Source organism: Dama dama, chromosome 25, assembly GCF_033118175.1.
Source record: "Dama dama isolate Ldn47 chromosome 25, ASM3311817v1, whole genome shotgun sequence".
NCBI classification, from domain to species: Eukaryota; Metazoa; Chordata; class Mammalia; order Artiodactyla; family Cervidae; genus Dama; species Dama dama.
In genome coordinates this window covers 31,358,801-31,502,979 of record NC_083705.1, presented here as the reverse complement: position 1 = coordinate 31,502,979, position 144,179 = coordinate 31,358,801, and the positions used below count along the sequence as shown (strand labels likewise).

At 37.7% G+C, this 144,179-nt stretch overlaps 1 protein-coding gene across 6 annotated transcripts; it reads right to left on the bottom strand.

The window, feature by feature from the left end:
• Positions 1–61,961: 61,961 nt before the first annotated feature.
• Positions 61,962–141,266, bottom strand: SLC38A9 (solute carrier family 38 member 9). 6 transcript variants are annotated; one of them, XM_061129781.1, is made up of 16 exons: positions 141,125–141,216; positions 134,833–134,934; positions 128,525–128,671; positions 105,911–106,043; positions 102,611–102,732; positions 102,413–102,476; positions 102,092–102,185; positions 100,122–100,292; positions 95,102–95,161; positions 92,000–92,194; positions 89,866–89,973; positions 77,656–77,762; positions 69,989–70,102; positions 68,254–68,402; positions 63,950–64,039; positions 61,962–62,757 (listed from the first exon to the last, which is right to left on the bottom strand). In XM_061129781.1, exons 3-16 carry the CDS (start codon positions 128,635–128,637, stop codon positions 62,592–62,594), a joined length of 1,686 nt encoding a protein of 561 aa, XP_060985764.1. In that variant the 5' UTR covers positions 128,638–128,671; positions 134,833–134,934; positions 141,125–141,216; the 3' UTR covers positions 61,962–62,591. The 6 variants fall into 6 exon arrangements, 5 of the variants coding, with proteins under 5 accessions (XP_060985764.1, XP_060985761.1, XP_060985762.1 ...); XM_061129778.1 differs by lacking the exon at positions 134,833–134,934 and having other exon boundaries at positions 141,125–141,264; XM_061129779.1 differs by lacking the exon at positions 134,833–134,934 and having other exon boundaries at positions 140,967–141,209.
• Between the last annotated feature and the right edge of the window lie 2,913 nt (positions 141,267–144,179).

Sequence of the window (144,179 nt, the reverse complement as noted above, 5' to 3'; positions counted from 1 at the left end):
TACATTAACAACTATCAGAAAGAGAAAATAAGAAAAACAGTCCCATTTACAACTGCATCAAAAAGAATAAAATACGTAGGACTAAATCTAACTAAGGAGGTAAAAGACATGTACTCAGAAAACTATAAGACATTTATGAAGAAATTGAAGATGATACAAGCAAATGGAAAGATACATTGTGCTCGTAGATTGGAAAAATTAATATTGTTGAAATGACCATGCTACCCAAGGCAATCTACAGATTCAATGCAATTCCTATCAAAATCCCTACCAGATTTTTTTTTTTTTTTTTAGTTTTTATGACTTTTATTACATCCTTATGAAACAGAATACAAAATTCTGGCAATGACAGTTGGTGTAAAGGAAAATTTCTGTGCTGTATCAGCTCACTTGGTACAGTGGAGTTAAAGTGCTTGGGTGTTTTTTCCCACACTTTGAAACAGTTAGAGCTCATTTTTTTTCTTCTTCTTCTTTACACATCTTTACATTGAAGCATTCCAGTGCCCTCTTCTCCCCGTGTCCCAGTCACAGTAATAGTTCTGACCAGTCCTCCAGCCCTCACTGTTGATGTGATGTGGGAAGGAAGTGGTTGTCCCACCTTTGGAGTGAAAAAAAAAAAAAAAAAAAAAAACAACACTGCTCATAGCTCAGCTTTCCCAAATAAAATGGTCAGGTGCCTGAAGCCATGGTATGTTTCTCTCCACCAGAAGTTCTGTCCTCCTGCCCAGCAGAAACACAGCCTGCACAGGAGATAAGAAGGATGCATTCACAGGCGGGGCTCAGGCTTAGCCAGATCCAAAGCTACAAGGAAGTGAGGTGCAGGCCACAGAGGTCAGCAGATGGGAGACTGCAGAATGTTACATGTTATTTTCCTTCTCATGAAGCAGCACCATCTTCCCAGCAGGGGTTTCCCAGCCCAAGGGCCACATTCACAGAAAAAGAACAGATTATTACAGAATTAATATGGAAATACAAAAGACTTCAAATGGCAAGATAATCTTGAGAAAGAAGAAGAAAGCTGGAGATATGACACTGGCACAAAAAAACAGACATATGGGTCAATGGAACAGAATAGAGAGCCTAGAAATAAATCCACGTTTATATGGTCAATTAATCTACAACAAAGGAAGTAAGACTATACAATGGGAAAAAGACAGCCTCTTCAGCAAGTGGTGTCGGAAAAACGGGACCACTACATGCAAAAGACTCAAACTGGACTTTTTCACATTGAGTACATTGAGTACAAAAATAAGTTCAAATGAATTAAAGACTTAAATGTAAAACCTGAAGCCATAAAACTTCTAGAAGAAAACCAGACACCAGGCTTAGAACATTTTTTGGATTTGTCTCTCTAGGCAAGGGAAACAAAAACAAAAATAAGTAAATGGCATAACATCAAACTAAAAAGCTTTTGGCACAGCAAAGGAAAACTATCAACAAAACAAAAAAAAGCAGCCTGCTGAGTGGGAAAAGACACTTGCAAAGGACAAATCTGATAACAAATCTATACAAAAAACCAGTAAAACTCAACATCAAAAAAGCAAACAGTCCAATGAAAAAATGGGCAGAGGGCCTGAATAGACATTTTTTCAAAGACATGCAGAGGGCCAGCAGACATGTGAAAAGATGCTCAACATCTCTAATCATTACAGGACTGCGGATCAAAACCACAATGAGATACTGCTTCACATCTGTTATCAAAAAGAAAGCAAAGAAGTGTTGATAGGATGTAGAGAAAAGAGAACCCTCACACCCTGTTGGTAGGATTGTAAGTTGGTATAGCTACTAAGGTATGAAAGTTCCTCAAAAAATTAAAAGTAGAACTATCACATGATTCAGCAATCTCACTTCTGGGTATTTACCCAAAGGAAAAAAGACACTAATTCTAAAAGATATATGCACCAATGTTCATTGCAGCATTATTAAAAACAGCCAAGATAGAGAAACAACCTGAATGTCCACTAATAGATGAATGATAAAGAAAATGTGGTGTATATATATATATGTATATACACAATTTTTTTTGTAGAGTTCCAGAGAATACCAAAGAGGGATAAGAAAGTCTTCTTAGTGAATTCTGCATAGATATAGAGGAAAACAATAGAACAGAATAGACTAGAGATGTCTTCAAGAAAATTGGAGATACCAAGGGAGCATTTCATGCAAGGATGGGCACTATAAAGACAGAAATGGTAAGGACCAAACAGAAACAGAAGAGATTAAGAAGAGGTGGCAAGAATACACTATACAAAAAGTTCTTAATGACTCCTATAACCATGATGGTGTGGTCATTTACCTAGAGCCAGACATTCTGGAGTGTGAAGTCAAGTGGGCCTTAAGAAGCATTACTATGAACAAAGTTAGGTGAGGTGATGGAATTCCAGCTGAGCTATTTCAAATTCTAAAAGATGATGCTGTGAAAGTGCTGCACTCAATATGCCAACAAATTTGGAAAACTCAGCAATGGCCACAGGACTGGAAAAGGTCAGTTTTCATTCCAATCCCAAAGAATGTTCACACCACCGTACAATTGTGCTTATTTCACATGCTAGCAAGGTAATGCTTAAAATCCTTCAAGCTAGGACTCAGCAGGATGTGAACCAAGAAATTCCAGATGTTCAAACTGGATTTAGAAAAGGCAGAGGAACCAAAGATCAAATTGCCAACATTCGTTGAATCATAGAGAAAAGCAAGGGAATTCCAGAAAAACACCTACGTCTGCTTCATTAACTATGATACAGCCTTTGAATGTGTGGATCACAACAAAATGTAAAATTCTTAAAGAAATGGGAATGCTAGACCACCTTACCTGCCTCCTGAGAAATCTGTATGCTGGTCAAGAAGCAACAGTTAGAATGGGACAGGAAACAACAGACTGGCTCCAAATTGGGAAAGGAGTGCATCAAGGCTGTATATTGTCACCCTGTTTGTTTAACTTATATGCAGAGTACATCATGCAAAATGCTGGGCTGGATGAAGCACAAGCTGAGAGAAATATCAACAGCCTCAGATAGGCAGATGATACCACTCTAATGCCAGAAAGCAAAGAGGAATTAAAGAACCTCTTGATGAGGGTGAAATAGAAGATAGAAAAAAACTGGCTTAAAGCTTAACATTCATTTGTGCATATTTCTATTTTTGTGCCAGTACCATACTGTCTTGATGACTGTAGCTTTGTAATATAATCTCAAGTAGGAAGGTTTATTCCTTCAGCTCCATTCCTCTTTCTCAAGACTGCTTTGGCTATTTGGGGTCTTCTGTATTTCCATATGAATTGTGAAATTTTTTGTTCTAGTTCTGTGAAAAACGCCATTGGTAATTTAATAGGGATCACAATGAATCTGTAGATTGCATTTGGTAGTATAATCATTTTCACAATATCTTCCTACCCAGGAACATGGAATATCTCTCCATCTGTTTATGTCATCTTTGATTGCTTTCATTGGTGTCTTATAATTTTCTGTATATAGTTCTTTTGTCTCTGAGGGTAGGTTTATTCCTAGATATTTTATTCTTTTTGTTGTAATGGTGAATGGGATTGATTCCTTAATTTCTCTTTCTGATTTTCCACTGTTAGTATATAGGAATGCAAATTATTTCTGTGTATTGATTTTGTATCCTGCGACTTTGCTAAATTCACTGATTAGCACTAGAAATTCTGATAGTATCTTTAGGGTTTTCTATGTATAGTATCAAGTCATCTGCAAACAGTGAGAGCTTTACTTCTCTTCTGATCTGGATTCCTTTTATTTCTTTTTCTTCTCTGATTGCTGTAGCTAGGACTTCAAAAACTATGTTACATAATTGTGGTGAGAGTGGACACCCTTGTCTTGTTCCTGATCTTAGGGGAAATGCCTTCAGTTGTTCATCATTGAGAATAATGTTTGCTGTGGGCTTATCATATATGGCCTTTACTATGTTGAGGTAGGTTCCTTCTATGCCTGTTTTTTGAAGTTTTAATCATAAATGGGTGCTGAATTTTATCAAAGGCTTTTCCTGCATCTATTATCATATGGTTTTTATCTTTCAATTTGTTAATATGGTGTATCACATTGATTGATTTGTGTATATTAAAGAATCCTTGCATCAACTTGATCATGGTGTATGAGCTTTTTAATGTCTTATTGAATTCTGTTTGTTAGAATTCTGTTGAGGATTTTTGCATCTATGTTCATCAGTGATATTGGTCTGTAGTTTTATTTTTGTTGTTCTTTTTGTTGTCTTTTTCTGATTTTGGTATCAGGGTGATGGTGGCCTTGTAGAATGGAATAAGAGAAAAAGCCCAGAAGTAAACCCACACACCTATGGGTACTTTATTTTTGACAAAGGAGGCAAGAATATACAATGGGGCAAAGATAGCCTCTTCAGTAAGTGGTGCTGGGAAAACTGGACAGCTACATGTAAAAGAATGAAATTGGAACACTTCCTAATACCATACACAAAGATAAACTCAAAATGGATTAAAGACCTAAATGTAATTACCAGAAACTATAAAAGTCTTAGAGGAAAACATAGGCAGAACACTCGATGACATAAGTCAAAACAAGATCTTCTATGACCCACCTTCTAGAGTAATGGAAATAGAAACAAAAGTAAACAAGTGGGACCTAATTAAACAAAAAAACTTTTGCACAGCAAAGGAAACTGTAAGCAAGGTGAAAAGACAATCCTCAGAATGGGAGAGTATAATAGCCAATGAAACAACTGACACAAGATTAATTTCCAAAATATACAAGCAGCTCATACAACTCAATACCAGAAAAACAAACAACCGAATCAAAAAGTGGGAAAATGACCAAAACAGACAATTCTCCAAAGAAGACATACAGATGGCTAACAAACACATGAAAGGCTACTCAACATCATTCATTATTCAGTTCAGTTCTGTTGCTCAGTTGTGTCCGACTCTTTGCAACCCCGTGAACTGCAGCATGCCAGGCCTCCCTCTCCATCACCAACTCCTGGAGTCTACCTAAACCCATGTCCAGTGAGTCAGTGATGCCATCCAACCATCTCATCCACTGTCATCCCCCTTTCCTCCTGCTCCCAATCTTTCCCAGCATCAGGGGCTTTTCCAATGAGTCAGCTCTTTGCATCAGGTGTCCAAAGTATTAGGGTTTCAGCTTCAACATCAGTCCTTCCAATGAACACCCAGGACTGATTTCCTTTAGGATGGACTGGTTGGATCTCCTTGCAGTCCAAGGGACTCTCAAGAGTCTTCTCCAACACCACAGTTCAAAAGCATCAATTCTTCGGCACTCAACTTTACAGTCTAACTCTCACATCCATACATGACCACTGGAAAAACCATAGCTTTGACTAGATGGACCTTTGTTGGCAAAGTAATATCTCTGGTTTTTAATATGCTGTCTAGGTTGGTCATAACTTTCCTTCCAAGGAGTAAGTGTCTTTTAATTTCATGACTGCAGTCACCATCTGCAGTGATTTTGGAGCCCCCCAAAAACAAAGTCAGCCACTGTTTCCACTGTTTCCCCATCTATTTACCATGAAGTGATGGGACCGGATGCCATGATTTTAGTTTTCTGAATGTTGAGCTTTAAGCCAACTTTTTCACTCTCCTCTTTCACTTTCATCAAGAAGCCTTTTAGTTCTTCTTCACTTTCTGCCATAAGGGTGGTGTAATCTGCATTTCTGAGGTTATTGATATTTCTCCCAGCAATCTTGATTCCAGCTTGTGCTTTGTCCAGCCCAGCATTTCTCATGATGTACTCTGCATATAAGTTAAATAAGCAGAGTGACAATATACAGCCTTGATGTAATCCTTTTCCTATTTGGAACCAGTCTGTTGTTCCATGTCCAGTTCTAACTGTTGCTTCCTGACCTGCATACAGGTTTCTCAAGAGGCAGGTCAGGTGGTCTGGTATTCCCACCTCTTAGAGCCATGCAAATCAAAATTACAATGAGATATCATGTCACACCAGTCAGAATATCTATCATTAAAAAGTCTACAAACAATAAATGCTGGAGAGGGTGTGAAAGAAGGGAACCCTCTTGCCTTGTTGATAGGAATGTAAACTGATACAGCCACTATGGAAGATGGTATGGAGATTCCTTAAAAAGCTAGGAATAAAACCACCATATGACCCAGAAATCCCACTCCTAGGCATATACCCCTAGGCAACCAAAACTGAAAAAGACACATGCACCCCAATGTTCATTGCATCACTATTTACAATAGCTAGAACATGGAAACAACCTGGATGTCATCAACAGATGAATGGATAAAGAAGTTGTAGTGCATATACACAATGGAATATTACTCAGCCTTAAAAAGAAACACGTTTGAGTCAGTTATAATGAGATGGATGAACCTAGAGCCTATTATACAGAGTGAAGTAAATCATAAAGAGAAAGATAGATATTATATACTAATGCATATATATATGGAATCTAGAAAGATGGTACCAATGAATTTATTTGCAAGACAGCAATGGAGAAACAGACATAGAGAACAGATGTATGGACATGGGGAGAGGGGAGGAGAGGGTGAGATATATGGAGAGAGTAACATGGAAACTTACATTACCATATGTAAAATGGATAGCCAATAGGAATTTGCTATATGTCTCAGGGAACTCAAACAGGGCCTCTGTATCAACCTAGAAGGGTGGGATGGGGAGGGAGATGGGAGGGAGTTTCAAGAGGCAGGGAACATTTGTACACCTATGGCTGATTCATGTTGATGTTTAACAGAAAACAACAAAATTCTGTAAAGCAATCATCCTTCAATTAAAAAGTAAATAAATTTAAAAAACCTCAGCATTCAAAAAACTAAGATCACAGCATCTGGTCACATCACTTCATGGCAAACAGAAGGGGGAAAACTGGAAACTGTGACAGATTTTATTTTCTTGGGCTCCAAAGTCACTGTAGATGGTGATGGCAGCCATAAAATTAAAAGACACTTGCTCCTTGGAAGAAAAACTATGACAAACCTAGACAGCATATTAAAAAGCAGAGATATCACTTTGCTGACAAATGTCCATATAGTCAAAGCTATTTTTTTCCAGTAGTCATGTATAGATGTGAGAGTTGGACCATAAAGAAGGCTGAGCCCCAAAGAACTGCTGCTTTAGAATTATGGTGCTGTAGAAGACTCTTGAGAATTCCTTAAATTGCAAGGAGATCAAACCAGTCAATCTTAAAGGAAATCAATCCTGAATATTCTCTAGAAGGACTGATGATAAAGCTGAATCTCCAATACTTTGACCACCTGATGTGAAGAGCTGACTCTTTTGAAAAGATCCCTATGCTGGGAAAGATTGAGGGCAGAAGGATTAGGGAGCGACAGAAGATGAGTTGGTTGGATAGCATCACTGACTCAACAGACATGAGTTTGAGCAAGCTCGGAGATAGTGAAGGACAGGGAAGCCTGGTGTGCTGCAGTCCACGGGGTCACAAAAAGTTGGATGTGACTTAGAGACGAAACAACAACAAATACATACAATGGAACATTACTCAGCCATTACAAAATGAAAACTTTCCATTTGCCACAACATGGATGGATATAGTGTTGTTATGGTAAGTGAAATAAGTCAGATAAAGACAAATACCATATGATCTCTCTTATATGTGGAATCTAAATAACATAACAAGCAAAACAATGAAAAGACTCAAAGAGAACTGGTGGTTGCCAGAGGGGAGGAGTGTGTTTGAAGGAGATTAAGGGATAAAAATCTCCAGTTATAAAATATATAAACCACAGGGATGTAGTACACAACATAAGCAGTATGACTGATAATATTGTAATAACTTTGCATGAGGAAAGATGGTTACTAGACTTATTGTGGTGATCTTTTCATAACGTATGCAAATATCAAATCCCTATGTAGCACACCTGAAACTAACATAATATATAGTACACCAACAGTTTAAAAAAATGAGAAATGAGATCCCAAAAGATAGGGTAGGGAATGGTTTAGGGGGTCTAACATTAGTTAAATTCCAGTTGTTAGATAATAAATGACCTCTGATTATACTTGAACTCAAGATTTGGGTTTTAAAAAAATGTATCTATCTATATGTTTTTGTATAAGAAGAACTTTTAGTACAGTAAGAATGAAAAATTATGTAAGATTATTCTAAACCTTAATTAATAACCCAAGAAAGCCTAAGTGAAGGGAGTATTAAAATTGTACTGGATTGAGTTCATTTCAAATTTGTTAGAAACTTAAAATATAAGTACAAGCTGCTTATTTGAGATGGTGATATGATTGGCAGTGCTAGAAAATTCAGTTAAAATTAGCCTAATAAAGAAAATAGAACATTTGCTGAAAACCACACAGGAAATGGTGTACTCTGATTGAAGCTTGTCAGTTTATGAGAAAACGGTTGGACTTTCTAAGAAAAAGGTTGGACCCCTTCTTGATTATATTCAAGTTAAGGAGCAAACCAGACTATCCCTTCCACAAAGAGTTCACAGATGTTCTGTTAGATTCTAAAATGTTCTATTAGATTCTGCTAATATCTATTGGCCAGAAATGGGTCGTATTGCCACCTTAGCTGCAAAGAGTCTAGGAAAGCAGTATTATTAATTAAAAGTACTACTTCTCTGAAGGGTGGTGGTGAAATGGAGCTCTATTTTTAAGAAAGAAGGAGAGAAACTATCTGGTAACTGTACTACTGTTTTTAACAATGTTACAAAATGTTTACCGTATGTTAAGAGTATCTATCAGAATATGTCTGTAGTGTTAATCCAGCTGTTTGAGTGAGCCTAATATGTGCATTCACCGACTCGATGGGCATGAGTTTGAGTGAACTCCGGGAGTTGGGGATGGACAGGGAGGCCTGGTGTGCTGTGATTCATGTGGTCGCAAAGAGTCGGACACGACTGAGCGACTGAACTGAACTGAATATGTGCATTAAAGTCAATAAAATTAGTTATAAATTCCCTTAATAAATATTGTTTCTTGGGAAAAAAGAGAATTCTTTTTTTTTTTTGCAGATTTGGCCCTTCCCCTTATCAATATCTCATCTATTACTCTGTTCCATTTCTTGCTTACTTCAGACCCAACTGTTGTCTAAGACTACCTCGAGGACCATAGTACTGGGGAAAAGAGAGGGCTGAAGAAGTAGAACTCTGAGCCTGGATCTAGCTTGGGCCTAAGCAGATTTTTTCTTTAATGTTTTACATATTGGGTTTCTGTACAAACTTTTATTTGAAAAAAGTGTTCCATTTACTCATTTTTAAAAATCCTGGATTATGGACAGTGCTTTACAAAGAGCAGATTAATAAAAGTTTCCAGAATTGCATGGTCTAATACATTTGATGTTTCTGGGAATCAGGCTCTTGAAAGAGGTGTGTTTAAGGCAACTTGGACACATAGGTTTGAACAGGCTCATTAGTCTTTTCACTGTTGTGTTCATTAATGACCATGGTAGGAAACTATCTGATACCTGTTAGCCAGAGACACTGCATGTACAAGCCAGGGGATGAGGAACCAGGGCAGCAAAGATTACGATCAGGAAACACCGTGGTTTCCTAGGTTAACTACTAAAGAACTGTTTTAGTTAGAATCTTCTTCTGGCTCTGACATGATTATTTTAAAGATTATTTTATTGAAGTATTAGTACATGCAGACTAGTATATATAGTATATATATTATGACTATATTTTAAAGAGACTTTTGCTAAGATCTTAGGTGGCTTAGATTTTCTGTCAATAAATATTTTTTCATCTTTGAAATATTGGCTATTCCCTTAGTAAAATTATGGAATGTGACTTTTTATATCTTTTTTCCTATCTTTACAGGTATAGAGAAGTTTTTAAAGTTGCTCATGTATTTTTTGGCCTCAAATAAAGTATGTTTTATAACCATATTGAGTCTCACACAGGATGTGGTTAAAGTCAGTCACTAGAATTAGAAGTTAAAAACAGTGAGGGGTAAGTGTCCCATGTATACAGTATTCATATGGTTAGAAGTAAGAATTCACTTGGTAAGAGATTTTGCAGCCATTGAAATGATATTTACAAAGTTAATGTGGGATCATGAAATGATATACAATCTTTAATGGAAGTGAAGGACGTAATTATATATGATGTAATTATTATTTTACTTTAAAATATATGTTCAATGTCCCTTGATCCAACAATTCTATTTCCTAAATAGATGTGCAAAGATAAATAGACAAGGATGTTTATTCTATTTTTTACAATATCAAAAAATTGGAAACAAATCTTTATCAGTAGAGATTACATAAAAAATACCATGGTACATCCATTCAATGGGATACTATATAGTCATTTTTTAAATGGAGTAGATACATATATCTGGACTTTGATATTGTTGTCTGGATAGTGTTTGTGAAAAAAAGCAAATTATAGAACAGAATACATAGTATAAGTCATTTGTTAAAAATTGTCATTATATATAATAAATGACATGTAGTAGATATGTATTAGACACTGTATGTCAATATATTGTATATATCAATTTATGAATTATAGGTCTACATAATGTATATATAATCTTGATATATACTAGATATTAAAAACTATTGTGGATTGGGATTTTAGGAAATGCTAGTTTCTCCTTTATTTCTTATTTCAATTAATTAATTAATCAGTTTGCCTGTGCTGGGTCTTCGTTGCTGCATGGGCTTTTTTTCCAGTTGCAGCAAGTGGAGGCTACTCTCTAGTTGCTGTGTGCGGGCTTCTCATTGCGGTGGCTTCTCTTGTTGTGGAGTGTTGGTCACTAAGTTGCTTGAGCTTTAGTAACTGCAGCACATAACCTCAGTGGTTGCGACTCCCCGGCTCCAGAGCACAGGCTCAGTAGTTGAGGGGCACAGGCTTGGTTGCTCCATGGCACGTGTGATCTTCCCAGACCGGAGACTGAACCCACACCTCCTGCATTGACAGGTGGATTCCTTACCAGTGAACCATCAGGGAAGCCCTCTCCCTTACTTTTTATGTTAATTGTTTATAGAAAGTATGATGATTGATAATACAATGTAATGCTATACATATGATTTATAATATAAAATACATATAATTTCTGCATAGAAAAAGATGTTACAATAATTGTTTCTAGTTTGGGAGCCATGAAAAGTTTTTTAAATTGTTTTGTGCTTAGGCTTGGTGCACTGGGAAGACCCAGAGGGATGGGATGGGCAGGGAGGTGGGAGAGGGGTTCAGGATGGGGAACACATGTAAAGCCATGGCTGATTCATGTCAGTGTATGGCAAAAACCACTACAGTATTGTAAAGCAATTAGCCTCCAACTAATATAAACAAATGAAAAAAAATTGTTTTGTGCTCTAATAAATTCTGTTCCATGTGTATATGTGTACTTTTTCTTCCTTTTTGTTTTTTGGCCATGCTGGGCAGATTGTGGGATCTTAGTTCCCGGACTAGGGATCAAACTTGTGCCCCCTGCAGTGGAAGTGTGGAGTCTTACCCACTGGACTGCCAGGGAATCCCCTGACCTTTTAATTTTTTAAAAAGGAAGAAAGTAGGGAGGCAGGGAAGGAGTTGTTAGGGATTAGATTAGGTCATTTAAACACCTAAACATCTTCTATCTTCAATTTATTCTCTTTCATCACTGACAATGTTGTGTTTTCAGAATGCAAATGCAAAATGTGCAGTTAGATGGATTAAGCTATTTAAGAAGGCCAAAGTGGCAGGGTTGCGGGGGGCAGGGCGGGGGTGGTGGTGGTGGTGTGTAGTGGACAGCATCAGGGATAGATACACTGATTGCTTTCGCTGGAGGCTTTCCACCACATGTGTTCTTACCACTGTATTAATCATACAAGCTGCTGACAGTGGAGTTCCTCATAGCAGAGGACACTGCTCCAGGGGCACAAATTCTCCATTTGCTGGTAAGGAAGCATCAATGCATCTGACTCCAAGCTAGAGTCAATTTTAAACAAATAGTGGCTTTAAGTTTTCTAGAGCATTAGAGTCTTGAGACAATAAGTTCTTCAACCATATGACATCAGCTTATTTCTCAGAAGAACTCCCAGCTGAGTTTTTCTCAGAAATGTTGACCATCTGAGGCAAAGATGAAGACACCAGTTCCTCCCCTCAGAAATTCCTTTTCTGGTAAACTCTCTTGTGGGCAGATTTTAATATGCCAAGGGTATGGAGCAGACTTCAGATGTCCCAGAATGTGAATTCCATAGGTCATGGTTCATAAATGGACTATGGAACCACTCACAGGAAACTGCAACCAGGATCTCTATTTTTCCAGTACCTGCAGCTCTGCTGACTTCCCCCCTTTCTAAGAAACGAAGGATGGGGGCCAGGGATCAATAAATAGCAGCCAGATCAAAATTCCGAGTCACCAACCAAAACCACAGCAGGTGGGGTTTGCCTCAAAACCAGAAGCACAACCAGATTTATGGCATGGGAGTCACCAAACAGCAGTATTGTTTTGCAAGGAGCTGGCTGATGGAAATAATTTCATCGATGGAAAATCATCACACTGCTTCACTTCTTTGCAGTTGTGTTTTTAATTGACGTGCCCTAAGGCTTTGTGGCAGGACTTGCAGAATGCACAAATAAGGTCATTTCATGACATAAAACCTTTTCAAACGCCAAAAGTCGGAAAGAAAAGAAGAGTTGATTCAAATGTCACAGAGACAAAAAATGTGTTTTTCTGGGACAAAGGAAAATGAATGATTTAAGTTTGTGGCAAATTTTAGTCTCCTTCCTGCACACACACAGACAATCTTTTTAAAAAATTCTATTCAGCTTGGGTACAAGCACAGGGTGTACCCGGGAAGTTCAAATGTTGATGATCGTTATTAATACCCTTGTTTTCCTCACTTGCTCATTGCCAAGTAAAACAAGGAATTAAGCACAAGCTGCAGCAGCAAGCCGACCCCGAGTATCCTAGATAGGAAAGGCCCCATCAGCTTTTCCGTTTCCTATAGGGCAGGGTTCCTGCTCTTGTAAGGATGGCGCCTTGGAGAAGATTACCAAGTGCGTCGTACTGGCTACTGTCTCATTTCTCCGGGTAAAAGGGTTTCCTACACTTCCCTGGATATGATGGAAACAGAAACAAGTGCTCCCCAGAAGATGGTTCCTTGCTCAGCAGTCAGAATAAAAAGAGATCCTGAAGGATGCTCTTATCTCAGTGGCTGTGTTTTCTCTCTGGAAATGCAACCGCCATCTGGGCCAGGTGTGGTTTTGTGTTGTTTTCTCTGGTAGGAAGGGGGTTGGGGGAGTTACAGACTTCTCCTGTCTCTGTAGACAGTTCACAGTCAGTTTTGAGACTGGAGGCTAAAGCAGAGATGCTGTTCTCCCAGAGGCACGCAGTTTTCAGTTAAAGTGGCCAAAGGAATGTCCCAGCCAGGCGTTTCTACCAACGAGGCAAGCTAAGGGATTCTTTCTACTTTTTGGAACTTCACTGAACTGTGGAAGGAAGAAATGAGTATGGTTTCATTTTTTCCCTCCTTCTTTTTTTAAAAGCTGAAACAGGAGCAGAATTGTAGCTGTCACAGGCTGACTAAGTTGTTTTTTTTTTTTTTTTTTTTTAACAGTACCAAAGTCTTTAAAATCCTTGGAACATTGGTGAGAACTAATGTTTATGTTGGGACCTTTACATTTGTGTGCAAGTTACATGTGCACACAGCCAGCCGCTGCCAGGGGCTCCACATCTGAGGAGAGTGGGGAGAGCGAACCATTCTAGCCATGGTCTGGAATAACTTAAAACTGCAGTGAAAAAGTCTTCAGCTCAACAGTCTGAAAGTGGATGAATCAGAATGAGGTTTGCAGCAAGCCCAAGAATGCCCTTGACATTCAAACCATGCACTCTAGCCTCCCTGACTGCGACATGTAATTCTACTCTTTCTACCCCCGCTGTGGACCGTCTATGCAATGTCAGAATTCAGCTCGTAGGCCTCAAAACCCTGTGAGGATTCTATTTCTTGGAGATAAGCCTAAGACCCAGTTGCAGAGGATAGATTTCCACCCTCTCCCTAACAGAAGCCACCAAATTTTAAAATACATAGAAAAAAGGAGACCATGTGACTTGAAACGTTTACTTTAATCAGATTAATGCCAGGATGACTTAGCATTTATCCAGTAATTGTTTCCCAAACTGAAGCTTTTTTTTTTTTTTTTTTTTTAATGAATCTATGGATCAGTTTACTGGAATGTTCACCAGGTGCTCTTTTGCATTTGTAAAATATTAACTTTTCATAGAGCAGTTGAGCAAATTTACATAAGAGGTGACTCTTGGGAAAGTCAATTGGAGTGTGACTGTAAAGGTCATTACCTGACTTAGAAAAATAGCAAAAGGTGAATCAGCAAGGTCATCTTTCATGTGGGAAATATGGTTGGCTGTCATTGTCAAACTGTAATATTTAGAAAGTGAAAAACATGGCCCTCAATACAAATATTTAAGTGAGCATGTGCCAAATGTTTATTTACCTTATTGGTTGGGGAGCCATCAAGATGGTAAAACTACTTCATAAGAGAATTCAAGAAGCTAAGTATATGTAGTTTAGGAAAGAAAGAATCTAGGAATAAGATTGCTAGACTTTTTTTTTTAAATGGGGATGTAAAATGATGCAACCACTTTGGAAGACAGTTTAGCAGTTTCTCATAAAGCTAAATATACCCTCACCATATGTCGACTGAAAAAAAATGCACAACCTAAAAGCTGAGAGTTATGTTTTATTTGGCGAACATACTGAAAACCTAAAACTTAGGAAACAGCCTCTCAGAGAGCTCTGGAGGACTGTTTCAAAGGAAGGAACCAGAATATAGGTATCTTTGAAAAAACAAACACAGGTAGTCTAACATCAAAAGTTTACTGATAAAGAAAAAACAGACATCTCAAGATAATGAATTTAGTTCTTTTCTGTGTATGGGAAGAATGCGAGAGTCTAGGCTTAATGAAAGTATTCCTTTGATATGTGCCTCAACAAGATAGTTATCAGGGCAAGTATCTTGTTTTTCTCTTTCCTGAATCCCCTCAGGGTGCGCTGTCAAGAGCAGCTACAGTGGCGGATAGCTTGATGAGTGCAACATCATTTGTTTAATGTTATGGCAGGTACCATTCTTTGTCCACATACATGATTCAGCAGTCGCAGATGAGTTGAGAACTTACGTCCACATAAAAATCTTCATGCAAATATTTATAGAAACTTTATTCATAAATGCTAAAAGCAGGAAGCAACCAAGATATCCCCCAATAGGTAAATGGACAAACGAACTGTGATATATCCATGCAATAGGTATTATTTGGCAATAAAAAAAATGACCTCAAATGACATGGAAGAACCTTGAGATCATAGCACTAAGTGAAATAAGCCAGGCTGAAAATACTACACAGTGTATGATTCCAGCTACATGACATTCTGGAAAAGGTAAAACTGGAGAGACAGTAAATAGATCAGTGGTCGCCAGGGGTTTGGTGGGGGGTTGGTGGTGGTGGTCAGGGTTGAATAGGTAAAGCAGGGGAGATTTTTAGAGAAGCAAAACTTTTCTTTATGAAACTGTAATGGTGGGTATATAACATCATGCATTTGTTAAATCTCATAGAACTGTACAACACAAAGAGTAATACTGTAAACTATAGACTTTAGTTAATAATATATCAATATTGGTTCATCAGTTATAACAAATATTCCACACTAATGCAAAATGTTATGAATAGGAAAAACAATGGAGGTGAGGTGAAGAGGGAAGGACAGTATGTTGAACTGTCTGTATTATCTGTTTAATTTATCCGTGAACCTGAAATTTCTAAGAAAAAACATCTATTTTTTCTTTAAAATTTTTCTAATGCCCTTAAGGTAATAAAACCATAACTTATGAGATTCCTTTTTCTATCCAACAGAAATTATTTATGATTCTACTCTAGAAAAATCATTTGACACAATCTTCTACAGGTTATGTCTAATTTCACAGAGTGAAGGCCCTTAGCAATAATAAATAAGTTCAACAAAAGTGCATTTCTCTGGAGAATTATGTAGTATGTGGGTAGGCCTGTTAGACAATGCCAGTGTGACTCTTAAGGGACAGACATACAGTCATCATTTTGCCTTATTTTTAAAGTTTTGAACATTCTTTCTTAACATTATAACATGTCCTATTTGTTAGAGGAAAAATTTTGTACATTTTTGGTCAATCTTGCAAATAAATTTCCAAATTATGAGTTAGTTAGTAGTCAGGGTCCAGTCAAGAATCAGAACAATTATTTTAACAGAGAGAATTTAATCTAAAGATTAAATTTTTTTTTATTTGTTTTATCAAGTGCTGAACAAAAAGAGAGCATTAAGATATTACAGAAGTAAGTAACTTCAGGACATGATTATCATGTCTAGGACTGGAGGGACAAAGTGTAGAGGCTGGACTATTAAAAGGTGACACCGCGGAGGTGGCACCTGAAGATCGAAAATGTCTTCAGAACTCAGAGGAGGGATCCAGAGGAGTCAGGAGCCAGATTTCCGGGAGGGGATGTGGATGGACCATATGGCATCCCTGAGTGGGTGCAATGTCTCTGGTGCTAGGAATGCAAACAACTTGTAAACCAGAATCCACCAGAAGGAACTGCCACTGCCAAGATGAAAAGCTGTTTCCAGGGTGATGCTGATAGGAAGAGGAAACAATAAGGAGCCAGTAACTTGTCCCCTTAGAGCTTCCATTGGCAGAACCAATCAGGGAGCCCACTGGCAAGGGAGAATTGTGGTTTGTGTCAGAAAGCAGTGAACAAAAGGGTGAGTTTGAGGCTGAGACAATAGTTTAACAAGCAACACACTGCTCTAACTGTGCTCAGTTGTATCTGACTCTTTACAACTCCGTGGACTATAGACGGACAGGCTCCTCAGTCCATGGGATTTTCCAGGCAAGAATACTGGAGTGGGTTGCCATGCCCTCCTGCAGGAGATCTTCCTGACCCAGGGATCAAACTTGTGTCTCCTGTCTCTGCTGCATTGCAGGAGGATTCTTTACTGCTTGAGCCATAGGGGAAGTCCTACTCTGGGACACTTATAATCAATATGATTGTTGTGAAAAAGCTTGAGTTTTGAGGTCAGATGGACTTGACTTTGAATCTTGCTAAAAATGTCTACTAGTGTGTTAGTTTGGGCAAATTCTGTACTATATTTAATGTCTCTAAGACTTCATTTCCTCATATAAAAGTAGGGACATGAAAACTTATCTCAAGGGGCTTTTGTGAGCATGAAATAAGATCATGTATATAAATTACCTAGTGTAGGGGCAGAATCAGGATTCAGCCCCAGGCAATGGGGATTTCTGAGCCATTCTTAAACTATGTATATATATAGGCTTTCCAAAACTAAATGATAAATAAAAAAATAATAGTTTGGGGGATAGGAGGGAAGCCTGTGTGATTATGAAAAGGCAGCATAAGGAATTCTTGTGTGATGCAACTGTGTGTGTATGGTGATGCAATTGTGTGTATTTTGACTGTGTGGTGGATACACAAAACTACATAGATGTAACCTTAAACACACACACACATGCTGGAGTCCAAGTAGAACTGGATTGTATCAATATCAGTATCCAGGTTGTTGTATTATAGTTTTAGAAAATGTTACCATTTGGGGAAACTGGGCAAAGTGTACACAAGATCTCACTGTATTATTTCTTACAATTTCACATGGACCTACAATTACTTCAATTAAAATTTTAATAAATAATAATAACACAGATTGTCACTGATGCTGAGACCACATTCTATGATGCCCTTATATTAACTGCAAAAGGAGGACAATATCTCCTGGGGGTATATTCATGTTGTACTCAACATTTTAAATGATGTTTCTAGGGACATGAGAATGAATAATTTGAGGTTTTGACCCCAATGGATTTAACTTTATTATCATAGGTAAAAGCTACAAAAGGAGATCAAAGTGGAGTTGGTATTGTCAAGAGAATGCTCTTAAATGGAGCTCTTAAGAAAATGTGACTTGGGCAACATCTCAGCTTGGTTGGATTCTGAAGTTTTGACATGAAGTTATCAAAAATACAGGTCAGAAGCTCAGGATACTTATCAGACCTTCATCCTAAAATGCCTTGGCCACCTGATGGAAAGAACTGCTTCGTTGGAAAAGACCCTGATGCTGGGAAAGATTAAGGTGGGAGGAGAAGGAGATGACAGAGGATAAGATGGTTGGATGGCATCACCGACTCAATGGACATGAGTTTGAGCAAGCTCCAGGAGTTGGTGATGGATAGGGAAGCCTGGCGTGCTGCAGTCCATGGGGTCACAAAGAGTTGGATACAACTGAGTGACTGAACTGAAGTGACCCTAAAATACCTCTTGACGTAAATAACTTATCAGACCCCTACTTTAAATTACCTAGCAATTCCCTAAAGGCAAATATTTTCTTGTCAAAGTTGATTGTAATTCTCTCCAGGCAACTTTTAGCAACCTCGTGACTTTTTGTCTTTGTAAGTTCTGATTCTTTCTCTTCCTTGGAACATTCCTTCAGTGTTACCCAAATCTGTGTCTCCCAAGCTGCAATTCCTAAGATCCCAAACAAACTCTTTTCTTATTTGCAGCCTCCTGCATCATCATCATTATCATTACTTGGTTGGCAAATCTATATTACCTTCAAATGATATCTGGGCTCTACACAACTTAGTAAATTGGATACTTTGTAAGATTTGGTACAATATCCCAAAACTTAAACGCAAAACTTGGAGCAACACAAATTGTTTAGTCTCTGTCAAACAATTACTGAAAGTGAAACAACTGAAATGTGTTCCAAATTGCCAAAAAAATGTTCTTTCTGGTCCAAATCATCCAGAAACTTTACTTAAATTCTCTTCTGTGTTTGGACACAGCCAGTAAACTAAGCTTAGTCATCATTTTGAATGTCAAGATGAAGTGACATTTCAAAGAACTCAACTGGTCCCACAGATAAGAAAGTTTTAAAAAGTATATGTCGAAAAGATCTTGCCAAACAGCTGAAGTAATAAATGAAATCCAGCTGGTTTCCTGCAGAGCTTTATCGTCTCTTTCTGTGGATTCGTTCTTATGCAAGTTGTGGGGAATTTATTTGGTTTGGGCTATTTTCCTGCTGTGTGCTTGTGGTTGAAATAATAAGTTGTTCTGAATCAGTTGCCACTTCTCTAAGGCTCTCCTGTGATTAAAGACATATCTGAATGGATTTCTTTGCTTATGTCAGGCTTACTGACCCAAGAAGTGACTGAGAAAAGTGATAAATACACAGGGCAGGTTTTAATGGCCAGACAAATACAGAATTATTCTGAGAACTCATTACTTATCTCTACTGTGACAGATGCTGATGTTGTATCTGTCTTTTCTTCAGACTTGGAGCATCTCTCCCAAAACTATAAGTGTCAGAAGTCAAGAAGAGAGAAAAAAATAAAGATAAACCCCTTTCTTTTTGGCTTCATATCATAGTCCCATTCCATCCTGTGTATGTGTGTATGTGTGTATGTGTGCTCAGTCATGTCTGACTTTATGCCATCCCATGGACTGTAGCCCGTCAGGCTTCTCTGTCCATGAAATTCTCCAGGCAAGAATACTGGAGGGGGTTGCCATTCCCTTCTCCAGGGAATCTTCCCTGGCTCTGGGATTGAACCTGCATCTCCTGCATTGGCAGGTGGATTCTTTACTGCTGAGCTACCAGGGAAGCTGATCTCACTTCACAGTCAACTGCGAATTTATGACGAATCATGCTCCAGGATACCATATAATACTACCACTGAAATATAGTTAATTGCTCAGATTAAAATGGCTTTTCTAAAAAGGGGGGAAAAAAACCCCACCAAACTCTTTCATTGGATTTATCAAATTAGCAACTTGTTTTGAACTCTAAACAATGGCATACTATTATTGTACTCTGAACAGAGTGGGTATTCCACAAATCCTTGTTAACTATCAGAGATAAGAAGTAAGAAGAAAGAAATCTGCACATGAGACTATTCCAGTTGGAATTTGGTGAAGACTTGTGGCTTAAACAGAATCCAACCCTCTTCTTTGAAAATATGTTTCTATTATTGCTATCATTTTAATTAAGCATATTCTCTCTGTACAGCAAGAGCTATAAATTATATCTCAGATTTTCCCAAGATATCTTACAATTGTGACATGAGGTCAAAACCACTGAAAAAGACAATGGAGTGAATTGATGAACAGAGGAGGAAATTGCATGCGTGTCTGGGCTTCTTCCTCTCAGGCTCCCACAAGCTCTACTGAGAAGAGGCTGCCAATGGTGCACAAAGGTTTGCCCTTTTGCTGCAAATAACTGTGCTATTCTGAGGGCATCAAGGACTCACAAGGCAATGAAGCAGTGTTTCTGTGAGCTGAATTCAGTCATAAACAATTTAAGATTCCAGCAAGGAAGTTTCTAGTGGATCCTGCAAATCAGGATGAAATCAGTACTAGGTGAATGCTTTTATAGAATGATATGTGCTGAGAGTGGACAGAGAGCAGGAATTCACGATGGCATTTCTGGGTCTGAATCCCACAGAGACAAGCTAGTTTGGCCCAGAGACAAGCTAGTTTGGCCCTGATACAAGCATGCAGATTTCTATTTCTAGTCAACTGTGTCACCAAGGGCAGTTGTTAGGAAAGGGAGAAAGGAGGAAGAAATCCACACACAGCCACCACCCCTGGAAAATCGTGTATAAGCCGAGCAGGTGTTTTTATAGTCAAAAGACAGAATGTTAATTAATAATCAGAAAGTTAATGCAAAATTATCTCAATTATCTTTTTTCTGCTATTGGGATCATGGCATTCTAGGCCATGCCAGGATATGAAGTTGGTGGGGACGATTGTTGTTACGGTTGTTTTTCTAGTTAGCTCATTTCCTGATGCTCCTATTTTTGCTAATGGTACCATCACCAACTCAATGGACATGAGTTTGAGTAAACTCCAGGAGTTGGTGATGGACAGGGAAGCCTGGTGTGCTGCAGTCCATGGGGTCGCTAAGAGTTGGACATGATTGAGTGACTGAGCAACTGAACTGAACCTGTCATCCTGCCTAAAACCTCAAAGACTCAGCTTAAACTCCTCCAATAATCACCACATGTGTGTGTGTGTGTGTGTGTGTGTGTGTGTGTGTGTGTATGCTCAGTCATGTCTGAGTCTTTGTGATCCCATGGATTGTAGCCTGCCAGGCTCCTCTCTCCATGAAATTTTCCAGGCAAGAATATTGGAGTGGGTTCCATTTCCTACTCCAGGGGATCTTCTTGACCCAGGGATTGAACCTATGTCTCTTGTGTCTCCTGCATTGGCAGGTGGATTCTTTACCACTGTGCCACCTAGGAAGCTCCCAGGTGCCACATGTAGTTAACCAATGCAGTCAGTCTATGATTTTTTGCTTCTTGTGTGGATTGCTCTGACCTCTCCAGCCAAATGTTATACTCAGTACTGGGTTGCTCTGGATTTTGAAGAACCTTTTTTTTTTTTATCACACTTACATTCTGTTTAAAGCTTCATTGTTTGACACTGTGGCAGAAGATTATGGAATTCAGGCTGTGGTCAGTTATTGATCATCATCCACTGATCTATACATTTTAGAACCTGTTGGGTTCTATATAGTAAACAGCTTCAGTACATGATGGATGCGATTTGACTTTTAGGTGAAAAGTACTGAAATATTGAATATTTTGCAGAGAGGAGTTTAACAGACTGATTTGTACTTTGCTATTCAAAGTGCAGTCCACAGTCTAGCGTTGTTTCATCCAGAGCTTGTCAGGAATGTACACTCTTGGGTACTCCCCTGGCCTTCTTATTAGAATTGGCAAGATAACAAGGTTCCCCTCAGAATATGTGTACAGTAAAGGCTGGGAAGCTCTAGGACAATCCCTATCTTGAGATGCAGAATGACTGTACAACAAAATGAAAAGAAAGAGGCAGGGTGCGATAGTAGAAATCATGTTGAAACAGAAACCAGAAGTTGTGTGTTCCATGTCTGTCTACCAGTTGGGATCCTGGAAAAAAAAATCACTTAACCATCCTGGGCCTCACTTTCTGATCTTTCAAATGGTAATGATATCTCCCTGCTATTTCATGGTGGTTGGGAGGTTTGGGGGAAAATATCAAAGTGGTTTAAAAATCATGTAAGTTTTAAAAAATTTATGTATTTTAAAATCACTTTTCTTGGAATCGCACAGCTGATTTTAGCTCTCCTGAATTCTAGTCCAGTTACTACAGAATCTAGAAGGCCCTTGGCACTGCAAGAAGCAGTGCTGGAATAATCTTTTAAGAAAAGAATTTGATAATTCATCTCAAGAGTGTTTAAATGTGTTAAAACCCCCACAACCCTGTTGTTTCTCTACTGGGAAACTAGCTTATGGAAATAATTGAAAACAGATGAAGAATTTTAAGTAATTATGTTCACTACAAATTTACTTATTATAGAAAAAACCCCTGCAAATCTAAATGTCCAACCATAGGGAATGGTCAAATACACTGTAAGATATCACAGGACAGTATGTCATGAAGCTATTAAAATTTTTGTCTAAAAGAGTTTTCAAGAATGTGAAAAATGTTTGATATAATATTGAAACAAAAAGGAGGTAGATCATAAAGTTTATAAGTATGATCTCAACTATGTTAAAAAAACATGTGTGTAGGGAAAAGGCTACAAGGAAACAGGAAAATATTAATTGTACTTTTTTCTGACCTGGAGCATGTTTTGTTCTGCCCTTCATTTTGAGGGACTTCCCTAGTGGCTCAGATAGTAAAGAATACACCTGCAATTGTGGGAGACCTGGGTTCGACCCCTGAGTTGAGAAGATCTCCTGGAGAAGGGAAAGGCTACCCACTCCAGTGCTCTGGTCTGGAGAATTCTATGGACAGAGAAGCCTGGCAGGCTACAGCCCGTGTGTCGGAAAGAGTTGGACATGACTGAGTGACTTTCATACTTTCATTTTTTAAGAATGATATTGAGTGATTTTGATCACTGTACATGGACATGCCTAAAATGGATTAGGAAAAGTAATAGTTTCTCTAATGATTTTGCAATGGAAGTGAAGTTTTTTTTTTGTTGGTTAGTAACTGTGGCTACCTTTAAAACAACTTTTTCTGTCTTTGTCTCCGTCTCGCTCTCTCTTCCTTTCTCTTTGAATAGAGCATGTGTGCACAAGTTTAAAAAATTTGAGGTGGTTCCAGCAGTACAATTAGAGAAACTATATAGCAAATCTCTCTCCTATGCCATCCTTCAAGCCAATTCTCCTCCCCAGATACAACCACTAGTATCAGCTGCTTCTGTTTCCTTCCAGAGCTCATGTACACATTTTTCCCCAAAGTAGTAAACTATAGCTTGCTCTGCACCTCTTCTTTTGAAACTTTTTCCTTTTAAAAAATTTGAACCTTCAGAAAAGTTACAAGACTAGTAAGATGAACTCTTGTATGCCTTCCACCTAGACTCATCAATTAACATTTTGCCACAATTGTATTCTCTTTATATATATGTATATATAATTTTGATTATTTGTTACTATTATTATTGCTGAACCATTTCAGAGTGAATGACAGACATCTTCATCTCTAAATACATATTTGTGTATCTCCTAAGAAGCAGACCACCTGACCTGCCTCTTGAGAAACCTGTATGCAGGTCAGGAAGCAACAGTTAGAACTGGACATGGAACAACAGACTTGTTCCAAACAGGGAAAGGAGTACGTCAAGGCTGTATATTGTCACCCTGCTTATTTAACTTATATGCAGAGTACATCATGAGAAACGCTGGGCTGGAGGAAGCACAAGCTGGAATCAAGATTGCTGGGAGAAATATCAATAACCTCAGATATGCAGATGACACCACCCTTATGGTAGAAAGTGAAGAACTAAAGAGCCTCTTGATGAAAGTGAAAGAGGAGAGTGAAAACATTGGCTTAAAGCTTAACATTCAGAAAACTAAGATAATGGCATCCGGTCCTGTCACTTCATGGCAGATAGATGGGGAAACAGTGAAAACAGTGTCAGACTTTATTTTTTTGGGCTCCAAAATCACTGCAGATGGTGATTGTAGCCATGAAATCAAAAGACACTTACTCCTTGGAAGGAAAGTTATGACCAACCTAGATAGTATATTAAAAAGCAGAGACATTACTTTGCCAACAAAGGTCCATCTAGTCAAGGCTATGGTTTTTCCAGTGGTCATGTATGGATGTGGGAGTTGGACTGTGAAGAAAGCTGAGCGCTGAAGAATTGATGCTTTTGAACTGTGGTGTTGGAGAAGACTCTTGAGAGTCCCTTGGACTGCAAGGAGATCCAACCAGTCCATCCTAAAGGAGATCAGTCCTGGGTGTTCATTGGAAGGACTGATGTTGAAGCAGAAACTCCAATACTTTGGCCACCTCATGTGAAGTGGCCACACTTCAAAAGTGAAAGGCCACTTTTCCTCATTGGAAAAGACCCTAATGCTGGGAAAGATTGAGGGCAGGAGGAGAAGGGGTGACAGAGGATGAGATGGTTAGATGGCATCATCGACTCGATGGACATGGGTTTGGGTGAACTCCAGGAGTTGGTGATGGACAGGGAGGCCTGGAGTGCTGCAGTTCACGGGGTTGCAGAGTCGGACACAACTGAGTGACTGAACTGAACTGAACTAAGAATAAGGACAATTGAATTGTCCTTTATTATTAGTTTTGACTCTGCCTCCAAACTCATGCATAACCCCAAGTTGGGATTCCCAGGAAGCAGTACTTTTCTAGAAAGCTGTATGGGAAGTCAGTTTTGTTTTCTTTCTTCCCTCCAAATAAGTCTCAGTTATCTCCACAGCTTGTAGCCCAAATGCTTGGGGATCTTATTGTCCACTCTTAGCAAATACTTCGCCTATCAATTGTTCTTTAATAAGTATTGCTTCCTCTGATGGACTGGGTATATACTAGTCCTTTCATCATTGGTTCTCTGCTTTACTTATTCACTAGAGTCTAGATGGTACCAGTGGATGTATTGGGAAGCCATGGATGTCATCCAAGACAGATCTATATCTATGTTGTCCATGAGGCTAGAGAGCACCATCTATTCTCTTCTGAAGACCCACTCATATGATATGGGACTCCTCAGATGACAAACTGGTCTACTTTTCTGCCTCCAGACCCATCCTGACATTTGTGGAATCCAGGGCAAGAATACAAATGTAGGCCTATATACAATGTTTTCTAAATATTGAAAATTAGAAATCAAGGCAACATACTATACAAAGCATATTTTATCCTCCTTCTTTTATAACCATACCTTTGTATTGACCGGGAAGGCTGGCTTCAAGTTTGGCATTATCAGAGTTCTTAGAGTTCCACACCAAAAAAACATGGAAAACCACCCTCTGATCTGCTTACTATTCTTTGCACCTGTTTCCCAACTCAGGACCCATTCTTGGGATTCTTGCACAAACATGTGCAGACAACCCAGTCTCCCATCCCTTCCTAGATAAATATCACTTGGCTGTAGATAGTATTTATCTAATTCATAGACAAATACTGCTTGGACTCAGGAAGTGTACACCACTAGCTCAGTGATCTCTGGAGGTCATAGTTAGGGAAGAGGTCTGTGTAGGAAGCAAGTACAAGGGCCTATTCCAGTTCCCAGATGCTTAGCGCATGGTCTAGAAGTGGGTGAGCTTGGCTCTTTGGATTTCTGGCCCTGCGTGGAGGACGGTGGCCAGAGGAGGACCACAGCTCAGCCCCTAGATCTTGTGGGCCAGGAAATGCCCCTTGACCGGACCTAAGGCAGTGCCATCTGGATCCTTGCCTATTTAGTACCTCATCATGCATTGTGTTGCTGAAGAACTCCCTGAGACTTGACTTTGTGTATATTCTTTGAAAAAATTTTGACAATTTGTTGAGTTTTCTTGGTGACAAGCTTCTACAAGGACTTTGCATCTTCAGCCTTTTCCAGCAAGATATGTAAAACTATGAAATACTTTATGCTTACTTTCATGTCTATGTGTTTCAGTAACACATGGATTCATAGATGTTTGTTGTTGTTCTAAATAAATATATTTATTTCCTTTTTCTTATATAAAAGTAACATATGCTTACAGTTAAAAAAAATCCAGACATTTCTTAAAGGTAGAAAGAAGAATGCAAAAAAACAGTTATAATCTTACCATTTAGGAAGAACCACAACTTATATTTTGGTAGATAGCCTTCTAAAATTTTTTCTGTGTATACACACATATGCTTTTTCATACAAAGATGAGATTATTCTATTCATGCAGTTCAGTGATGGGCTTTTCCTTTTCCACTTCAATAAATATAAATTTGCTTCATCATTTGTAATGACTATAGAACATCTACTATATCTGTTTATTCAATAAATATTCATATATATATATATCTGTCATTGAGCTAGAATCTTCAAATGCAGTCCTAGGTAAGTAGGTCTTTAAAAACACAAACTTACCATAATTAATTAAATTAACCTCCTATAGATGAACAGTAAAGTTCTTCTTTTGCCATTATAAAAAGAGCTATGATAAATATCCTGTACATACATTTTTGTGCCCTTGCCTGAATAGATCCTTAGAATAAATTCCTAAAAGTATTAATTGCTTAATCAAAAATAAATAATATTTTAAATATTGATACAAATGCAGATTGACTTTCTTTCAGAGAAGTTGTTACAGTCAACATCTCATCCACAGAACATACTGCTCCACAATCTTGCCAACACCAGGTATGAGTAATTTAAAAAATTTTTGCCAATCTAGTAGGCAAAAATTAAAATGAGTGTTATTTCCTTCTCTTTTGTAAACTAAAATTTCATATCCTTAACCTTGAGATGTTCATCTTTTTCTTAGTGATTTGTAAAAGCAACTATGTACATTCAGGGAATTGGCATGTATTTTACAAATAGGTCTCAATTATTTTTTGTCTGTCTTTGAACACTGTTGTGGTATTTTAGCCATATTGAAGTTATTTTTTTTCCCAAACAGAACTAGCCATAACTTTTAATAGTCATTTTTAATAGTTTTAAGACTTTTAATAGTTTATGGAGTGAGAAGAGTTTGAAGTGATTAGGTTCCAGGACTTTGGGTGCAGAAACACCAATATAAGCATGCAGATCTCCTGTTGAATTTTTGGCAGAGTGAAGTGAAGCCCTCAGGAACACATGAAAGGAACAGTTGAATGACCTGAAATCTTCTTCTTTTGCATGGGGCAGCTGTAGTGTCTGTTGGGTGGGAAATGCAAGCTAAGTGGTTTAAAGAAAAGGTGTGGGAAAAGAGGTAACAGCCAATTTGTCTATAAGAAGCCTGAGGAGGAAGATGGGGTGAGAGAGAGAAAGATGTGGTGGCTGTGGTGAGAAGTGGAAATTTGGGGAAAGAGAAAGAGGTTTACAGACAATTTTTAGCAAGTTTGTTGGTATGATAGCCAGTTCTCACAAAACCTGTAGAATACAAACCACATTACTCATCCTACTTTGAAGTTGCACTTGGACACATTTTTGGATACAAAAGTGGAAGATGGACCCCAAGGCAGCTGTTGGTGAGCACAGTGCCAGCCCAAGGCACCCAATTATGTTTAGGGTCCCTGGTGTGGTCATACTGAGGTTGACTCCCCAACCCTCAGCCCATTGCTACATAATTAATTCAAGTTGCTCATGGTAACTGCTCCCTCACCCGGACTCTGTTAAGGAATTTGTGCCAATGAGATACCAGGGAAGGCTTGCTGGGGCTTTCAGAAAAGAGAAAAAAAGTGTTTCTCTTCTTAAAAAGGAACAGGAAAACATGTTGTCCCAGGTTGTGTAGCCTCAGGGGGAATTTGCCTTAGAGAGAAGCTGAACAGGTAATTAGCAGAGAGACAGGGAGAATCTGGGGCCTAAAGACATTGTCAAGCCACTGAACCCATCAACCCTGAAGTCTGCCCACCCTGTCACATGAGGTAATAAATAATCTTCAAACCTATGGGAGTCAATCTCTGTTACTTGCAGCTGAAAACATTTTAACTGACATACAGAGTAAAGTGTGAACAAGCTAGAGCCCTGGCAAACTGCTGAATTCCTGAACAGATTACTAGTCTGGACTCAGAACAGACCAGATGTTTAGATTGGACCTGAACTATTTAGCTCCCAGAACTTGCTGTGTTCTCTTTCCATCTCAGGGTCCTTGCATATGCCCCTTCCTCTTTCTCCTCACTCTGCTTTTTGCGTCCCTGACTTGGGCTCAACTGCAGGCCTCTAGTAGGGAGCAAGGGCTCAGAAAGATTTCCCTGGCCTGTCACATTTGAGTGGTAGTTCCTTCCCTTTACTCCCACGGAGCCGTGTGCTGTATTGAATTGCCTGAATCTCCCAGTGAAGGCAGGGATATATCTGTGTTGGTCACAGATTGGATGAAACTTGAAAACAGTACATTAAGCAGAAGAAGGCATGAAAGACCACATGTTGTATGATTTTATTTTCTTTATTTATAAGAAACGTCCAGAACAAGCAAATCCATAAAGGCAGAAAGTAGATTTGCTGTTGTCAGGGGCTGAAGGGAAGGGAAATGGGGAGTGACTCCTGTTTGATATGAGGTTTCTTTTTGGGGTGATAAGAAAGTTCTGGAATTAGATAGTGGTTATGGTGGCAGATATCTGTGAATATACTAAAAACCACTGAATTGTATGCTTTAAAGAGGTGGGAGGGGGGAATTCCCTGGCAGTCCAGTGGTTAGGACTCCTTGATTTCACTGCAGGGGGTGTGAGTTTGATGTCTGGTTGGGCAACTAAGATCCTGCAGGGCTAAAATAAAGGGCAGGGGGAGGAGGTTATGCTATGTGAATTGTATCTCAGTTAAAAAAAAGAAAGCATCTCCCCACTATTTTCCTGTTTTAGATGATGAAAGCAGCTAAAAGAAGATGAAAAATATATACTCATTTGTTTAGGGAAATACTTAGAACTTTACAATAAAAAATGTCATCCTAATTGTAGTATGCCAGTACTTCATTCCTTTGTGTGTCTGAATAATATTCCATTGCATGCATATATCACATTTTATTTATCCATTCATCAGTTGATGGATAGTTGTGTTTCCACTTGGGGGCTATGCTGAATAATGCTGCTATGAACATTAGTATACACATTGTTTTGTGAACATATGTTTTCAATTCTCATAGGTACACACCTAGAAGTGGAATTGTTGGGTCATATGGTAACTCTCTGTTCAGCTTCTTTGAGGAACTGCCAGGCTGATTTCCAAAGAGGCTGCATTGTTTTCCATTCCCACCAGCAATGTGTGAGGGTTCCTATTGCTCCATATCCTAGTAAAGATCCATCTGAGTAAATTTCGTTTAGGCAAACAGAATGCTGACCTGAAGAAATAGGAATGATACACTTCATACTCACGTAGCTAAAGTGCATGAGTCAAATAATCAGTAATGACCCCGCCAATCTGCCTTTTAACATCCAAGAGTTCATGAAGAAAAGGCAAAAGAAAGGCAAATGACTAACTTGGGAATGAATGATTGATGTTATCTGTTAATTTTTTTTTAAAAAAGCATACTAGCTAAACAGCCTGCAGTAAACTTGAAAGTTATCCAGCAATGGCCTTGGCTTAAGCCTAAGCCATCCCCAGCTGGGGTTCAGATGTGTCTGGGCCTGTTTGGTGAACTGAGCTGCCAGAAACTGATTTTTAAGAGGAAGGATAAACTTGGGAGAGAGAACTAATTTAAGGGGAGAGAGACTTACACAGGAAAGCTTGCTAAGCTTTTGTTGGGAGGCACAGTTCCAAAAACATAGGACTCCCCAAACCCTGGTCTTGCTTCCGTGTATCCAGGACTGAGTCCCAGAAGAAAAAGGCCTGTATGTAAAATCTGAAAGCTTTATTTCCATGGTTTGACTGTTTGTGTCCTCTTAAAATTCATATGGAAATCCTAACTCCACCATGTGATGGTACTAGGAGGTGGGGATTTGAGGAGGTGATTAGATCATGAGGTTGGAGCCCATTAGGTCATGAATGGGCTTAGTGCTCTTATAAAAGACACCTCACAGAGTTCCCTAGCCACCTGTGTCATGTGAGGACACAGCAAGAAGTCAGAAGTCTGTAGTGCTAAAGAGGGCCCTCCCCAGAACCCAACCAGGATGGCACTCTGATCTTGGACTTAAAGCCTCCAGAATTGTGACAAATTTTTGTTGTTTATAAGCCACCTTCCCAGGTGGCACTAGTAGTAAAGAACCCCCTTGCCAAAGCTAGAGATGTTAAGAGATGTGGATTTGATCCCTGGGTTGGGAAGATCCCCTGGAGAAGGACACGGCAACCTACTCCAGTAGTCTTGCCTGGAGAATCCCATGGACAGAGGAGCCTGGTGGGCTATGGTCCATAGGATGGCAAAAAGTTGGACACCACTGAAGCGACTTAGCACACGTTAGCCATCTAGTCTGTGGTATTTCTGTTACAGCAACCTGAGTGGACTAAGATAATTATTCTCACCAAAAACTTTAAGACCCTGGATGAAAGGTGGTACTGCCTTAGTATTTCATTCATATAGATATATTACATAAAAGGGAGAGGACCTTCTCCCATTTTGTCCCCAAACTTCATGACATCCTGGTGGGGACTAGAGGTGAGGCTAGGAACAGGAGACATATGGATCATCACTATTTGTATTTTCAGAGTACACAGCAATCTGAGCAGTGTGGCCTAGGGAAATACAGTCTAACCGCTATTGAAAAAAAAAAACAGGAAAAATAAGTGGGTAACAGAGGAATGAGCCAAATTTGAAATGAATGGCTAAAAACACATTGTTCTTTTGGGATGACTGGTAATCTTGTAAAATAATAATTTTTCCACCCCAAGAGTCTTTGCTATTGTGATAGCTGATGTAATAAAGCTGTTTAGTGGCCTTTCCCACCATAGGTTGCTGTGTTGTTCTCACATTTGGGAAATTTCCATTGCTTCAGAGTCAAACTTTCCCACAGTTTTCTATCTGTTGACGTCTGAGGTTATAGATGAAAATGTAACTAGCGGTCAATGGCAGGAAAAGTAAGTGGCTGATAGAGTGTGTAATAATAAAAAAATGAAGCAAGTTCAATTTGATCCAAGATGTTGAGTTAACACAAAGCCAGTGCAATAGAACCGGCGAGAGTAGCCACACCCTGGGTTTTCCCATCTCATGAGGGAGGTAAGCGAAACATGTGTTAATGCTGCCTTCTTGACATCCAGGGAATGAGACCTTGTGATCACACCTGTATGTTTCTAGGAGGATGATATACATTAAATTCAGGCCAGTGCTCTGTTTTGAAGATATCATGCATTATCATCATACTCATTTTCCATCAAAGGACACTTTCCAACTTTTAAGAAAGAGATATTGGGTTGGCCAACAATTTGGTCGAATTTTTCCATAAGATGTTATGGAAAAGTCCGAATGAACTTTTTGGCCACTGTACAACTCTCACTCCATAAAGTTCTTGAACAAGTTTGGGGGAGGAGTGGGGAGGTGTTGTTGGAGTAATACCTAATGAGTCATGATCAGAGAACCTGCATATTCTCTCTGTGTGCATGGGTCGGGGGTAACAGAGCCCAAGCACCCCTGGGGTTGACTGGGGAGGGGCCATATAGGTCCACAGTCCCCACAAAAAATCAGACAGGCTGAGTTCTGATCTCTTTTAGGTATTGGTTCTTGTCTAAGATGTATATTTGAACGTAGGGAGTTGCTACCAAAGAAAGGGAAAAGAGAGGGTGTGAGAGAGAGAGAGTGAGATTGAAAGAAGCCCCTTGCGCAAATGTTATAGTTTCTCAGGAGGGGCCTTCTCCTGGTTGAATCCTGGATGTTAATCACAGTCACAGCAAACTCGGTTGCTGTTTTCCTTACTCACACCGGGAATTCATCTGCTCCTGGCTCCCAGCACAGTCTTGGCAATACTCGTCATGGCTGCTTTGTTTCTGAGCTGCTTGGTGGAAACTGGGCAGAGCCCTTGGCTGGAGCCGTCACATCAACCCCTGGCTGACCTTCCAAGCTGCACATCTCCACGGGAAGGGGGAGAAGGCTCGGGAGCCCCAGAGAGGAGAGGGCTGCCTGGCTGGTCCCGTCCAGAACTGCGGAAGCTCTGCTCAGGACAGCGGAGTTTGCCAGAGTCAAGAAAGAGACACCGGCAGTTCCTCTAGGGGTCAGAAAACTTATGGAAATGCCAAAAGATGACAAATCCAGAGGGCTTGGAAATTTGGTCACTTTTGCACTCAGCTCCCTGACCTTTGGAAATGACGTATCGCAGTATTGAGTCCAAAACCAGCTTTGATTGATTTTTGTGTTCATCTCTGCACTCAGGCATTTAAAGACACTGTAGAGAGGTCTCCTAATGTTTTCCACACATCATAATGGCATAAAACCAGGAGAGGAATAGTGACAGCCAGAAAGAATTACAAATAGGAATAGAAGACAAAAAAAAAGTGTGTGTGTGTGTGTCTAAGGGTGGGGGGACTTACAGAGACATCTGTGGGCTTAATCAGTAACTTAACCTGACAATGCGAAACTTAACCAGTTAAGAGCAAACACAACCAGTTAGGCCCCTGCCTCTTAAGGAGCCCTTACCCCTTCCTTGGGCTTTTGGGTTCTTGAGCTAGCAACGGGCAGACATGGCAGTTCCTGCTGGCTTGAATCCTCTCTGGCCTCTGGAACAACGGCCAAGCACTTGATCATTCAGCATTCCCCCGTCCTGAGCTTCCAAAGGCTACACGTGGCATTATTGGGAGCTCTTTGTTATTAGTGGGCCTGGAATTTGCCTGCTGCATCCACATCTGGCCCCCAGATGGTAGGATTGACCCAGGTGTGCACTAAGCTGTAGGTTCCCTGTGATTATGGTCAGTCTGCCTGCCTAATCTTTTGCCTGGTCTCTGATTTTTTTAAAATTTGTTTTTTAATTTTTGCATTTAAAAAATTATTTTTAATTGAAGAATAATTACCATATTGTGTTGGTTTCTGTCATGCATCAACATGGATCAGTCATAGGTATCATACATCTGTCCCCTCCCTCTTGAGCCTCCTCAGCTTTTTCACTGGGACAAGATCTTGGTTCAGAGCGAGCTTGGCTGCCATGCCTGCCCTGGCTCCTGCCTGTCTGCTCATGCCATCTTCTCTCCCTGCCTCTCCTCAACCCTACAAAAAAGTTGAGGCAACACTACAATGAATAGTTATGTATCTTTCATTTAGATTTACTGTTAGTACTTTGCCACACTTCTTTCTTCATCTTCCCATACACACAGACACACACAATTGTCTTTCTCTTTTGGCAGCACACCAATGGCTTGTGGTATCTTAGTTCCCCAACATCGGATGGAACCCACGTCCCCTGTAGTGGAAGTTCGGAATCTTAACTACTGGACCACCAAGGAAGTCCCACATAATTATCTTGATAATATCTTTTATGGCTATATATTTTTTTCAGTTCAAGATGCAATTAAGGATCACACATTGCATTTAGCTATCATATTTCTTTAATTTTCTTTAGTCTAGAACAACCCTCTCGTTTGTAAAATCTTTCTTTAAAAAAAGGGTTTTTTTTTTAGTATAGTTGATTTACGATGTTGTGTCAGTTTCAGGTGTGCAGCGAAATGAATCATTTACATATAAACATATATCTACTCTTTTTAAGATTCTTTTCCCATATAAGTCAGTACAGCGTGTTGAGAAGAGTTCCCTGTACTATACAGCAAGTTCTTCTTATTTATTTTTTACCTAATAGGGTGTCTTGACTTTGATATTTTTGAAGAGTTCAGGACAATTGTTTTGTTGAATGTCCATAGTCTGGATGGCTGAGTATCTCTTCCTGGTTAGATTTAGTGGGGCCACAAGGTCTTTTTTCCATCCTCTGCATTGCTGCACACGCAGCATTTTTGGCAGTAATACCCTCTAGGTCTGACTGCCTCTTAGGCGTAGGCTGTGCCCACTACATCACTACACAGAAACCACCTCCCCACCATCCCCACCAGAGATGTTGCAGCGAGAATGGCTGAGGAGCTAGTGTGCAGGGCAGACCTGGGCTCCCAAGGGCCTGGCAAGGTTGCTGCCCCCTGATACCACTCTGACTACTCAGCCCAGTTGGATCGGTTCTAAAGGGAAGCAGCTTGAATCTTCTTTGGCTCCCACTTTCATTTGTCACAGATGAGTTATCGGATATGCTGGGCTCTTACAACTCTGTCATAGCCCAGTGGTACTCAGGCTGAGGAAACAAACGGGGCTGAGATCCCACAGAGGCAACATTTTAGAGGTCCCACAGGTCCAAAGGCTCTGGATCTAAACTTTGATATGTGGACAAAACTTCTGTACCCAAGTGGAAACTCCAGGCTGCTGTGATCAGCTTCAGAGACAAGAAGAACCAGGAGAAGTTGGGACCAGACGTCTGGCTGAGTTCAGGGATTTGGTAGGCTTCCCTTGTAGCTCAGTCAGTAAAGAATCTGCCTGCAGTGCAGGAGACCCGGGTTCGATCCCTGGGTTGGGAAGATCCCCTGGAGAAGGAAATGGCAACCCACTCCAGTATCCTTGCCTGGAAAATCTCATGGACAGAGGAGACTGGTGGGCTGCAGTCCATGGGGTCGCAAAGAGTCGGGCACGACTGAGCGATTAACTTAACATAATAATAATGTTCTGCCATTAGCAAGGAAACCAAGTTCCTCCTTGGAAAGGAAGCAGGGGTACGTAAGTTCAACAAGTCAAAGCCAAAACCCAAACCCCGAGCTCACATGGATTGGAGGAGACCTGGAACTAGGGGTTTCTCCAAGGCAGGTAACCTTTCCTATTATCCTATGCATCCCATGACTGAGCAACATGCTTGAAGGATGGGAGACACCCAACCCTTGCTATTGAATGAATGGATGAATAACTAAATTTAGATGTAATTTCCAAAGAAGCAAAGTCAAGTTTAGTATCCAAGAGTTCAATTTAATTGGGAGGATTTACAGAGGAATTAAAAAGCCTCTTGATGAAAGTGAAAGAGGAGAGTGAAAAAATTGGCTTAAAGCTCAACATTCAGAAAACTAAGATCATGGCATCTGGTCCCATCACTTCATGGGAAATAGATGGGGAAACAGTGTAAACAGTGTCAGACTTTATTTTTCTGGGCTCCAAAATAACTGCAGATGCTGATTGCAGCCATGAAATTAAAAGACACTTACTCCTTGGAAGGCAAGTTATGACCAACCTAGACAGCATATTGAAAAGCAGAGACATTACTTTGTCAAGAAAGGTCCATCTAGTCAAAACTATGGTTTTTCCAGTGGTCATGTATGGATGTGGGAGTTGGACTGTGAAGAAAGCTGAGCACTGAAGAATTGATGCTTTTGAACTGTGGTGTTGGAGAAGACTCTTGCGAGTCCCTTGGACTGCAAGGAGATCCAACCAGTCCATCCTAAAGGAGATCAGTCCTGGGTGTTCATTGGAGGGGCTGATGCTGAGGCTGAAACTCCAATACTTTGGCCACCTCATGCGAAGAGTTGACTCATTGGAAAAGACCCTGATGCTGGGAGGGATTGGGGTTCAGGAAGAGAAGGGGACAACAGAGGATGAGATGGCTGGATGGCATCACTGACTTGATGGACATGTGTTTGAGTAAACTCCAGGAGTTAGTGATGGACAGGGAGGCCTGGTGTGCTGCGATTCATGGGGTCGTGAAGAGTCGGACACGACTGAGCGACTGAACTGAACTGAAGAGTCGGTATCTGAGGGTATAGACGGGGAGGGATGGCAGAACATGGAATTTTGAGAGACATACATTGAGGGTAACTGAGTTGGAAAATGGAGTTGAGCCACAGTAAGTTGTTGAAATGTGTTATAATTCACCCTCGATTCACCTAACTCCAGATTTTTCTTTTATGATGAGCTCATCGGTGTCCTGGTTTTGTTCAGCTACTGTGTAGCCAGAAACGTGCCTATCCCATCAGGCACATGATCTGCCTCTGGAAGCTGGGAAGTGGGGCCACAAAGATGATTTTTTTCCCCTTCCCTGCCCTGTTACACGTGGCAGAAACAGAAGGCGAGATGTGGACACACTCATACAATATCCAGGCTTTTCAAACAATATAAAGTGGCATGCAAGCTCACTCTCTAATATCATAAAACTGGGAGGGAAGCCCAGAAGTGGGAACAGAGAAATTCCATGGAAAGAAAGCTCAGGAAGCTCTTAATAAAATATAGCTTAAACATAAAAATTTGGCACTTTATTAAAAAAGGAAAATAGTGAGGGGTCGGTGACTGAGCCATGGACTGCGTTCAGCATCTGGAGAGCTGGAAGCTTCCAACGAGACCTGCTAGACTGATACAGGGGCTCTGGAAGATCCTTTAATGGATGTAAGTGCTATGTAGGGGAAAAAAAAGACTTGTCAGGTGATTCAGAAGAAAAGTATTTTTAAGTTGAGAAGAGTGCAATTGTATTACCATCACCACATTTAGAGATGAATAAAAAAGGCACAGAGAAAGGAAGTGGGCTGTTACTGGGCCTCCCATAACTACAGTTCAGCTCAACTTCCTTATATAGGTTTCTTTTTTGCACACATGCTCCTAGTTTAGGTTTCTAAAATCCATGGTTTTTATTTATAGGTTAAGCACACCCCAATTTTTCTAAATACTGAAGACGATGCTGGCCAGACCTTAATTTGGGTTATCACCATGCCTAGTGTCCCCTCCCTCCTGCTTTCCTGTCTGAGTCCCTTGAGGAACCTAGGTGGCCTCTTCGTTTTCTAAACTTTTGCAACTTTCTTATCCCCTTCTATCCTTTCTTTCTTCTCTCCTTCCTTCTTTCTATCTTTTTTTTTTGTTTTGTTTTCTTTTTTGCCAACGTGTCAGTACAGCTGAGCCCTCCTGATCCCTGCTGGCTGCACAGACCCAGCTCCGGCTCCGTCCTTTTACTGGGGAACTGATGTCAGCCAGGTTGGATTACAGCCCGGCAGCCGTTCTGCTGCTAATGAACTGGCATGGAGAACAAAACACTGCAACTCTCCTGGAACAGTTTTGTCATCTATAGTTGGAGCACAGAAAACCTCGGGGTTTGGAAAAGAACAAATGTCACTGGAGTTTGCTTATTTGCCTTTGGGATGTCAAGACCCCCAGTTCACCACACCCTGAAAGTTTATCTGATTACAGAACTCCTGTAAATAACAAAAGGTTAAAGGAAAACCCCACCCTAGTAGCATTTCCCTACTCATTTCCCACCCTGCAGGCCTGGCTGGCAGGCTTGGGTCAGGAAAATTTTTATATTTGTAGTCCTGTGAATAAGGGGACCAGACTTGGCCACGTCAAAAGGGCTGAGCGAATCTTGGAAAGCTGGGATTGAAAGAATGCTTCAGGAGCATTAAGGCCAACAGTTTCCTCTGGGTATGAGAAACTGAAGCCAGAGAGGTTGCTGGATGTTGAGGGTTGAATTGTGTCTCCTCAAAGTTCATGTATTGAAGTCCTAACACCCAGGATCTCAGAAAGTGACCTTATTTGCAGATAAAATCTTTACAGACATACAAGTTAAAGTGAGGCAATTGGGGTACGTATAATCCAATATGAATGGTGTCCTTATAAGGAGGAGAAGTCTGATGTACACAGGGAGAACTCTTTGTGAACATGAAGTCTGCAAGCCAAGGAGAGGGGCAGGGAACAGATCCTCATCTCACAGCTTTCAGAAGGCAACAGCCTTGCCAACACTTTGATTTTTGGATTTCTAGCCTCCAGAACTGTGAGACAAAAACTTTTTGTTCTTTAAGCTCAGTTCATACTCCTCTTTTAGAGCAGCCCTAGCAAATTATTGTATCTGAAATGTCAGTTCGAGAATAGCCACACAGGTTTGGTGTTCTAACTCCCTTGTCTAAGGATTTTTTCATCATATTGCCACCTGGATTGGATACATACTCTCAAAGGACTACATCAGAGAAAACAAGAGTAGTTTTCAAGAGGGACAGTTTGTCTAAGAATTTGAGGAGCAGTGTCTCTGATTATCCATGCTAGAATCTAGCTGGCAAATCCCTGCTAGAATCTTTATATGTAAATGTGTAAATCATAGGTCACGGTGAAACAATATTTATTTATTCAACCAAAGTGACAATAAGAGGTTTTTAAGGCCTTTCCATTGGTGCTGGTGGTAAAGAACCTGCCTGCCAATGCAGGAGATGTAAGAGACTCAGGTTCGACCCCTGCGTCAGAAAGATCCCCTGGAGAAGGACACAGCAACCTACTCCGGTATTCTTGCCCAGAGAATCCCATGGACAGAAGAGCCTGGCAGCATACGGTCCATGGGATCACAGAGAGTCGGACACGACTGAATTGACTAAGCACACATGCACACACAGCAAATACAGATCATTTAGAAGGCAAATGAATTCATGATTTGTTATCAAAAGTAGCTCAGCAGTCCAAGAAAACTTTGTGCTCTTAACAGAGGGAAAGTGAACCAAAATCCAGTCCTGCGCTGGCCCACTCTCAATAACAAAATTTATTTACCTATTTAAATTTAATCCAACCCCAGGCTGCAATGTACAAAATTATTTTCTCAGGGCTCCCTTTCCACAAAGCGTCCACAATTTTCTGTGTCTATTTTAGTTTATCACTAATTTTTCTGTTCCATTTAGAAAACCAGCTCTAAGACAAAGTCACTCTTTCCCTTTAAGAAAATGTATTTCCATCTCTCATACCTTCTCTTGTTGAAAACACACATCCTACTTACCTTGCATACTGACATGTTTCCTTTATTGTTTCTAGTAGCTTTAATCACATATTACAACTTTAACCATTAAAAACTCTCTAGTGAAAACCAACAAGCAGCAAGTAACTGTGAACTGTTTGTCATACCAACATTTCCTGGTTGGCAAAATAACCTCTAGAAACTTACATTGTCTGGTAGCAGAGTTTCTTTTCTCAATGTGATGCCAGACACATGTCTAATAAACCCCAAACATATTTAGTTTTCCTCTTGTAAGAACACAAAAGTAGACCTGTTTAGCAATTAGTGTTCCATATTCTACCTTTTTTGAAATCCTGGCTATCCCATGATTCTCTTCATTTAATTTAATTTTAGCAAAACTCTAAACTTTCAAGTTACCTGAAATCTGGAGAAACTATTTTAGATAGACATATCTAAAACATAATTACTTCTAAAGAAGTCACCTGAAAACTCTTATCTCATTTACCTTTATTTTATCATATGGAAATAACATACCAAGTTATCATACCAGCGGCAATGGCTGATGCCTTGATGACTGAAACAACCCTTATTTGCTGATATGGCAAGTGACATTCTTTGTCCACAATGAAAAGATTGTCACTGTTCTTAGGTTTTGTCTTTTTAATTTAAAAAATTGTTTAAAAAATAAATAAATAAAATAAAATGTTTAAATGCTCATGCTTTTATAAAATAGGATTGATAGAAGATACTATGTTTTAAATAATATGCTCATTTGCCAGAATTAAAAGCTGCCAATCATTTGCTAGTGTCTCTCTTTTACTGGGCAGGGGGTGAGGGGAGAGTGTCATGAAATCCTAAATTCTGGGAGCCACTGATCACAAGCCCACAAGGGTTCTCTTTCCCTCTGCTAAGAGGACAGTTTTCTTGGACTGCTGAACTACTTTTGATAACAAATTGTGAATTCATTTGCCTTCTGAATGATCTGTATTTGCTGTGTGTGCATGCGTGCTAAGTCAGTTCAGTTGTGTCCAACTCTCTGTGATCCCATGGACCGTATACTGCCAGGCTCTTCTGTCGATGGGATTCTCTGGGCAAGAATACCGGAGTGGGTTGCTTTGCCCTTCTCCAGGGGATCTTTCTGACCCAGGGATCGAACCTGAGTCTCACATCTCCTACATTGGCAGGCAGGTTCTTTACCACTAGCACCAATGGAAAGGCCTTAAAAACCTTTTATTGTCACTTTAGTTGAATAAATAAATACTGTTTCACAGTGACGTGTGATCCTGTTTAACCAGGTATTTTAAAACCTTTTGATATCTTTGACAAACTTCCTCTAGTAAAATTCTAAATAAAGTTCTTTTGACCTCCAGCTAACTTTGGGATAGTCCAAAGGGCTCCTGAAACATCTCAAGAGACATATTAAATTAACTAGGATTATTTTTGTTAAATTACATGAAAACATTGTCAAATAAGTTGTGATAAAAAAAACTCTTAGGTTAGATGTCTTTAATATATTACAAAATTTAGAAGGCATTCCTAAAAGTCTGATATGTCCTGGTATAATGTTATCAGGCATAGTTCTACTTATTACCTTAAAATGTTGTGCATCAAAGAAATATCCAAATTCCTTGTCAATTGCGTTGTAATCAAATCTTTAATCATGCAACTTTAAGTCTTGTTGTTTATAATCATTGTTTTACTCTGATGCTTTCATAAAATGGAGATCTTCAAGAAGATTCATAAAAAGGACTTTTTGACAATTATGTTTCTGATAACTTTTTAGATCATACCACTAAACTGAGTAAGAAATTACAAAACTCTAATGGTGGGACTTCTCTGGTGGTCCAGTGGCTAAGACACTGAGCTCTCTATGCTGGGGGCCTGGATTTAATCCCTTGTCAGGGAACTAGACTCCCCATGCTGCAACTAAAAGATCCTGCATGCTGCAGCTAAGACCTGATGAAGCCAAATAATAAAATAAATAAATATTTTTTAAAAAACTCTAATGGAAAATCTGATGACTTCATCCAGATCAATAGGAACTAATTACTTAGGACTGAATGAACTGATAAATATGGTTTGTAATTTTATGACTTTTTTTCTGAAATATACTGACTTTTAATTTTTGTTTCCTAGAAAACCTTTCCTCTTACATGAATTATGACCAACAAAAAATTGATGAAGTATACCTTTATAAAAAAGATGATTTATCTTTTTATCTCTACCTGATCATTCCAGAACTTGTCTTCTCCAGCTGCCTGCCCTGTGGACTTAATGGCTAATTGTGACCAGGTTATAACTCATTATACTAATCATTGTTTTAATGTGCTCTTTCTTGTTGTTTTCAAACTATTTATGTCATGTGCCTCTTTCTGCTGCTCTATGACTTTAGTAATGTTGCTAGCTGTATTACTTATATCCTGTTTTATAAGATTGTTGCCTCCTGCATTATACAATGTGTAATCAGGTCTCCAATAAAATTAATGATGTCTCAAGACAGTTGATCATATATATAACTCTGCATAGAATAATTGTCATAGTGCAAGTCTAGGTATAAGAGGAAGCAACAAGGGGAAATATTTCTTGGATTATACTAAACTAGTAAGATCCAGAGAATTTTAGGTTGTTAGCACAGAGTGACCCATCAACAGAATTTTCATCTTGTCTAGGAAAAAGACTTCCTAGTGCTGTGGGACAAAATTGCTCATGAAATGCCTCCGCAATGTTGTTTGATTTATGACCCAGATGAGGCCTTGTTGTTTGGTTTATGACCAAGGTGAGGCCCTGAGAACAAAGAGTATTGCCTTATCAACAATAGGATGTTGCAACTATTATGTCATCAGCCACTGCCGCTGCACCCGGCAGTGTACCCTGAAGGGAGTCAGGATGGAGAAAAGCAAGATACTGGCCCTAGGTAGAGAAGATCAAAGGAATATCATAGGAGTAATTTCACTAAGCCCAGACTCTTACATCTTCTCATACATGCTAAGTCCATCAGTCTTGTCAAGACTCTTTGGGAACCCATGGACAGTAGCCCACCAGGCTCCCCTGTTCATGGAATTTTCCAGGCAAGAATACTGGAGTGGGTTGCCATTTTCTACTTTATCTTCTCATACATAGTAAATCACTAACTTCGTTAACTTGAGTTGTCTGTTTTAAATTAACAGTAATCGTTTGCTGTTTGGCTACCTGTTTTGTGTTTGTTTTGCCAAAGCTCCCGTGCACTGACTCCCCCCTCACTCGTCAGCACAGTCCCTCAGAACTATCTGAGGCTTACGTCCTCAGTCAGCCTGCCCAATAAAACATAATTCTCAGCTTATAGGTTGTGCTTTTTTTTCAGTCAACACCATCAAACTACATTGGATAATCCTGAAGTGAAATACTTTTTGAAACAAGGTTATATTTACCATTTCTTCAAGTGGAAAAATCACAACATAATATTTTATTTATCACTGCTGCCTCTGGTACAGTTCTGGCACTTGAGCCAACCTGTCTGCCGCCCCAGGCTCTTTTAGCAAAGCCCAGAACCCCATGACTTCAGCTAGATGATGTCAGATATGACAGGGATTTCGTGACCTGGGATTCACCTCTTCCCTTTATAGCTCCCTTGTCTCTACAAAAACAGAAGAATCTTTGCATCTTTTTAGCGAATGAAGAATTAAAATTCATTATTGCTAATAGGAAGCTCCTTAAAATGCTTTGTTTGCTAGTATCAGTTCTCAAAAAGATATGTCCTCCCCCACTATGAAAGTGATGTCTTAGTTTGAGTTCTTCCAGAAGCAAATTCTGAGTCACGGATTGGCGTGCAAGAAGGTTTCTGGAAGGTGATCCTGGTTGGGGAAGGGGGATGTAAGACAGTTAGTAAGGGGATCTTGGTAGAGGAAGGGAGATGTGAAACAGAGGAGCAGTTCATAGGGAGGAAGCCTTAACAAGTCCTCTGCCACTGGGCAGCCGGGAAGCTCTTGAAAACTGCAGAGTGCCCCTTGGAGTGTTGTAGCACAATTCCCACCTGTCACTTGGTAAGTGCTGCTTCTGAGGGCATAAATCGCCCAGCACTTGTCACTTGCCCCATGCCCAAGCCACGTGAGTCTGCAGCCAGAGCAAAATCTTTAGGAAGAGTCACAGAAGTCGCCTGCTTTAAATAGAGCAGAGAATGTGGGTGGGAGACCAAAAGCATCTGCTGTCTGCACTTATGTAACCTCTGAACTCTTGATATGAAATCATATCATGGACCCTGCCCTTTGACAGAGAAAGCAAGAAGAACTATGACTCATCTTAGCTGTAAAAGGAAAAAGGAAGGGCCTTCTTCCCCAAAGAGCCACATCCTAATTTCCCATGGGTGGCCAGACCACCTTAGATAACTCTTGTCTCAAATCTGTGGGCAAGACCACTGATGCACATCATGATGATAAAATGCATATATCCAAGACACAAATCTTCCACTAATACCATGGGACTTTTACTAACAATGACCTAGACCAGAGACGGCAAACTGATTACACCTGTGTGTCAACCCTGATCCATTATTGGGGGCTACCCAGAGAACTGTGTTGCCAAGAACTCTGAAAGGGTTCATCACTCAATCATTTCTGACTCTTGGAGACCCCGTGCACTGTAGCCCACCAGGCTCCTCTGTCCATGGAATTCTCCAGGCAAAAATACTGCAGGTATCCAGGCAAAAATACTGGACGTGGGTTTGCCACGTCCTTCTCCAGGGGATCTTCCCTACTTAGGGATCGAAGCCGACTCTCCTGCATTGCAGGCAGATTCTTTACTGTCTGAGCCACCTGGGAAGTCCAGAGAATTCTGAAGCATGGAGAGAAAAAGTGGCTTGATCATGGATTAGGACAGCTGGATACCAATATATAAGGGTGCAAAAAAAAAAAAATTACTGAAAAGCTTCAAAATTCCACATATAATGAGGCAGAGAAAGTTGTATTTTGCAGATCTTTTCAGGAACATTATATATGTACATATGCTACTGGAAGGAATATTTTCATAAGATCCTTGGAGGTTGTGTGTGGGTGAGACACACAATGAAACCCTCAGGAGGCAGTGTGCTCTAGTTAAATCATGAGTAGGAATCGGGTGGGTGGAGACAGTCTACTTTTGTGGGGTTTTTTTTGGCTGCTTTGTGTCTTAGTGGCAGCACGTGGGCTCCTCTCTAGTTGTGGTGCCTGGGCTTAATTGGTCCACAGCATGTGGAATATTAGTTCCCCCACCAGGGATCGAACCCATATCTCCTGCGTTGGAAGATGAATCCTTAACTGCTTGACCACCAGGGAAGTTCCAAGTATAGATTTTATTGTTGACATGGTAGGCAAAATTACATTTAAAAGTCTTTTAAAATGTCCTAAAATCACTAGTATCTGGGCCCTCAAAAGCTTAAAGACTGTACAGCTAAGCCCCCAAATGCATATATGATACAACTGTTCTACTGTAATACAGGATCTCTAACTAGCCTTCCAAGGTGTCCACAGGGGTCAGGTCTGGTAAGCTGAAGGCTTTTATTTTGCTGAGTGATTGTATAACCTGGTGGCTGCCCTCAGCTGCTTTTCTTACACTTCCCACACCTAGTGCTCTGTTCTTCCTCTCATTTTCAATATTCACAAAGTGAATAAGTTAGGTCCCCATCTCACATAGTACAGAAAATTACATTTCAGATAGATTAATGAGCTACATGAAACTGACCACAATTATTTTAAAAACTTAAATGGGGCAGGGGAGGGGCGTGTTTACCTGGTGGTCCAGTGATTACCATTTGGTATTTTCACTGCCATGGCCCGGGTTAAATCTTTGGTCAGGGAACTGAGATTCTTCAAGCCATGTGGCATGACCACAATAAGAAAAAAAAAAAAAAAACTTAAATTAAAAGTTTGAAAATATCCAGTGTTGGCAAAGATGTGCTGTCATGGGTACAATTTCCTAAGAGGACTATTTCTATGAAAATTTTTACTTAATTTCTGGTTATCTATTCTGAAAAAATACTAAGTAAATACTAAGATACCTATATAAAGTTATTCTTTGCAGTATTGTTTATAATAGTGAAAAAAAAAAAAAACTGGAAATAACCAAGATAGTTCTCAAAGAAATATGGCTAAATAAAGATGCTTCCTTATAGGATGTTACACAACTTTTAAAAAAATGAGGTAAATGTATACACATTGAGAGGGAAATAGTTCTAAGACACATCAAAACTTGCCTGAATTTAATGTCTTTGTGTGTAAGATGGGGAACTTGGACTAAAAAAATCTCTTAGATTCCTTTGTTCTATAAAAGGGAAGTACATCATATCACTCAAGAATTTTGTGCTCCCCAAAATAGAATTGTGCCCTGTTCAACTTTTTCCCTTGGAAAATCTAAAATTCACAAAACCAGTAACTCCCTCTCTACTTTTTCTCCTTTCTCAAGGTTAAATCTTTCTTTCTCAATTCAGATGATCAAACCATCTCAAAATCTAAACATCAATAATAGAACTCTGAGAGTAAATATGTTCAAACAGATTTACTAAGCGAGGGTTTCACATGCATGGGTTTGCATGGGTTTCGTAGATAATACTCTAGAGCTAGGAATTCAGCTGTTCACTCTCTATACCTTCTGTGTGCTGTTGGTGACGTTGATCAACAATGACCTGCTTGGCCAGAAGAGGGCTGTGTTTATATGGGGAGGGGAGGCCTATAAAGATGTCACCAACGACTGGGATGTCCCAGAGAAAATTGGTTCCAGTTAGAGGGGATTCCAAATTTACATGTATCAGAAACAATCTCCTAGGAACTGATAACATAGAAAGGATTTCATTTTAAACAAGCAGGAAAGATAGCCCAAGGAAGCAGAAGTTTCATTTCCATTCTGACTAGATTTCCATAACCACTTGAGAACTCAGAGTTCCTTTGTTGCCCGGGTAGGAAATCTGCTTAACCTTTCTGGGCCCCAGCTTCCCCATATGGAAGGCAGGTATGGAACTTCTGACTCATCTTTCAGGATCATTTTGAAGAAAGGTGAATATTAGAAAAGGCTTCTGAAAACAGAAGAGAATACATCAATCACTGACGGAAAACGAGGACATAGAGCATAACAATAAATTATCTACTGCCTAAGAAAGTCCTGGATCCAATATAGACAATCATTTTTGTTCTTATTTACAGCCAGAGAGGCCTCTGAAGTTCATTAGAGTCTGGAATTACTTCATACACTGCGCTGGAAATTTCAAAGGAAAATTTCAAGAAATTTTAAAGGAAACTTCCAAATCCACTAGCTGGTCTGTTCTTCACTAGATGTTAGCTGGAGAATTTACTTTTAAAAATCGGGCTGTATTTTGCACCGGTTGAGCCAAATTCTGCCTCTATCTCTGAACAGCTCTTGCTGTTGTCAGTGTAGCTCTGTGTGTGGACAGGAGAAGAGAATATGGCCCATTGTCCTTCCAGATGCAAATTATGGTCCTGATTCAACAAAAAACATCTGTCTTCCACACAGGCAAAGAACAGACTGTGAAGCCAGACTGATCTTTTGTGACATGGCACCCCACTCATGTAGGAATTCACACTGTGGTTGGTGATTAGCTTAAAAAAAAAAAAAAGATTCTGCGAGGCACAGAATTTGTAATTTTTCTGTTTTGAGGACTGTGCCAATGCTAAAATCGCAATTCATTTTTACTTAGAATAAACATAGTTTTTTGAAAGAGAGAAAGGATTTTGAAAGAAGAAATTGTTATTGGTCTGACATGGCAGTACAGGATGAAAGTTCATGCTTCATTACGTTATTCTCTCTGGACCTTTGGGAAACCAATACCCAATAAAAAGCAGTCTAAGTAATATAACTGATTTCATAACTTCCTAGTTATGAAATTTCATAACTTTCTAGTTATCAGTAGTCACTGATCATTCTTTCATTGAAGGTATGAATGGCTGAAATTAAGTGTTGGTGGACTACATATAGATCACACTCTTCAAATTAATAAAATACATTTGATCCCTATGTACTTGTAGTAGAATAATACTATAACTTTTATCTTATAGTTCTCCATCTTTGTGTTCCTACCCCTCTCCCAGCATTTCAGCAGCAGTGAGGTCTTTTGTTTTGTATTGCTCCTAAGGTAGAGTCTAACCAGCTAAAATGTAGAGAAAGAAACTGATTAAATGTCTAGCTTTGAGTTTTAAAAACTTGACTTTGATGATCAAGAGGAAATATGGAAGAGGGTTCCCAAGTCACTGCACCATAGTTAGTAACGAGTACTCTGATGTTTTTTTTGTTCTTGTTGTTAATAGTAGTTGTTAGAAAACGTTTTCTGTCGTTTTATGACTGTTAGTCATTTATACTTCTTCTTTTGTGAGTTATCTATTTTTATGTTCTTCCCATTTTTGAACTGGAATTTTAGATTTTTCTCCACTATTTACTTCCACATTGATAAGTCATTATATGTAGCCAATATTTTCCCAGTCTGATATTTCTTTTTAAATGTAGCTTATGATTTTTTTGATCTGTAGAGTTTAACAATTTATGTAATCAAGTACACAGCTTCTCCCCCCCACCCCCAACCACCATATGATTTCCTCCATGGCTCATAGTTCTTATCCAGTCACAGCTGAGATAAACATTCACTCATACTTTCTTTTATTTTGTTTGTTGCTTGATTTGTTACAACAAATTCTTTTTCTAGCAGGTATCTTATTCATTCCATTAACAAGTATCTCTTGAGTGTCCATCTATGTGTGACAAGGTAACACGATAAAAGAGTCAACAAAACACCTAGAGAATAACAATAGGCAATTACCAAACAGCAGAGGAGGGATGGGGAAGGAGGTTTGGCTGCTCTTGGTACAGTTTTTTTTTCTCTAATTGGAGGATAATTGCTTTACAATATTGTTCTGGTACAGTTTCGAGCCCAGTGAAATTAGTCAGGGTTGAAACCACTGAAACCTTTCTAAACCTTAGCTTTTTTTTTTTTCTCAGAAAATTCTCTTGTGTTAACTTGATAAACTAAAACAACTTCTGCTGCAGGCTAAATCTGATTAGTTAAACCATAGAGCACGAACCATGTCCCAGGTACTAGGCAAAAAGTCATCAGAAACAAAGGATCTGAGAGAACTACTTGAGAAGGTCTTAGAGAGAAAACAAACAAAAAAATAACAAAACAACCTTCACCAAGATTTCAAGTCAGGATTCAGAGTGGCAGAGTTGTCTGAGATGATTTAGACTTGGCCTTTGCATAATAAACAATAAAGGAAACAGAACGATCAGTAAATGAGAAAAAAAGGAGAACAATCTTAACTGTAATTGAAGAGACTCCGAGTGTTTCTTGAGAGTGTTGTCACCCAAATTTAACCTGACACTGCCTTTGGGCTCAGCCTGTGGTCTGGGTCCAATGGGCAGGAATTAGAACTGCTTTGTGGGAGCACGATTTGCTGCTAGGCCTTGGGCAATGGCCTGACTGGAGGTCCCAGGGCTGACTTGTCCCTGGAAGCTGTCCCAGTTGGGCCTCATTGCTTAATGTTTCAGAGCTGCTGTGCGCTGGACTTTCTATCACATTTCATGCTGTCTCCTCCCATGGCACACCCAGAATCACCCTTGGACATTCAGTCGTAAGAAATTCCTGGAAAATTGACAAGGGAGGGATGGGGAAACTGCAACCTGCTGCTGTGACTTGTAAGTTGGTGGGTCTGCTTGTTAATTTTGTGTCATCTTGGCTAGGCTATGGTATCAGATATTTGGTCAAACACAGTTGGGTGTTTCTGTGAATATCCTTTTAAGATGAGATTAAATCAACGGACTGAATAAAGCAGATCACACTCCATAAGGTGGTGGTGTTGTTCAGTTACTAAGTCATGTCTGACTCTTTATGATCCCATGGACTGTAGCATGACAGTCTTCCCTGTCCTTCATTATCTCCTGGAGTTTGCTCAAACTCATATCTATTGAGTTGGTGATGCCATCCAACCAAGCTGGGTGGGCCTCATGGAATCAGCTGAAGGACTTAAGAAAAAGACTCACATCTCTTGAGGCAGAGGAAATTCTGCCAGCAGACTGCTTTCAGACTGGAGCTGTACAGTCAACTCTTTCCTGGTTCTCTAGCCTGCCAGACTGCCCTGCAGATTTTGGACTTGCCAGCCTCTACAATCATATGAATCAATTCTTTAAGATATCTTCTGACCTATCTGTCTCCTCTTGGTTCTATTTTTCTGAGAACCCTGACTACTATGGTGAGTAAAGAGCTCAATTAACCCTATTTTGGGCTTAGAGTGAGGAAAGAACTGAGGAGTAGTATATCTCCTTTACTTTTTATTTGTATGAGTCAGTGTTGGGTACTGTTACATCAGACTTTTTGTGACCCCGTGGACTGTAGCTTGCCAGGCTCCTCTGTCCATGGAATTCTCCAGGTAAGAATACTGGAGTGGGTTGCCATTTCCTTCTCCAGGGGATCTTCCCAACCCAAGGATCAAACCCACGTCTTCTGTGTCTCCTGCCTTGGCAGGCAGATTCTTTTTCTCTGAGCCACCTGGTAAGCCCTTTTATTTGTATTGTATACATGTTACATAATCATAGTTCATCAAAAGAGTCAGGACTAATGAGAACTAAATAGTCCTGATTTGTATGATGTAATTAAATGCATAAATATTTTGTGTTTCTATGATTTCCAGATGTTTTATCACCCACACTCACCTAAAAACCACTCATCTGATTGTATAAGCAAAACGAGAATTCTTTTCCCAACTTTCTGCCATGCTTTTCTCCTTAAGTTATATAGCCCCTCAGTAGGAGGAGTCTGGCCAAATCCATCAAGTGGTTTCAGAAATGTAATGATATAATCCCCAAACTGAGCATTTGTACAGTATTTCAGTTTCGTAAGGTGCTTTTATATAGTGTTATATATATTCTTCTAAATAACTATATTAATTAGGTTAAAGAGGTATAATTAATCTAATCACCTCCATTTTGTCAAAGAAGAAACTGAAAACCAAGAAGTACGAACATGTCATAAAGCCAGTCTATTGAGCGAGACTATGGCAAAGCCAGGATTAGAAACCAGTTCTCCTATGCTTCACGTAACACTTTTTCTTACCACTCAAACATGCATATCATCAGGTACGCAAACTCTCTGCCAGACTAGAGTGCCAACTCTGCATTCTAAAAAGAAAATCTATTGTCAGTGATTTTTGACAATGAGATGAGAGGAAAGGGAAGCCAGGGCAGTGGGAACCATGCTTAGTTAGGACTGAGGATAACTCGAGAGCTGCAAGTTCAGGAAGTAACTGGTGAGTCATTTCCATTTTTCTATAGACTGAGTTTCTAAAGTGTAACAAGGGACTCAAGGCTTTTATTCCTCCTTTCTTCTTCTTCAGCATGTCAAAATAATTCAAATGGACCCTACTCTGGAAAGTAGTTCCTAATCACCCAGTCAGAATTAACCACTATCTCTTCTGTGTGGTCATTCACATCTTCTATTATAGGACTAATATATATGGCAGAAAGTGAGGAAGAACTAAAGAACCTCTTGATGAGGGTGAAAGAGAAGAGTGAAAAAGTCGGCTTAAAGAAAAGAGTGAAAAACTAAATATTGAAAAAACTAAGGCCATGGCATCTGGTCCCATCACTTCACGGCGAACAGAAGGGGAAAGTGGAAAAGTGGAAGCAGTGACAGATTTCACCTTCTTGGGCTCTAAAATCACTGCTGATGGCGGCTGCAGCGATGAAATTAGAAGACGATTGCTTCTTGGCAGGAAAGCTAGACAGTGTGGTAAAAAAGCAAAGACGTTATTTTGCCGACAAAGGTCAGTACAGTCAAGGCTACGGTTTTTCTGGTAGTTACGTGTGGTTCTGAGAACTGGACCATAAAGTAGGCAGAGTGCAGAAGAACTGATTCTTTCGAACTGTAATATTGGAGAAAACTCTTGAGAGTCCCTTGGACAGGAAGGGGATCAAACTGGTCAATCTTAAATAAAAACAAACAAACAAACATATATTGTTACACCAAAAAAAAATAAATAAATAAAGGAAATCAACCTTGAATACTCACTGGAAGGACTGATGCTGAAGCTGAAGCTCCAATACTTTGGCCGCCTGATGCTAACAAAAAACTCATTGAAAAAGACCCTGATGCTAGGAAAGGTTGAAGGCAGAAGGAGGGGCAACAGAGGATGAGATAGTTGGAGGGCATCACTGATGCAATGGACATGAACTTGAGCAAACTCCATAAGATGGTGAGGGACAGGGAATCCTGGCATGCTATAGTCAGTGGGGTTGTGAAGAGTCAGATACAACTTGGCAACTGAACAACAATAATATGAGACATGTATGTGTACCTAACTAGATTCCAACTGTCTTGAGGGCAAGACTGGGTCTTTCTCTGCACACTCATTCAACTGAGATTATAGGCCTTTCTTCTATTTCAGACAATGTGCCAGAAACAGTGGATACAAAGGTGAACTTCCTTATCTGGATGGTGAAATATACATGGCCAGTAATTACAATACAACATGATAAATGCTTCAATAAAAGTATGTGTACAGGATCCCAGCATCCATCTGTTTATGGCAGCGCACATATATCAATCCCAATCTCCCAATTCATCCCACCCCTGCCCTGTGTCCACACATCTGCTCATTCTCTACATCTGTGTTGCTACTGCTGCCTGAGGACAGGTTCATCTGTACCATTTTTTTAGATTCTATATATATGGGTTGATATATGATATTCATTTTTCTGACTAACTTCATTATAACACAACATCCTAAAGTAACTATACTCCAATTAAAAAAAATGTGCCAAGTGGAAAGCACAGAAAAGGGGGCACCTAATCTATTTGGAAGGAAAGTTATGATCTAGATAGCATATTGAAAAGCAGAGACATTACTTTGCCAACAAAGGTCTGTCTGGTCAAGGCTATGGTTTTTCCAGTGGTCATGTATGGATGTGAGAGTTGGACTGTGAAGAAAGCTGAGCACCGAAAAATTGATGCTTTTGAACTATGGTGTTTGAGAAGACTCTTGAGAGTCCCTTGGACTGCAAGGAGATCCAACCAGTCCATTCCCAAGGAGATCAGTCCTGGGTGTTCATTGGAAGGACTGATACTGAAGCTGAAACTCCAGTACTTTGGCCACCTCATGCGAAGAGTTGACTTATTGGAAAAGACCCTGATGCTGGGAGGGGTTGGGGGCAGGAAGAGAAGGGGACGACAGAGGATGAGATGGCTGGATGGCATCACCAACTTAATGGACATGAGTTTGAGTAAACTCCGGGAGTTGGTGATGGACAGGGAGGCCTGGCGTGCTGCAATTCATGGGGTCGCAAAGAGTCGGACACGACTGAGCAACTGAACTGAACTGAATCTATTTGGAAGGGAGTTAAAAAGGGTGATTTCCAAGCAATGTCCTATAAAATAAAAATCTGTGAAGTGTACAAAAGAAATAGGGCATGTCAGGCCCAAGGCACAGAATGTACAAAAGCAGATGAAATAAGAGAGCATGACCAGTGAGAGAATTAGTAGTTTTGTATGAACTGGTGTGAAGTTGGAAAAGTAGGAAGACTGTAATAAAAAGGACCTTCATTACCAAGGTACATTTCTACTTTATTCTCTAAGTTGGTCCTTCCCAAACTGCAGACCACAGACTGGTTTCAAAATTTGTAATGTAGACTATATAAGTCTAAAAGATGTGTGAGTGTGTGTGTGTGTTGCAGGCAGTGGGGGGTGTTGTTTGTAGATGCTTTAATAATATATTCAAATTTATATATAAGAGGTATTAGAAGTTAGAGTAGCTTTTTGTATTAATCAAGAAATACTAAAGGGACTTCCCTGGTGGGCCAGTGGTTGGGAACCTGGCTTGCAATGCGGGGAATGCAATGCGGGTTTGGTCCCTCGTTGGGGAACTAAGATCCCACATACTGCAGAGCAACTAAGCCCTGGAACACTAGAGAGTCGGTGTGCCACAACAAAAGATCTTGCACAATGCAACAAAGATCCCACGTGCTGCAACCAAGACCTGATGCAGCCCAATAAAAAAATAAAGTTAAAAAATTCTAAAAACTGGACTACTATTATGTGAGGGTCCAAAGGGTTTTGTTATTAATATCAAAAGGGATCCTTAAAGTCATGATAAGTCAGTGAAAAGATATCCTTTTAAGAAAAAAAAAAAACTTTCTTTTTTTCATAATACATGATACATTTAAAAGCTTTAGAAAATACACATAAACAAAACAGGAAGAAACACCCAGTAGTCCTAGTACTTGGAGGTACCTAATTCATATTTGTTATATAGACATCCAAAAATGTACACAAATGTTTTAAATTCTATACGTATTTAATTGTAATCGCTTCACTTATATTTATAAACATGTTGACACATTGCATACGTACATTTGCATTATCATTAAAATAGATACATAGTGTTCTATTGATGGGTATTCCATAATTTATCTCCTATTGTTGGATGTTTAGGTTGTTTCTAATTTTTCCATTACAAATAGTAAAGAGATGAATATCTCTGTGTTTATCCTCCAGTTAGGATACACAACCGGAAGGGAGTCAAAGTATAGCAGCATTTTGAGGATTAGATGAATATTGTCAAATTACCTTCAGAAAATCTGCACCTAATTTTACACCTACCATTGTGTATGAGTGTTCATTCCCATACCTTTGTCATGACATAATAATAATAAAAATAAAACAATAATAGTTAATATTATTTTAGTATTTGACAAATAGAAAATATTTTAAGCTACTTTTCTACTACCACTGTTGAACTTTAACAAAAAAAAAAACTGCTTCAAGGGATAATTTACATTTCATAAAATTTAACCAATATAAGTTTATAATTCACTGATTTTTAGTAATTATACAATTGTGCCACTATTACCACAATCCTCTTCTAAAACATTTCTATAGCCCTAGAAAATCTCTTCCCCATGGCCATTTAGGGCTTCCCTGGTGGCTGAGTGGTAAAGAACTTGCCTGCCAGTACAGGAGATGTGGGTTTGATCCCTGGATTGGGAAGATCCCCTGGAGAAGGAAATGGCAACCCACTCCAGCATTCTTGCCTGGGATATCCCATGGACAGAGGAGCATGGTGGGGCCACAGTCCATGGGGTCGCAAAAGAGTCAGACATGACTTAGTGAATAAACCATCACCACTATATAGCCGCTTCTAGAGAACCCCTGCTCCCACCCCCAGTCTTAGGCAACTATGATTTTGCCTTCTGTTCCTATAAATTTGCTCTTACTAGACATGTCATATAAATGGAACCATATAATATGTAGTCTTTTGCATCTGGCTTTTTTCACTTTAATGGTTTTGAGGTTTATCCATTAGCACAGATCAATGTTTCGACCCTGAACTTTTTTCTCTTCATGTTTACTTGTAGTTATTCTTCTGAGTCGTCTTTTACAAAGGCCCTTGCCCATTTTTCTATGGGGACACTGAAGGTTTTTACAGAAGAGGGACATAATCAGGGTCATGTTACATAAAGAGAATTCTGGCAGCACTGGGAAGGATGTCTCTATATTTGCATTTCCAAATCTGGGACAATCAATAGGCTTACTGCATTGAATAAGGCTTTATCATCTACAATAAAGAAGTATAATATGAGCTACAAAAAAGAACTATAAAATTATAAAAGTTTATTTGAATAGTTTCCTTAAAGAGTGTCATAAATTTCTAATTTAGTCTCTAAAAAAATGTTTCAAGTTAATTCTTCAAAGTTGATTTTACTTTATTGTAGTAGAAACAGTTCCTTTGTAGAACAAAGTGAAGGGTAAATAAATGTTGCCTTACCCTAGTGTTGCTCTTGGTAGCCTGTTTTCTGCATCAAGAGCCCTTAAATGTTTCTCATCTCTAAGATTCATCGACAATTAAGTCCACAATTTGACAAACAAACATTATCTTTGAACTCTATGATTTCTGTAAAGTTAAAAGGAACACCCCTCCCCCATTCTCCCCCACTCTTGCAAAACCCTCCCTCAAGTAAAAGCTCCCTGATCTAAAAAAGAAAAATGTCCCATTGTGATTCCAAATTAACCATTACTGAATTTGTACCCAATGCTATTTTGCTAAATCCAATTAGACCCTCCCAGAAGCAAAGGTTCAGATCTGATAAAAGTTGTAATTCCTAAAGGTAACAGAGACACTCAAAACTTGACGTATCAGAGCACTAAAGCTTTTCTTCATTCCATCTCCTTCGGTCTTCTAAATCCCATCTTCAGAGCTGTCTGAGGATGATTTACCTTAAAGCTAAAAAAGTTAAAGCAAGGGATCCTCATTTGTGTGGGGTTCTCTGTAGTTTTTATGTTTTTCCTGAAGAGGTAACAACATATTATATAACCTTCAGGCCCCACAAAACCTGGATTTGCTCTATAACCAACAACCTCTATCCCCCATTCCAAAGGTTCTTTGTAAGTTGGTCCTTTACTTCATGGGTTGAGTGTAGATATATTTCTACAAGCCTCTTCTGTGATTTGTAACAGATATTTTTCAGAAAGTTTGTCATGCAAATCATAAAGTAACAACATACATGATTAGAATCTCATCACTTCAACAGGTCATGCACATTTATTCTATGGTCCCTTCCAGTTTTTGTCCACAAAGTCCGCATGTTTACATGTCCACATGCCTACATAGTTCACTTCACAGAGTCACATTTATTGCACCACTGTTCTATATTCATCTCTTCCAAATGTGTATGATGTGGCTATGTCACAGTCTTCACCAGAAAGAGGGCAGCAGAAAAGGATCACAGCCTGGTACTTCATGGCACCGAGAAAAAATGACCAGCTGCCAGAGTTCAGAGTGTGGGCAAGGATGCTGACTGTCAGGGCCACATTAGGCTTGTCACCACTGGATGCTCCATGCCTAGCAGGGCCTGGCATCCGGTTAGTATGTAAATATTGACCAAGGGACTAATTCTGAATCTGACTGATTCAATTTTGTTGATTTTTGGCAGGGGGTGGTGGGTTCGGGGGGTAATATAACTCCCAAGTAGAAACAAAAAACTTTTAAAAATAGCAATTACTGTTTTTCATTAAAGTGGAATCTGCATCACTAATTCACTGATTAATTACACAAGTATATAAAGTATCTGTTGGGAACAAACACAACTGGATTACTTAGAATATCATAAGAGACCCAAAGGAGGAAAATTTTGCATAGTGTGCTCTTTCTAATCCCTATCCTAATCCTGTACTTTATGGCCTAAGATGAAAGAAGAGAAAGGAGAAAATTTTAATCTTTTAAAAAGACATAGCCTTATTTTATCTTTGCAGAAGAGTTGAGAAATAATGAAAAAAAAATTGGGAACAAAAGGAATTTTAACTTAAAGAAAACAGAGCTCTTTATTGCCTTTAATGGCTTGGTAAGATTATGCCAGAAACTGGGCTACCCTTATCTGAAGTGCCACATGCATTGTGAAATGCTCTTAGAGGGAGAAGTCATAACAGTTTATTGTTCGAAAAGGACCATTTTAGGTTTTGGTTAACAACAAGCAGCATATCACTTTTTCTAAGATCTAGAACATGAAGGAGGGGGCTATGTGGCCTGTTGTGAGACAAGCTCATTGGTCACTTGGATGACCTGATGTGACACTCGCAGAGTCACTTGAGAAGTTTGACCCAGCAAAAGATGGACTCCTTCTGTCCCGGGGTCAGTGCTAGTAGGCAATAGCATTTCCCAGCAAAATTCAATTAAACAAAATCCCAGAGTTGTTTTTTGTCAAAATAATTTTGATTTAATTTCTTCTTTAATATAAAAGGACAACAAATTACATTTCAGAGAATACTGTTTAGGTTATGAGTTTCCCGTCAGAGCTGTTTTGCAATACATGTTTATATAATCAGAAGTCAAGTCTGCAGTCGACTGTGAAACTGGGGCCAGCCAGGCTGCATTGTGTGCATTCCACTTTGGACAACAAACTCATGTACCATTCTATTGTTTAGGTATCAGTGAGGTCTGGATTTTGTTTTGGACATTTGAATTGGGATGACAAAATGAACCAGCAGCAGCAGCAGCAGCAGATTCTAAAATGCAATAGGGGATTGGAAGAATCAATATTGTCAAAATGACTATACTATCCAAAGCAATCTATAGATTGAATGCAATCCTTATCAAGCTACCAATGGTTTTTCACAGAACTAGAACAAATAATTTCACAGTTTGCATGGAAATACAAAAAACCTCGAGTAGCCAAAGTAATCTTGAGAAAGAAGAATGGAACTGGAGGAATCAACCTGCCTGACTTCAGACTATACTACAAAGCCACAGTCATCAAGACAGTATGGTACTGGCACAAAGACAGAAATATAGATCAATGGAACAGAATAGAAAGCCCAGAGATAAATCCACAAACTTATGGACACCTTATCTTCGACAAAGGAGGCAAGAATATACAATGGAAAAAAGACAACCTCTTTAACAAGGGGTGCTGGGAAAACTGGTCAACCACTTGTAAAAGAATGAAACTATCGGGATGGGGAATACGTGTAAATCCATGGCTGATTCATATCAATGTATGAAAAAACCCACTGAAATGTTGTGAAGTAATTAGCCTCCAACTAATAATAAAAAATAAAAAAAAAAAAAAACAGAAACTATAAAACTCCTAGAGGAGAACATAGGCAAAACACTCTCCGACATAAATCACAGCAGGATCCTCTATGACCCACCTCCCAGAATATTGGAAATAAAAGCAAAAATAAACAAATGGGACCTAATGAAACTTAAAAGCTTTTGCACAACAAAGGAAACTGTAAGCAAGGTGAAAAGACAGCCCTCAGATTGGAAGAAAATAATAGCAAACGAAGCAACAGACAAAGGATTAATCTCAAAAATATACAAGCAACTCCTGCAGCTCAATTCCAGAAAAATAAATGACCCGATCAAAAAATGGGCCAAAGAACTAAACAGACATTTCTCCAAAGAAGACATACAGATGGCTAACAAACACATGAAAAGATGCTCAACATCACTCATTATCAGAGAAATGGAAATCAAAACTACAATGAGGTACCATTACATGCCAGTCAGGATGGCTGCTATCCAAAAGTCTACAAGCAATAAATGCTGGAGAGGGTGTGGAGAAAAGGGAACCCTCTTACACTGCTGGTGGGAATGCAAACTATTACAGCCGTTATGGAGAACAGTGTGGAGATTTCTTAAAAAAGTGGAAATAGAACTGCCATATGACCCAGCAATCCCACTTCTGGGCATACACACTGAGGAAACCAGATCTGAAAGAGACACGTGCACCCCAATGTTCATTGCAGCACTGTTAATAATAGCCAGGACATGGAAGGAACCTAGATGCCCATCAGCAAACAAATGGATAAGGAAGCTGTGGTACATATACACCATGGAATATTACTCAGCCATTAAAAAGAATTCATTTGAATCAGTTCTAATGAGATGGATGAAACTGGAGCCCATTATACAGAGTGAAGTAAGCCAGAAAGATAAAGACCAATACAGTATATTAACGCATATACATGGAATTTAGAAAGATGGTAACGATAACCCTATATGCAAGATAGAAAAAGAGACACAGATGTATAGAACAGACTTTTGGACTCTGTGGGAGAAGGCGAGGGTGGGATGTTTCGAGAACAGCATTGAAACATGTCTGTTATCTAGGGTGAAACAGATTATCAGCCCAGGTTGGATGCATGAGACAAGTGCTTGGGCCTGGTACACTGGGAAGACCCAGAGGGATCGGGTGGAGAGGGAGGTGGGACGGGGGATTGGGATGGGGAACACATGTAAATCCATGGCTGATTCATGTCAATGTATGACAAAAACCACTACAATATTGTAAAGTAATTAGCCTCCAACTAATAAAAATAAATGGAAAAAAAAATAAAATGCAATAGGTCAGTGCTTTGTAAAGAGAACAAGCAACATCAATATTTCCTGCTCTAATCAATGGGCCCAAACATTTGACATTTTGAATACTGATATTTAAATAAGTCAAGTTTTTGGAGAGAAAATTTTATAGAATCTTTCTGTTCGTATTGCCCAGTGTATTACTGATTATTTTCCCTATTGATCAATTGTATTGTGCTGTCCAAGATTCACAGAAGTGAACAAGGCAGTGTGAAAACACAAAGAGAACAATAAATAGCACACAGAAGCAGTTAAACCTCTCTTATTTAGAGGCAATTTGCCAAAAGCAATTACACTTTACAAGATCCCACTTGACGGTGAATGCATCAAAGATCTAAAATCTTGGACGGTTATCCTTGCAGCTTTACCACTCAGCTTCCTTACCTGCCCTCCCTGAGGATCCCAACTGGAAGGGATCTGTTTCTCTTGGTCTGACGGTACCCTGTGTCACAGTTAACTGTAGGCATAGCTCCTTTACTAGACTACAAGTTCCTTTAGGATATGAATGATGTCTTATACATATTTGCCTCCTCCAAAGTACTGAACGTTGCAGTGCTGAGGTTCAGGGCAGGCTGCCCCAAGATATGGCACAGTGGTATACTGATTATTCTGAAATGAAGTTACTTGAGAAACAGCTGGTAGGAAAAAAAGATATAAAAAAACACTCATTTCCTCCTTCTTCATGAAAGCAAGAAGTAAATCTCAACGTAAAGGAATCCTCCCTATACCAGGAGTTTAGAAAATATCCTTATCATCAGAGTTAGGGAATTCAAGGCTTAAACAGTTACCTAAACAAACTTGTTACTTCCTCATTAGTTTGCTATCCTAGCATACATTAAATCTTCACCAATTTCTTTCCTTGTCTAAAAATGATATATAAAGAGCTTGCTTTGATCATTTGGGGAATCTTATTTCTATGAGAATTCCACACATGTGAATTAAATTTTTTTTTTTTCCTCCTGTTAATCTGTCTTGGGTCAATTTAATTATTAGACCAACCAAAAGAACTAAGAAGGGTGCGGGGAAATTTCCCCTTCCCTGACAGTGTTATTCAATTATTTGTGGAGTAAGTCAAAATATAGATTAAAAAATTCTCCTAATAAACTTCAAGTAGAACCAAAAACTCTTCTGCCTCTCCATTTAGAGTTTGCATTGTATTTGCAAAGTATATTTAGTGTAAATAAAGTGATTATTTCCCTCTAAAACAGTCCCTTTTGTGGGTAAGTTTATTCTTTCCTCCACTGCATTTTTTGGGTGTGAAGATGAAACAGGTTTTGGATGAATACCCACAGATGTCAGATGTCAAAGCATATTTCTTTGTTTTTTCTGGCTTAGTATTAGGATACTACATATTCATCCAGAGCCTTTCCAAGGAAGAGCTCTCCAAACAAGCTATTTTAAATTTTAAAATGTCCTTGATCATGTGTTAACTAAGCTAAATTCAAAACTAAAATAAATCACATCAGAGCAAAAAGTAAAAGAAATTTAATTAGAAAATTCAAAGAGATGGCAGTAGAAAAAGTCTAAAATTCACTGTAGAATGATTGGAATGGGACCTTATCTCATCATTCTAATGTGTGAGCCAGGACACACAGACTTGCACAAAGAGTGTTCCAACCAAGCTAATCACTAGGCCAAAGGAGCTGGCTCTGTGAAGAAAAACCTAAGGAGGCAGTCACTCAGCATAAATCTAACATAGGATTTTGGAAGTTCTAAATTGGCAAATCTCTCAAAGAAAACAAAAAGCAAATATCCACACTGGTCTTTAGTTTAATAAATAATATATTCATTTTCATATTCACTTTATTAAATGGGAAAAACATATCAAATCATTTTCTCTATGTGTTAAAACATTACAGTGTTTTAACATCACTGAAAAAAGGCAATGCAACTTTGTCTCTCATGTTTTTAAAGACAAGGGAGGAAACTCGGGATAAACAGGGATCTCTCAAGGTCTGGCTTTTGATTCCTATGTCTCCAACTGAACAAAACTCTCAAGTCACAAAGATGCATAGGCACAAAGACACACTTTCTCCCATCTTATACTCCTGTTCTGAGAGAGGTTAACACAAAGATCCAGATATTTAACACAGATTTTTCTAATTACTTAAAATCTACCAGCAGTTTTTGCTAAAAACAAACAAAAACTTTAGCGAGACTGTCTCATTCAATAAACACAACTAAGTTCAAGAGGCTATTAGTGCATATTAAGGTTTATAGAGATGAAATGACATAACTTCCAAGATTGACTTTAGAAAGTTTCAGTGGAAAAGAAAAACTGGGGGATAGATGAGCAATGGCAAAGTCTTATAATTATTGTACTAAATGTAGGGGATGAGTATATGAGGAATTTGTCATTTTTTTTTTCCTACTTTTGTGTATGTTGGAGAATTTTCATAAACAGACTTTTTAAAAAAGAGCTTAGGTAATATGTGGCGTATTAATGGCTCAGATGGTAAGGAATCTGCCTGCAATGCAGGAGACTCAGGTTCGACATCTGAGTCAGGAAGTTTCCTTGGAGAAGGAAATGGCTACCCACTCCAGTATTCTTGCCAGGAGAATCCCATGGAGATTGGAGCCTGGCAGGCTATAGACCATGGGGTTGCAGAGTCAGACACTACTGAATGACTAATGTTTAGGCAATATAGGTCATCATTATAGGTATGGGTCTGTGAACTAGACAGAAACCTCTGCTGAAAGAAAGAATGGCTGGTCTTGAATCTGCGGCTCTTTACCAGGTATAAAAAACCATTTCACCTGTTTTTCTCATAGGAAGGAAATAACAAATTTATGTACTATTTTGGAATTGTGTATTAACACAAAACTGTTTAACGTGACCATAAAATCAGAGAAATCTACCTTTTCCAGCTGAACATAGAGGTTTCATTACATGGAAGACATGGATTTGGATTTTGGTTTAACTTTTAGTTTGAAAGGAAAAGAGGAGAGTTTTAATTACAAGAATTTAGATTCCCTAATACTTTTCTCAGATCCAAGTAGTTTTTCTTATGGGGATTTAACCTCTACCCTGTCAATTACTTCCATGGTGGCTCAGGTGGTAAAGAATCTGCTGGCAGTGCAGGAGACCCAGGTTCGATCCCTGGGTCAGGAAGATCCCCTGGAGAAGGGAATGGCAACCCACTCCAGTATTCTTGCCTGGAGAATTCCAAAGACAGAGGAGCCTGGCAGGCTACAGTCCATGGGGTTGCAAAGAGTCAGGCACGACTGAGCACCTAACAATTTCACATTGCCAATTACAGAAGTAAGCGGTGTGTGTGGGGGGGTGGTCTCCTTCTGGAGGTCATACTTTAAACAGAAGTAATCCTTTCCTGTGTTGAAGAAATCATTTTCACCCCCTGCAAAGAATATACTTTTAAGGAGGTCTCATTCCGTCTTGTTTCTCTCTATTGCCTTAACACCTTATACATCTCTCTCTTCCACGCTTCCTATACTCCTCCTCATTGGTCTAGTCATCACATCCTATGCAATCCTCAGGGATCCAAAAAGCAAAAGAGCCCACTGGGTCTTGGAGGGCAACCATACTTGTTCCTATGCAAACTGGGGCTGGGGAAATAGAACTGGATCAGAAACAAAGAGGAGTCAGACTGCAACAAACTCTCCTAGTTTCTTTATTTTGTATAACTTTCACAACCATGGGATCTGTATTGACATTGTAGAATTTTTTTCCTGTTTTTAAAACAGATATTAAGGACTCACATAAGAATTCTCTCTACTAACACTGACGTCATGGACACTTTTTTAAAATGAGGTATTTGGTTTACTGTCCAAAACAGTAAAGGTTTGGGCAAACTGCAGAAATGATCTAGCAAGTAATAAAATGAAACTGAATCACTGAAACAAAATAGAAATGGGATCTGGCAATACAGTTGCTGTGACACCCTGAGAATCTACTGTAGCCAAAATGAACCTACCCACCTTACATCTCTACAAGTAAAACCTAGCATGATTTTTCCTAGAGGCATATGTTTCCACTTGGAAAAGACAGTGAGAATGAAGAGATGAGTGAACATGAGAACAGTAAAGAGATTAAGACCACTCTTACTGCCCTTTTCCCCACTCTAATAATAATTACTTACTAATGGACCCTTATTTCCTTGTTATCAAATGAGCTTAGGAAAACATTTATAGTCACAGCAAGAACGGCATTTACAAGTGAATTTATGTGGAACTGTTGTCAAAGTTCAAAATACCATGAAAGATGTTGAGAAGGCAGTTGACTATGTCACATAAAAAACTGAACAATCAGGTTAGCCAGGCCCAAAATAATGATGAAAACGTGAAAGATTAATTTAGGCCATGTGAGACGGTCTTCTTGGTGGAGGGAAATTATATAGATGAGAGATGGGTATAAGAATACAAAGGCTAGGCCACATGCTGCTCCTGAATACCTGCAGAATAAAAAAGTTTTTAGGTTAATATTCATTCTGCATTTTTCTGATTTACAATTATGGTAAATATAGGATAATTTAAATCGTCCTCAATTGGATTACAATAAAATTATTTTTGATTCATTTTTTGTTGACATAGATAGAGCATCTGAGTTTAAAACCTATTTCACTTGCTAAGTTAATATAAAATACTATTTCCTGTTCATCTTTATAGCATCTGCTTGACTGAGTTTTTTATTTCTCTCTCAAGTCTCTGTAGTTCCTCTGTATCTCAGTGATTATGGCTACTTCCTCAGAAACATCTGGAGATAGGCTTCCTATCTTTGATCTTTTATAAACTAATTATAAATTCTGAGTTGTTGAAGGACTGTAAGCATCTGCTTAAGACTGAGAACAGATGAGTGCCTTGTTGGTATTCAGCGTAATTATCATAGTAACAAAAATACTTAAACACATGACTGAGGAACCTACACTTATTTCTCTCCTTCCCTATCCTCAATTTCCTTGTAAACAGCTTAAAAGGAACTTGTAAATTCATTATATCTCACAAGTGTCAGGCTACAGGTCTCCTCTTTTGTCTTTCGCTACTTTTATAGGAAAGGGTCTTCAAAAAAAAAGTAACTCAGTCCTGCCTTCTACAAGGCTGAGGAAGAAAAATTGGATCATTCTAAATTTCAGTTTTCCATGAGCATCTGAGGTCACAACTTTAATCCCAATCTACTCAACCTATCACAATGTATTTGGAGAATGGATATTAAGGAAAGAGCCATCTGGGATCTAAACTTTCTGACTACAATTGACACTGAAATATGTTCTTGAGTAGAAATGGATTAAGAAAGTTAGGACATAGCCTTGACATATTAGAGACCTTCCAGGTCCCCCAAGAAGTTATATGTTATATATTAAAAATAACTTTATTTTGGATAAAGAGAAAGAAATACATTGGAAGATTTTGAGAAAAAGAGAAGGGGAAAGGTACCTAAGGCTAAGGAAAATGGTGCTTCTAGAGTGAGGAATAAGCAAAAGTGGAAGATAAAGATCCCCTTAACTGATACCAGTGAACTGTACTTGAATGTTATCAATTTTAAATACTCACTGGAATTTTAAACAACTATATCAAGACAACAACTATAAGAAAGCATAACAATAAAGACCAATATGTAAAGGGGCAAAGTTCCCTTACAGGCAGTACCTTATGATTCCTCCTATGTTTGGGTAGAAACAGGCCATGATCACTCCAGCTCCCACAATGAACAGATTAAAAATCAACACGTGGAAAATGCTAAAAGTTGAGAAGACAGTTTGGAGAAAGAAAAAAATATAAAAACAGGCAAATTATAACAATTAATGTGAGAATGAAATTCATTACTATCATCTCTAAAATGAGAATGTCTTAAACTTGACAATAAAATTACGGCATAAATAGAAGGTAACAGGAGTACTCAATACTGGTGGTGGGACAGTGACATTCGCCCTTTCCTGCAATTATATAACCAAGCTAAATTCTGTAGGAGCAAACTGGTAGTGTATATCAGGGTTCACATTCTTTGATCTGTAATTCCATTTGGGTGGAATATCAAAAGAAAATTAAAAAACTATTAACATAAAGGTATTTGTAAAAAGAACTGATGCCTTTGAACTGTAAAAAGAATTGATGCTTTTGAACCATAGTGTTGGAGAAGATTCTTAAGAGTCCCTTGGACTGCAAAGAGATCAAACCAGTCACTCCTAAAGGAAATCAGTCCTGAATATTCATTAGAAGGACTGATGCTGAAGCTGAAGCACCAATACTTTGGCCGCCTGATGCGAAGAACTGACTCATTGGAAAAGACCCTGATGCTGGGAAAGACTGAAGGCGGGAGGAGAAGGGGACGACAGAGGATGAGATGGTTGGATGCATCACCAACTTGATGGACATGAATTTGAGCAAGTTCTGGGAGTTGGTGATGGTCAGGGAAGCCGGGCGTGTTGCAGTCCGTGGGGTCTCAAAGAGTTGGACATGACTGAGTGACTGAACTGAACTGATTTGTACAAAGACAGCAGCATCCTAGATATATGGCAGGGTAACAATATGCTTGATGGAATACATTTTAAAATATTAAAAATAAATATTCACTGTTACCTAGATGGTAAAAATCTATCTAGGCAACTTGAGGAAAAAGCTAGTTAGATTTTTACTACACAAGAAAATCTTAAAATGTTAGAAAAAATATCAGAAGGAAATACACTAAAAGGAAGCAGTGATTGTGTTATAATTTGGGATTTGGGGTAGTTTTTCTTCATTTCTACACCTGATAAATTTCATATGTTTTATAGTATTCCTTTGTAAAGTATTATTTTACTTTTATAATTAGAAAAATAAATTTTATCAAGGGGGCAAAATGGGCAGGTTTTTATTTTTCAGATTTAGTCACGTAAAGCTATTCAGTATTTACCATGAACAGAATATCAGCTAAGTAAATTGAACTAGATGTTAACAATTCAAGGCTTGGGAAATCAATTTTGGGACAGAAATAATCATATGGTAGATGGAATGTGATGCTTGAGAAATAACTCCATTTCCTCCCAAAATGATCCTTAAAAGTCAAAGTTACATATCAAAGCAATATTTTGAGCTCAAGTTATCAGAGGTTAATTAATCCCTGGGAAAGATTACAGAAAGAATTAAAAATAAGGAAAATTATTTATACAAATAAATGGTTAGTCATCTTTCTTGACAAATTACAAAGATATTCAGGCTTCCAGATCTTACTATTTATCTAAAAACTCCAACCTTAAAATTGCTTCAGAGGTTTGAGACATTGGCTGGGCCTCTGTTATTTCTGTATTGTAAAAGGAAACAATTTTGTGTATTTTTCCAAAGCAGTGGTTCTCAAAGTGTAACCGCGAACCTCAGGGAAGTTTCCAATTCCCTTCCAGGAAGCTCTGAGGTAAAAATTATTTTCCAGTCAGACAAAACATTACTTGCTTTGCAAAAGCAATGGTGGGTAACTGCTGCCCCCTTAGATTGGATAGAGGTAGCTGCAACGATCTCTGTATTCTATACTGTGTTCTTTACTGAATTCTCTCAAAAAAAAAGTTTTATTAAAAATTGTCCTTGATAAAGGACTGAAAATTATTAGTTTTATTAAATCTCATATTTCAGTGTTGTTTTTTGTTTGTTTTTGGATGTGCTGGGTCTGCATGTGACTCGCGGGCTCTTCATTGCAGTGCATGAGCTTTCTCTAGTTGTGGCGCAAAATCTCATACTTTGAACAAACATCTTTTAAATACTCTGTATGATCAAATAGGAAGTATATAATAAAGCACATCTGCTGCATACTGAAGTACAGTGGCTGTCTTGAGGAAAAGCACTTGAGCAACTGAACTGGGGGACAACTGTGCTGTTTTTTCCAAAGACCATTTTTAATTGAAAGACAGACAAACTACGGTTCTTTAGATTTGGGTATGTGACAGACATTTTCTTGAAAATAAATGATATGATCTTATCATTTCAAGAGAAACAACTGGTAGTTTGTGTTGCCAAGCATAACATTTGAGCTTTCAAGTAAAAATTAGAATTTGGAGAGCTGGTATTTGCCACCATGAGAGCTGGACAGTATTCCAATATCTAAGACTTCTATAATGCAACTGGTGGTGATAATAGCAAAAGTGGATTTTGATAATATATAATGAAATGGGCCAATATTTGGAATATCTATAGAATTCAGTGAACCAATATTTTCCAAATGACTAAACCTAATGTTATAAAATCATACATGGGTAAAAGATCCAAATTGTAAGACAGACCAATGGCTTTTAATGTAACTGAGTTTCAGATTCAACTAACTTTTATAAAACTACCACCTGTCAAGGTTTGGCACAGTATCAAAGAAAAATATCCACAATGATCTGGAAAGGCTATTAAAAGTACTTCCTTCTTGCTCCAACTATGTGTCCATGGAAGGGTGTATCTTCTTCATATATTTAAACAAAAATTACATATTACAAGAGAATGAATGTAGAAAATAGGATAGTCCAATGATCTACTAGCAAATCAGACATTGAAGAGTTTTGAAATGTAAAAGAAAATTTTTTGGAAATTGTTAGTTTTCAAAATATCATTTATGTTAACAAGTAATGGTTTTATTATTGCTTTTTAAATAAATTAATAAACATTTTAAAAGTTTGGTTCTAATTTTTCATGTTAAATATTGATGGATATAACCCACATAAACTAAAGTTCCCTGGGGGTCCTTAAATAAACCTTAAGAGTGTTAAGGGGTCCTGAGATCAAAAAGTATGTTCCAAAGTATGAAGTGTGTAGAGTACTTGCAACTGTAGGATAAATGATAATGTGTTCTTGATGGTAGGGGAAGAAATGTAATGTGAATGCAAGAGGGAAATTCCAGACTTTTTCCAAGAAGAGAAAACATTCTAACAGCCAACATTATGCAAAATAACGGCAGAAAACAGGAATAATGCATTTACCTACAATTTTTTTTTTCATCTATGACTTAAACAGTATTTATTATTTTGGTGAATGTAAATACAGCAGGGCGTATAAACACAATAGGATTCTTACATTTACTGAAATCCAATGTGAGAACTGTAGCTGCTGCTGTGGTCAAGGCTAGAGGCTTGGTAACTTTTGATGTTCGCTTTTAAAAATTTTCTGTTTTTAAAACTACATACTTATAACCAATTATTTGTTAAATGAGGGGAAAGACTGCATTACTTCACTTCAAATAAACTGGTTAAGACCACTTGTTTAGTTGGTTACAGCACATGTAACTTTTTTCAAATTTTATCCAAAAGCTTTCTTCATTTAAGATAATTTATTCCCAATAAAATAGGTTAGGGCTAGGTACTTTTTACTAGAATAATCTATAATAAAACTTAATGTAAGAGTGGGCGTTAACCAGGGGCCCACAAGGAAGTTTCAGTAAACGAAACTTCTCTTGGATGAGGGCTAGCTTTGAACAGATTTTTCAAGAGGACTCAAACTCTTCCATCACCAATAGGAGATTAAAAATTAGAGCAATCGTGACAGAAGTAAATGATAATTTAAACTTGCTACGTATCTCGCCTTCAATCTTAAACCATTATTGTTTATATAAAACTGCATGAATGGTAATAAATATACAAGTAAATACCAATAACCAGTAACTAAATGAGTTGTTTCTCATTAGCCATACATTACTAACACAGGTACTTCATACTACTAACTTCCTGGCAAAGAGTAGATAAATATCAACTAAATCACAAGATAAGTATAGCTGATATCAGAGCTAAAATATCTACACGGGCAGGAATTAACTTTAAATCATTCTGGACAAGGAAGCGGCTTCTATTTTTAAAGTTCTTCTGGGAAAAGAACACCAAAGGTCTATCCTTAGTAACCGTTTTCATCAGGCAAAGTTTCATAGCAAAAGGATCAGTCACATTTTAAACTGACCTGTTTGCACAGTCATTTGTTGCTTGGCACATCTTGCTGGTCAAGAGAAGAGCCCTTACCTAGGATAAACGTCACCGAAGACATGACCCAATAGCTGAACGCGAGCCAAGTAGCCTAGGAGTGGATACACAGTCATCATCTGGAACAGCAGGAATATCCTTGCAATGAAGGACAGGATGTCACTGCTAGGGAAGTTGTCTAAAAAATTCTAATCCAAGAAAGATAATAACGTTACAAATAAAATTCAGTAAGTACAAATTTATAAAATGGAATTTTCTGCTTATTTTGAACACAGGTGCCACTCAAATTGTGTGGTTTTGTGGGATGGCGCCTGTTCACAAACTATTTGCTAACTATTACTCTTCAATAGCTAAGTACAGAAATTAAAAGTAAGTATTTAGAAACTTAAAGAAATTTGACATTGGCACATTTTTATTTTACAAAAACATCAATCTGCAATTGATTTGACATTGAAACAACAACAAAGAAGACATTATTTACCACTGATAGCTTGAGAAGTACTGCTCTATAAGTAAATGAGGTATAAGTATAATTGTTTCAATAAATTTAAATAGCTAATTCAATGCTATTTCATTCTCAATAATTCTCTTACTTTTTCTCCTCTGATGCACTGTAGCACTTTTAAAGATTATAGAATAAGGTGAGAGTATATCTATTACCTACTATCACTATTATCTATAATCTATCAATAAAAGAAAAGAAAAGAAATTTTTTCTACTTCCTTTCATGATTCTGTTCTCCATTTTCATTTGGCATCTAAGAAAAAGAAAGCCAATCACTCAGATTTTTTTTTTCCTTTCAAATACAAATACCACAGATATTCTTATTCCCGAGGGAGTGGGCTTTATATGGGATTGTTCATATCAGGGGAATTTTCAGCAAACATTTGGCTGCCAAAGAACTTTTGGAATCAAGGAAATCAAGAGAGCATTTCAAACTATCAAAAGAACAACAAGTCAAACCTATTTATCTTGAAAAGATGAGAACATTATTATCACTATTATGCTGAAATAACTTTTATAATTCACAGGTAATAAATCATATTTTGTACTCCACTACACTTTTTTAGAGGAATTTCTTCTGACTAGAATGAAAATCACCCGTGAATGCTACTTTCTGTGAGAACTTTGTCTTCAGTTATATAAAACTAGAGATTATGCTATTCCCAGGTTTATGATGGGTCAAATCAAATAATAAATATTATTTATGGCAGCCTTTTAGTAAAAGAATGTTTCTTTTATTCTTTCTGTCTCTTCCTCTGTCTTTTTAAGAAATAGTCTTTCTTTGCTTTTATGCTTGCCACCTAGTACCAAAATGAGTGTTAAATCTATTATCAGGGACTGATGAATTAAGAAACCAGTTTATTCAGGACATTTCCAGATCTGGACTTTAGAAAATCAGGGAACTGAATATAGTCTCTGTGAGGGTTTATAAATTCAAGACTGCTACTAGCGTAATTATCCACACACACAGAGAAATATGAAGCAAATAACAGGAATCATTTATTTGAGTACCACAGGTGTCAGCATACAGAAGGTTTCTGAGAGTCCTTCTAAAATCTATGGAGTATCTGTTGTGATATTTAATGGAAGAGGAAGCTGAAGCTCACAAAGAATGGGGGAGGTGCCTGAATTCCCACATGGATGGTAAACAGAAGAGACTGGATTCAAACCCAGGCCTGTCTGGTATTATACATTGCTAGTGTATCACACCGTTTGCCTTGCAGATATGAAGGTGTAAACAATCACACAGAGAGGGTACATGGTGCCTTACCTGCTCTATACAATCTTTGGATAATGGTGGTGAAGGAAATGAAGCAAAAACCAGGACTCCAATATAGAGATAAGTTAATGTCACCAGCATATAAGCAATGGACAAATCCCTCACCTGTAAAGAGAGAATAAAACTCCCACAATGATGAATAAATTTTTAGTAAGCATGTCTGAATAGGCTAAATAATAAGACTAACAAATAAATATAATATTTATCTTTTTGCTCTCTCTGTGTAAATATATATCTCCTAGGTATCCAGGTTGTTCAGAGACATTTGTTAAAACAAAATTCACATACAACTAGTCTGACAACTTTTTAAAAACCATCTGGAGTATGTAGACTAAGCTACCTGTTGGCAGGCTTAGAAAGTTAACATAAGTGGTGGTTTATCATGATTGAAATTTGGACTTAATTTTGAAATGCAATTTATTTACCGAATTATAAAATATTTAACTAAAATAATAAAGCTAAAGGACAATAAGAAATCAAGAATGGGCTGCTTTCTGTATGACCTATGGAATTAAAAACTTTTTTTTTCTTTTAGTGAATTAACTTCATAGATCATCAAAGCATGCCTAGCCCAAAACAGACTGGTATATATTAAAATATATTTAATAAAGTACGAAAGCTAGTTAAAAAACAGACAGTAAGCAGGTATTAAGGGCAAGCTTAATAAACCTAAACAGTAAACAAAAGGAAATCAAAAGGCAGCTGTTCAAACAGCTGCACCATGTTATGATTAGAGCCAGTAAACAAATGCAGAACATTAAATAAAGTGGATTGTTTTCGTCCACTGCTGTTCCCACCCTCCCAACCATCCCCGTGCAAAGTAAAAAGCTCCAAGATATTTAATGGAGCCAGCTGTCAGATCCAAACAGAACAGATCCCACAGCTCATAAATCTGGTCTCCATCACCACAAAAGTTATGGCCAAACAATTCAGCACAACTAAATTATGGCAATAAGCCTATTCATTTTTCATTTTAAACACAAATTACTTTGAAAGCTAAAAAAACAGATAAGGAAAAAAATTATATACAATTTTGCTTTAGTTTGATACCACAGTAAGAAAACTGGACATGTATTAGGGAACGTTTCTGATTTTGGGGAAGATGTTTCTCCTTAAATGGGCTAAAGCAATAGTAGAGAGTTCTAAACTTAAATGTTGATAAATTCACTTCAAAAGCAAGTAAACAAACTATGAGAAACCCAAAAGTCAAGTCTAAGTTGACAATCAGCTTGAAAACAAAACAGGGATTTCAATCCCTAAATTAGATGGTAGAGGCTTCCCTGGTGGCTCAGATGGAATGTGCCTGCAACACGGGAGATTCAGGTTCGATCCCTGGGTTGGGAAGATCCCCTAGAGAAAAGAATGGCTACCTAGTCCAGTATTCTTGCCTGAAGAATCCCACGGACAAAGGAGCCTGGCATGCTACAGACCATGAGGTTGTAAAGAGCCAGACATGACTCGGTGACTAGTGCTTTCACTAACACTTTCATTAGGCTATGGAACTACAGGAACCTGGACTATGGAGACTGGCTTCCAGCATTTTAAGAGTTTCTAACTGTGTAGGGGTGAACAAGGGGAGGCCGAAAAAACCTCCAGAGAAGTTTCAAAGTCTCTTCTCTAGTTCTTGAAGCTCTAGGGCCCATCCCAGGCTAGACTTCAGTCACCCTTTGAGTTGCCTGATGGTCTTGTGAGGTATGAACAGAAATGGACCAGGCAATCCCCATATTCATAACAATGGGTAGGTGTCTCACAGAGTGATGTTTGAAAGTCATTCCACCCTTAGCTTACTCAATATTACTCAAGAACAAAGAAGTTTTGCAAAACACAAAATCTTGGAAGGCCAAAATGGTCGTGTCAGAGAGCTATGTATCCATATAGAGGGACAGCTACCATTTCATGGATAGTCTTTAGCCTGTATACCACCTGATCAGCATATTATTTTGGGCAGGCTTTCTGCAAAGATGTATACCTTAGCAAACTGGGGAAAATCTGACTATGATAAAAAGGTGAAGATGCAAGGGCTTCCTGATGAGAGAGTTTCCCCCTTCTGCTTCCCTGTTCTTACAGCACTGCATACACATCTGAAATATGGCATCTCCTACCCTATATTGTAATCATCATTAATTTTTATTATAAAGGAATCTATATTTATGACATGAGGATATCAACTGGAAAGAAAATATTCTTTCACACCCCAAAGTAGTCAAAGTTAATAGTTCTTCTATTATGTTGGTCTTTAAATTTTTCTACATCCAAGTTGGTCCATACTAATAGACTATGACATCCCTGAGACAAGGACTGTGTCTTCATCTTTATATCCCCAATGAATGCACGCGTGCAAAGCCACTTCAGTTGAGTCTGACTCTGTGTGATCCTATGGACTACAGCCTGCCAGGCTCCTCTGTCTGGGGGATTCTCCAGGCAAGAATACTGGATTGGATTCCCATGCCCTCTTTCAGGGGCTCTTCCCGACCTAGGGATCAAACCTGCATCTCTTATTGCCCTAACAGGTAGGTTCTTTGCCACTAGCGCCACCTGGGAAGCCCTATATCCCCAATACCCAGGACAATGCCTGGCACACGGCAGGAACTCAGTAAATGTAGATAAAAATAATCATGTTGTCTACAATTATTAAGTGCTTCTAGGTACTAGGCTCTGTACAAAACACAGTACATAATCTCATTTAAAGTAGGTATTATCCTTTTCTTCATTTTATAGAGAAATAAATTAGTGCAGAGAGGTTACAACACTTGTTCATGGTTACACAGTGAGTAGTTGATGAAGTCAATATTCAAACCAAAGACTTTTCGGCTCCAAACTGCATGCCCTTAGCTACTACAATGGAGAGTTAACCAGTTTAATAATACATTTGTGTCACAGTTAATAAATAATAGTAAAGAAAACAGTGAAAGAGAGGTACCAAATAACGAGTAACAAAAGATAACAATAAAGTACACATACAGATGCAAGAGAAATAACAAGGATTAGAAAAGTTCTATTTTTCAGTAATTTAAATGTACATTCAGTAGAACTATGTCAAGAGTTGTAAAGTAACTGTTTTCATCTGAAAATACTCTAATGAACAGAAATGATGTTTTAATATAAAAGCAGCTGAGGTTTAGCATGATCCTGGGAAACATGCCACCTGTGAATAGCACGCACACATGTGGGCTTTGAACCCAAGCCATCACTAGGCCTGGAGATATGGCCTCTTAAGAGCCTCTTTAATAGAAAAAGGCAGAAAAAAACCATCTTTTAGAAAATGAGGCTCAAAGTAAAAAATATATTTAAAAATCAGCACAAGTGACCATAAGAACTGGTAAATGTGTCAAGAACCCTGTACATTAATAAAGTAACTTACTCTGCCTCACAAATAAGCAGCAGCTGGCAGGGCTGGCAGTACAGAAGTAATGACAGGAAGGATGCCAAGTGGGGCACAGTGGGCCTGGGAGCACATTCTGTTTCTCAAAAATGGTTTATAATCTTTCTGTTCCACATACTTTTCATAGTGACTATCCAGCGGAGCATTTACTGAAAAAGAGACAGGCCTACCCCAAGCATTTACATAAACACTACTGCAGACATATATAGTTGAGTAAACTACAAAGATTCGTAAGAAGAAAAAAGTAAATAACAAATTAAGTTATGAGCACCTCAAATAGTTTTTAAAGAAGTAAGCAGGGAACAAAACTAAATAAAAGATAGGCAAAACAAAACAAGCATGGTATAGCTTCTGATTCAAACATGATGAGGAAATAGGAAGAGGGTGGTCCACAGACTCAGGATGGTTATATAGCAAATGTATTCTGATGATGAGGAATGAGTTGGGTGATCTTCAACTCTACAACTTTCTCTGGGGTAAGGTATGTCTTACTAAGGAACAGAAACTATATCTCACTTAGTTACATGGGAAGATACCTCTAACACCTCACCAAGGGAGAATTACTCCAACCAGCCACAACATAAAATCTCTGGAGAAGGGGTGTGCGGACTAGATCAGAGGCACAAAGGAAAATAATCTAAAAGCGAAAGGACCAGTTCAGATGCCAATCAAGACTCTGGGAGTCACTAGAAAAAAAACTGCTTGAGGTGAAGTTTTCTAAGGTGCTAAGATTTTCTGAAGTTGATTCCAGATGAAGATCTGTAAGTGATTCATTGACTTGTACAGTCCTTCCTGCATTGGCAGGTGGATTCTTTACCACTGCACCCCCTAGCAAGCTCCCAGTTACTACTTTATGCATGTTCAAATCCTATGGTAACCTAAATTTGAACCATGTTGTTAGGGGGAACGGATATAATCTAACTAAGCCACAGTAACTGAAATTCATGCATATGGGAACTGTGCAAAGTGAAGTCTGCCTGTAACTTAAACACTGTTTTAAGACTGTTTTATAGTAAGACAAACTAATTATGAGCACAATAAAAATATGCATGAGTGTTTAGGATAAAATATGAGATTCCACTGAAATTGTTTTCTTCACCCCCAGACTCTCAGGTGTACCAGGTGTTCTCTCTCATTAAGGGGACATTGGTGGTGAAGTTTGAGAAACACAGCCTTATGGATAGAATGACCCAAAACATGAGAATCCAACTTCACAAAATTGGTTTCTGCGGTACTTGGTTTAAATTAGCATTAGAGATCAGTTGAGTAGGATAGAAAGGTGACCTGGCTGAAACCAAAGTATATACTGTTAACTACATACACTATTCCTGTGATGATAAAAAAGATATCTTCCACATATCTCTAAACTTCCTAAAATTTGTGATTGGCAGCTTAGTTCAAGTGGCAAGGAGTCAGGAAATTTGTGAAGAAGGAGAGAGGGATTTAAAAGTAAAAGCCATAAAGTATATTCTCAATTTTTCCTTTATACTCCAAAGTTCCAAATGTTCATTTAGGATAGTAAGATTTTCTTCCCATTCCCTCCAAAGATTTAAAACTGTTTATGACAGAAGTACAATAAGATTAAACATTTCCAAAATAAAAACTGAATCTAAAGTGTGAGGGTAACAGAAAAAGGAAAAAACTATAAAAATACATTTGCCTAGGGAAAGTTATAGAATATGGTATGAGAACTTAATCCTTAAGTTTTCCAAAAGTCAAAGCAAAAATAGAAACAAGAATAGTTATATGACCCTTATTATCAAATAATGAGTTCATTAAGGAAATGTTTTCCTAGCCTTTAACAGAGAAAATTTTCTCTCTAGTCTTTGCATAAAGGATGCTGAGCAATTTAACAAAGAATATCTCAATTACAGTTCTTATAAAACAATGAAGCAACATTATACACATGGCTTTCTTGTATTACCATGAACCCTTGATAAAAGCCACTTTTAATATTAAAATCTAGTACAGTGATGAGAGAAGAAAGAAAGAACTGATGTGGTTGAATTATTTATTTTTCAGAGAGTCTAAATTATCAATATCATACAAAGAAATTTTGGAGAAGACTTAATATGTTCTCATTGCAAGACAAATTTAAAGGCACTAGAAAAAACAAGGATATTCTCTCCTGTTAGCAGAAAGATCCACAGTTGCAAAGGGTCAGACATGACTGAGTGACTAACACTTTCACTTTTCAATAATTGTATCAACTCCTATTAGAACTTCATCATGATTTTTGTTTATATGGTTAGAAGCTATCAAGCTGAATTAAAATTTTACAAACAAGGCCACTGGTAACTGGTTAAATTCTGCTTTCTTTGGGTTTAGTTTGCTCTTATCTCCCCCAGTGTCTTAAGGTAGAAGGTTAGGTTATTGATTTGAGATTTTTTTTTTTAATGTAGGTGTTTACTGCCATAAATTTCTCTCTAAGCACAGTTTTACTGCATCCCATATATTTTGATATGTTTTATCTTCATTTTCAGTAATCTCAAAGTACTTCCCTAATTTTTCTTGTAATTTTTTTCCTTGAGTTCATTAGTTACTTAGGAGTATGTTGTTTAATTTCCACATATTTGTCAATTTCTCAGATTTCTTTCTGGTATTGACTTCTAATTTCATTGTGGTCAAAGAACATACTTGGTATGATTTCAGTCCTTTCAAGTGTATTATGACTTGTTCTGTGACTTGGCGTATGGTTGATCTTGGTAAATGTTTCATGTGTTTTTGAAAAGAATGTGAATTCTGCTGTTGTTTAAGACTTTTGTAAATGCCAGGCAGGCTGATAGTGTTTTTCATGCTTTCGATATCTTTACTTACTTTCCATTTGCTCCATCAATTATTAAGGGAGGGTTGATGAAATCACTAATTATTAACATAATTGTGGATTTCTCTACTTCTTACAATTTAGACAGTTGCTGTTTCCTTTACTTGGAAGCTCTGTTACTGGGAGCATACATTATGTCTTCTTGATGAACTGGTCCTTAAAGATCATCATATAATGTTCCTCTTTATCTTTGGCAATACTCCTTGTTCTGAAGTCTGCTTTGTCTGATATTAAAACAGCCTCTCCATCTCTCTTACGCTTAGTGTCTGCATGATCTCTTTATATGTAAAGTAATTTTCTTGTAGACAGTATATAATTAGGTTTTGTTTTTAATCAGACTGACAATCTCTTTTAATTGTAGTATTTAGACCATTTTTAATATAAGTATCAACACAACTGGATTTGAATCTATTATCTTTCTATTTGTTTTCTATCCAGTAGTCATTTATGGCTGTGAGAGCTGGACCACAAAAAAAGCTTAGTGCTGAAGAAATGACTCTTTCAAATTGTAGTGCTGGAGAAGACTCTTGAGAGACTCTTGGATTGCAAGGAGATCAAACCAGTCAATCCTAAAGGAAATCAACCCTGAATATTAATTGGAAGGACTGATGTTGAAACTGAAGCTCCGATACTTTGGCCACCTGATGCAAAGAGCTGACTAGTTGGGAAAGACCCTGATACTAGGAAAGACTGAAAACAACAGAAGATGGCAGCAGAGGATGAGTTGATTAGATAGCATCATTGACTCAACGGACATGAATTTGAGCAAACTCCGGGAGATAGAGAAGGACAGGGGAGTCTGGCATGCTGCAGTCCATGGGGCTGCAAAGAGTCAGACACGACTTAGTAACTGAACAACAACTCTCTTACACTTAATGTCTGCATGGTATATCTTTATATTTAAAGTAAGTTTCTTGTAGACAGTACATAGTTTGTTCTTTTTTAGTCAGACTGACAATCTCTTTTAATTATAGTATTTAGACCATTTTAAATGTAATTATTAATATGACTGAATTTGAATCTATTATCTATTTGTTTTCTATTTGTACCATATATTCTTTGTTTCCTTTTTCCTGTTTTCTTTTAGATCATTTGGGTATTTTTAAAGATCTCACCACTACTGGCTATCAGCTATACATCTTTTTTTTTTTTCCTTTTTTAAGTGACTGCTCTAGAGCAAACTATTATGGCCCATGGATGAAATACGGCCAACTGTCTGTTTTTGTAAATACAATTTTCTTGCAACACAGGCACTACCCATTTGCTTACATATTGTTTATAGTTACTTTTCATGCCACAATAGTAGAGTTGGGTAGTTGCAAACCCATGGCCCATAAGGTCTAAGATATTTACCGCCCGAACTTTACAGAATTTTGCTGACCATTGTTTTGTGGTTTACATTTAAAAGTTAAGGTTTAGTAACAAAAGTCAATTCCTAAGGTAATTACTCACATTGTTTTCTTGGTTCTTGTTGTTCTTCAAGAGTGTGATAATACAATTATGAATAAAGAAAGCAAGGGTAAGCACCCCAGTCAGTTGTGGAAACTGAAATCTTATCTCTAGAAGAAAAAGAGAGAGGAAAAAACATGCATTAAAACTGACAACTGGAAAATGAGTACTAGTAGCCGAATAAAATGCCTTTATAAAGTTCTTCAAGGCTAACGTTATACTTGAACAAATACTTGAAAAGGGAAAGAATAGGAATCAAGAAATCATGCCTGTGGGGATGTTTTATTATTATTATCATTTTTGGCCATGCTTCGCAGCAAGTGGGAGCAAACCCATGCCCCCTGTGTTGAAAGTACAGAGTCGAAACCAGTGGACCACCAAGAAAGTCCATGTGAGGGTACTTTATATTAGTTATTTCTGTTTGAGGTCATACAACCAGTATGTTGCAGAACAAGATCAAATTCAGGGTCTGAATGAAAAATGGGCAGAAGACCTGAATATACATTTTTCAAAAAGATACACAGATAGTCAAAAGGTACATGAAAAAATGATCTACACTGCTAATCATCAGAGAAATTCAAATTAAAACAAAAATGAGATACTACCTTGCATCTCATACAAAATGGCTATCATCAAAACAGAACTACCATATTGACCCAGTAATTCCACTACTGGGTATATTTATCTGGAGAAAATGAAAACACTAATTTGAAAAGATAATGCATTCCAGTGTTCATAGCAGTTACTCTATGAGGTGTTCCAACAATATAGGTTAAAAAAAAAGCCCTATTGAGACAGACCTCAACAGAGGGATACTTTCTAACAAGAAAAAGAATGATCAACAGCATTATACTTACATAATTATAACAAAGCTCCAATATTTGAGAAGATGATAAAACTGTCATTTACACATGATAGGCTTACCTCAAGAAATAAGAAAAATCTCAAATAAAGAATCTAATTTTGTACCTAAAGAAACTATAAAAAGAACAAATAAATCCCAAAGTTAAAAGGAAGAGAAATAACAAAGATCAGCAAGAAATAAATGAAATAGGGACTAAAGAGATAATAGAAAAGATCAACAAAACTAAGAGCTGGCTTTTTTTTGAAAGATAAAATAGATAAAACTTCAGCTAGATTAACCAAGGAAAAAAAGGAAGGATTCATATAAATGAAAGCGAAGATGCCACAACTGATACAACAGAAATGCAAAAGATCATAAGATACTACATGAACAATCATACACCAATACACCAACAAATTGGACAATCTAGAAGAAATGAATAAATTCCTAAAAACATGCAAACTCCCAAGACTGAATCATGAAAAAACAGAAAATCTGAACAGACCAGAGATTGAATCAACAATTAAAACCCTCTCAACAGACAAAAGTCTAAGACCAGATAGCTTCACTGTGAATTCTACCAATTAAGAATTAATACCATCCTTCTCAAGCTCTTCCAAAAAATAAAAGAGAAAGATACTTCCAAACTCATTTTACAAAGCCAGAATTACCCTGATACCAAAGTTAGACAAAGACACTACCAAAAAAGAAAATTACAGGCCAATGTCCCTGATGAACACAGATACAAAAATTCTCAATATTAGCAATCCAAGTTAAACAATTCATTAAAAGGATCACACACTATTATCAAGTGAGATTTATGCCAGGGATGCAAGTATGGTTCAACATGTACAAATCAATCAGTGTGATACACCACATTAACAAATTGAAGAATAAGAATCATATGATCATTTCAATAGATGCAGAAAAAGCATTTTACAATAAGTTTAAGTGACTCAGTCACGCCCAACTCTTTGTGATCCGATAGACTGTAGCCTCCCAGGCTCCTCTGTCCATGAGATTCTCCAGGCAAGACTACTGGAGTGGGTTGCCATTTCCTTCTCCCAGGCTCCTGTAGGGGAAATTAAAATTGGATGCCACAAGTCCAAGGGAGCCTCCTGGGCATGTTCATTATCAGAATGTTCCTCTCCTTTGTAAAGCACTTCTGACTGTTTAATTGTGAACCATTCAGGGGCCATTGTCCTTCTGATCTTAACGTATCTAATATGCACCCCAAAGATTTTTCCCCTGGTACACATGAAATAATTCCCATTTTTATAAGCTTTATAACACCAAAACACAAAAGATGCAGACAAATTCCAAGAAAAACGGCACAGATTCCAGCATCGATGAATACAGATGAACTGATTCCCTGATAGGGTAAATAAATTTATCCTATAAAACAAATTCACCCTATAAAATAAATTTACCCTATATAACAAATGAACTCATTCCAACTAGGCTACCCACCGCCTCAAGAACTAGCTCCCAAATGAACCAGTTCCAACTGGACCAGTTCCCAAATCAGGTAAATAAATGTACCCTACAAATGAGCTAATTTCAACTAGGGTGGGCCTGCCCCACGAGAACTAGTTCTAAATGAATCGGTTCAGAGTAGAATCCAACAACACCTCTCCTCTGCAAATGGGTACCCAACCAAATTGGCTTGTCCTATAAAGGAAAAGCCCAGATTGATGGGAAAAAAATGTTCCCAGTGTGCACACTGGAGGGACTTACCCTCCAAAATCGAGCCTGAACACCAATTTATGATATTAATTCTCAAATAACTAGGTATGGAGGGAAAGTACCTCAACATAATAAAGGCCATATATAGGAAAAACCCAGAACGAATATCATATTCAATGACGATAAACTGAAAACTTTTCCTCCAAAAGGAGGAACAACACAGGATGCCTGTTGTTGGAACAGGAACAACACAAGGATGCCTACCTACTCTTGCCATTTTTATCCAACACAATATTGAAAGTCTTAGTCAGAGCAAGAAAAGAAATAAAAGGCATCAAAATTGGAAAGGAAGAAATGAAACTGACTCCATCTGTCAAGGATATAATACTATATACAGAAAACCCTAAGAATGCCACCAAAAAACTTTTAGAACCAATATATAAAATCAGAAAACTTGGGGAGCACTATTTCAACATACAAAATCTGTTGTGTTTCTATACACTAATAACAAACTATCAGAAAAAGAAATTAAGAAAACAATCCCATTTATAGTAGCATCAAAAAGAATAAAATACCTAGGAAAAATTTAACCAAGGAGTTCAAAGACCTATGAACTAAAATCTGTAAGACATGATGAAAGAAACTTAAGACACAAATAAATGGAAAGTGACTCCAAGTTCATGAATTGGAAGAATCAATATTGTTAAAATGTCCATACTACTCAAAACAATCTACACATTCAATGCAATCTCCATCAAAATTTCAATGACATTTTTCACAGAAATAGAACAAACATTCCTGAAATGTGTATAGAAACATAGAAGACTCCAAACAGCCAAAGCAATCTTGGGAAAGAGGCTTGAAGCTGGTGGCATCACACTTCCTGGTTTTCAACTTTATTACAAGATATAGTAATCAAAACAGCATGGTATTGACAAAGAACAGACACGTAGATCAGTGGAACAGAGTGCTCAGAAATAAATCCACACATATACAGTTAATTAATTTATGACAAAGAAGTCAAGAATATACAATGGGGAAAGAACAGTCTCTTAAATAAATGGTGTTGGAAAAACTGGGAGATACATGCAAAAGAATGAAACTGGGCCCCCCTATCTTAAACCATATACAAAGATCAACTCTAAATGGATTAAAAACTTGAAGGTAAGACCTGAAACCATAAAACCCCTAGAAGAAAACATGGGCAGGAGGGTAAGCTCCTTGATATTGATCTTGGCAGTGATTTTTTTTATTTGACACCAAAAGCAAAGGCAACAAAAACAAAAATAAACAAATGGAGTCACATCAACCTAACAAGCTTCTGTACAGCAAAGTAATCCATTGATGAAATGAGCAGGCAACCTACAAAATGGGAGAAAGTGTTTGCAAATCATGTATTGGATAAACAACTAATAATCAAACTATATAAATAACTCATATAACTCAATAGCAAGAAAATAAACAATCCAATTAAAAACATGGGCAGAGGACTAAATACAGATATAACCAACTATAGTCAGTCAAAAAACAGACAAAATTAATCTTTGGGGTTAAAAGTTAGAACAGTGGTTACCTCTGCAGGGCAATACCAACTGGTAGGGAGAATGAGACAGACTTCTGGGGTGTTATTCATAGTAATTTCTGGTTTTAAACAGGGTGCTGGTTATCTGGTTTGTTCAGTTTGTGAAAATTAATAAAGTTGTACACTTAGGAACTATGCACTTTTATTATAAATGTATGCTATACTTTAATAAAAAGTTCAAAAGCAAAAACAACAAAAAATGTGGGCTATATACATACTATTTAAAGTACATGTGGTTAGAAAATTATGTTTTTCTGGTTACAGATTAACACAATGCTGCTATCAAATGGCAAATCACTCCATAATCCTTGAAAATCAGTGTCTGAGTCTCTTTTTGAAGTCAGTTTCAAAGCATTTAACAGCTTTTCATTTTAAAAATGTAATCTTAATTGCAGTCTTGCTGCTGCTGCTGCTAAGTCGCTTCAGTCGTGTCCAACTCTGTGCGACCCCATAGACGGCAGCCCACCAGGCTCTGCCGTCCCTAGGATTCTCCAGGCAAGAACACTGGAGTGGGTTGCCATTTCCTTCTCCAATGCATGAAAGTGAAAAGTGAAAGTGAAGTCACTCAGTCGTGTCTGGCTCTTAGCAACCCCATGGACTGCAGCCTACCAGGCTCCTCTATCCATGGGGTTTTCCAAATTGTAGTCTTAAATGTATACTAATTGTTAAAAGTTAAATAGTATCACAAGGTTGCTAACAAAAACCAGTTTCATATCTTTCACATCTCCCATCCTGAATCCTGTTTCCCAGAGGCAACTAATTATAACTCTTGTAACTATTTAGCATATCTTAAATTTATAATCTATTTTTAAGTAATATGCTTATATTCCTTTTGCTTTACTTTAAAATGTTAGACATGATCCATTAATTTTCCACCAGAAGGCTTTAGGACTTTTATATCACTATCACCCTTCACTTCCCCATGTCCTATACCCCTAATAGAATCATAATTCTGATTTTGTAAAATCAAAGTTTTCATTTTTATGATTATTATCTATTATTCATAGTTAAGCCATGGAATCTATTACTATTATTACACTCTTCTTTCTTATATAAAATACTTGTGCTGTTTTATTGGAAGTAATAGTTGACTTTTTTCCTTTTTGGTTGCCTAATTTTCTAGTTAAAGCTAATTCTTCCCTAAACTCTCCAAAAGAATGGAAGAACTCCACTCTATCTATATAACACATCAAATAACCTTTTCCATTTTATTATTTTTGTCTTTGAAAAAATGCCTCTTGGAGCCATCTGTCTACCTGCTGTAATCTGGGCTGGCTGCTCCCTAGGCCTGCTGCACAGCTGTTTCCTAGGATTTCCCTTCACCATCATTCTGAGAATTTCTTGATATTCTACTTCTTTTTGGTGAAGCACATTTTGCAGTATTGTCCTGAGAAAGAGTGCACGGAAGGTAAAATTTTGTGAGACTTTCCGAAAATACCTTTATTATATACTCTAACAGTTGGATGATAGTATGGTGGGCTTTAGGATTTTAGGTCAAAATAATTTATTCTGAGACCTTTGTTGACCTTCTATTGTCTTTTTCTTTCAGAGCTGTTGTTAAAAAGTCTGATACTATTCTGATTCCAGATCTTTTGTACAGGCTTGTTCTTAGTCCCTGAAAGCTCTTTTCTTTATCCCTGGTGTTGTGAAATTTCATAATGATATGCTTTGGTGTGGGTCTTATTCACAATGTTTTGGGCCCTTATGTCTACAAACACATGTTCTTCAGTTCTGAGGAAATTTCTTACATAATTTCTTTGATAACATATAAAGCCAGGTGATTAGATGACATTATTTAGGGAATAAAGGTAGAGAGAAGCGGGGTTTGTGTCTAAACTGTGGATGACTATCATTTAGAAGTCAGAGATAAGAAAAGGAACAGTTATGTAGAAGAATCAAGAGAATAGGGTTTTAGAAGTTAAGCAAATAAAGTGTTTTAAGATGGAAGACGTGGCCAAATGTGCCCCATGTTGCTTATAGGTTGAGTAAGAAGAGGTATGGGATTTGGTCATGGGGTTTGGAAAGATGAAGTCATTGGTCATCAGTCTTGGAGTGACTGGAGCAAAAGCCTAACCGAAGTGAGGCAAAATGGAAGAAGTGGAGACAGCATAGACAACTCATACAAAGTTTTTCTTTAAAAGGAAATAACAGTTACAGGGAATGGGGTCATACGAGTTTTTGTTTTTAGACTGGGAAACATGTTTGTATACTAGTAGGAATAGTTTAGTAGGAAAAATCTGATAATGCATGATTAAAAAAAAAAAAGATAACTGCAAAAAGTAAAGTCCCCGAGTAGGCAGGAAAGGATAGAATGAAATACATTAGCAAGTTTTTCTTGTTATTTTTCCAATTATCTGGGAAGAAGGGTGATGGGATATACTTACTGAACTGAAAAATGAATTTTTAGAAACAAGAGTACATAAAGGTTCAATTAGACCCAGAAGTTTATGAGAATTTCTTCACCAGGACAGTAAAGATTCACACCCTCCAAGTTCTCTTATTTTTAATTAGCCTTTACTGAGAAAGATTTATGACATATTTTCTTTATTGAAAAATTATTCAATCACAGTTAGTCTCAGAGCCATAAATATTTATAAAAACTCCTTTCAGTCCTCATGATTCTCCTTTCATATCATTTACAAATGAAGCAAAGTGAAATAAATGGCTTGATAACTACTTAAACATGTTTCTCTTTTCCATCTTCTAAATAACTATTAATACTCTCCCTTTCTTTCATATTTATCTCTAATGTTCTATCATTAGCAGGAACTTTAATCACTAAGTCTAAATATAAATCATTATGAAACTACTTTTAGAAAATAGACTATTTTTATTAATCAGTGGAAAAAGTAGCTTAAAGTTGCCATTTTTATCACTATTCAATTTTAAATACAATCTGTGAGAAAAGGATGCCTTTCAAGCCCCAGTGCTTCCTTTATCCTGAATTTAAACTGACTTTTTATTCTTTGTGGGCGTCTAATAGAAATTTAAAAAATTAAAGTTGATGCAGCCAGATGAACTAAAAATAAGTAACCATGGTAACACAAACAATGACTTCCAACGATCACCAACTCAGTACACCTGGAAAACTCAAGAATGTTGTAATAAATGAAACAAAGACAACTATAATTGTAGGCTGTAGAGACAAACCTGAGAAATTGAATAAAGACTTGAAATCTACACTGCCAGAATCAACAGCTGAAGAATGGAAGGAAACCAGTCTTTCTAAATCAACAACAGGATTTTGTACTACTTTCTTTCTCCTTATTAGTTCTTAAGGTACAAGCATAATAGCCACTTCTATTTTCTAGTCTGTCTCCTCATTTAGCATTATCCATTCATTGCTTTGGACTTCCCTGGTAGCTCAGCTGACAAAGAACCTGCCTGCAATGCAGGTGACCCCAGCTCGATTCCTAGGTTGGGAAGATTCCTTGGAGAAGGGTTAAGCTACCCACTCCAGTATTCTTGGGCTTCCCTGGTGGCTCAGATGGTAAAAAATCCTGCCTGCAATGCGGGGCACCTGAGTTTGATCCCCTGGTTGGAAAGATGCCCTTCTGTCATGTTCAAAATACTCTAAATTTGGGTGAAACAAAAAATTGCTATGGGGGGAAAAAAGGAGGAAAAAAACACTTAATAATCACAATCTTAATTAGTCTGAAAAACATCAACATTAAAAGAAAAACCCATAAGGGGAACAATGATAATTACCAGCATTTAGTTCAGTTCAGTGACTCAGTCACGTCCGACTCTTTGCGAGCCCATGGAATACAATACACCAGGCTTCCCTGTCCATCACCAACTTCTGGAGCTTGCTCAAACTCATGTCAATCGAGTCGGTGATGCCATGCAACCACCTCATCCTTTGTCATCCCTTTCTCCTCCTGCCTTCAATCTCTCCCAGGATCAAGGCCTTTTCAGATGAGTCAGTTCATCACATCAGGTGGCCAAAGTATTGGAGCTTCAGCTTCAGCATCAGTACTTCCAATGAATATTCAGGTTTGAGTTCCTTTAGGATGGACTGGTTGGATCTCCTTGCAGTCCAAGGGATTCTCAAGAGTCTTCTCCAACACCACAGTTCAAAAGCATCAATTTTTCAGCACATAGCTTTCTTTATGGTCCAACACTCACATCCATACATGAGTACTGGAAAAACCATAGCCTTGACTAGATGGTCCTTTGTTGGCAAAGTAATGTCTCTGCTGTTTAATATGCTGTCTAGGTTGGTCATGGCTTTTCTTCCAAGGAGCAAGTGTCTTTTGATTTCATGGCTGCAATCACCATCTGCAGTGATTTTGGAGCCCCCAAAATAAAATCTGTCACTGTTTCCATTGTTTCCCCATCTATTTGCCATGAAGTGATGGGACTGGATTCCATGATCTTAGTTTTCTGAATGTTGAGTTTTAAGCCAACTTTTTCACTCTCCTCTTTCACCTTCATCAAGAGGCTCTTTAGTTCCTCTTTGCTTTCTGCCATAAGGGTGATGTTATCTGCGTATCTGAGGTTATTAATATTTCTTCCGGCAATCTTGATTCCAGCTTGCGCTTCATCCAGCCCAGCATTTTGCATGATGTACTCTACATATAAGTTAAATAAGCAGAGTGATAATACATAGCCTTGACATATTCCTTTCCCAATATGAAACTAGTCCATTGTACCATGTCCAGTTCTAACTGTTGTTTCTTGACCTGCATACAGATTTCTCAGGAGGCAGGTCAGGGGGCCTGGTATTCCCATCTCTTGAAGAATTTTACACAGTCTGTTGTGATCTACAGAGTCAAAGGCTTTGGTGTAGTCAATAAAGCAGAAGTAAATGCTTTCTGAAACTCTCTTGCTTTTTTGATGATCCAGCGAATGTTGGCCATTTCATTTCTGGCTCCTCTGCCCTTTCTAAAATCAGCTTGAACATCTGGAAGCTCTCGGTTCACATGCTGTTGAAGCCTGGCTTGGAGAATTTTGAGCATTACTTTGCTAGCATGTGAGATGAGTGCAATTGTGCGGTAGTTTGAGCATTCTTTGGCATTGCCTTTCTTTGGGATAGGAATGAAAACTGACCTTTTCCAGTCCTGTGGCCACTGCTGAGTTTTCCAAATGTGCTGGCATATTGAGTGCAGCACTTTCACAGCATCATCTTTTAGGATTTGAACCAGTTCAACTAGAATTCCATCACCTCCACTAGCTTTGTTCCTAGTGATGCTTCCCAAGGCCCACTTGACTTCACATTCCAGGATGTCTGGCTCTAGGTGAGTGATCACACCATTGTGATTATCTGGGTCATTAAGACCTTTTTTATATTTTTGTACAGTTCTTCTGTGCATTCTTGCCACCTCTTCTTAATATCTTCTGCTTCTGTTAGGTCCATACTGTTTCTGTCCTTTATTGTGCCCATCTTTGCATAAAATGTTCCCTTGGTATCTCTAATTTTCCTGAAGAGATCTCTAGTGTTCCCATTCTTTGTTTTCCTCTATTTCTTTGCATTGAATCACTGAGGAAGGCTTTCTTATTTCTCCTTGCTACTCTTTGGAACTCTGCATTCAGATGGGTATATCTTTCCTTTTCCCCTTTGCTTTTAGCGTCTCTTCTTTTCTCACCTACTTGTAAGGCCTCTTCAGCTAACCATTTTGCATTTTTGCATTTCTTTTTCATGGGGATGGTCTTGGTCACCAAGTTCTTCAGGTACTGTGTCTATCAGATCTAATTCCTTGAATTTATTTGTCACTTTCACTGTATAATCATAAGGGATTTGATTTTAGGTCATGCCTGAATGGGCTTGGGATTTTCCCTACTTTCTTCAATTTAACTCTGAATTTTGCAATAAGGAGTTCATGATCTGAGCCACAGTCTGCTCCTGGTCTTGGTTTTGCTGACTGTATAGAGCTTCTCCATCTTCGGCTGCAAAGAATAGAATCTGATTTCGGTAATGACCATCTGGTGATGTCCATTTGTAGAATTGTCTCTTGTGTTGTTGGAAGAGGGTGTTTGCTATGACCAGTGAGTTCTCTTGGCAAAACTCTGTTAGCCTTTGCCCTGCTTCATTTTGTATTCCAAGGCGAAACTTGCCTGTTATTCCAGGTATCTCCTGACTTCCTACTTTTGCATTTCAGTCCCCTATGATAAAGAGGACATCCTTTTTTGGTGTTAGTTCTGGAAGGTCTTGTAGGTCTTCATAAAACCATTCAACTTCAGCTTCTTCAGCATTAGTGGTTGAGGCATAGACTTGGATTACTATGATATTAAATTGTTTACCTTGGAATTGAACAGAGATCATTCTGTCATTTTGAGATGGCACCCAAGTACTGCATTTTGGACTCTTTTGTTGACTATGAGGGCTACTCCATTTCTTCTAAGGGATTCTTGCCCACAATAGTAGATATAATGGTCATCTGAGTTAAATTCTCCCATTCCGGTCCATTTTAGTTCACTGATTCCTAAAATGTTGATGTTCACTCTTGCCATCTCCTGTTTGACCACTTCTAATCCACCTGAATCATGGACCTAACATTCTGGGTTTCCATGTTATATTGTTCTTTACAGCATCAGACTTTACTTCCATCCGTAGTCACATCCACAACTGGGTGTTGTTTTTGCTTTGGCTCCGTCTCTTCATTCTTTCTGGAGTTATTTCTCCACTGATCTCCAGTAGCATATTGGGTACCTACCGACCTGGAGAGTTCATCTTTCAGCGTCATATCTTTTTGCCTTTTCATACTGTTCATGGGGTTCTCAAGGCAAGAATACTGAAGTGGTTTGCCCTTCCCTTCTCCAGTGGACCACTTTTGTCAGAACTCTCCACCATGACCCATCCATCTTGGGTGGCCCTACACGGCATGGCTCATAGTTTCATTGAGTTAGGCAAGGCTGGGGTCCATGTGATCAGTTTGGGTAGTTTTCTGTGACTGTGGTTTTCATTCAGTCTGCCCTCTGATAAAAAAGGATAAGACACTTATGGAAGCTTCCTGATGGGAGAGACTGACTGTGGGGGAAACTGGGTCTTATTCTAATGGGTGGGGCCATGCTCAGGAAATCTTTAATCCAATTTTCTGCTGATGGGTGGGGCTGTGTTCCATCTCTGTTGTTTTGCCTGACACTCAAAGGCAAGTCTGACTCAGTCTCTTGTGGGCACAATGCTCCTTTCTCCTGGTCCTGGTGTTCACAAGGTTTTGATTGTGCCCTCCAAGAATCTGTTTCCCCAGTCCTGTGGAAGTTCTGTAATCAAATCCCACTGTCTCCAAAGTCAAATCGCCAGGGGGTTCTGAGTCCCTTTGCCGGATCCCCAAGTTGAGAAATCTGTTGTGGGTCCTAGAACTTTCTTAACACTGTGGGAATTTCTTTGGTATAATCATTCTGCAACTAGATGGAGGAATAGAAGAATGTGTACTCATCTCTTGCGAGAACTCCAAAATTGTAACTTGCTGCTGGACAACTGTTGACAGGAGAATGTTGGATCTCACCAAAAAAAGATGTCCCATGTCCAAGGGCAAAGGAAAAGTCCTAACAAAATGGCAGAAGGGGAGAAATCGCATTTAGAATCAAACCCCCCTACCCACCAGAGATGCTCGGAAGGCTCAAACAAAACCGTGAGCACCAGGACCCAGAGGTCCCACAGAGACTGAGCCAGACCTGCCTTTGAGTGTCTGAGTGTCTCCTGTGGAGGCACGAGTCAGCAGTGGCCTGCCCCGGGGACAGGGGCTCTGGCTGCAGCAGACCTGGGTCACGTGGCATTACCTACCGTAGAACCACCAAGCAGATGACCTACAATTACTAGTATTATCCATATATATTTATTAGTTACTATGTTCTAAGTCTCTAAAATTCTAGGGTTATGCCTTCTCAGAGATGTCTAGAGAATGAGTTATTGATTTTTCAATTGCATTGTGACTTTGAACTCCCAAGTAGAAATGACAAAGGGTCCTGGTTATCCCCAACTGCAAGAAAACCATAGTAATTTCAACTGTATTCCTGGTTTTAGCTTAACAGCATTAATAAAAAGTGCTCATCATAAAAACTACGATTATTTGTTTTATAGTAACAATAGCTAAGAATAGTTAACTAAAGATCACATTATTGTAATTTATTAATTCTTTACTTGGCTGAAATAGCTCACCTGGGACAAAAAATTCTGTTGGTGTAAACCAGTGAAACTCCAAATGAAATCCCAAGCGAATAGCCTTCCAAGTGACGAGAAAAATCAAGTAGAGAACGGACACTGTGCCTGCAAGGAAAAATTCAGAAACCATTAATCATCTTTGTTTTACAGACTATTTATTTATTTATTTATTTTTACAGACTATTTAAAAATCAAATTTTGTTTCTACACTTTCAGCAAAGTTTGGAAAATTAGCATTAGTATTTATGTGCAGGTGAGATCTAAAGAACAGAAACAAACCCCGGAAGATATCAGAAAACAAAGCACAAAACTATGTAGTAGGCCTAAGAAGTTATGAGCTGAATTTAGGTTCTGATACATGTAGAGAGTTTATTATAAGATTGTAAGGTTACTTAGGAAAAAACAAAACACAAAACTGACTTTTTTCTAATTTGTCTGTGCAGCATGTGGGATCTTCGTTCCCCAACCAGGGGTAGAACCTGCACTCCCCGAATTAGAAGCACGAAGTCTTAACCACTGGACCCCTGGGAAGTCCCTGACTCTTATTCTCCATATTAAAAGTTAAAGACAGCCAACAAGTTGGGAAAATCTGTCAAAATATTTAGTGTAAGACGGTAGAAAGTAAAGAAAGAAAAGTAGTAAATGTGGATCATAAACTTATTTGAGAAAGGCAATAAGTCAAATAGCCCATGAAGAATCTGATCTAGTATCTAGATGAAGTTTTGGTTGTTTAGTACTACTTGCTCCATGGAAAGATTTCAGATTTCATTCACTGTGTGTACACTGAACACTTACTTTATGTAGGGTAAAGTTGGCATTCAGAATTTCAGGATTTTTTAGTAGTCTGGATATTAGAGGATTTAAGGAATTAAGTCCAGTCACTATTGAGCAGAGTCAAGAGATCCAGGATGGTATTTAGAGGAATTAGGTTCTGATTTCTCTAAAGAAGTTATATGTAGTTTTAAAAGGGAAAGTGACAAGAGAAAGGGCAAAACCAAAATATCTTAAGGAGGTAGAGAAGAATTTAACCTGGTTAGAAGCCTAGTGATTGTTTTGCCCGATTGAGCAAGTTCTTCTGTAAATTCACAAGCTAACTTTTAAAGATCTGTTCCATAGGAAAGTTGGCCAGCAAATCAGGAAACCACAAATGAGCTCTATAAGCTCTACTGTGGGTTTGGAGGTTAGCTGATTCAGAAAGGATGCATACAAGAGGTTGAAGCTTATATAACCACAACTCTTCATTTTCTGTGTGTGTCTGTCGTAGTCTCATGGTGAATTTTGTTATGAAGCTAAGGTATAGAGAAATATCCTTACCTCCTTCTTTGGTCTTTTGAAAAAAAACCCCAAAGTCATCTCTTTGATGTAATCTAATTTTTTCATACTCTAGTCTGCCTACCAAGAGACCACATCTACAGGGAAAAGGTGAAATCCTATTATCTATTTGAGTTATCAGTTCTTTATGAATGATACCCTTGTCTTTAGTTAACCAGACCTGAGCTTTCATACAGGTTCCTTTTCTGAAATTTCTTCAGTGATTTCAGAAATTTCTGAAAAACAGGTCTCACAAAAACAAGTCTGTTCCTTTAAAGAGGCAATAGTGTTGAAAAGAAAGAAAAAGCACTGAGGAACAGAGCAAAAGCAGAATAAGCCTAAAGCCCTTCAGCTAGATAACAATATTCCAGGTTCAAAGTCAAGTGATAATTCTGTGCTTATACTCTGAAGTAGAAACTGTAGGGAAAAAATATTCCATAATTTCCCTTAGTAAGTTCTAATATTTCCAAACTTTAGAACTGAGAAGTTCTATAATATTCACTTTGGATTTCTCCTGCTGAAACCTTAGTCTACAGCCACTAGTTGTAGAGGAAATGAGGAATAGTTGTTCAGTAAGGACAGAATGGAAATCCCAGTAACTCATCTTAAAAAGGGACTTGGGCTTGAGATGGCCATCTCTATTTTTTTCTGTGCCAAACTTCATCAAGAAAAGCAAAATGTAGGGCAATATTGCGTGAACAAATTGAACACAGATGAACAGGCCTGGAAGGTGACTGTTTTGCTGGTCAGACCGTATTCCCACAGAATCCAGCATGTATTCTACCATACAGAGGGTCTATAACACAGTGTCTTGGCTTACCTAGGATGTTAAATTTTGAAAAAAATGAAGGAGATTTGAAATTAAGCAGTGGCAGAAGGAGCCCTATGAGGTAAAAGGGCACTGTCTTGGACTTATTCCACCACTTTTCAAACTGTTGGAGTCCCGAGTCACCGGCATAGAAAATCATGGAGCCGTTGTCAGGATGGCCACCGCTCCTGGCACTTGGACAAATCACTGTAACAAGGAAGCAACAGATCAGAGAAGGCAACAAAGAAGAACAATGAGACTTACTCTTGCTCTACCAACCTTAAGTTTTACCATGAATATTAAGTTTCTCCTTTTTGGGGAAAAAAATAGAGGGTTATGTTTAGATATATGTGGAGTGTTTTCAAATTTTTTTTATTATTTATTTAAAAACTTTGAAGTATAGTTGATTTATAATGTTGTGTTAGTTTCAGGTATATAGCATAGTGATTCAGATATTATTTTTCAGATTCTTTTCCACTATAGGTTATTACAAGATATTGAACATACTTTCCTGCGCTATATAGGAGGTCCTTGTGGTTTATCTATTTTGTATGTAGTTATATCAGAAAACTTTTACCTATAAATAATTAAAGGTAGAATGTTAGAAAATTTTGAGGTATAGCCTTGATTTTTACTTTCTACTGGAAACTATAAAATTATTCTACCAATTATCCTTCTGTCCCACTACCAGAGAGAAAATACTGGGTTGGATGATATTTGATCTTATTATTACAATCATATAAGACACATCATTCAAGGTAATTGTTCATTTTGCTAATAACCCACACAAAGTCCAGAGAACAGGCTTCTAACAATAAGCAAAATCGATGGGTTTGGAATAAAAAGCAGACACCATTGAAACATTGCCATGGTACTGCCAAAATCTAATAATTGCTTATAATTTAAGAGTCTTGAATACCAGCAATCCAGAGTAACTGTCCTGGATGTTTCTCAGGCCTTAGAGCAGCTGAAAGCCCAGATGTTATCCAGAGAACTGGGAAGTGAATAAACTATATTTTTCCTAACACTGATCTACAAGTGGCAGTTTCTTCTGTTTGCAGAGAGAATACAAATCATTCTCACTGTGCTTCTAAGTTCATAATAGTACTTTTGCTAATAATCAGCTCTTTGTAAAGAATGTTTAATGCTGTAAAAAAATGCTGAGCAACAATTTTATTCTCTATCTGTTATTTGGCATGCCACAAAGCCAAATAGTTTTCTTAGTTAGCACTTTTAACCTGTATTTTTTTCCTTCTATGCTCTGGACAATAGTAAATTAACTTGAATTTTTCCTGTGCTAATAACTAGAGTGGTAAAGAACACAGGTTATGGAAGTAAACTGATTGAATAAAGAATCTTCACTCTGCCACTCAACACACAAGTCACTAAATTCTCTGTGCCTTGGGAAGCCCAAGAATGTGGAATGGGTAGCCTATCCCTTTTCTGGGGGATTGTCCCAATTCAGGAATTGAACCAGGGTCTCCTGTACTGCAGGCAGATTCTTTATCAGCTGAGCGACCAGGGAAGCCCTAAAGAAAATGAAGAGAACAGTACTACCTTATGAAGGTGCTGTAAAACATTCAGAACAATGCTTGCACACAGTGGGTATCCAGTAAATGTCTGCTGTCATTTCTAATACTTCCTGAAATGGATTGCTTGATACTCTGTTCAATACTTTGTTTAAAATAAACCAAAGAATCAAGAAGTGATTCTATCAACATATCACTATGCAAAGTAAACTGACTTTGCTGATAATGCTCTCCAAATTATTAGTGCAATTGTAATATTCATGAACTCAACAATGAACTGACTCTCTACTCAAGGAATTCTACTAGATAGTAATACACTAGTTTCATCAATTGATATCAGAGTAGCTACAGTAAATGAATTTCTATTTTAAAACCAGTATGTTTCTTGGGCTTTTGAAAATTCTGAGGTAAGGAACAGGGTTCAAGAGGTATGTGTTTAAATTATATGAATATATTTTTAGTATAATTAATGAAAAGTATGTGTGTGTGTATGTGCATTCACAGAAATAATGCTGGTACTTCACTCATTTTCTAGTGTTAACAAATGACAGATTAATTAATATAATTGAGGGGTAAAGTAAGACACTGAACAGCAAACATTAGAATGTACACTTCACAAGAGAAACTCTTGTCTGTCCATTATACCCCAGAGCCTAGAACAGTTTCTGACACATAATAGATTTAATAAGTATGCATTGAATGAATTGTCCTCTTAGTGATCAATGTGTACCTCCATCAAAATATCAATTCAGTATCTCTGAAACCTAAACACATAAAAGCTTTAGGTGATGTTAGTTATGCTGTTACTCAGGTTATATTAGCTTTTCTATTCATTTTTCCTATGACTGCCACACTGGATAAACACACAGACTACAAACATTTATTATTTTTTAATTCTCTTTATTTATTTAATGTATTTATTTGGCTGCACTAGGTCTTAGTTGCAGCATATGGGATCTTAGTTCCCTGCCCAGGGATCAAACCCAGGCCCCCTGCACAGAGAACACGGAGTCTTAGCCACTGCACCATCAGGAAAGTCCCCAAATGTTTATTTCTAATAAATTAATTAAAATAAACTTTTCTAAGAAATTGATTTTTTTTGGGGGGGGGGGCAAATCTTCAATTTATTTTTCCATATTTCCTAGCCTTGGTTCATTAGGAAATTTAGGACACACATTTATATATCTTAAATATTACTAACTAAAATGATAAATGTTTAGAACTAAATAAATAAACTGAGAATAAAGGTTCCAGACTTCTAAAACAATCAGCAGTGATAGAGGTACTTGAAAATATTTATTGATCATAAGCAAATATGGATACTGTTGATGTGAGCTATAACTGTGAACTGTATAACATGAACTAAATATTGTTTAGCTTACATTAACACAAACTTTTGTGGAGCTGTTCTTTTTTTAACCTTTACTGGTTATCAACAATTTAACAGTGGCTTAGTTAACCTAAAGATAATGATTTTATGCTGGTCATTTACCTAAAATAAAGTTATAGGTTCTACCTTATATCTTTTTTGAAAAAAGGTGATGAATAAAGAAACAAGGCAAACTTTCAACTTCAAACTACTTACCAGGGTTGCTATCGTTGGTACTCGGTATAGGGTCTGTGTCATTAATGTGATGAATAAAATCTAAAAATTATGAGGAAAGCATAATTTAATACTCAGGGGAAGATGTTAAATCAATCACCCTCTAAATTTTCTTTATCTATAAAAATCTTTTAAGATCTCCTCTGTGGTAATATTATTTAATACACTGAACAAAGACTACTTCATTATTAACATAACTTCACCTTCTTCAGCTTTCTCTGCTGTATAGGAACGACATCATTGGTGTCACAGTCTCATGGTGGAAAATTTTTATGAGTGAAGATTTTAAAAACAAAACAAAACAAAAAAACCACCCAGAAGGCTGAAGTTAAAAGTCCTGGAATAAAGATAATGTGCACAATTTCTTATCCTACACTCACACTGATTTATATAAGTATAGTTATATCTTATAAAGTTCTAAAACCTGCAAAAGGTGGAAAACCGCTACTCAAAACAGCTGAATTTATCTGAAAAAATCACTTAAAGTTTTGACAAAATATAGAACAGCTTTTATAAAGTGAAAGCTATACAGTAATTATTGATCACAGGTCCCACTAAGTTTTACTAAAAGTAGCAGCAAAATAAAAAGCTAATGTAGATACCTGGGCATTCATATCATTCTATAGTAAATGAGAGAATGGGTAAAAAATATGTTTTTTATTTGCCTGAGGGAATTTACTTTATTCTGTTTGATGTTAGCCTTTCATAACCTTAGTAAGCATTAATGAAAGTGATGTAAAACTTAAATAAGATGATAGAAAAAGCTAGATTAGATTTTAAGGTCATAAAGTAAGTTATCTATGTGAATTATTCATCTCCACTATATGCTTCTCAAGATAGAATAAAAGAAGTAATCTATGCTCTAGGTTTTTATAATGTCTCCATGGGTTATTAGTGATTCATGAAAGGAAGTTATGGATCTTTACATAATTACATAATTCCTGATGCCAAAGATTTACATAAGGCAAGTAAAAACCCTGACACACCAAGTATACTAGGTTGAATAGAGTTCTCCCCAAATCCATGTCCACCAGGAAACATAGAATGGACCTTATTTGGAAACAGAGTCTGTGCAGACATCATCAAGCTAAGGTTAGGTTGTACTGGGTTAGGGTACACCCTAAATTCAATGATGGGTGTCTTTAAAAGAACAGGAGATTTCTGGACATAGAGACACTGGGGGAAGATGGCCATATGAAGGCAGAGGGTGAAACTGGAGAAATATTACTAAAGTCAAGGAATGCCAAGCACTGCTAGCAGTTGATCATCAGAAACTAGGAAGAAAAAGGAAGGGTTCTTCCCTAAAGGCTTCAGAGGAAGGAGAGGGCCCTATAGACACTTTGATTTCAGGCTTCTAGTTTCTAGGACTGTGAGAGAACAAATTTCTTTGATTCTAAGCCAATCATGGTCATCTCTTCTTGTTATTTCCTTGCCAAGGAAATCAAGAAACACCTGGAGTAACAGGCAAATATGGCCTTGGAGTACAGAATGAAGCAGGGCAAAGGCTAACAGAGTTTTGCCAAGAGAACTCACTGGTCATAGCAAACACCCTCTTCCAACAACACAAGAGACAATTCTACAAATGGACATCACCAGATGGTCATTACTGAAATCAGATTCTATTCTTTGCAGCCGAAGATGGAGAAGCTCTATACAGTCAGCAAAAACAAGACCAGGAGCTGACTGAGGCTCAGATCATGAACTCCTTATTGTCAAATTCAGACTTAAATTGAAGAAAGTAGGGAAAACCACTAGACCATTCAGGTGTGAGCTAAATAAAATTCCTTATGATAATACAGTAGAAGTGAGAAATAGATTTAAGGGACTAGATCTGATAGAGTGCCTGATGAACTATGGACAGTGGTTTGTGACATTGTACAGGAGACAGGGATCAAGACCATCCCAAGAAAAAGAAATGCAAAACTGCAAAATGGTTAGCTAAGGAGGCCTTACAAATAGCCATGAAAAGAAGAGAAGCAAAAAGCAAAGGAGAAAAGGAAAGATATACCCATTTGAATGCAGAGTTCCAAAGACTAGCAAGGAGAGATAAGAAAGCCTTCCTCAGTGATCAGTGCAAAGAAATAGAGGAAAACAATAGAATGGGAAAGTCTAGAGATCTCTTCAATAAAATTAGAGATACCAAGGGGACATTTCATGCAAAGATGGGCACAATAAAGGCCAGAAATGGTATGGACCTAACAGAAGCAGAGGATATTAAGAAGAGGTGGCAAGAATACACAGAACTGTACAAAAAAGATCTTCACAACTCAGATAATTATGATGGTGTGATCACTCACCTAGAACCAGACATCCTGGAATGTGAAGTCAAGTGGGCTTTAGGAAGCATCACTATGAACAAAGCTAGTGGAGATGATGGAATTCCAGTTGAGCTATTTAAAATCCTAACAGATGATGCTGTGAAAGTGCTGCACTCAAAATGCCAGTAAATTTCGAAAACTCAGCGGTGGCCACAGGACTGGAAAAGGTCAGTTTTCATTCCAATCCCAAAGGATGCTCAAACTACCGCAAAATTGCACTCATCTCACACGCTAGCAAAGTAATGCTCAAAATTCTTCAAGCCAGGCTTCAGCAATACGTGAACCAGATGTTCAAGCTGGGTTTAGAAAAAGCAGAGGAACCGAGATCAAACTGCCAACATTTGCTGGATCACCGAAAAAGCAAGAGAGTTCCAGAAAAACATCTATTTCTGCTTTATTGACTATGCCAAAACCTTTGATTGTGTGGATCACAATAAACTGTGGAAAAGTCTTCAAGAGATGAGAATACCAGACCATCTGACCTGCCTCTTGAGAAATCTGTATGCAGGTCAGGAAGCAACAATTAGAACTGGACATGGAACAACAGACTGGTTCCAAATAGGAAAAGGAGTACGTCAAGCCTGTATATTGTCACCCTGCTTATTTAACTTACATGCAGAGTACATCGTGATAAACGCTGGGCTGGACGAAGCACAAGCTGGAATTAAGATTGCTGGGAGAAATATCAATAACCTCAGATAGGCAGATGACACCATCTTTATGGCAGAAAGTGAAGAAGAACTAAAGAGCCTCTTGATGAAAGTGAAAGAGGAGAGTGAAAAAGTTGGGTTAAAGCTCAACATTCAGAAAACTAAGATCATGGCATCTGGTCCCATCACTTCATGGCAAATAGATGGGGAAACAGCGGAAACAGTGGCTGACTTTATTTTGGCGGGCTCCAAAATCACTGCAGATGGTGACTGCAGTCATGAAATTAAAAGATGCTTACTCCTTGGAAGGAAGGCCATGACCAACCTAGACAACATATTAAAAAGCAGAGACATTATTTTGCCAACAAAGGTCCATCTAGTCAAGTCTATGGTTTTTCCATAGACAGTGGTCATGTATGGATGTGAGAGTTGGACTATAAAGAAAGCTGAGTGCTGAAGAATTGATGCTTTTGAACTGTGATGTTGCAGAAGACTCTTGATAGTTTCTTGGACTGCAAGGAGATCCAACCAGTCCATCCTAAAAGAGATCAGTCTTGAGTATTCATTGGAAGGACTGATGTTGAAGCTGAAACTCCAATACTTTGGCCACCTGATGCGAAGAGCTGACTCATTTGAAAAGACCTTGATGCTGGGAAAGATTGAAGGCAGGAGAAGGGGATGACAGAGGATGAGATGGTTGGATGGCATCGCTGACTCAATGGACATGAGTTTGAGTAAACTCTGGAAGTTGGTGATGGACTGGGAGGCTTGGTGTGCTGCAGTCCATGGGGTTGCAAAGAGTTGGACACGACTGAGCAACTGAACTGAACTGAACTGAAAACTGAACTGAAGCCATGTGTGACTCTTTTGCAACATGATGGACTGTAGGCCGCCAGCTTCCACTGTCCATAAGCATTGTCCAAGCAAAAGTACTGGAGTGGCTTGCCATGCCCTACTCCAGGGTATGTTCCTGACCCAAGGATTGAACCCATATCTCTTATGTCTCCTGCACTGGCAGATAGGTTCTTTACCACTAGTGTCATCTGGGAAGTCCTATATATGTTTGAATGTATATACTAAATATAAATGTATGCATATATATATGAATCATTCAAAAAATAATAACTACTTAGGAAACAGTTTTCATATTCATGAATGACACAACTATCTAAATAGAAAATCCAAAGTGAATCTACAAAATTATAAGCAATAAGAATTCAACACATTTGTAAGTTTCAAGATAAATATTAAAAAATGAACTAGGTTCTCTTATAATGGCAACAAACAATCTGAAAGTTTTATAATTAAAAAATATATCACTACTCTGGGAAGATGGAAATGTTTCATGAAAGAGGTGTGATTTAATGGATGTATCCATTTGTCAAAATTATATGGCCAAGATGTGTATATTTTAATGAATGCAAATTCCATATAAAAAAGAGAATTGTATTTATTATGATAAAATAATATTATATATACTATTATATATAATAACTATATTAGTTCAAGTTGAACTAATGAAATAATACAATTAAGAAAAACATACCACTGCTTAGTAGAGACAAAAAAACTGGAGGCAGAGCCTGGTTTGTTGATTCTCATTTGCTGAGACTGACTGAAATAATGTTCAAGTTGAACTAATATAGTTATTATACATAATAGTGAGGTGAAGAGTATAGGTTGAGATCATGTTTTCTAAATGGATATCATTACTTAAGCAGGAAAAAAATTCATTCCTAGGAGATGCAAACAATGCTTAAAACATCTTTTGGAACTTAGAAATATTTTATGTTAATTAGAGAATCTGAAGGAATATATTCATCCAAAAATAAGGTTTTGGAAATTAACATACATTTTATATTTGTGATCAACATAGAAACCATAGAAAACGAATTGAATGAAACATATCTCCTACAATCACAAATATTACTTTTTATGTCATTAATTCCAAGTCTAGAATTTAAGACTGAAACCAAAACAGTATAGTAGTTATTTGAAAATAATTATGCTAAAGCATATGATATGGATACTTACTAAAAATAAATTTTCCAGTATTAAAAAGAAAATTAGACATCAGCACCCAATACACTATCATTGCTCCAATGAGAGAGACCAAGGAGAAAAGGAGACTTGACCACTGCCCAAAGGAGCCAAAATAGTATCTGCAGACATCTGGATATTCCCAGGTAGTGGTATCCACTGATGCTAGATAAAATACAAAAGGGGAGAATAAAATTAGATGTCAATTATATACTCCATATTCATAATTTGTGTTCTCTAAATTGACTCAAAATATTTAGCAAAGGATTATGGGTATTTCACCACCAGATATTAGACCATCTTATGAAATAACAATAATTAAAACATTAGATACAGCAGATCAACACAACACTGTAAATCAACTATATGTCAATAAAAAAACAAAACAAAGCAAAAAATTATAGCACAAACATATAAAAAGAAGTGTAGGCCAATGAAATAGTAATAATCTGAGAAGTGGCGGTGGCGGTGGTTCAGTCACTAAGTCGTGTCTAACTCCTGCGACCCCTTGGACAGAGGAGCCTGGCAGGCTACAGTCCATGGGATTCTCCAGCCAAGAACACTGGAGTGGGTTGCCATTTCCTTCTCCAGGGGGATCTTCCCAACCCAGGAATTGAACCCAGATCTGCATCGTAGACAGATTCTGAGAAGTAGATTAGGGTAACTAGTAACAGCAAGTGATAAACCAAGGCTAGAAAAAAAATCATCAATAAGGGATAGAAGACAATATCCAATATTTGGCATACTTAATATGGAGAAACGTTTTCTTGAGTCATACTTTATATAACATGCCAATTAAAATTTCAGACAATGAGGGAAGTGGGGAAGGGCAATACAGGAGTGAAAGATTAAGAGGAATGAATTATTATGTATAAAATAAGCTACAAAGATCTACTGTATAACATGAGGAATATAGAAAATATTTTATAATAACTATAAATGGAATATAATCTTTAAAAATTGTGAATCACTGTATTGTACACCTGTAACATTTAATATTGTACATTGACTATACTTCAATTAAGAATTTCAGAAAATTATTAAAGAATTTAAGAAACAACTGAAAATTTAATGACAATATAAAAATAGAAACTGAAAGATTATCCTTTTCTATCAACTGAAGAAATAGAAACTACAATGGCAAAGATAGCCAGATATAAACAAACTGATATGATACAAAAGCCATTTCAAATACTGAATATGAGAGAAACTGACAAGACATAATAAAGGGTTAACTGCCTACTTCATATAAAGAATTTAGGAGATCTATAAGAGCACCAAGGGGCTTGTGGATAAATGGGAAAGGGATATGAGGAAATAATACAATTAAGAAAAACATACCACTGCTTAGTAGAGACAAAAAAACTGGAGGCAGAGCCTGGTTTGTTGATTCTCATTTGCTGAGATTGACTGAAATAATGTACATCTATTTAGGTCCTAAACTACTTTAAAACAATCTAAAAAGGTATATCCCTGGTCTAGAATTTATAGAAATGAGTGGACATGCTGGTACAACTTTGAGAATTGCTTATAAAGGACACATTGCTCACATTTTCATATGTACAATTTTCACTTTTAGGAGATGCCAATATATCTAGATCTCTTGGTAGGGATAGGTCAGAACGAGTCACAATTAACTGATAAGAATCATAAAATTCTCAATTTAGTTCTGGCAAACATCTTATTTTTAAAATACGACTTTTAAATTATTCTTCTGAGGAAATTAGCACCGAAGTAAATGTATTCTGCAAAGAACTAGCCTCTCAGAATTTCAAAGGAAGCCACTAAATTTATTAACATATCAGTTCTGCCAAATGCTATGGATTACAAGAAATAAACCTTTAGGCAGAAAGTAGTTAACACACTTGTGAAATGTGTGTTATCACACATCAGTGATCCACCTCAACATCAATTCTTATTAATATCCACATCATTCATTTATTTTTACAATGATAAATTCTTACATATCATAGATCTTGATTTCACTACTCTGTAGCAGCAGTAAAGTGTTAGAAGGCCCATCAGCATGATGACACACATTCCAGTAGTAAACCCAGCCTGTTTAAAAAAATAAAAATATAGAACAACATATAGCATGTCAGAATAAATTAATATGCAACCATATTAAGTTACCCTAAACAATTATCATAAAAATTTGACAGCTAATGTAAAACTAAATAATCTATTTCTTTAATAATTTTATGTAGACTTATTAAAACTTATTGTAAAACTTACAATACAAAGAGAAAAAATTCTAATACAAAGTGTTCTGAAAATTATATTACCTGTTTTATGCCCCAAGGAATACTTAGTATAGATGTTCCCAGCATGGTATTCCAAATCATAAAACTGAAAGCAGAGTAATAGTAGCAAAACATAAAGTTTGACTCTTCAAATATTTTAATTAAGACAAAAATTAAAATAATCAGTAATTTTTATTTACACATAATTTAAGTTATGCTCCAAAAAGTAGTTTAACTCACATGGTTACTAAACTGGTGTTTTTACCATATCCTTCAGTGTAACTTTGAAGTTTATAAGCAGAACCCAACGGGCTATACACATAGCACTCTTCTGGACCTGGAACTACATGATCTGGAGCAATCTGGTTAAAAAAAAAGTAAAGAAATGTTAGAACCAGTAAATGTTCAACACAGGATATTTTCTATACAATAAAGTACCTGACTATAGACACATTTCCAACTATCAGGAACAAATAAACAGTGTGTATCCCTGATTAAAACATAAAAATTACTTTTTAAATATAGTAAGATCTAAAGGAGTAAGAGTTTAAATACTATAAATAATAAACTGTTCATCCTAAATGAGAATGAATTCTTAGAAAATGCAATCGTCAAAATATTTTTCTCTTTACTTTTAAGAGACAGGAGGAAGAAGAGCCACAAAGACTGAAATTAAGAATTCTAGATGGAAGGGAATCGGCTTTAAGTGAGAATTTTAAGAATCAAGTGGTCATTGAATTCCTATGTGAATGTGGTTTTAGCAAAGAGGCAGGTTGGGAACTCAAACTATAAGAAATTGAGGAGTCAAAAGAAGGGAAAGAAAAGAATAAAAAATATAGACTATTCTTTTAAACGCTTTGGTAGTAGAAGAAAAAGGTAAGCTAAAGTGGCTTAAGGTAAAGGCAAGACAAAGATTTTTAAAGACAGGAGATGTAAACAAACAGTAGGGATGGAACCAATAGAGAGAGGTTGAAGACACACAGGAAAAGAATGATTAAATATGTATATATTTCTTATACACATAACACTCACTTGACCCCGATACATTTCTTTCTACCTCCCTATTCTGGGGGGGAAAAAAATACAGTTTCCTGATGGAATTCTGACCATCTTACTGAAAATTGTCCTTTGAGAATATGTAGCCCTTACAAATAATATTAAAGATATAAGAAATGACTGGTGTAAAGCAAGAATCTTTTGTATCAGTACTTACTACATAAATCTACATCTTTGTGCTAGGTACAATGCTAAGTTTAGTGTTCAAGAAAAAAATAATATATGGCTCCTAACTTCAAGAAGTTTAAATTCCAGTTAGAAAATATATAAAACAATTATACAAGGCTATAAGAATAAAAATTAAGTGTTCAATTCTGGAACACAGAAATGACAACAATAATAACAACAATAATGGGGACTGGAATAGTTGGGAAAGACCTCAAGAAAGTGACAGAATATTAGGCCTCAGTAGGTAGACAGGATACGAACTCGTGCAAAAAGAAAGAATATCAAATGCTTCTCTTTTTATGCATATAATTTTTGGTGCCTTGTGGGAAAAGAATGTCTTGAATGCCATGCCTGTGGCTTTGTAAACAATTATTTCTTAGAGCTACAAAAGCATATATAGAAATAAATAGGTCTGCTGCTTTCTCTTTACCCTCAGTCCTCTAGGGTCCGAGTTCTGCTGTCTTCTACTATGGAGTAGAAGAAAAAAGGGGCAGGACCATGTCTGTATCAGGCAGGAGATAAACTATGGTATCTACCAGAGCAAGTTCAGAAAAAGTGAAAATCTAAAGTTATCAGGGATAGGATTAAAAAGCTAGAGGATAAGAAATTACTAGGAGATACAGAAAAACTGGGAGATTTGATCCCACACTCTGTCAGTGGGTGTAGGACAGTGCTTTTCAAACTTGAATATTTTTGTGATTCACACAGAGAATTTGTTAAAATACAGATTTTGATTCAGTAGATCTGGACTAAGGGCTGAGAGTCTGCCTTTTTAACAAGCTCTTAGTGATGCTGGCCTGTGCAGGCCACACATTTATTAGCAAGCATCTAGGAGATGCTGGCAGTCAAATGATTTACTACCCTTCTCCAATTTAGAATAAAAATATTAAGGTAAGTGGGGAAATTTTCAGAAATAAAAAGTTATAACTCTCCAAAGACCTGACACTTATGGTTTCATATTTCTCTTCCTTTAAAAATCTTTTAAGAAAAATAATTTTGGGATTCTCAGAAAATGAGCATGGATGTATACACACAATCATTAAAAATGGTCATATCATATTCACTTTAGATCACTGTTTATATACTTTGATTAACTAGACGCAACTGTCAGTTAACAAAAGGGATTCAACTTGGTGTACAATGCTGACAATTTCCAGGCAAACAACATACACTCAGACTTAGACTGGCTCAGCTGGTATCTCTGAAGTTTGCTTCTGAGAATACAGCCTCTAGGAGGTCTGAACTAGACCTGGAGATACTGGATTACTTCTACTCCCCAGAGAGCTTAGATAATTCTGATACAGCGCTAAGACTTTACCATAACTACTGACGCAAAGACCTAGAGTAAGAAAAAGTGAAAAAATTGGGGGAAACAAATGATCCCACCCAGACTATTTTGAAAGTCCCTACTTTGACTATGCAAAAGGTATCTTAGGAATTCACAAGGCCTAATATGAGATATCTGTGTTCAAGTGACTAGCCCAGTTCTCGCCCCTTGTAAACATCTAGAATGTTGACTTCCCTTTTCCCTTTTTATTATTACCTATAAAAATCATTTTTTTCTCAGAATGTTTCATTCTTCTTTAAACTTTCAAATTTCTGAACATCTCATATGTGGTAATTCTTATAAGCATGAAATTTCTTATATAGTTTTGAACCTAAGATAATAATACAGATTTAATAAGAAGATCCAGCCTTCAATCTGATTTTTTATAGTCTCTTTCTATGGGCAGTTTTTACTTTTTTTTTTTTCAGTTTTTACATTTTAAATGATTCAAAAACAAAAGCAGAAAAGAATATGCAACAGTAGGTGGACTGCAAAGCTTAAAATCTTTAGTATCTGCTCTTTGACTTGTTTTTAATCTATAATATATATATTTTATATATATATATGTATAAGTTTCAGTTTCTCATTTCTGTAGAAAATTTCTCAAAACATTTTTCCCTTATAGCTACAAACTTAAAAATTGAATAGACTAAGCAGAACTTATTATTTATTTTATTAATCAATGACCTAAACTACTTCAACAGTTCATCCTTCTCAAAGATTTTAGGATTATGGATTAGCAGAATTCAATCTAACAAATCTCTAGGCTGTTGTAAACATAAAGAGATTGTTTCAAATTTCTCTATGCCAGGCTAATAAGAATGAACGAGTCTGAGATGTAAGATGTATTAATTAGTATCTTTGACTTTCCATGATGCCATCCCTGGAATATGGCCAGCAAAAAGTTCAACCACTGGGAGTTGCCCTGGCTTATGTGCACTGTTCATTTCAACTTAACCTTAGACAATTAGCAATGCTCTGCCCCTTACCAGTGCCCTGTCTGCAGGAGCGGTGAGCCGGCTGTAGTAATGAATCCTCTTGTTCATGGCAGAGGCATGGTCGCTAACCCTCTGAATGACATCATTCACACGGACGATGTTTGTGGGCTCTATATAGAAAGGCCTAGAGAAGGGAATATACACTTGACAAAGAACGTTCAGGCAGAAATTCTGGAAGTCAGCCATTGAAGAAAATGACTTCTTGTCCTCCATTAGAAATGGGATGTACCAAGGCAAGGCATTCACTTCTCACTTTTGGTGGGAAAAGAAAATGTCACAAAAGAAGTATTATCCAATCTACAGAATAAAGCTTTAGTTTCATAAAGTTCTTACTTTAAACACACTTATTTAAACTTAAGGAATTTAGCAACAGAGAAGGCATAACAGAAAGAGCTTCAATCAGTTATCAAAAAGAAATATAGCAGCTGTCAGTTTTCAACAATGAAACTTAGGCACAGCTTTGAATATTCTCTGAAAAATATTTGGCATTGGATCAGACAGATTATAGACAAAAACATTCCTCTGTTAAAGAGTCTCTACTACTTTATGGGCCAAAATTACTTCCTATGATAAACACAATTCCTATTTCTTGGTTCATGTACTAAGGATTAGTGATCTCAACCATCTCCCTTATGAAACTTATCCAAAGTACTATCAAATGGAACATTAAGACACTAGAGATATTTTGTCTCATCCTACTTTTCTTAGATTTCAGTAACATACCGTTACATTACTATTTATATGTAATGCTTTCTCCTCATAACTGTGTCCCAATCAACCATAGATGCTTGTTTTCAATCATCATGTTCAATCATTAACCCATTCAGTTCCTTACTGAAACTCCCTCCATTTGCTTTCTTTCCAGCAATAAACTACTTTAAATGGAAAGATCTGCAGGGGTGCATGAAGTGACTGTATTCCTCAGATCTGTTGAAGTTACAAATGAACTGTCTCCCAAACTGTATGTCATTTGCTATTTATTTCAGATTGTGCACAGATCCAAAATAATAAAGGGGAAAACAAGCCAAGAGATTTATCACTAGTTCCCTGTAAGTCTTCTACATTTATAGTTCTGAAATAAGCTTAAAATTTCTTAAAGTATGGTAACCATTTTTGGAGACACTGTTAATCTAATCTTGCAGGAAGCACTTGAAAAACCAAGTGACTGGAATTTTAGTTTATGCAATTTTTCCAAATAACTCTGTAATATTAGAGAAGGTAAATTTAGCTTAGTCTCTCTAGTTGGCATACAGTATCTTTGAGTCTTTTGTTTATTATTTACTCTTTACCATAGCACCTAAATGTGGTGGGTACTTTCTAGTTCAATTAAAAAAATATCTAAGAGCATTCCCTAGAGCAAATAAGTAGGTATAGAGATCAATATGCCATATTATCTATAGTAAGCATATACTTGCTAAATGAAATCAGTGATGTCACTAAATCTCAAGGGGATACACTGAAAACATGAGTCAGAGGCCAAATAAACTATCCCTATTTATAAACTTGGTAGCCTGAGATAATTACCACTCTTTTGAAGGCATTAGCTGTTCTAAATAATTTACATCTCTACTGCAGCACTCAGTAGTACTATTAAAAAAGCAATATAAAAATATATATGTCTGGGGGACAGTGAGGGGTCACGTTCTACAGGACATTCCCTTCTTCTTTTGTAAGAATGACATCCCACAAAATTAAAAAACAAACTACAGCTTTAAGCTAATCAATGATAACTAATAGAGACTAACAAGTATGACATTGATAGAAAGAGATGAGGATATTCTACTCGTAGCTTATTACTCTGAAAATTCAATGGTATTAATATTTAATATCAAGCACTAAGTTGGCGCGAAGGCCTGTTGAAAAGCAGTCCAGGAAGTGTTCCAATTTCCTGGCTCCTGGCCTCTTACAGAAGTGTTAACTGTACCAGTTTAGTTGGCTTGGGTACTCAGAGAGCAGAATAACTCTGAAAGTTTTTCTTTTTCAACAGTTCTCATCAAGATGCTGAGTGCCTGTTCAAACAAACATTTTGGAATCTTTTCAATGCAGATTCTCTTTAAAAACATATAACTCAGCATATTTTAACTGAATTATTAGAAACATATGCTAAAGCTTCATCTGAGAAAGCAAAAATTTTGAATTATATTTCTAAATTGAACTTTTGTTGGAATTGAAAACACTTTTAAAATTGAAACTATACAGAGAATATTCAGAATAAAACATTTTTGAAACTTTTTCTTTTGAACAGTTTCACATGAATGCTCCCTATCAATGGTACTTCTCATTTGAAATGCAGCTCAACTGTGTCACACTGAAAAGAAATTGTAATATTTCATGCACAAGTTATGTTTATCTCACCTTAAAAATATTTGTGGTCATGCTACAGAAAAAAATTGCTTTTAACATTCAGCAAAATTTTAAAAATATTTAAAAATATTTTAAAATGTGACTCAAAACCCTGTATTTTCATTTAATAAACAAAGAAACCTTATTTCTACCTAACACCTTTTCTAGGTTCCACTCCTTAAATTCCTTAAAAATTTTTGGCTTTTAAATCTGTCTCCACCCTTCTACTGACCAGTTACGCTTCTCTGAAATTTACTAACAATTCCATGACTCTTAAGAAGGTTCATTCTCAAAATGAAGACTCTTGATTTAAAACTATTTCTTTATTCACATCTCTAAGGAAGATGAACCTCTCAAACACCTACCAAATTGGAATTGTTTGTTAGAAAATGAAAAGAGAATCAAGTATTCACAAAAATCTTATGCAAATAAACATTCAAAATAATGAACCCACTGTACTTGTTTCTACCTGTTTGGTAAAACACTATGTCTGCTGGGCAGCTTTTCAATAAAGAAGACAGAAAAGAAGTTAATCAAGCCATTGTACCAGATATTTACTGCTACAAGAAAAATATTGGTAATTTCTGGCTTGCTGACAACATTTCTTGCTTCCTCTGAGGCCTAAATAACATTCTCTTTCACAAAAACCCTGCTCTATGCTCCAACTTTACTCAATGTCTCCTATTAGGGAAATTAAAATGGAGGAAGTCTTGTTCAGACTTCAGAAGCAGGACAGCAGGTCTGTGACCTGCTTCTGACCTGCCTGGGTACTGCCCGGATTCCATGCCTGCCTGCAAGCACAGCAAGTCAGGCAGCACTTTAGATAAGAGAGCAGGTTTTGAAATTTTTGAGCCCGTGGAGGTCTGGCCAACACCCTTGGGTCTAGCAAAATTCTGTGACTCACGAGGTGAAACAAACAGCATTGTAAAAGTTAAAAAAAAAAGTCAGAGCTGCATTTTTGTGTCTGGAATTATAAGTGGGAGCCCTTGAAACTGCAATCTGAAGTCTCACTCGTGGTTGGACGCACTGCCTGGGACCCTTTCCCACTGGGACTCCAGATTGCTGTTAATGAGGGACTTCCCAGCACTGTTTAAGTCTGGAGGTTGGCTGGCCTAATTTGGGGCTGTATATGCTGTTACTTTTCTCTGTTGTTTCTATTTCTCTTCTTTTAATGACTGTATGTTGAAATTAAGTCAAATAATTCTCTATTAACTATAGAAATTGTTGTGTGTGATGAGTGGTTTCTTTGTTAACAAATCCTTTGAACCAAGGAAAGTAAAATTTTCGGCAAAACATCTCCAAAGGTTGAGCCTATATAAGCTCTTCTCTTTTTATTAGGGTTAATTACTTTATTGGTTCTCTAGTTTATGAAATATTGTTTAAGTGCCAACAAAGTATTAAGCACTGTGTTAAATATTAAATGATCAGCAGGACATAGAACCTCAAGGATCATAGTCTACTGGAGAAGATAGGCAAGTAAGCAATTTCAGTTCAGAGAGAAAAATAGAAAATGAGAGAAGGTGATTATGAGCAATAATAGGAGCAAGAAGGTTGTGCGATGTTGGGTACGTGCAGAGTACATAGAAGGGGAAACTGAATCATGTCTGGCAGACCACAAGAAAACTATTGTTGAGGTGAATCTGAAAAGATACCAAGGAGTTAATCAAGGATGAGGAAAAGAAAAAAAATTGTGCTTTAAAGAATGGAAAAGTATGCAGAAAGAACCCAGAAAGGGAGCAGGATAAATGTTTTAAAACTACAAGTAGTAAGAAGAGGAGTAGTAAGAGATGAGGGAAACCTCATCAGGGTTAGTACCTGGAGGACTTCACATGCCAATAGACATAATCCTAAAGGGACAAATTCTCAGTCTTCTTAGTTGATTCCTTCTCAAACCCCCAATCCTTAAATGTCAGGGTAATCCAGAGTTTAATCCATTTTCTCTTCTCTATCTACACTCAGTCTCTTGGTGGACTCATTTAGTTCCATAACTTTAAATATAATGTGCATGCTGATGGCACTCCAACTATTATCTCCAGCCTGAACTCCCGATTCACGTATCATAACTGCTCCCTGCTACCCTTCCCCACCCCATCTCTCGGATTTGTATCCAACACTAACCCCAGCACCTTCCTCACCATTCCTGACATACTGAAAGCATGTATCCACTTTAGGACCTTCGCTATTACTTTAAACAAAGGCTCTGAAGGCCTTTCTCCTAAATATCTTCATGGCTTGCTTCTTTACTTCTTTCAAGTCCTTCCTCAAGGTCCCCTTTCTCAATGAGACATTTGGTTATCCTTGTCACCATACCTAAAATTTCAACCTCTCTTCTCCATCCCTGTCATTTCTTATACACCATCTCTGCTTTTCTGCCTTACATTTTCTCTCTAGCATTTATACTATCTAGCATAATATGTACTTTTTATTTACTACTGATTACCTCTAAAAAATAAAAGCTTCATGAGAAGAGGGATTTTTGTCAATTTGGTCACTACTCTATTCCCAGGGCCTAGAACAGTACCTGGCATATCATAGGAGCCCAATAAAATACAGTGAATAAATGCATTTTGAAATCACTTTAGAAATACAGAAGTTGGAAAAAACACTACAAAGATTTCCCATACTTCAAGCAGGTTAACCCCCAGTGATGACATCTTATATAACCACAGTATGATCATCAAAACCTATATTGCTTTTATAATCAGGAAAAAAGTTAATAAAAAATCATGAAGATAACGTTTTTAACTTTAGTTTTAAAATTTTTAAAATAAATACCTGGGGGAGAAATGATGGAGGGAATAATCAAAGTATCAAAAGCTATAAAAAATGAGAAGCAGCAACCTAAAAGAAAATCAATTTAGTATGGTATCCTCAAGCAAATTAAAGACTTTTCAGGGTTAGAGAATGATTGTGTCAAGTGCTACTGCTAAGTCAAATGAGATGAGGAGTAGTCTATGAAATGACCACTGGTAACCTGCATGTGAGCAGTTTTGGCAGAGTAGTTAGAGCAAAATCCTGAATGAACTGGGCTCAAGAGAAAAATTTGGTATGGTGAGTACAAATAATCCTTGCAAGGAGTTTTCTGTAAAGAGAAATGAGAGCAATGAAGTGGTAGCTGAAGAGGTAAGTGTAAATACTATAGGGAAATGCTTTAAAAGCATAAAAAATATAAAAATCACCTATAATCCCACAACTGGCTATCATTAATAACATTTTACCAACTTCAATCTCATGGAAAAAATATAATGACACAGCATTATATGTTCATCAGAATGGTGAAAATTTAACAATCTCACAATATCAAATACTAGTAGGAGGTAGAACAATGGAAACTCTGCTGGGAATATAAGCTGGTATAACCCCTGTGGAAGATAGCCTGGCACTATCTAGTGAAGTTGAATATACATATACACTACTACCCATCATATTTACTCCCAGGGATATATCCTAGAAGAGTTCTCGTATATGTATACCAGGAGACACATACAATAATGTTATTCTTTGTAAAAGTCCCACAATGGGAATATCCCAAATGTTCAAAAGTAGAATGAATAAATAAACTGCAGACAGCTATAGAATAAAATGCTAGAAAGCACTGGCAATGAAAGTAGTTATGTACCACTGGGATGAAAACTATAACTCAACAAAAATCACAGAAGAATATACACAGTAGGATCCCATTTATATGAGATGCAAAAACAGGTAAAACTGAATTCAGTATTTAGGGATACATAGACAATAAATAGTAAAGAAAAGCAGGAAAATGATCACACCAATGTCATGAGAGTGATTACCTACAGGGAAACAGAGGGATGTGTTTGGTGAAGAACACACACCTTCAAAATAGCTTCAAAATAGCTGCAGTGCAGCTAATTTCTATACTTCGCTGTTGGATGGGTGTGGGCTTTATGAATTTTGTTTGTTTGTTTGTTTGTTTTGTTTTGTTTTTTAATTTTTAAATTGTACATATGTACCATACACTCTTCTGTATACTGTATATAACATATGATAAAAAGAACTTTAAAAACAGATCTTAAAGTAACATATTCTTTCAAAATTCAGTAGTGAGATCAAGAGGGACCCAAAAATTCTTGTGTACCATACAGAAATTTGCTGGCAAAATATCTTAAAGATTTGTTAAACTTAAGTATGAATTAGCTACCTTTTCCTGTAATAAGACAATTGTTCCAAATTTGTTGACCTCTTATATGATGACTTGTGGCTGTCAACAGTATGCTACATAGGTACCCAGAAGGTATCTAAAACTAAAATAACTCCCCACATACCTAATCTGTCTCCCTTCAAAGTAAAGATATTGTAACAATGACTGAGAAAGAAGCTGCTTTTTGAAAATTAATTTATTGCCACTCTGAGTGACATTTGGGATTCTGGTTCCCTGACCAGGGATCAAACCTGTGTACCCTGTATTGAAAGCTTGGAGTTTTAACCACTGGTCTGTCAGGGAAGTCCCTGAAAAAGCAGCTGCTTTTTAAAAAACTCACATTATACAGAAACTATTCTGATAATGGATGTTTAAAAATGTTTCCATTGTTACATTATTTTATTGTTGAAAATAATGTCTGTCACCAATAAAACTCAAAACTGCAATTTTATAGACATGGATTAAAATTTTTTTAATGTTTAAGAACTTCCAAAGAATGTAAATGGTCTTTGAAAATGTTATTAACCACACACAAAAATCAAAGTAAAAATTGTAATAATGAAGCAAATGACAACACCAGTATCTAGGTATTTATTTTATAGAATACTAAATATTAATACTAATATCTTCACTAAAAAGTATTCAGAGTATAAAATGGTTAAAAGTCAGTGACATTAAACATTCAATTTATTTCAAACATGAAAATTTACATTTTGCATAAAAAGTATAAAAAACATTGTTAAGTTGTAATTCCAATGTAAATTATTAGATCTGAGTGTATCTAATGATTCTTTCTCCTTTGTATCCTTCTCATCAGAGTACCTTCCAAATGGATACCCCTGAAGTATTTAGCTTCCCTCCAATGGTGCTTTCAGACCAGTGAGGTAGCTCCTCCATTCTGGCCAAGGAGCTACTGGCTTGTAACAGTTTTGATTTTAATTCCAGTTAACCTGAGAAGGATGATTCTGTTAATTTCTCCCTCCCCTCAGGAAAGAGATTAGTTGCTTTCTGAAGGCTCTCTCTAAATCAGTGTGGTTTTTTTTTTTTTTTTTTTTTGACGGAGAGGAGAGGTGGGAGGATAGACTGGAGAGAGAACCAAGAAAGGTGAACAACGCTACCGGTTGTTTCCAAGTTAACAGTATTAAACCAATAAAAATAGGAGTATTTGGGGCTTTAAAAATATTAATAACAAGGAATACCAGAATACACAAAACTAGCACAGCAGTCACTAAATGTGATTGAGTCATATTGGGAAGTATAAAAATTTACCAGGCAAATTTCAATAAAAACTACCATATGTTGTAGGATGAGCAGAAATGAATTTCAAATTATCTTGAATTACTATTGTGGCAAAGTGTTATAAGATTTTCAAAAATAATAAAGCATATTCTATTGTTATGGTTAATATTATAAAGTAAAAATAAAAGTTTTAATGTACTGTTAAATAAAATTTAAAGTTAATTCTACTGGGATTCCCTGATAGCTCAGTTGGTAAAGAATCTGCCTGCAATGCAGGAGACCCCGGTTTGATTCCTGGGTTGAAAAGATCCACTGGAGAAGGGAGAGGCCACCCACTCCAGTATCTTGGGCTTCTCTTGTGGCTCAGCTGGTAAAGAATCCACCTGCAATGCAGAAGAGCTGAGTTCGATCCCTGGATTGGGAAGATCCCCTGGAGAAGGGAAAGGCTACCCACTCAGTATTCTGGCCTGGAGAATTCCATGGACTGTATATTCATGGGGTCACAAAGAGTCAGATACAACTGAGTGAGTTTCACTTCTTCAAAGTTAATTCTATCAAGATCATTACATAATTTTTAAATTTCTATTTTTGTGTTTTATAATATACATAATACAGAAGTACACATACAAAAAAATAAAATGAAACAAAAAGAAAAAAAAGAAGTACATATACACACATATAAATATACACAGTTCCAATTTTTCAGCTTATTATTTTTTTAAGTGATAAGGATGATATGATGAAAAAAGTAAATGCTGATAAACACCTGGCTGAAGGTTATGAGTTCTTTATTTTAAAATTCTAGGCTGTTACTTAGCCACAAGTAAAATCTCCCTTAATGACACATGGACAAAGAACTTGACCTGAATATTAATTCTCAGGACTATACAGTTTAATTAAATGCAGATGCTGCTAAGAATGAATTTACAAATTCTTTCAGTGCAATCCATGCTTTCAAATTTTGGTTTTCAGAAACCCATAAATTGCTTTAATTCAACTATGCTAAAAACAAACAGTCTCTTCCTTCATGGCTACAAAATTATCAATAACATAAATGTAAGGTTTTTTTTGTTTGTTTTGATTTTAGTATCAGCACTGGAATGAGGCTAAAAGAATTCTATAAATAAATGGTAGGAGCTTTCAACAAAGTTAAGATGCTAGAAGCACCTGTAAGTATATACAAACCTAACAGTTTTTTAGTTTTTCTCTAGGTTGATATAAAACAGTAACACCACCACCACCACCCCATCCTATTTTCTACCTAGAAAAAGCAGTTCCAACACCGTGAGTGACATTCTACAAAGTAAGATTAGGAATGTGGGAAAAATTCCCAAGAGGGCACACTCTCCAAGCAGTTCTTCCTTTCACTCATTTTATGAGAATGCCAAAATAAGTTACAAATTGCCTCAATTTCTTTAACTGCAATAAAGTAAGAGTATTATTAATTTTTTGAAGAAAAGAATTCGTCTTAATTATAAATTATAACTAAGATATACTTAATTATATAGTTATAATTATTTATATTAACTATAAATAATAATATAAATTATAGACAGTGCAGGCTTCAACCCTCAATGTCACACCCATTATTACTCTCCTTCTTACACAAATCTACCAAAAGAATTTCTGAAAGAGAAATGAAATTTCTAGTTTCAAAGCCTAATTACTCCCCATTAAAAAAGAAAAAAAGCAGGGGAAAAGAAAATTGCCAAGCCAGCATTTTAACTAACATTTCCTCAAAAGCTGGAAATGTAATGAAATACTTCAGTAAGTATATATATTGAGATAAGTCTTATTATTGATATATTCTTCAGATGAACATTAGAATTGCTTTCTTCATTACCTTGTTACCTAGAAATTGAAAACACAAAAAATTCATCTACTCTTTAAACAGATTACCAGAGAAAAAGAGCCTTGCTCTTATTCCTCTCCCATAACTTAAGAAAGGAATACTAAGGAGATCAAACCAGTCAATCCTAAAAGAAATCAACCCTGAATATTCATTGGAAGGACTGATGCTGAAGTTCCAATACTTTGACCACCTGGTACAAAGAGACGACTCATTGGAAAAGACCCTGATGCTGGGAAAGATTGAAGGCAGAGGAGAAGAAGGCGACAGAGGATGAGATGGTTGGAAGGCATCACCGACTCAATGGACATGAATTTAAACAAACTCCAGGACATAGTGAAGGACAGGGAAGCCTGGTGTATACAGTTCATGGTGTCCCAAAGAGTCAGACACAACTTAGCAAATGAACAAAAACAACAACAATTTATCAAGCTTTAGAAATCTTTATCATGACCCTCAAGAAAGGTAAATGGGGGACTTCCCTGGGGATCCAGTGGCTAAGGACTGCATGCTCCCAATGCAGGGGGTTTGATCTCTGATCAGGGAACTACATGTGTGGGATCCCACACACTTGCAACTACAAGTTTGGATGCCACAACTGAAGATCTTGCATGATTCAACTAAAACCTGGTGGAGCCAAATAAGATTAAAAAAAAAAAAAAAGGTAAAGCAGCCAAGAGAACTTCTGCTTTGCCACTAGAAAGACACTAGCAACAAATGGTCTACACAAACCGGCCTTCAACCCAAATGGCAAACACTGAACCTGACCAGAATCCACTGTTGGTTGTATGCCATGTTACTTAGCAAACCACTCCCAAAATAACCGAACAGTCTGATAAAGGCAACAGTCCAACATGAAATCTGCTGCCAACTGGCTCTTATCAACTAATTTTATATACAGGAAAGTTTTATAAACAATTTAGTGAAAAAGAAACAGTGCTAGAAAGGGGATTCTGACACAGGAACTTCCACACATAGATGGCAGGAGTACAAAGCTGCACAACCTTTCTAGGTAACAATTTGGCTATATAGTAATATATAAAAAAAACCTTAATTGTGCTTTACATCCTTTTATTCTAATAATTATACTTTTGAGACTCTACTAGAAGAAATCAAAATATGGTATAAATATGGCATATAGAAAGCTGCTAATTAAAGCATTATTTAAAATAATTAAAATTGTGAACAGCTTAATAGACACTGTTAAATTATGATATATTTAAATAATATGCATTTATATAAAATGATATTTAGAAGTAAGTCTTAATATGGAAAAATGATCATAGCTTTTTGGGGCATTTCAATGATCCTTAAGGATAATTTTTATTGTAAAACTTTTTACAATTCCTTGAAACCTGGTACTTTCTCCTTACTTATCATTCTTAGCCTCAGTCATAATCCCTAGAATTTATGGCAGCTAAACCCTTAGGTGACCTTGCCAAAGAACTCTAGATTTGCTGCAGAGGCCTGAGGTTCAGGGAGAGGCTGGAGACTCTTTTATTATCCAAAAGGCTCTTTTGATTAGAACAACTATTAGAAGCAACTGTGAGGGTGGAGAGAAATTAAGGTGAGTGGACCTTATTTTTTTTAACTTCTCCAGAAGCAAGGCAAGAAGTACCCTAGGGGTCAGAAGTACCAGTCCCTACAGTTGCTTACACCTAAGTCCAGTCCCTCCTTGCAGACCAGAGGTTGGTAGTTACAGTCAGATAGGACAAGTCTGGCCCATGGTCTGTTTTTATCAATAAAGTTTCATCAGAACACAGCAAGGCCCATGCAGTTACGTGTTGTCTATGGCTGTTTTCATTCCACAATGGCAAAACTGAGTGCATGTGCCCACAAGCCCTAAAATATTTACTATCTGGCCCCTTACAGAAAACAAGTTTGCTGACCCCTGCACTTGACCACTGAATGTTCTTAAAGAAACGCCTGCACAGAAACCTCCAAAGCACCTATCCATTAGTACCACAGATGACCTCATTCTACTCTTCACTGAACTTAGCCAGACCCTATAGCATAGTTATTTGCTGGGATATGATCCCATGGGTTCTTGGTATTGCTGGATCAGGATGGGTTAAATCAGTACTTTTTTCTCATTAAAAATGAGTACTGAGTTGAAAAAACATATATATGTGTGTGTGTATATATACATATATGTGTATATACATATATTATACATACATATATAAAAATACATACCAAATATTTATAACCTCTCTTTTACTTTTGCTGAGTGTCTATCTCCTTCCCCAGAGTGTCTAGCACCAAAAGGAGCTTAGTGAATGTTTACTGACAGAAGGAAGGGATAGAAGAACAAAAGAAAGGAAGGAAGGAAATAGAGAGCAAGGGACAGAAGCAGAGAAGGAGAAAAAACAGGTAGGCAGGCAGACAACTAAGGAATATTTTGCAGAAGTAACAACAGCATGTAATAAAAATTTAAATTGAAAAAGTTAAAAAAATTAAAACTGTATACAGTATATGATCTCATTAAAAAATCATAGAAAAGGATAGGAGAAAATATACTAAAATGCTTTAATGACACTTGCCTCTGTGTGATGGGAATATGTTTCTTTATGCTTTTGTCTTTTTCCAGAACCTTCTCTATACAAGAACAAAACAAGATCTACCCTTAGAGAAAAAAGACAAATTTATCATCCTACAGAAGTACAGTTGATTTAAACACTGTTTGTAAGAAAATGGGTTTTCCATTTTGTATATACTATTTTTATCCTAAATTATAGGAATGCTATATCTTCTGGATAAGCTTTTTTTTTTTATAAAAGTAGTACACTGTTTATATTGAGGGTAATACAGATGCTACATAAGAAAATAAAAATCACCCATTAGAAATAATCAGTTAATATTCTAGTATATTTTCAGATAAGCAGAGACCCACATACATACACTCTGCACTCAGGTGCGCAGAAACATGAAATTAGTTTTACTTGATTTTGAACTTTATATAAAGTGTAATCACACAATATGTGTTTTTCTGTTTAGCTTCTTTTGCCAACATTATCTTTCTGAGGTTCATCCATATTCTTGTTTGCAGCTGTAGATTGATTATTTTCATAAATGTTTAATATTCTATTACATGAAAATATGATTTATTTAACCATAACTGGTTGGTGGGTATCCAGGTTGTTTCTAGTTTGACACCCTTATGAATAATTTATAATCTATATTTTTGTACATGTCTCTTGGTGAAATGTTTTTATTGATTACAAATAGTGTATATTAAATGCTAGCAGACAATTACAAACTCTCTTGCAAAGTGATTATACTAATTCACACTTACTCTAGTACTGCATAATCACTCCTATTGTTCTACATCCTTGCCTTGATTTGTTTTCATCATTGACTGATTTCTTACTTTAGGTTACTGTTTTCTGTGTTTTGGTTCCAGATTTTCCATCTGGGCCCTTTTTTTAATTCAGCAAACATTTTCTACGAGTTTGGTTCTGTTTTATATTTTTTAGCCAGTGCGAAAATTATCAATCTTATTTCAGTTTCCTTGAACATATTAAACATAGTCTTTAAAAGCTTGTTTCTTATAACTCCATCATCTGGATCATCTGTCAGCCTTTATTGTGTATCAAGTCTCTAATTTCTAATCATGTTGGTTTATCTTCTCTGCCTAGCTATGTTTAAGTACCTGGCATTGTACTTAATGGAATTCTAGTATACAGAAAATAGTATAAGTAAGTTGAAGCCTTAGAATAATATTATTTTCTTTAGAAAGGATGTACATTTGCTTTGGGGAGCCAATTTAAGACACTTAGCCAACCTAGATTACCTTAATTCAATTTTAGGGACTGAGATGAGTTAAAGTTGAGCTATAGTCTCTGAAAGAAGACCATTTTATTTCCAGTTCATTCGTATTTCTAGGCTTTTCAACTTGAAGTTTGCACGGGGCCTGCTTACTTTTAGTGAGCACTGAATTCCAATTTTTCTCCCTGTAGCCTTGTAAAGCTGTCAAAAGCTCTGTCAATTTAATAGCTTCTCAGCTAATAAACTTAAACTAGAATTGGCAGATACTCTTGAGGAAATGCTGCACTTCCCTTTCTTGGTGCCCTCCTTCTTCAAGATCTAGATCCTACTGTTGTCTTATCAGTTCTCCTGTGTCTGTAGGCACATTAAAAAAATTGCGGGGGCGGGTAAGTTTTTCTAGTTATTCTCAGCAGTTGGTTGGTTCAAATTCCTTAGTCTGCCCTTGTCATAAGCAAAAATTTCCCTTGCCCTCTTAATTAAAAAAAAAGTAATAGATTAACAAGACTTCCCTGGCAGTCTGTCTAGTAGGTCTAGTAGCTAAGACTCCACATTTCCATTGCAGGGAGCATGGGTTTGATTCCTGGCTGGGAACTAAGATCCCACATGCTGCATGGCATGGCCAAAGAATTAAAAAAAATAAATAAAATAAAAATACTTTATTAAAAATGATAGATTATTAAAATATTAATTCACATACCTAAAATTTACCCATTTAAATGTGTGATTCAATAGTTTTTAGAACATTCATGGAGTTTTCCCTCAAGCACCAAAAGCAATTTTTTGTTTTTTGGCTATGCCTTGTAGAATGTGGGATCTTAGTTCTCCCTCAGGGGCACCACTTGTGCCCCTGCAGTGGAAGTGTAGAGTCTTACCCACTGGACTGCCAGGGAAGTCCCATCATAATCAACTTAGAACTTTTCATCACTCCAAAAAGAAATCTTAGGTTCCATTATTTCCTCTTGCCAGCATCTGCAACCATTAATCTGCTTTCTGTCTCTATTGTCTTTACCTAATTTAGATAGTTCATATAAATTGAATCATATATGTCTTTTTTTGTGTGGCCTCTTTTACATAACATGTTTTCAAGGTTCATACATATTGTAGCATATATTGACACTTTAATCCTTTTTTATGGTCAAATAATAATATGTTGTATGGATATACCATATTTGGTTTATATATATATCAACTGATGGATATTTGGGTTGCTTCCACTTTTGGCTATTATAAATGTTATGGACATTTCTTTATATTTGTTTGGACATATGTTTCAATTCTCTTGAGTATATACCTAGGTGTAGAATTATTAAGTCAAATGATAATCCTATATTTAACATTTCTAGGAATTATCACACTGTTTTCAAAAGTGGCTATACCAGTTGCAAAAGAAGTCATGGGTATGAAATGAATAGTATGGGAAACAAAGGCAGTGTAGTATCTTTGTATGGTGACAAATCATAACTAAGCTTACTGAAGTGATCATTTTAAAATGCACAGAAATGTCAAATCACTATGCTGTATAAGAGGAACGAACTGTGTTACAGGTCAATTATACTTCAAAAACAAACAAATTCATAGAAATAAAGACTGAATAGAAATAAAGACTCTACCAGAGGCAGGGTAGAGGTGAGGAATGGAAGAAGACAGGCAGTGAAAACATATAAACTTTCAGTTACAAAATAAATAAGTATGAGGAATATAATGTACAATTTGATAAATACAGTTAATACTGCTGTATGTTATACATGAAAGTTGTTAAGAGAGTAAATCCTAAGAGTTTTCATTATAAGGAAAAATATTTTTTTCTGTTTCTAAATTTTTGTATCTACAAGAGATGATGGATGTATACTAAACTTATTGTGATAATCATTTCATGATGTAAGTCAAATCATTATGGTGTACAGCTTAAACTTATAAAGCGCTGGATGTCAATTATATCTCAATAAAACTGGAAGGAATAATGAGTGGCTATACCATGTTTCATTTCCACTAGCAATGTTTAAGGATCATGCCCTCTTTTCAAGCAATTATTTTTAACACTCAAATTTACTAGCCTTAATAAAACAGACCAATTATGCCTCAATAATGCTGAAATAAAACAGAAAATATTTATAAAAATAATTCTCTAACTATAATAAGTGAAGTGAAGTTGCTCAGTCGTGTCCAACTCTTTTTGACCTCATGGACTGTAGCCTACCAGGCTTCTCCGTCCATGGGATTTTTCAGGCAAGAGTACTGGAGTGGGGTGCCATTTCCTTCTCCAGGGAATCTTCCCAACCCAGGGATAGAAACCAGGTCTCCCACATTGTAGGCAGATGCTTTACCCTCTGAGCCAACTATAATAGAAGAGAAACAAAATGAAAGTAACATACTAAAGTAACAACAATTTTAATATATAAGAGCTAGGGCATAATAACACTCAAAGACAGGATGAAGACCAATGGCTACATCAATTTATAATGAATAAGCCAGGATTTAAGAGAAGATTAGAAGCCATTCTGTGGAAGAAGTATAATAAAAAAAAAAAAATCAGAGGCATTGGTAGATATAAAAACTAGTGTTAGAATAAATAACAACAAGTCAGATATGAATTTGATAAAAGAGAAATAACCTTAATTGAAGTAGTGATACATGCCAAGTTAAATTATAAGCTAACTGAAATAGAAAAAATGAGGAAGTGTGATGTTGTTGCAAATTAATCAAACTTTTTACTATAAGTATAGCACCAAAGTAATTTTCTATGTCACTTTATAGAAAAGTATTTCTTAGCTTGAAATGTTGAGGCATTCACTTATCTCTTAAAATTTAAAAGCCCTTAGAAACTACAATTGGGGACAAAGGAATACAGAACAGATTACAAGATGAAATCTTAAAACAAGAAGCCATAGGAAAATTATACAGTAGACTTTTGGAGACAATTTGAGACTAAGACTAAAGCATAACAGGCAAGCCAAAGATACATAATCTCAGTATGTTACTTTTATATCAGTTCCTTATCTTTGGGCTACAGTCATCCATTAGGCTTTTGACAAGATCCCTAAATTTCATGTGCCTCCAATTAAAAATATTTGATTTTGTCTGTTTGTTAAAAGGAGTTTTAATTTTCTTTAATAAGAAAATTGAATGGGTTTGCAATGGGTTTCATTGCTTTTGCAGTAATGATATTATTACTTATGAAAGGAAAATCCAAATGGAGTTGGTATTTTTGAGAGTTTTCTGAAAGGGAGCCAGGAAGCCATTAAGGAAGTATGAGTTATACATGTCTCAGCCTGGATGGAGTCTGACCTTTTGACCTGATAAGCAAGTTATTTAGAACACATGCCAGAAACTCAAGATACTTATCAGATCCTTACCCGAAAATAACCAGTAACAGTCTATTTACTTCTAGGACCCCTATCCTAAAACAACTCGTGATTCCTTAAGGATGAATAACAATTTTTTCCAGGCAATTTTTAACAATTTCATGGTTTTCTGTTTTTATAATAAGCCCCTGATTCTTTTCCTCAGAACACGCTTTCAGGATTACCCAAATCTGTGTCTCCTGAATTATAATTTTAAGACACTCCCCCACCATAAACTCTTTTCTTATTTGCAGCCCACTGCACTTTTTTTGGGGGGCGGGGTTGATACACTAAAATCCTTTTTAACTATATGCTTGGAGGTGTTATAACACTAAGTAGAACTGAGTAGACAGAGAAAAATGCTAGGCCAACTCTTCATACCCTTTCCTCCCAACAAAACACACTTGATTGACCGTGACGAGCACCAGTCACACTCCATTATTAGGCTCCCTCTTTCTTCAGATTCGTCCAAATAATGTTAATGAGGGAGGAAGATAGGGAAGAAAATAAAGAACTAGTTTGCAGGTAAGGGAAGAAATAGCAAAATCAGATAGGACAGACAGATCTAGGGAAAGAAATGGAAGCACCTCAGGAAAGCAGATATAAATGCAAAAGGATAGTTAAGCAAACAAAGACATCTGGAAAGACTGGCAGAAGTAAAAGAACCTATGAACTGGAGAGAATAAAAAGGTTCCAATGAAACTTGAAATAAGATCCCATTCTAACAAAGTCCATAGTTATCGATTTAAAGCATCTCGAAATCCATGGCCAAGATTGCCCTCTCTAAGCATTTAGCAAAAAGAGCTCCACTGGAGAAAAATAATGGTGGAAAGTAGGGAGAAGAGAGGTGAGAGAAGAAGACTAAAGAGGGAGAGAAAGAAGAGAGGCAAGAAGAAGGGAAAAAGGAGGAAAGAGAGGGAAGGGAACAAAAGGTATAATACACAATCAGAAAATTGGTCCTCAGCTCCAGGGCACTGATACATGGTCAAGGGCCCTGGTCCTGCCTATTTAACATGGATGGCAAGTTCCTCAAAATTCAATTACACAGCTCTGGAAACCAACTCTCCTGGAACTACTTTTCTACTTTTTCTAGAAACTACTTTTCTAGATCTGTATAAATCCCCAACTATGAAACAACGTGAGCCTCAATAATCAAATAATCACTTCCGATCACTGTTGTTGGCCTAGGACACTTTAATAAACTCTTCACTTTGTTATGTGCTTGCTCGCTCTCGCTCACTTGCTCTCTCTCTCTCTCTCAGACCACAGATACAAAAAGAGTCAATTCAGGCTGCTATCTAGCGACAGTATTAATGACAGATGAAAGTGAGAGAGACCACTTTGCACATGGGCAAACAAACAGACACTTTAAAGAAATAGGGGTCATAAGCATGCTTGGTATCTTTGACGGGCACCCAGAATACTGCCTATTTTAAATATCTACCTCTACCGTACTGGCTTACCAGAGTACTTGAAATGTTATTAGAAAAATCTAATCCTTAGGTTAGGCTTTTATATTTCTAGAATTCTCCTTATTAAATTCTCCTTATTAAAATGCAAATAGTCTTTTTCATGACTAGGTCTTTGACACATCAGATTGCTTGCCATCATAACATTAAACAGACAACAGAACTGGCACCAACCGGATAGATAAGCGTTAGTGAATAAGGGGAGGAAGAAAAAGTATAATTTACAAAGTACTGTCTAGAGGGAACTTTTGAGTGAATTCCTTGAGAAAAACTGGCACACAGAGATGAGTAAGAAAGCCCTAGGTCCTGGGAGAAGTGGAAGAGGAAACAGAGTTTGAGAAAACTGAAAAAGGGAAGTTCAAATCCCAATTTGGTTTCAGGCTGGCTGGGAGGGTCAACTCCCAAAGGTTATAATCCCAGAGCAGCAGCAGAGCATGAAGCAATCCTGAATACCAGCTCTAATATCTGGTTACCAGAAAGTCTGGGAAAAGCAGGAAAACAAACTCTAAGGCCAGTGATTGCCAAAGACATATATCAAGTACAGTATAGGAGATTTCTAAACCTTTCTGTCACCCTACTCACATTCTTCACCCCAAATCAGATGAAAAACTAATAGGGGAGGGGAGGGGAGGCATGCAGAGAGAAATGTGGATTTGTGTAATTTGTAAAAGTTCTCCAAATGATCCAGATGCTTGTGACATGTATGGTTCCTCTACAGTGACAAGCTCCTTCATCTACCTAAGTCTAATCAGACCCCCAGTCCACCAAAATGATAAGCAGGTCCAACACGCTTTCAGTCCCAAGCATTTCTTAAAATTTTTATATTTGAACTGGAACATGATTTTGATTGCCACCTAGTGGAAGAGACAGAGTCAACCACAAATTAAACTAAGAATAAGCAATCTAAAAGTATCAAATGTTATTTTTTGTATTCTAACAGTTGAAGACAGTTTCCCAAAGTGTGGCTATATGAAAGATGATTTTAGGTAGCACAAGGATAAATGCTATTTTAACTCCTTTGTATTTACTGCAATGTATACTAGAAAAAAGTATAAATGATACTTCATCATTTCACAAATATGTGAAGATAAGGCTAAATTAACACTAATTTTCTCAAAGTTAATAAATTGAAAAACACAGTGTATCTGAGATTCATGTATATAAAATGAAATAACCCAAATTTTAGTGGAAATAACAATATTTTAAGATATTCCTGTTTTTTTCCCCTCATCAAATAAGTTCCTGAAATTATTTCACATGAAAATTAGCATTCATTACTGCTAAAGTCCTATAAAAATTTGCCTTTCTTAAGACATGCTTACCTAGACAGTTATCCTATGATTGAAAATAGTTGATTCCCTCTTATTTTGACAAATTTCATTATAGAAAATATACTTCCATTTAATCTAAATGGTTAAATACTCAGAGAACTGTTTGAACTCCTGCCAACCTATTGCAGTGGAATGCACTTTAATGACCTATGTTCTATTGTCACAGTGATCAATTATTTATCATAGAATTTAGAGGTTTCAAGAAAGTTCTGAGCATTTAATCAGCATTCATTAGTCCTTCTATTCACTGATACTAAACATACAAGTGAAAATTACAAGATTCATTTATTATCTTCTCTGATGGCCACTTTAAATGACAATGATACATTTCTCATGTGATAAACTTCACACTGCTCAAGCTGCTAAAAAAGACTAAAAATAAGTATCTGGAAAATGGAAGCAGGATTATCAAGAATAGTTTAAATCAATCCTCTTTCATCTCCTGGATTGGAAACTGCTTAGAGCCTTAACAAAATCAGCATTTTTTTGCCATCATAACATTAAACAGACAACAAGCTTGTGCACAAATAGGATAGATAAGCAATAGTGAATAAGGGGAGGAAGAAAAAGTATAATTTACAAAGCATTGTCTAACAGAGGGAATTTTTGAGTGAATTCCCTGAGAAAAACTGGCACACAGAGATGAGTAAGAAAGCCCTAGGTCCTGGGAGAAATGGAAGAGGAAACAGAGAAAACTGAAAAACAGAAGTTCAAGGAATAGGTGGGGTTCTTGAATAGTTGGGTATTTACCTAACAGTAACTGCCACATGTCCCACCTCAAGCACTGTTTCTTTCTGAGGAGACAACACTCTGACAGTTTCCTATTTACTCCCCTGGACTCATTTATATATATTTGTATTATATATAACTTTTTAATGTCTTTACCCAAACAGCAGTATGCTATATACACTGATTGCTCTGCACTTCACATTTTTTCATTTAACAAAATAAGTTGAAGACTTGTTCCATTTTGATATGTAATAAAGTCACTTCTTTCTTTTTAATGGGTGAAAAATATTCCATTGTATCAAGGTGGCATAACTTATCCAGTCCTATAAGAAGACATTTTTGTTGTTTTCAACCTTTTGCTATTATTAAAAAACAGTGCATCAAACAACTTAGTACATATACTACTTGACACTGCAAATTAATGTTTAGAAGTGAAACTGCTGGGCCACGTAAACTTTGGCATTGGTTGATGGCATTTTTTTTGGTGAGGGGCAGATCACATTAATTTTGTGGGGTTAAAATTTAAAGAGCATGACACTGTATTTTAGAGTCTTCTAGACTGAGAACAGAATATCCCTTTTTGTTACATGTAATATCTTATTAACTCTAACATACACATTTAGCCCTTTCTAAAATATGGATGCATCTAATAATAATCCAGGACATCTTTTAATCACTGTCAGCCAGGTGGCAGTCATGAAGATAACTGCTCTTGGTGGCATGACAGGTCATCTGTGGTCATTTCAATGATCAAACCATTTAGAGATCATTTAAGGAAGAAATCAGAGAAGACAATGGCAACCCACTCCAGTACTCTCGCCTGGAAAATCCCATGGACAGGAGCGTGGTAGGCTGCAGTCCATGGGGTCACGAAGAGTCGGACACGACTGAGGGACTTCACTTTCACTTTTCACTTTCATGCACTGGAGAAGGAAATGGCAACCCACTCCAGTATTCTTGCCTGCCTGGAGAATCCCAGGGACAAGGGACCCTGGTGGGCTGCCGTCTATGGGGTTGCACAAAGTTGGACACAACTGAAGCGACTTAGCAGCAGCAGTAAGGAAGAAATATGAGCCATAGTGTTATTAGAAAGCTTTTTGTGACACCTTCTGGTAAGATCCGGAAAGTGCAAGCATCAAAACTAAAAAGTGCCAGTGATTTGGAAGAAAATTCTTTCAAGAAATACTATACTATCAATACTCTTAATGGTAATAAGGACAATTTTGTGTGAGCAGGAAAAAATAATGATTTTTGATGACTGCAAGTCAAAAAGTGAATCAGAAGAATCAGACTGTATGTGAAGAATCAGATTTGTAATATTTTAACCAATATATTTTGTTTATATTTTCGATTTTATAATCACACTAGAATTCTAGTAAGTACAAAAATAAAATTCTAAGTTCTAAGAAATTGTTGCATCAGAGGTATGGGCAGCAGTTTATGTTAGTTTTATATTTAAAAAAAAAGAACAACCAAAACTAGTACACCTTTTAATCAGCACCTCAGATTTGAATAAACACTGTGCTGTTATTTTAGTATTTTAGAGTTTCTCTCATACAGATTTTGCACATTCTTAAGGCTATTCCTATGTATCTTATCTTTTCCTCCATTATATTTTCTTATTAGAATGCTATTGATTTTTGCCTATTTTGTAAACAACCACCTTACTGAATTTTTTTTTATAAATTGTTATTATAAATTGCATTTATAATAATTTTTCAGTGGATCTTTTGGATTTTCAAGGTAAGGAATGAAATAAATTTTAAACTCTAATTATCTTCAACTACCTGCTGGAATTTAAACTCAGAGAAGGTAAGGATCATGAATTATTTTCACTGTTCTATTCCCAGCACTTCCCATACTTGTGCTCAGCTGCCCAGTCGTGTCCAACTCTTCGCAACCCCATGGACTGTAGCCAGTCAGGATCCTCTGTCCATGGGATTCTCCAGGCAAGAATGCTTGAGTGGGTTGCCATTTCCTCCTCCAGGAGATCTTCCCGACCCAGGGATCGAACCTACATCTCCTACATTGGCAGGTGGATTCTTTAACACTGAGCCACCGGGGAAGCCTGACTTCATGTAATACGTTGCACAGATCAGACAATCAATAAGTATTTGTTACATGAGTCACATGCATATTACTTCATAAAACTTACCTCAGCCATCCCTGACAGAGATAACGGAGTTTAGTCTAAAAAGTCAAATACAAGTGAGAAAATGTATTCATATATATTCCCTTTTATATACAAACATACAGATCCTGTAAGAAATTAGATATTTTATAATAAAATCTCTATATATTTGGTTATAATGAGTTCTATTTTAATAACTAAAAGTCTTAATTTTGAAATAAATGTTTTATTTTGAACACTTACCTTTTAGATCTTATATCTGATGAATCAAACTGGATATTCATAGGTCCAGGATTTATTTCATGATCTCCCTCAGGGATGAGAAGATGCCTAGAATCACTATCCATATTTGCCATTTTCCTCAGACTCTAGGCACTAAAGAAGTCAGTCCTGTAATAAATCAGAAAAGAGAAATAATATAAAGTTTAATATAAGAATTATTTTACTACTGATAGGTAATACATTTGCATGTATAAGAAATAAAAAAAACACAGGAATTTGAAGATATCTTAATGAGATATATGCCTAAAATACTCATAGTATCAGAAACTTGCTAAGTTGAAAAGGAGTTACTACTTATTTTTCAGCTTAATAAAAAAAGAAGCAAGGCAATCCATTTCCAGTAATAAAACAGATTAGACTATCTGGGCTCATTTTCCGGCAGAAAACAACTGAAAATACTGGGTAAAATATAAAAAAATTTTTTTTGAAAATAGTAAGGAAAAGCAGGCCATTTGTAGGTGAATTTAAGGAACATAGAAAGTAAGTAGCTAGAACAAGTTGGTTCCGTTCTGAAGGTATTCGCTGTGCCAGGAGAAACTGTGCTGGGGTTTTCAACATGTTTTGGAATAGCAGGGAAATAAAAGACAAACCCCAAAATTCATCCAAAGGAAGGAATGAGTGTAGTAAGAAATCACCCCCACCCCTACTTTCAATACAGCTGTGACTACAGAGCGCTTCACCATCAGATTAGGAGTTAACAGGAAGTAATTCCAAAGAAAGGTAATGCCAAAGAATGCTCAAAGTACTGAACAATTGCCCTCAACTCACACGCTAGCAAAGTAATGCTCAAAATTCTCCAAGCCAGGCTTCAACAATATGTGAACCATAAACTCCCAGATATTCAAGCTGGTTTTAGAAAAGGCAGAGGAACCAGAGATCAAATTGCCAACATCTGCTGGATCATCGAAAAAGCAAGAGAGTTCCAGAAAAACATCTATTTCTGCCTTATTGACTACACCAAAGCCTTTGACTGTGTGGATCACAATAAACTGTGGAAAAGTCTTCAAGAGATGAGAATACCAGACCACGTGACCTGTCTCCTGAGAAACCTATATGCAGGTCAGGAAGCAACAGTTAGAACTGGACATGGAACAACAGACTGGTTCCAAATAGGAAAAGGAGTACATCAAGGCTGTATACTGTCACCCTGCTTATTTAACTTCTATTCAGAGTACATCATGAGAAACGCTGGGCTGGATAAAGCACAAGCTGGAATAAAGATTGCCGGGAGAAATATCAAAAACCTAAGATATGCAGATGACACCACCCTTATGGCAGAAAGTGAAGAGAAATGAAGAGCCTCTTGATGAAAGTGAAAGAGGAGAGTAAAAAAGTTGGCTTAAAGCTCAACATTCAGAAAACTAAGATCATGGCATCTGGTCCCATCACTTCATGGCAAATAGATGGGGAAACAGTGAAAACAGTGGCTGACTTTATTTTCTTGGGCTCCAAAATCACTGCAGACGGTGACTGCAGTCATGAAATTAAAAGATGCTTACTCCTTGGAAGGAAAGTTACGACCAACCTAGATAGCATATTACAAAGCAGAGACATTACTTTGCCAACAAAGGTCCATCTAGTCAAGGCTATGGTTTTTCCAGTGGTCATGTATGGATGTGAGAGTTGGCCTATAAAGAAAGCTGAGTGCCGAAGAACGGATGTTTTTGAACTGTGATGTTGCAGAAGACTCTTGAGAGTCCCTTGGACTGCAAGGAGATCCAACCAGTCCATCCTAAAGGAGATCAGTCCTGAGTGTTCATTAGAAGGACTGATGTTGAAGCTGAAACTCCAATATTTTGGCCACCTGATGCGAAGAGCTAACTCATTTGAAAAGACCCTGATGCTGGGAAAGATTGAAGGTAGGAGGAGAAGCGGACGACAGAGGATGAGATGGTTGGATGGCATCACTGACTCAATGGACATGTGTTTGAGTAAACTCCGGGAGTTGGTGATGGACAGGGAGGCCTGGTATGCTGCAGTCCATGGTGTTGCAAAGAGTTGGACACAACTGAGTGACTGAACTGAACTGAAAAGTGCCTCACTCTCTCACAAGAGAATTGCAAACAAGTTTTCTTGACACTGACCACAGCCTGTGTGTGTGTTTGTATGTTTCTGTGTGTGTGTCTGTGTAGAGGGAAATATTATACACTACAAACTGCACCTCATGGATTTGCAAGGTGATCAAAGAACACTTAAAGCTATGCACATAATTTCAGGTTACTTGCTTGGTAGAGCTTATAGGTAACTGGCTGAAGCAAAGGTAAATCTTTTCTTTGAGGATCCAGAAAACACTGATCCTAGGCCTCAAAAAAGGCTTGCAAACAATTTTTCAAGAACAATGAATAGTATACCGTCAAAAATAAACCAACATATAAAGAAACAAAATGCTATTAGTGAGAACCAGGAGAAATAGCAGAAATAGCTTCACAAAGGCTTCAACCACATTCTTATTATCAGAATAAGATTATAAAACAATTATGCTTCCTACCTTTAAACAAATAAAGGAAAAAGTGGATATTTTCAAAAAGTAAAAGCATGTTTGTAAAGGACTAGAGTGAACACTTAGGCCCAGATAAATAACAACAAAGAAAAAAATAACAAAACAAAACATAATAGCCAATAGCCAAAATTTAAAACTCAATGGATGTATTTAAAAGCTGAAGAGAGGATGCTGGCAACATGGTAGAATAAAAAGCTACCTTTATCTTTTCCTTTCAAAGTACGACCAGTAACACATCTATAACACAACAAAAGTGCCTCCACCCTACACACTAGGATGCTGGAGAATTCCACACATCTGTACATCTAAAAGTGAGCAGACTAGATAGAATATTTAGAAGAGGGGGAAACTGAGGGAGGGAGAGACCAAGGGAAGAGTGATGGTGGTGCCTGTAGTCCTAGCCCTCCAGCTGAGCAGCTGAGACTGCAGCCCCAAAAGACCGGATAGCAGCAGGGGAGGTGGGCACACAACTCCTGCCTCAGCAGCCGCCATGAGCACAGAGGCCAAGACAGAGAACCTTACAACACTTCACCCAGCAGAGGTGCCTCTCTCTTCTCCCTCCCCCTGCAATGTCAGAGCCTGTAATTCAGGAGATCCTGGATATGAAGTAAGGGAGCACCATCCTGGCTATAGCAGAAGGCAAGGCACCAACAACCCTGGAGGCACAAGAAGCGGTACTGAGTGCCCAGGGTAACACTGCCAACAGAGGTGATGAAGGATGGAGAGCGAAGATTCAAAGATAACTACAGGTAGTTCGGTTAAGAGAAGCCAAAAGATCGTGCACCACTTACTGGAAAACAGAAGAAAGGCCTCTAACTTCTAATCTATTGAATCTGTTATAATCAAGCAAAAAGGTGTTGGCCACTTGAAATTTGTCTGTGGAGAAACAGCTCATTAGGCACCGTGAACCGCAGTAACACTGCTGCTGCTGCTGCTGCTAAGTCGCTTCAGTCGTGTCTGACTCTGTGTGAACCCACAGACGGCAGTCCACCAGGCGCCACCGTCCCCGGGATTCTCCAGGCAAGAACACTGGAGTGGGTTGCCATTTCCTTCTCCAATGCATGAAAGTGAAAAGTGAAAGTGAAGTCGCTCAGTCATGTCTGCCTCTTCGCGACCCCATGGACTGCAGCCTACCATGCTCCTCCGTCCGTGGGATTTTCCAGGCAAGGGTATTGGAGTGGGTTGCCATTGCCTTCTCCGAACACTGCACTACAAAATGACAATTCTCCAAAAACTAAATGTAAAGTAATGAAATATTGTGACCTAATTGAAACAGATTTAAAATATTTGTCATGAAGAAACTCAACAAACTACAAGAAAACTCAGACAGGCAGATTCAATGAGCTCAGGAATAAAATTAATGAACAGAATACTTTAACAAAGTGATTTAAACTCTAAAATAGAACTAACTGAAAATTCTAGAGCTGAAGAATTCAATAAATGAAATGAAGAATGAATTACAAAGCAATGGAAATCGAGCAGACTGGATAAAAGACAGAATTGGCAAGCTTGAAGATAGAAATCTAAAAGTAATACCAGTAGGAGAGGAGTAGAAATAAGATATTTTTTTAAATCAGGAAATTCTACAAGAGCTGACTGACTCTTTAAGGAAGGACAACATTAGGACATTGGGTATCCCAGAAAAGAGAGAAGGGGACAGAATTTATTAAAGAAATAATAGCTGAGAATTTCCCAAGCCTGTGGTAAGAACTGGATATACAAGTCTATGAAGCTAGGAGAACACCTAATTACCTCAATGCAAAAAGATCTTCTCTAAGACACATCATATTAAAACTGTCAAAAGGGGTTTCCCTGGTGGCTCAGTGGTAAAGGACCCGTCTGCCGATGCACAAGACATGGGTTCCATCCCTGATCCAGGAAGATCCTACATGCCAAAGAGCTACTAAGCCCATGCACCACAACTATTGAAACTGTGCTCTAAATCCTGGAAGCCACTACTACTGAAGCCCACGTGCCCAGGCATGCATGCCACAGTGATGAGAAGCCCTTGTACCACAACTAGAGAGCAGTTCATGCTCGCTGCAGCTAGAGAAAGCCCATACAGCAATGAAAACCCAATAAAGCCATAAAAAATAACAACAAAAAACTGTCAGAAGTGAATCATGAAGAAAAAATTTTAAAGGTAGCTAAGGGAAAAAGGATAACAACCTATAATGGAACCTCCATTACAGACAGAAAATCCTACACTGCCACCAGATGTCATTGATGAATTCAGTAAAGTTGCAGTATACAAAATTAATATACAGAAATCTGTTGTTAATTCTACACACTAATAATGAATTACTCAAAAGAGAAATTAAGAAAATAAGTCCATGTACCACTGCATCAAAAAAGAATAAAAAACCTAGAAATGAACTTATCTAAGGAGGCAAAAGACCTGTACTTGGAAAAATACAAGACACCGATGAAAGGAATTGAAAATGACACAAATAGATGAAAAGATATACCATGTTCATGGGTTAGAATTAATACTGCTAAAATGACCATACTACCCAAGGCAATCTACAGATTCAGTGCAATCACTACTAAAATACCAAGGGCCTTTCTCACAGAACTATAGAAAAATAATTTTAAAATTTGTATGGAAATACAAAAGACCCTGAATAGCTAAAATAATCTTGAGAAAGAGAACAAAGTTAAAAGAATAATATTCTTTGACTTCAGACTATACTACAAAGCTACAAAAACAAATAATAATAAAAATCAAAACTATGACATAGGCACAAAAACAGACAAACAGATCAATTAAACAGGATAGAAAGCACAGAAATAAACCTATGCACTAATAGTCAATTAATCTATGACAAAGGAGGCAGGAATATACAGTGGAGAAGAGAATTTTTTTCAAAAAGTGGTGCTCAGAAAACTGGACAACTACATGTAAAAGAATGAAATTAGAACATTTTCTCACACCAAATACAAAAATAAACTCAACATGGATTAAAGACCTAATATAAGACTGGAAACCATAAAACTCTTAGAGGAAAACATAAGCAGAACATGCTAACATAAATCACAGCAGTATTTTTTTTATCTGTATGCTAAAGCAAGGAGAAGGGGATGACAGAGGACAAGACAGCTGGATGGTATCACTGAATCAATGGACACGAGTTTGAGTAAACTCCGGGAGATGGTGAAGGACAGGGAAGCCTGGCGTGCTGCAGTCCATGGGGTCACAAAGAGTTGGACATGGCTGAGCAACTGAACAACAAATGCTAAAGCAAAGGAAATAAAAGCAAAAATAAATATGACCTATTCAGACTTAAAAGCTTTTGCAGAACACGAAGGAAACCAGTGACAAAACAGACAGCATATTAAATAGGAGAAAATATTTGCTAATGGTATGACTGATAAGGGGTCCTGCATTGGCAGGTGGATTCTTAACCACTGAGCCACCAGGGAAACTCTAGATATTTCCTTATTAAGTAAGTAGGTGGTAGTCACTCAATCATATCTGACTCTTTGTGACCCCGTGGACTATAGCTCACCAGGCTCCTCTGTCCATGGAATTCTCCAGGCAAGAATACTGGAGTGGGTAGCCATTCTCTTCTCCACGGGACCATCCCAATCCAGGGATCGAACCTGGGTCTCTTATGTTGAAGGCAGATTCTTTACTATCTGAGCTACCAGGGGAACCCTAGGCATTTCCTTACTATATCTGACTCTTTGTGATCCCATGGACATATCTTACTCTTTGTGATCCCATGGACATATCTGACTCTCTGTGACCCCATGTATTATAGCTCACCAGGTTCCTCTGCCCATGGAATTCTCCAGGCAAGAATACTAGAGTAGGTAGCCATTTTCTTCTCCAGGGGATCATCCCAATCCAGGATCCAACCTGAGTCTCCTGTGTTGCAGGCAGAATATTTACCATCTGAGTCACCAGGGAAGCCCTAGGTATTTCCTTAGACAGCAATAATCCTTCTAGCAGCAGTGAAACAGAGGAAAAGTCAATAACCAAGTCACAGTAGGGAAAAAAGTTACCTGCTCAAACAATGGTGGCAATACATGGTTACACTTACATGGTTCTAACTTACTTTGCTAACCAATGCTCTCCATTGTATTGGTTCCTAAACTAAACTAGGATGTGGCTGAATTTACAAATAGGATTCTTTTAACTCCCAGAGATGATACTTTCACTGATTATTGAATGTTAGGAAACCAGAAAAGAGGAAAATCTAGAAAGGTTCTTAAATTTCAGTCAGCCTTAATAAAAAGTAGTAATCAGGGTTGAGGAAAATATGAAGGATATTCAGGAATTGACATAAAAGTTCCAGTTTAATCACAAACATCTATTTTTTTTTTCCTGAGCAAACCTGAAATTTGCATTGTCAAATTAGCCTTTTATTCCAAACAAGTATAAAACTGATATTTCAATGATTTAAAATAAATCATAAATGAGTTCAAAGTTCAAATCCAAAGTTCCCAGTGCCTTTCAGAAATTTAATAATATTCAAATAAATATGAAGAATTGTTAAGAAAATTGATAATTTTTCAGTTGCCTCAACTTTAAATTCCCCCAGAAAGCTGTCTCAAAGGAAATTTAATATCTTTTTTTGAAAGTCTTGATGAGAACTATAAGATATCTTAAAATCTGATGAATTAGGTTGAGAGGTGAACTGGAGTTTCATAGCTAATATTACAGGATAGTGCTATCAATGATTGACTATTTTTGTCATAGACTAACACTAATACAGGAAACTAAATACACAAAATGACATAAACAGACATACTCAACTTCTATTTCATTCAGTCCTCTGACCCTTAAAACAAAGTCCCAGATGCAAGATTAACGTCAAAGATAAGTCATTTAATAATGAGACACTAATCATTTAAGATTGGTTTTAGTAAGGGGTCTCAAGACAAAAACAGCTTATTAATAACTTGTTTGCTAATACCTATGCTGAAACATTATCTCCACAAAAAGAACATAGAGAACAACAAAAGGAAGTTCCTGTAACGTCTTTTAAAAGGTATTAACCGTGAGCATTATCATATTTCAAAGAATGTCAGTCCTTTCCACTCCAGGTTCAGAAACTTCCTTTCACAATTCTTTGAGAAAGCAAATTTATAGTACTGGGTTGGCCAAAAAGTTCCTGCAGTTTTAAAGCAAAAACAGAAGACACATTCTTCATCATTTTCACCAAGAACTTTATTGAACAACATATTCACCAATTGCAACATATTCACCAATATGCAGATGAAACTACTCTAATGACAGAAAGTGAAGAGGAACTGAAGACTCTCTTGAGGAGAGTGAAAAGGAAATGAAAAAGCCAGTTTAAAACTCAACATTCAAAAAACGAAGATCATGGCATCCGGTTTCATCACTTCATGGCAAGTAGATGGGGGAAAAGTGGATGCAGTGGCAGATTTTATTTCCTTGGGCTGCAAAATCAATGTGGACTGTGACTGCAGCCACGAAATTAAGACGTTTATTCCTTGGAAGGAAAGCTGTGACAAACCTAGACAGCATATTAAAAAGCAGAGACATCATTTTGCCAACAAAGGTCCATATAGTCAAAGCTATGGTTTTTACAATAGTCAGGTACAGATGTGAGAGTTGGATCATAGATAAGGCTGAGCGCCAAAGAACTGATGCTTTCAACTGTGGTGCTGGAGAACACTCTTGAGAGTCCCTGGGACAGGAAGGCAATCAAACCAGTCAATCCTAAAGGAAATCAACCCTGAACATTCACTGAAAGGACTGATGCTGAAGCTGAAGCTCCAGTACTCTGGCCACCTGATGCAAAGAGCTGACTCATCGCAGAAAAGACCCTGTTGCTGGGAAAGTCTGAAGGCAGGAGAAGGGGCAGCAGAGGATGAGATGGTTGGATGGCATCACAGACTTGATGGACATGAGATTGAGAAAACTCTGGGAAATAGTGAAGAACAGGGATGCCTGGCATGCTGCTGTGCAGGGGTCCAGTGCAAACAGTGGGACACAACTTAGTGACTGGATAACATTCACCATTTTGTTTCACTACCTTCTGACATTTTTCGGGCAATTTTATAACTCCATCGTCCCAAAGCTTTTTATCTTTTTGAGCAAGAAACTGTTTCAGGTGCTTCTTACAATCTTCCAGGGAACTGAAAATTTTCCATTAAGAGAATTTTGGAAGGACTGAAATAAATGGAAATCTGAAGATGCAGTGTCTGGTGAATACGGTGGATGAATCAGACCTTCCCAGCCAAGCTGTAACAGGTTTTGTCTGGTCATCAGAGAAATATGCAGTCTTGCGTTATCCTGATGGAAGACTATGTGTTTTCTGTTGACTAATACCAGATTCTTTTCTTTGAGTGCTGCTTTCAGTTGGTCAAATGGGGAGCAGTACTTGTTGGAATTAATAGTTCTGTTTTCCAGAAGGAGTTCATAGTAGAGACCTCCCTTCCAATCCCACCACATACAAAACATCATGTTCTCTGAATGGAGATCAACCTTTGGTGTGGTTGGTGGTAGTTCATTTCACTTGCCCCATGATCTCTTTGATTCCACATTACTGTATGGTATCCAATTTTTATTGCCCATCACAATTTGTTTTAAAAATGGTATTTTCATTAAATAGAGAATTGAATGCAGAAATATGGTCAAGGTTTTTTTGCTTAACTTACATGGAACCCAAACATCAAAGCGATTAACACAACCAAGCTCGTGCAAATGATTTTCAAAGCTTGATTTGGATTTTCTGAGCATGTTGGCTATTTCCCTCATGATATAAAGTTGACTGTTCTCATTAGTGTCTCGATTTGATCACTCTCAACTTCAACTGGTCTACCTGAACGTGGAACATCACCCAGCAAGAAATCTCTAGTACTGTACTTCCTTGATGGCTCAGTGATTACAGAGGCCACCTGCTAATGCAGGGGACACAGGTTTGACCCCTGGTCTGGGGAGAGTCCCCGTGCCACTGGGCAACTAAGTCCGTGTGCCACAATTACCAAGACTGTGCTCTAAAGGCTGGGAGGCACAACCACTGAGCCCATGTGCCGCAACTAATGAAGCATGTGCACCCTAGAGCCTGTGCTCCACAACAAGAGAAGCCACTGCAATGAGAAGCCCATGCATTGCAACTAGACAGTAGCCCCTCCTCTCCGCAACTAGAGAAAAGCCCACACAGCAACAAAGACCTAGCATAGCCATAAAGAAAGAAAGAAAGAAAAGAAAGAAAGAAATCTCCAGTACAAACCACAAACCATTTTGTCACATTTGATCAGTCATGCCACCTTCTCCACACACTGCACAAGTCTATTCTTGTGTTTCAGTTGCCTTTTTACCTTTCATGAAATAATAAAGCATAAAATGCCAAAAACGTTGCTTTTTTCCTTCCATCTTCAATATTAAAATACACCAATTTTGATGAATTTTTTTTTTTAATGCACACTGATATGACAGCTCTTACAACACAATCTAACAGAACTGTTTCAAATGAAGTTAGACAACAAAGCACTACTACAGCATCTTACAGAAAACAACCAAACGAAGTTTTTGGCCAACTCAATACATATGCCAAGATGCTAGCAACAATCTGCAATAACAGGCACTGGCTTTTGTCCAAAGAAATGGATTATGAACCCACCATATAAGTATTTATGAGTGAGAATTACTATTAACTAATACTTCTGCATATGGTAGAGCTTTAGATACTACATTTATATTCAGTTTACCAGGCTGGGGGTTGATAATTTCTTTTTTTTTCTGTAAATGGCCAGATAGTAAATATTTTAGGCTTTGCCAGCCATACGGTCTGTGCAACTACTCAACTTTGCCTTGTAGCACAAAAGACAATATATAAATGAGTAAGCATGGCTGTGTTCCAGTAAAACTACATAAAAAAGTAAATACATTTGGCAGTGGGCCAAGTTTGGTCATGGTTTACGTACCTATCCAGTATGCCAATATAAAAGTAAATAGGGGACTTTCCTGTTCGTCCAGTGGCTAAGAATCCGTGTTCCCAATGCAAGGGGCCTGGGTTCGATACCTGGTCATGGAATTAGATTCCACATGCCACAACTAAAACATCCCACATGCTGCAATTAAGACCTGATGCAGTCAAATAAATAAATATTAAAAAAGAAAAAAGCAAATGGAATCACATCATTAAAAAGGCAGCCTGGTGAAAGCAGTTTTGTTATGTATATGTATGTTCTTCTATGTATTGTAAGTCTATAACTTCTATAAAGTCCAGTAATGGACTTATCCCAACCTCTTCCTTATGAATTGCTTAATGGTCAACCAATAGGAGCTATAATATTTAAATTCCGATGTGACAGTTGGATCAACAAATCCTTCAAGAGGTGTAAATTTGACAGTGCTGGAAGAGAACGTGGTTCAATAAAGAAATTACCAGTTAAAACAATGCAGTAGCACCAAAAAACCTATCCTCCCACACTGGGGAACTCTATTATAATGCTCTAAAGTTATGTTTAGGGAGGAAAAAAGAAAGAATACTGGTATACTGGTAAAGGACTTAAATTTAAGTGTATTATAAAATGCTGGCCTGGTAGATTTTTAACCTATTAACGATTTTTTTTTTTTTTACTTTTATGGTCATATCTCCTTAAAAAAAAAATACTACTATAAATCATTATTTTAATTTGTAATTCATGCATTCCCATCCTCCTATGCTGTTTATCTTTTATTGTAACTATTCAGGGTATTATGAAAATCACAATAAACAGCAACTACTTTTACGTATGTAACTGAGATATGCAGCATTTAAGATTGAGAGAAGAAATCTAAGGCTAAAGGTTCTCAGAGCTGTAGTGGGCACACAGTGGGAAAGCTGAACTTTGTTTTCTTCCAGTCAAAAAATCTATAGGTGACATTTTAGTTTGCTACTGATCTGTCATCTTAACATGAAGTTTGTAGATGTTTGTGATGCAAGGAGATTTTTGTTCAAGTTAAAACAAGGTTTCTTTAACCTATTGGAAAGTTTAAGGGCTTCCCAGGTGGCCCCTGTGGTAAGGAATCCACCCGCCAGTGCAAGAGAGGGAAGAGACGCTGGTTCGATCCCTGGCGCAGGAAGAGTCCCTGGAGAAGGGCATGACAACCCACTCCAGCATTCTTGCCTGCAGAATCCCATGGAGAGAGGAGCCTGGAGGGTTACAGCCCCATAGGATCGCAAAGAATCTGAAAGGATTGAAGCGACTTTGCACCCACGCATTGAAAAGTCTAAAGCCTTTCCCTTCAGGGATTGCCTGGTTACCTTGCATATGACAGCAGTAAAAAGATAAAAGAAGGGGGAACAGGTTAGAGTTTGCTAATCTACTGATCGCAGCAATAGATTAAGGCAAGGCTTGAGAGTCACGAAAATTAGGTTTCAGTCAATAACTGGTTGTCTGGTGGTGAGCGAGTCAATTTCTTCATCTTGGTGGGCCTGACTTTTCTCATCTGGAAAGTCTCAACGCACTTGATAGCAACTCTCAAAGACCCCTTCAAGCTCTGCTATTTTAAGACAGGAAGATGTCAAGCCACCTACTATCAGGGCACTAGCTCTCACAATCGAGCCGGGGGTGGGGGTTGGGGAGAAGAGTGACAAGGACTTACTGGTCTGGCCCTCACTCCCCACCCTTCGCCCCCGCCATCTGCGGCCCGAGCTCAAGGCATCAAAGGGGATCCCCCGCCCCCACTTCCCCTCTCTAGCTCTCTCCTACTCCCATTATTATAATTCTCCCAATTCTCCACCTCCCTCCTCTCACCTGGGTCTTCACCCACTGTAACCTTGCCTTTTCCTTAAGGCTCCGGCAGACACGACTCCCACAGCCCCTCGAGTTCTCCCAGGCACGGACTGAGTCCCCTACTTTGCTCGCACCCGAACCCTGTAGGAGCGCGCGCCGCCCCTCCGGACAGGACTCCACGGGCCCCAGCTTTGGCCTCACCGCTCCCGCAAGAAGCCACCGTTCCGACGCGTTTCCCCAAAGAACTTCCCCGAGTGACAGCCCGCTCCGATGCAAGCTCAGTCGTTCAGGCCGCTTCTCCCCTCTTCCCTCTGCTCCTTCCCCGGAGGTGAGTTTGCAAAACCCGGAACGTGCTCTACCTGAGCAGGCCAAGCCCAGAAACTCAGAGCGTTTGGCGGGAAGGAGTACACCCCTTCCCCAATCTTCTCAACTTGCCACAGCGAGGCTTCTAAGTCCCCTGGACAGGAAAAGGCAAAGGCCTAGGTCGCGGGGGCCGGCGGGGGATGGAGTTCTGAGAGCACCAAGCCGGCAGCCGCAGTCAAACCTCCCGCCGTCGCGGACTACAACTCCCAGAGGGCTCTGCGACAACCAACACGCCTCCCGCCGCAGAGCCCAACCCACCCCCCGCCCCCCGCCTTCAGCTTCGGCTTTTGCTTGGGCTTCAACTTCAGAAAGAGGGGCGGCCCGGGTGGACAAATCGCTCCCCCGAGCCATGTGACGTCCGCGCTGGAGTCTGTTGTACGTCCGAGGCCCTTTAAGGCGTCGAAGTGGAGGGACGCGGTCTCCTGCAGTCGGTACCACCCCCGAGGCCACTGAGAAAGGGCGGATGTGATATTTCCATCTAGGGCAGACTTCCCACTGTCTCTCATTTCAGGATGATGCTCTGTCTCTCATCACGTGCTTGAACCTTATGGATACCAAGGGAAGCTGGTTTGAAAAAAAAATTGTTGAATTGGCACTTTTCCTTCCTTGTGTAGACACGTAGGCTTTTTAAAAATTTTAACGTGTTGGCAAATTACTCACAAGCCTGAAAAGGGATTTGGGAGGATTTTAAGCACCCTCTCCCCATCCCTAGCAGTTTCTCCCAGAGCCACCCCAAATAAACATACAACTAAGTAAAATTAATGTCCTTGTTATTAAAAGTCAGCTTAAGGTAAGCCTTCTGAAAAGCATATGGTGATACCTAAGCTCTTCTTATACAGGAAGCCGGTGATTTTTTTTTTTTTTTTGAAGGAAAACAACCAGAATAAATCCAACAATGTAATATGTTAATGGAATAGAAATAACCCAAATTTAACAAATATCTCATATTGAGTGCCAAGCATTTTACATGCAAAATATCTTTTTAAAATGTTTTCTTTTATTATTTTTGGCTGTGCTGTATCTTTGTTGCTGTCCGGGCTTTGTCTAATTGTGGAGAGCAGGGCTACTCTTCGTTGCAGAGGGTTCTCATTGTGGTGGCTTCTCTTGTTGTGGCGGACAGGATCTAGGTGTGCTGGCTTCAGTATTTGTGGCTCTTGGGCTCAGAAGTTGTGGTGCGTGGGCTTATTTGCTGTGCAGCATGTGGACTCTTCCCTGACCAGGGATTGAACTCGTGTCCCCTGCATTGACAGTTGGATCATTATCCACTGTACCCTCACATTCAATATCTCTTTAAGTCTTCCACATGATTCTAGAAGTGTGTATTACCCCTATTTTACAAATAAGGAAGCTGACCTAGACAATTTAAGTGAGTTACCCAAGGCACAATAACTATTAAGCAGCAGAAGAGCTGAAAATCAAACTAAGGTCTTATTCCAAAACCTGTGCTCTCAAACACTTCCTGTGGTAGTGAGGGTTTGACAATTACAAGGCAGGTGATGTGATGAATGTTGCCTTTAAGGTGCGTGCTAAGTCACTTCAATAGTGTGTGATTCTTTGTGGCCCTATGGACTGTAGCCTGCCAGGCTCCCCTGACCATAAGATGCTCTGGGCAAGAATACTGGAGTGGGTTGCCACGCCCTCCTCACCTTTAAGGTAGATAAAAGTTATTTTGCTAATGGTATCTGTATTTAAAAACTTTTGCAGCTGCTCTTTAACAGTACATTCATTGAGTACTGCTCAACAGTACATTCTTCAGATCAACAGTACATTTCTTTTGATAACTCCAGTGATAGAAAAATGTTCTTTTTTCTCTGCTTTTCAAGCTGAGAAAATATTTTTAGGCAAGGCTGAAAAGTGTGAAAGGAAATGGTATAGAATGACATCAGCAAAGATAGCTGAATAGGGAACTTGAAAATTGTCCCTCCCACAAAAGCAAGAAATAAGCTGGCAAAACTGTCAGAATCAACTTTTTTGGGTACTCTGGAATCTAACAAAAAAAATTACACCAACCAGGGGAACACTTAAGGAGAGACTGCTGAATTTTGGCAAGAGAGCTCTATGATCATCTCCAGCTTGTCAGTGGCCTTGAAGACAGCAGCCCACATCCCTGGCTTAGGTTGCTGGTAACACAGAGGGCAACACGGACCTTATTCTAAAGGAGTTGTGAGGATTCCATGGCAGTCCAGTGTTAAGGAGTCCCTGCTTTTACTGCTGAGAGCCCCTGTTCAATTGCTGGTGAGGGAACTAAGATCTCACAGGCAGTGCTGTGAGGGCGAAAAAAAGAAAAAGAGAAAGAGTTGTAATTGTGTGTTTTGACCTCTCTGGTGGTTCCCTGAAGGTTTGGCTCAAGGCTGTCTTGGAGCCTCCCCAGGACTGAGGCAGCTAGCTTCCCAGGCAGGGTTTGTCAAAAGGATTTAAAGCGAATATATTAGCCACTGCCATAAGGGTGCAGTATAACAGATGAGACAAACAATAAGCAGGCCAAAAAGCCTGGGAAGGAAGAGGCTGGGGGAGCAGATACTTGGGGAATAAGGGTTTTGAAAAGCTTCCTCTTATTCTGGGGAAACTAGAAGGCCACATGCCTGCCTTGGTCTGGACACATACTCAGAAAAGACCTGAGAAGACTCTGTCCACCTAAGCTCTCACTTCTGGTTGACCTTTAGAGTTGGTGCAAGGAGGAAGTGAAGACTACTGCAGAACTGTAAAGTATCTAGCTAAGCATTGAAGGAGTGCTCCAGTGACACAACTAATTGGCAAGCACTGGAAGAGTTTTTTTGAATCTTGATTGTTTATTTTTAATTTTTTGCTTCTAGGCATTTAATAAAGACTTCTCTGCTAAATTACTAGTTGACCACCAAGCTAATGGAATGGAGTGGTCATGCAACAAAGAAGGCAGACTTTTTAGAATTAGTTGACTGGTAGTTAAATCTCCTTGAAAAAGACTCTGATGCTGGGGAAGATAGAAGGCAAAAGGAGAAGAGGGCAGCAGAGAATGAGATTGTTATTGGATAGCATCACCTACTCAGTGGACACGAGTTTGAGCAAACTCTG

Bases quoted from the DNA above. Each gene is read 5' to 3' on its own strand.
- SLC38A9 (XM_061129778.1), bottom strand. From the start codon at position 128,637: ATGGCAAATATGGATAGTGATTCTAGGCATCTTCTCATCCCTGAGGGA. The intron at 89,974-91,999 runs GTAAGCCAAGAC...TTTTCCTTGCAG, and splicing joins TTCAAAATTTAACATCCTAG to GCACAGTGTCCGTTCTCTAC. The intron at 68,403-69,988 runs GTAAGGCACCAT...TTCTTGGATTAG, and splicing joins CCAAAGATTGTATAGAGCAG to AATTTTTTAGACAACTTCCC.